At 38.8% G+C, this 144,179-nt stretch overlaps 2 long non-coding RNA genes and 1 pseudogene across 2 annotated transcripts, besides 2 other annotated features; 2 read left to right on the top strand and 1 right to left on the bottom strand.

Moving 5' to 3' along the window:
- Positions 1,796–2,297: an enhancer, noted in NCBI's record as "NANOG hESC enhancer chr1:170284235-170284736 (GRCh37/hg19 assembly coordinates)". NCBI's record gives its function as "activates a minimal SCP1, AML or CMV promoter by ChIP-STARR-seq in naive H9 embryonic stem cells {active_cell/tissue: H9 hESC(naive)}" and the evidence as "EXISTENCE:reporter gene assay evidence [ECO:0000049][PMID:30033119]".
- Positions 29,760–29,929: an enhancer, noted in NCBI's record as "experimental_1277 CRE fragment used in MPRA reporter constructs". NCBI's record gives its function as "activates a minimal promoter by MPRAs in K562 erythroleukemia cells, with activity observed for the introgressed 1:170256688 variant allele {active_cell/tissue: K562}" and the evidence as "EXISTENCE:reporter gene assay evidence [ECO:0000049][PMID:34662402]".
- On the top strand, positions 33,183–45,986 carry LINC01142 (long intergenic non-protein coding RNA 1142). Its single transcript, NR_026957.1, has 4 exons — positions 33,183–33,252; positions 38,459–38,561; positions 42,884–43,858; positions 45,410–45,986. It is a non-coding gene; the product is annotated as a long intergenic non-protein coding RNA 1142 (long non-coding RNA).
- A 29,834-nt stretch (positions 45,987–75,820) lies between these two features.
- On the bottom strand, positions 75,821–143,012 carry LINC01681 (long intergenic non-protein coding RNA 1681). The gene is made up of 5 exons (NR_146891.1): positions 142,685–143,012; positions 90,333–90,472; positions 77,069–77,161; positions 76,106–76,326; positions 75,821–76,005 (listed from the first exon to the last, which is right to left on the bottom strand). It is a non-coding gene; the product is annotated as a long intergenic non-protein coding RNA 1681 (long non-coding RNA).
- ISCUP1 (iron-sulfur cluster assembly enzyme pseudogene 1) lies at positions 105,994–106,381 on the top strand (annotated as a pseudogene).
- Positions 143,013–144,179: the final 1,167 nt, after the last annotated feature.

Genomic DNA, 144,179 nt, shown 5'->3' with positions numbered 1-144,179 from the left:
GTTTCCTCATATGTAAAGAGGGGATAATAAAATATCTTATCTCACAGGGTTGTTAAAGATGATTGATTAAAACAGATAATGTAATGTATCTAGCACAGTGCTTGGCTTAAGCTCTTGATAAATGTTAGGTACTATTATTTTCACTATTACTATTTTTAAATTGTTTTTAATTGACAAAATTTGTGTCTATTTATGGTGCACAATATGATGTTTTGATATATGTACACATTGTAGAATGGTTAGATCAAGCTAATTAACATATCCATGAACTCACATACTTATTTTGGGGGGTGAGAACATTTAAAATCTACAGTCTTAGCAATTTTCAAGTATGCAATATATTGTCATTATCATTACTTAAAGTTGAAAAATTTGAGGCTCAGGGAAGTTTGAGAAATTGGTTGAACTTAGCAGTTTTCAAGTATGCAATATATTGTCATTATCATTACTTACAATTGAGAAATCTGAGGCTCAGGGAAGTTGGAGAACTTGGTTGAAGTTACCCGCTAACAGGACCTGGGATCTGATCAGCCTGGCTCCTCTTCCATGCCGTGCTGCCACTCAGCCACTGGCAGAGTAGGATGCCCTGCCTTCTGGTGACCTGGGAAGGCTTCGTGGATGAGACAGCTCTAGAGTCGGGTTTGCAGAATGGGTAGAGTTTCAAGCACAGAAATAACAGTGAGGGTACTCCAATTTTTGCCTGAGCTATTTACCTCACCGAACTTATGTCTGTAATTTAACAGAGCCCAAATCTTTCAAGACTTCAGCCTTCAGAACTTCTGCCAAAACAAATTTCAGGCAGGTTAAAGAAAAATGTTTCTGGATTCCTTCAAGACACTCATGTGAAAGGTGCAGGGAAAGCTTGTGTATTTAGGGAAGAAACAGAGGCTGGACAGCAAGATTGCGGCAGCAGACCGGATGCGGTATCCTAAAGAGGCAGGCCATGGCCAGCCCCATGGGCGCTGAGTGTCAGTGTAAGCCTGCAGAAGGTCACAGCCTGGGGGATGTGGCCCCACTCCATGGGGTGGAAAGAAGGAATTTTACTGCCATGAGCCTTTCTGGAGGAAATTCAAAGGCTAAAAACGTAGCCCCTGAGCACTGGAGTTACACCCATGGAGTATAAGTCACTTATCAGTGAATCATTCCTTCAGTGCCAATACACCATGGAAGAAAGTAGGAACCCACAGAAGCTCAGTTTCTCCATCAGTAAAATCAGGGGCCACATGAGTGGGAAGGGTAAAGGCGAGGCTGCAGTCTGCTCTCCTGGCTCCCCGGCCAATGTTCTTTCCCAGCCACAACTATGTCGGCTCCAGGGTTTCTCTACAGAGGGTGGCTGGCAGACAGCCCCTCCACAGTCCTGACCCCAAGGAGCTCTGGAAGGAAGAGGGAGTTAGAAAATTTCCTTTTCTGTCTCTTTAGAAACCCCACTTACATTAGATCCCTCTATGGAAAAATTTCTTTGATTTTGTCTTCAGTCTGATGGCTTTTTAATTTAACCAGTACCTTCATTTATTCATCCATTCAACAAGTATCTGTGAAGCACTTGTTGTGTGCCAGGCACTGCTCTAGTTTCTTTGGAGACAATGATGAAGAAAGGAGACAGCAATCTCTACCTGCATTGGGCTTATATTCTAGGAGATGGAAAGAGATGATCTGTAAATAAGACAAATGTCTGAAAAATATGGTACATTGGAGGCAATGAGTGCAAAGAAAAAAATAAAGAGGAACAGAGGTAGAAAGTTGGTGGACAGGGGAGGCTAAACAAGGGATGGGTAGCCAGTGAAGGCCTCCCTAAAAAGTGTCACCTAGGAAAAGCCCACACAGATACCTGGCGAGAGTATTCCAGGCAAAGCGGCAAAGCAAAGGCCGGAGTAGGAGTGTACTTGGAATGGTAGAGAAACAAAGGCTGGAGTGACCAAGAGGAAGCACACTGGGAGGAAGTGAGAGATGAGGTCCAGAAGGGAGCAAGGAGAGTGCAGATTGTGGCTTCTCTCTACCTGAGAGGGGATGACTGTGGGGAGTTTTGAGCAGAAGAGAAATGTGATGTGCCTTGAGTTTTATCACAATCACTTTGATTATTGTGCAGAGAAGGGAACAATGGTCAGAGCAGGAGCCCAGCTAGGAGGCCATTGTTATTCCCCAGAATTATTGAATTGATTATGCCTAGCTGGTAGTTGGTATTTCCTGTCATTTTTGAGGTCTTCTAAATGCCAAGTGTGATTCTATAGCGTCTCTTTCCTGGGCTCTATAACTTTTTCTCCCTCGGCATAACATGCATGAAACAAACCTCACTATTTATTCCTGCTGCTGGATATCCCTGCTGATTCTGAACAATGACAGCCCTGACACAAAGAACTGCAGATGATGTTGAGTTGAGAGAGTGGGAAGTACCTCATACTGGCTCTTCAACACCTGCTCCAGTCCCCTTTGCATGTGTCTTCCTGTACTTCAGAGACTGGAAAAGCAGAAAGGAGAATGATGCTTTCCAGGTCTCCTGGTAGCTCCAGTTTCTAGGGGGATTTGATTTCCTCCATGCACACACACTGCTGCAAGACTTGGAGGCAGAAGAGAGCACAGGGAGGGGGTGGTCAAGTAGAGAAAGGCGAGATTCTCTGGAAAGGATGGTGTCAAGGAGGAGGAGCCTGGATTCTTTAAGAGGAGCTGACATTCTCCTGTCACAAGTGCCAAGTGGTGAGCAACCAGGCCATGACAGAGGGATGTGCCTCAGAACATCATTTCCCCTGGATGCTGTCCTTGGCCAGTACTCCCCAGCTTGGTAAGTTCCATGGACCATTTAGAAATTCTGTATATTTCCAACAGCCTCTAATAAACCCTGTTTGACTCAATGAGTCTAAGATGGCTGTAGAAGATTCTGCAGTCTAACCTTAGTTTTAGACTTCAGGAAGGACAGGGAAGCAAAGGGGATTTCATCAGTGTTCTGTCCACCTTCTAAGGAGACTTCCTGGAAGCCTCCCACAGAATTTCACTTACATCTTGCTAGCCATAGAAACTTAGTTACATGGCCACACCTAGGTGCAAGGAGGCTGGGAAATGTAGAAGTTTAGCTGGACACCTTTTCATCTCAATAAATAAAGGTTTTCTGTAGTAAAGAAGTACTTCTTTCTCTTAGTAAAGAAAAGGGAAATAGATATTGGGTAGGCAGTTTGCAGTCTCTGCCACAAAGGATACACATTATTTTAGGGTCTTGATACATATTGCTAAATTGCTTTTTTTTAGAAATGTTTACACTCTCATCATCATCAAAAATGAAAAATAAAACATGGGGAAAAATTAAGTGTACATATCCAAATGTTTGTTATAGCCAAAAACGTGTCTCTTCATATCAACAAAACAAATATTCAAGTGCCTAAAATGTGCCAGGTTTAGTCCTAGAAAGTGGGAAGAAAGCATGAAACAAAACAGGCAAAGAGCCCTGTCCTCAAGAGAATATGGTTGCAAAATTTGCCACTTAAGGACTGTGTTTTCATAAGCCCAACCACCAGATTGGCTGGTTAAATATTGATTGTTGGCAAAAATTGTGATTTGGGTTTTGTAATGGTGATCTAAAGCCTTCCTTTTGACATAGATTGTTTGAATGTAGAATTCATAGTCTGTTGAGGGTGCTAATTTGTGGCAATGAAGTTTAGTAGTAAAGTTCCAGAATATAGATCTTACTATTCTCCAAGGTGTTCAGTGGTGAAACTGTCTCATCTAAGAAAGTGATCCTGTAAAAAAGGTTAAAAGTTGGGGTAGGGGGGTGTGCAGGTAGAGGACAAGAGCCAGCAAGTCTAAAAACACAGAAAATGAGAGCGTGTGAAGGGAGCTGTGAGTAGCGCCTGATCAAGCAGATGCCAAGTGAAAGGGTGACAGTGGCAGCAGATGAATCACAGTAAGGAGTGGGCCAGATCATGATACTGTATTAAAGAATTACAATTTTATTCTTCTGGTAAAAGGAATCATTAAAAACTGCAGAGCAGGATGTGATGTTATCAAAGTAAATAAAAGGATAGAGGCAAAGTTATTAGCATGGCGCCTGGCACCTAGTAAGCCCAGATAAAATGTTAGCTGTAATGATAATTATTATTCCTTGATTACAAGCATCACTCTGGTAGCAGTGCGGAGGATGGGTGCGGGACGGGGAGATTAATTAAGAGGATTTGGACAGTTGACAACGTGAAAAGAAGAAGATAGAGAAAAGAGACATTCAGGAGAAAAACAACAAGACTTACTGGAAGATGAGGTTGAAAAGAAGAATGTAGGGTGCCAACGTGGGTGCCTAGGTATGTGATGGACCCATTCACTGATAAAAGATGTGGGCAAGGGAATGTTTTTGTAGGGAAATGATGAGGTGCCTTTAGCACATCCAGATAATCATGTCCTCTTGCATCTCAATTTTCTATTCCAATCCAAAACATTGATATTACACCATTTCAAGGGACCTGCTGCTTCCATTCAAAGGGTGACAAAGACTTCAAATGCTTTGGCTGGACTCACGATCTCTGTTAGAACCAAATGAGGAACAAGATCACCTGTCATCCTACTGTTCTCTTGCAACCTGGGAATTATTTCTTCCAGGCTTTCAAGCCTGTTAGCTCATGTGCAGGAGGAAGCAGAACATTTACTCAGGCTCCTTGCAAGGCTGGTTGCCACATGAAGATGCTCACCAAAACCAAATTTATGCTTTTATTTTTTCCGCTTATCTTGTCAGGAGTGGGAGCTGAGAGAGGGGAACTGCAGTAAGGCTGTTCTCTTGCCTCAGTGGCAGAGAGCAAGGAGGGCCTCAAGGAGCTCTGCTTGCCCACCTGGACCATTTAAATTAAGAGACGAGCAAGATGCCAAGTGCACAAGGGCAGACTGCCTGTGCAATGAGCTCACAGAAAGGTTGTCTGGCAGGGGCAGCTTCTTTGAGGAATAAAATCCTTGTAATTCACTTCCCTTCACTAAAACACAGAACTTCCACATGTAAGAGCTGGGTGTCTTTGTAAAAGCAGGGGGAATTTATAAATTAGACATTATTAAATTGTGTTTTACTTGCAGCTCATTTATTTTTAGGCCTAGCATAATTGCTTTCAGACCTCGGGCTTGCTGCAGTGGTGATTTTGTCCAGCTCTGCAAGATGACCTGGAGACTCAACTCCAGGCACAGGGATAACAGTCCCCTGCTTCCTACACTCTAGAGGGTCAAAAGCAAAGCCCAGACCAAAGACAAGGGAGATGAGTTTTTGGTTCTACTCCTCAATCACCCAAGCTACTTGATTATGTTAAACCAAATCCAATCCCCTTTCTCTGCCCTCATACTCAGGTAACAGCTTTTAGTGTCCTTCTTTAGAAATATCAGTGTGTTATATAGAGTAATGGAGTCAGATCTGGATTGGGATCTCATTTGTACTCCTTGGTTGCTTCAAGTTAACTTAGTGCAAGTTAACTTAATCCTTCTGAGCCTTCAATTCCTTCACATGTAAAATGGGGCTAATAGTAGGACTGATCTAACGGGGTTGTTGTAAGACTGGCTAATATAACACAATGCATATGAAGATCTCAGCACACTGCTTGGTATTCTATAAATGGTAGACATGGTTAGATAGATGGATAGATCAAAAGTGTATGTTCAATATGGTCAGTGCATGCAGGCCAAGCTATGTAAGTTTCCAGTAACAAATAACCAAGTCCTGTCTAAAGATTTTTAATCAGAGCCAATATTCCAGATGAAGCAATCACTTTTGACTACCTACAGTCTTTCTGTGGGGAGAAACAAGATGTAATATTTTTAGAGCAGGTCCCACTAGTTAGTTTTAAATTATGTAAAATCTGCTGGGGTTCATCAAGCAAATTAATCCTTTCATTCTGGGGTCTTTTCTCCAGCAGTGACAGTTAAAATTTTGTAAAACTAACAAACAAACAAACAAAACAACAACACTGACAACTGCTTCTTTTCTTCCAGAACCCTTCCTGCTCATGGGTTAATTCCTCTTTATTCCCTGAAGAGGTAAAAACTTTAGAAACTAACACAAGGGATTCCATTACCATTTTTTATTAGTCATTTATCTACTGTTCCCATGTTACTATACTAGAAGAACTGTAACCACCCAAACACCATCTAAAAACACATAAACATAATTTGCAAGAAATTTTCTGACAGGTCCCCTTGGGCCTATTTGATATAAGCTTAGTAACAGAATGCATTTTAAGTCAGTACATTTTTCTGGCTAAAATTACCCATTGGTTCCATATTTATGTAAGAATGTGTTCATGCTCTCCTGGGGCTGGACTTCATCCTCCATACTCCCCCTGGGGTGTAGCTCTATAATGAACCAGTGGTTTTGATGACTTCCCGAAGTTCTCTCTCCTAGAACACATGATCTGGAAAGACTAAAACAGAGGCCAAAGGAATGCCTTGAGAACACTATTAATTTAGATGCTATGTCTTTAAGGAGTTGGGAGAAGCAGTATCAGGAGAGTTTAGCAGACCTGGGAACAAATAGAAGTTAATTCCTCTTTCGGTGTGCAAATGATGTTCTTCAGACTTACAGAGCCTGTCACACACAGCAAGCCTCCTGCCTTTCCCCTTTCCTGATCATCTCTCACTCAAAAACTAAATGTGCCCTTCTAAAACACAGCTATGTTTGAATAAGAGCTCTACATTAAACTCTTTAGACTTTGTAATGAAGGCACTAGCCTGGCACATATGCCCTTAACTTTGTGCCTTTCCAGCTTTGTCTATCACCGTCGCTGTCATATCCTCCACTTCAAACACGCAAAACTCATCCTTCCCCAAATTCACCATGATTTGCTCTCTCCAACATCTTTGTGTTGGCTGCTTCTTTTGCCTGGTGAAATCGCACCCATTAGTCAAAGCCCAGCTTAAATATAGTCTCCTAAGGGAAGGATTCCCAGTGCCTAAAACTGACATAGTCACTTTCTCCCCTGTGATCCTGGCACTTTGTAACAGGCCTCTACTGCAGCACAGTACACACTAGTTTGCAATTAATTTTTATTTGTCCCTCTCCCCTATTATATCGTGATATTTTCAAAGGATAAGAAACATGTTTTATGAATTTCATGTGCCCCAGTGTTTCAAAAGTAGTGAGTGAATTAAAGAATGAATGAATGAACCAACCCAGCACATGGGTCCAATGATAGATGGGAAAGAAGATGAGATATTAAGCAGGGACCCACCCTTTGCTTCCACATTGTCTGGACTAACCTACTGACTCAGTTTGTGAGAGTTTTCTGGGAGATGATACAAACAGACCCCCATGGAAAGACTCCCTGCTTACAGAAATGCAAGGGGGCCTTCATAGGATGAAAGAGCTTCTTAAGTTTTCTGTCATTAAAATTTACCAAAGAGAGGGCAGCATCAAAAAGTGCTATCAGTAAGAATAGAGGGGGACCATGCAAGAGAAAATTGGGTGCAAAGTTTCCTTTGCAGAAAAAGTACAGCTCTATGGGCTGGGAAATTCTTCCACTTAAGAGTCATATGCTCTGGAATGTGCAAGGGGAAACAGTCTCAGTAGGGTCTTGACTCAGCAAGGCCTGGAATTGATGCTTGGGCTGTTCTGCAAGGTCCTAGGGCATTTAGATTCACAGCGGCCTGAGCCCAGTTGCACACGCCGGCATGTATCAGTACAAGCTTTAAATCAGAACCACCCGTTACACCTCCTCCTCTCTCTCTGGCTCTGAGCCCTACCCTCAAAACCCCCTCCCTCCCTTCACTGCAGGCTCATTAAGGCCTTTCCCAGTGCAGAGACACTGCATTTGGGGGACTGTTGGAGTGTTTGATATTTTCCACTCTGCGTGTCAAGGGCATTTACAGTCGGCGTCAGAATGTTATGTCGGTCTGAGGAGGCACTTTGAAGTGTTTGTGGTAGAGGCCACATGTGCAAGCAAGATGTGCCTCCTCCCGATCCCTGGATCCCTGAGGTTCCTGCTCAGCTCTTTCCCAGAATCATGTGACAATGAACAACACCACTTAACCCTTTGCTTCGTAGTGTAGTAGCTGGTTATTATTACCCTTATTATTATTATTCATTATTTTGAAAAAGTACTTCATCCTCTTTCTACATCTTGGCTTTGGAGATGGTTTGGTGGCCTCTCCTTGCCTTCCAATCACTACTTCTTGGACCCTTTTTGTGGCTGTTACTGCTAACACTCTTACATAAATGCATATGTAGAAATATATTTCCAAATAGTACACACAAAGCAAATGCATATATCGTAATACTGTACAGATGGTGAAAGCAATGGGGTTCTTGACACTTTCATACCATTTCATAGTTCATTCCAAAAGCCAGCAGGCTGGCCAATCATCCCCTTCACCAATCCCAGAGTCTCTGATGCTCAGCCATCATCAACACAAGAAGCCCCCAAATGGCATCACTGTTTTTCCCATTTACTAAATGGTCATTCACAGGTAGTCTCTCCAATGTCACTCGGCCTATTCCGTGAAAATCTGGGGTCCTGAAACTCTGAGCTAAAATTTGAAGAAGAAAAAATATGAGACTTTCAGAGGAAATGTTATCAGCCAACCTGAGTCTCTTACTTGCTACATGGTTTGGCTCATGCAATGGAGTAGGGCTTAAGTTGATAACCTTCAAATCTCCTCTCAGCTTAAAGAGGTTCACTAATGCTCAGCTCTCAAATAGTCTGGAAAGGAAAGTCTTGGACATGGTAGAGTGGGCTGGGGTGGAGGCACATGGCTTCTCTCAGAGACAATGGGCATCAGTCTCTCCGGAGATCAGTTTATATTAACAAAGCACCAAGCAATACGGTGGAAACAAGACAGTTTTTTTTGTTTTTGTTTTTTTTTTGAGATGAGTTTTGCTCTTGTTGTCCAGGCTGGAGTGCAATGGCACAATCTCGGCTCATTGCAACCTCTGCCTCCAGGGCTCAAGCAATTCTCCTACCTCGGCCTCCAGAGTAGCTGGGATTACAGGCACACGCCACCACACCTGGCTATTTTTTGTATTTTTAATAGAGACGGGGTTTCACCATGTTGACCACGCTAGTCTTGAACTCCTGACTTCAGGTGATCCACCCACCTCAGCCTCTCAAAGTTCTGGGATTACAGGCATGAGCCACCACACCCGGCCAACAAGCAGTTTTTAATGAACATAAGTCACTTTCAGGCATTAAAAGATCAAGACCCTTTGGCAAAGTTGCCTTGGGCTCAACTCCATTATTTAGAATGATTTCTGGAGATATTTACTAAATATGGGATTATCCCCTGCAATAACAGCTATACTTCTTTATTTTGATTTAGGGGTCTGAAGAAAGAAAAGAGATGTGCTTTAACATTAGACTATCAAAATACTAATAATAGTTACTGTGACACAGACAATAATGTGCTAAGTAAAGCATTACCTTATTTAAGGCTCATAATAACCCTATGAGGTGAGCATTGTTCTCTGTATCTGAACCTCATGGAAGTTAATGGCATGCCCAAGGTGGTATTAGAAAATGGAGGGTCTAGGACATGGACTCAAAACTTTCTGACAGTTGGTGGGCCTTTGCCTGCTAGTCTGTATTATTTCCCCAAATAGTTAACCTTGTCTTTATTATTATGTTGTCCTAACAGTGACTCTAATTTATCGTCCTAACATTGACTTTAATATCTGCATTACTTATGTCCATGACACAGTTCTGCTTATTCAAGGTCAGGGTCAGTGACCTTTTCATCTCCTAAGACAACTCCTAGCATACTGCCTTCCCTGGCCTCACATGTTCCCCAGCTCTGAGTCAGGGGTGTTTCATCAATATCTGTTGAATGAAGGAATGAGTGAATGGCATGTAACAAGCCTGGGAAAGGTGCTGGAGCCTAAGGCAACAACATCTCTCAATTTCTGTAATGGAAGTCTGCCCTGGGACTCCCCCAACACAAACAGGACACTTTCCCAAAGCAGCCAGGGGATTCAAATCCTTTAATGCTGGGAATCCAGAAATCCTCCCCTGACAGCATAAACTTGCAGGCTTCTTGCACCTCTTTCTTCCAGTGCCACAGACTCTGAGCTTTATTGGCCTGCCAACAATTAGGCACACACACACACAAAAAAATGGATCAAAGAGGAGGACATTGGCTTACATAGTTTGTCAGAATAACTTTGCTGTTTGTATTTGCTATGCACAGTGTCAATTCTCTTCTACAAAATAGGGCATTTGCACCCCAGTAAAGAGCCTCACTGAGAAGAGCGACAAAAGGGAGAGAGTTAATAGTGCTCTGTTGCAAAGCTGTCTTATCTTGTAAGCTGTTCCCAGGAGGGCTGCTAGCATGGGATCAGAGGGGTATACCGTGTGTTTTTTTTGGGGGGGGAGGGGGTTGCTTTCTTTTTTTTTTTTTTTTTTACACATTGGTTGGAATGAGAAACCTTTCCAGTAACTGTGTTCTGGAAAGAAAATATTTGATATGGAATAGTGTCCATGACATGTGATCCCTAAAAAGCCCACTTGGACCAGTGCTTGAACCATGTTTTCAATCAAGAATTGCTACCTTCAGTACCTCCTGGCTTTCAACAGTGGAGACCCTGACCCAATAATTTCCTAAAAAGGCTTCTCCCTTTATATGGGTCTCTCTTCTTAGCAGAGCTTATTTATTTTGTTTCCAATGTACCAGAAAAGAGATATGTTTTTCTGTTGCTGAATGGATTAATCCAAGTATTTTTATTTGTCTTAGAGCAGAGTTGGCAGCTGGTTCTCACAGGAGAGGGGATTGGCAGCTAAATCAATTTTAAATTAGGCATTTGTCATGATTTAGCCTACTCATAAACCTTTAAAAAATCCCAAAACTTAAAGGTCAAAACTAACAGAACTAAGATCTGCCTGTTTTTTTGAATTAATAAAAAGAGTTGGTGGTTCTTTGCCTGCTAACCTGTATTACTACCCAAAATAGTTAACCTTTTCTTTATTATTTTATTATGCTACATTTTCCTCTACACTTTTAAATTTTATTTATGTTGTCTCTTTCTTCCCTTGTTTCATATTTTCCCTTGCTCACTGACTCATATCTTTCACTTTCTACACCCTCTGTTTTTTGCTCACTCGATATTGTGTGTTCCAGATTAGCAGTAGGGTGGGAAGCCAGTGGAAGATAATGCACTTTGGAAAGGAGAGTGTTATTTCTAATCTCTATCTGTAGCATTGTTCACTTCTGTATTAGTCTATTTTGTTTTGCTATAATAGAATATCTGAGATTGGATAATTTGTAAGGAAAAGAGGTCTATTTAGCTCCCTGTTCTGCAGGCTGGCAAGTTCAAGACTGATCAGCTACATCTGGTGGCTTCTAATGAGAGCCTCATGCTGCATCATAGCATGGTGGAGAAGTGAAAGGGGAAACAAGCATGTGAAAGAGAACAAACAGGAGAGGCAGCCTGGCCAAATAACAGCCCATTCTCAAGGGAGCTACTCCATTCCCATGAGAACTAACCCGGTCTCAAAATAAAGACATTAATCCAACTTAAGGACCTAATTACCTCTTAAAGGCATCACCTCCCAACACCATGACATTGGGGGCCAAGCCTCAACATGACATTTGGTGAGGACACATCATATTCACACTGTAGCAATGTCCATATAAGAAATTCCTCAGCAGCCTCCACCTGAGCACTAGCCTTTCTGTTGCTATTGCTTTCCTTCTTTATTTTCATTGTTTTCTTCTTTTTTTCTCTTTTCTCCTCTTCTATTTTCTCTGCTTCTATTCCAGAGGAAATAAAAATAACGATTATTTATTGATTACTGAACATAGGCTAACTATAATATTGCACACTTTTAAATTATGTCATTTAATAATAACTAGAATCCTAAAAGTTAAGTGATTCTCTTACCATTTTATAGATAACGAATCAATGCCTTGCCCAAGCCAGTGAGAAAATGGAATAAGGACCACACCCCAGCTTGCCCCAGTACATGTTGCCTTTAGAGGTGAGTTCATTCTCCATTTTTCTGCTGACTTCAGGCCTGAAGGTTCCAGTTGCCATAAGGGTGCTGGGTGCAGGCCCTTTCATTTAAGATCTAGATTCCTGGGGCTTGAGACGTTGACATTTAGGCTCAAGTTTCCTTTAGGTATGTTTTCAGCAAGGATATCCCAAGGCTAATGGGAGTGTAAGAGGAAGAAGGAGTCCTTTGGTTTTCTTTTATCAATTGTTATTCATTTAGATAATTTTTATTTTTTAAATAGAAGAAATAAGATCTAGTGTTTGGTAGCATAATAAGGTGACTATAGTTAAAAACAAATTATTTGTATATTTCAAAATAACTAGAAAAGTGGAATTGGAATGGTCCTAACACACAAAAAATGTAAATGCCTGAGGTGATGGATCAGTTACCCTGATTTGATCATTACATATGGTATGCTTGTATCAATGATTCACATATACCCCATAAATATGTACAACTATTATGTACATACAGAAGTACAACTATTATATACATAACAATAAAAATTTTTAAAAACACCCCAAAAATGAAGTTTGCATTTATCACATCATTTTAATTTTGCATTAGGGTGTAACTCACTAAAAATGAAAATAAAAATACTTTTCAGTAGGAAAACACATTAATTTTAAAAAAAGCCTAGTATAAAACATAAGCATTGTGATTATCATTGAAAACCATTTGATTGCCACAAATTCAAATGAAGTAGTGAATAAAAACCAAGTAGCATTTTATACCTTAAATAAATGAAAATAGGACCATTTCAAGTTTAAAGGCAATAGGTCAAACATTGCAGAAGATGACAAGAGTTAAATCTTAGGTCTAGGAAATGGTTCAAGAACCTCTCTTCTTTTCACCATGAGAGCTTCAGAGAGAGACAAAAGACATCTAAACAAAGAACTATCTACTCAACCTCCTTTTAGAAAAGTTGCATTGATGATAGCTTTACTTGTAAAGATTTGGTGATGACTTTGCCTGTTATAATATGATATTCTGCAAAAATTAGATGGTATTGAGTTTCCTTCCTAGCTTGAAGCAAGTTATGCTTATTGATTTCAGTATCGATAAGCAGACTTAAATTGGAGAATGAATATTCCAGTGACCTAATTGAATCTCAGATATTATTCATTTTTGTCTTTTATTAGTTTGGTGGGCCAACTGAATGTGAGTAAAATAATGATAAATTTATTTTATAAACAAGGAAATATTCATTTGTATATCTTAACTTGGCTCTGAACCTTTTTGCTACTTCCACCAAAGTCAGCTAAATCAAGGATGGTTCATTTGAAGAGGTTCCATTTGACGCAATATATATTTATCTGTGACCCATATCTCATCCCGTGAGAATTCCCCCATTTGGGGGAAATGCATATTTCCTGCTCCTGGTGTTTCCTCTTACGTAAAGGGTATGCATTAATGCAACACTTGTGGCCTCTCTCCATCTTTTGGCTCACTCCTGGAAGGGTGGCGGTAGAGAGGGCAGGAAGTAGTAACTCAGTTGATTGGTGCTCTTGAGAAGAATTGGAGATGCTTAGCCCTGTCTCTTCCTTTCTCCTTCTCAGAAGAGCAATGTTCACAGGGTACATGTATTCATCTCTTTATCTCTGGGAACTGGCTTTGTTCCTGCAGAATAGGAAAACTGGTCCCAGTCCAGTGCTGCAAATGAATATGTTGGTACAGTTTTAGGGTCAAGACCAACTATCTAATTTTCAGAGCTCCAGTGAAAGGTGAAAATGTGACTTCCTTTGTTTAAAGATCAGGAAAAATATGCCATTAAAGGAAGACATGAAGCTTTTCCTTTTTTCCACTTTCACTCTCAACTTGTCTTGGTGCTTTTTGTTTGCTACTCATTGTCATTCTAAGTAAACTGAAAATTTTAAATAATTACTACTATGATTTTTTCATTCATCTTCATATTCTGCAATAATAGTTTTAAGCAAAAATATCAGAGCATTTAACTCCTATGCAAAACCACAAAAATTCTCAATTTGTTTTTATTGGCTTTTTCTTAGAGGGTGCCTCAAGCTGGCCAGGTGAGCTAAACATTCCAACTAGCAATAGAGAATGCTAGCAAACTAGAAATAAAGGACATTTTCTCAACCTGATAAAGGTCATCTATTAAAAAAACAACAACACAACTAACATCATTCTCAGTGGTGAAAGACTTAATGTTTTGCCCTTAAGATCAGAAAATAAGCAAAGAATGGCTTCTCTCACCACTCCTTTCAACATTGTAATGGGGGTTTTAGCCAAGAGAATTGGGCAATAAAACAAAATAAAAGCCAACCAGACTGGAAAGAAAGAAGTAAAAACATCTCTATTTGCAGATTACATGGCCTTGTATGTAGACAATCCTAAGGAATTCACCAAAAAACAATTAGAACTAATAAATGAGTTCAGCACGGTTTCAGGATATACAAAACAATCATATTTCTATTCAGTAGCAATGAACAAATGGATATGAAATTAAGATAACATTATCTTTGCAATAGGATACAAAAGAATAAAATATTTAAGAATAAATTTAACAACAAAGTGCATGACTTGTACACTGTACATGGAAAACTATAAAGCATGGTTGAAATAACTTGGAGATAGAGTAAGTAGGAAAACAGCAACAGCTTAGGTCTAATGTCTCCCCTTCTCACCAGTCACTGGATTGATACACGAGGCCTTAGACGGGGGTGAAGCCTGAGAAAATTGATCCAAGAATCTCCCCTTTCTACAAACCCACAGCCCTATCTCACAGCAGATGGGTTACTCCCAAAAATCTTTAAACCTCCACAATGGGTCATGTTCAGTGTTTTGATTGGAGTGGTGGAATGATGGAGAGGGATTTGAGAGGTTCGCCCCTCCTGAAATGTGGCCTCCTGCTGGTCACCCACCATGCACCCAAGCTGCTGCCAGCTCAGGGTGGGAACAGCCACTGCCAAGCCTCTTCAAAAGATGCCATGGATATAGGCACTCACTCTTGATTCTTCCCAAGCTCACATCTAGGCCCCTGCCTGGGTAGAGGGTGGCAGTGGTTATAGAGTGAGGAAGGAGAAGACAGGTGGGCGGGGGCTTGGGAGCAGTCAGCTGAGAACTCATTCTGGCAAGGAGGCAGGAGTAAAGGCTGGGTATGAGACAAGGCTCCAAGCCCCAGAGCATGGTTCTTTGTCACATTGAACTTCACTTGCAAAACACAAATTCAAAGATAAAATTGTTAAGAATTTTAACAATGTGACCACAGAACATTTAATCCCAACTGTGGGACTTTTAGCATGGGGCCCCATGCCACCTGAAGGCATGTCCACAAAGCCAACTCTGTCTATGTTTCAATACTAGGAAGTTCACTTGCCCATCAATTTAAGTTACTACTTTAATATTGGCTTTACCATTAATGGAGGTGATAGTTTGGCCCCCATTTGATCTGCCACTTTGTTTTATTTCTCAATTGGTTCAGATTTCTGGCAGAGATGGGGACTCCTCAAAGATTCTAACTTCACCTACCCAATTTTTGCTTCTTGAAGGAAATCCAGAGAAAGCAACAATTAGGTCGTATATATCTCGAGGTCATGTTATATGCTTATAAGAGGTAGTATTAACTAGTAGTTAAAAACAAGGGCTTTGGAATCAAACCAAATTTGGTTTCAACTTCAAGTTCTATCCCTTTTAGTTAATGCTTCCTGGCAAATTATCTCCCTTCCTTTGCCGCATATATAAAATGTACATGACAGTAGTACTTACTTCTAAGTATTGTTGTGAAGATTAATGAGATAATGTAAGCAAAGCATTTGGCATACACAAGCAATCAGCAGTGATTGTTTTATTATGCAATCAACTTAATGTAAACTGTATTCTAGCCAGATTGAAGGTCTTTTAAGACATACTGTTTAATAAAAACCACAGAAGGGTAATATTGACATGTAAGGGAAAGACTTCCAAAACATTTAATGTCACTAAATAATCAATACTTTGGATGTTCTCCAAGTCCCTGGGCAGCTCTCTAAATATTCAAGATGAAGCATCATGAAACAGAAAGTGCCTACCTGCAGTTATAAGTGTAACTAAATTCAGTCATTAAAGACAATTTTAAAGATGTTCAAGTCCACTTATGTTTAAAATTCTATCCAATTCTATAAAATAGACTAACATTTTAAAAGTTTAAATGGCAATGATTTTTGCTAATGAGTTTATTTTCTTTCTTGTTTTTCTTTGTTTAAGCTGTCATCTAGAAGACCCAACTATTCCCAAAGAATTGTTTCCTCTGGTTCTTCCCAGGAAGCTAAGAAATATGTGTTTTAAGGGAAGTATTATTATGTAGTGATATTGTAGTACAGTGGGCTCTGAGGGCAGCATAGTCTGATACCAAGCCCAGCACTACCTCCTAGTTTTCCTGTGATATTAGGCAACTTCTTCAATGTTTCTGAACTTTATTTTCCTCATTCATAAAATGAAATTCATAACAATAACTCACAGAGTGAAGAGTAAATGAAATTATGTATATGTAGATATATCATTATGTATAGTATTATAAATATTTATGTAGTTTCATATATACACACATATACTATTATTACTATTCCACTGCTTGTTTTCACTAATGTCTCGAGGTTTCTATGTGCTTTAAAGAAACTGATTCCTACTAACACAAAATTTTGCCCAAAATATGTACATTGTTGGAACAATAAGATTTGCAAAGTTGCTATCAAACTACCCAGGGATTTGTCATTCAACTGAGAACTTATATTGGAGGAGCCAGGGTATCAAATCTTTGCACTGATTCTCTTGAGAGTTAACAGTGCCTTTTATGGTCAGGGAAACAAAATTTAAACATGGTCATTTTCCTATTGTTCTTAAAATTGTGATAGTATTTAAAAATTTTACCAAGCAAAAATGTAGCTACTACCTCAAGAAATAATGAAAATAACTACCATATGTTGTGCAGTTTTAATGTCTGACACCATACTGTGCTCTATACACATTTAAAATGACCCTATAAGAAAATGTTACAATTTCCGTTATGAAGGCGATAAAATGGAGTTTTATTGTGGTTACAGAAACTGACGAAGTTTTCATGCCTGATAAGTGGTAGAATTCAGATTTGAACACAGTTGTGTCTGCTTCCAAAGCATGCTGTCTACCCAAGCAACAATTCTGTAAGTAAATTTATTTCAGTTGTGATCTTCTGGCTTCCAGAATTTTCCACTGTTACATCAGAATCCTTCTTAGTATTTGAGGTGTGTAAAATATGTTAATTAACAGAGGTCAGCAAAACTTATATTTTAAAAAACTTTAGCCAGGTGCAGTGGCTCACGCCTGTAATGCCAGCACTTTGGGAGGCCGAGGCAGGTGGATCATTTGAGGTCAGGAGTTCAGGAAAAGCCTGGCCAATGTGGTGAAACCCCCTCTGTACTAGAAATACAAAAATTAGTCAGGCGGTAGCGGTGTGCACCTGTAATCCCAGCTACTTGGGAGTCTGAGGCAGGAGAATCACTTGAGCCTGGGAAGCAGAGGTTGCTGTGAGCCAAGATCACGCTACTGTATTCCAGCCTGTATTCCAGCCTGTCTCAAACAAACAAAAAAAAACTTTAAGAGCCCCTATATTATTAACATATATTTGAACACTTGGGTAAAAAAGGGTAAACTTGTTACCTCCTGAGGCAACAATATAAATATTGCTGGTATTTATCCTGATGAATATATATATATATATATGTTTTAAAATGTTTATAAATTAATTATAATTCAGGAATTCCACTTGAGAGTCTCTTTCTTAAGGATATAGTCCACAATACCAAAAGTATTATATGCACAAAGGTGTTACACAGTGTTATTTAAATTTTTAAAGTACATATACATGCTAGGCATGCAAGGTTGACTTAATAGCTGGAAATAGTATAAAACACCATAGTCATAAAGGACAAACACTTCATGTTCATTTCAGTAGACTCAGAAAAAGCATCTGACAAAATTCAAGAAAACATTATGATAAATTCACCCAACAAACTAGGAATAGAAGGTAATTTTTGTTAACTGGATAAAAGGTATTTAAAAAGAAACTATAGCTATCCTCATACCTAATGGTGAGAGACCGAATGCTTTTCCTTCTAAGATCAGGAAGAATAGGGTATCTATTCTCACTATTTTAACTCAACATTGTGTTGGAGGTTCTAGCCAAGGCAATTATGCAAGAAAAGAAATGAAAGACAATCAGATTAGAAAAAGAAGTAAAACTACCTTTATTTGCAGATGACATAATCTTGTATATAGAAAATCATAAGGAATCCACAAAAAATTATTTGAACAAATAAGCAAGTTCAGCAATGTGGCAGGATACAAGATTGATATCAAAAATCAATTTTATTTCTGTACACTACCAATGAACACTCTGAAAATAAAATTAAGAAAGCAATGTCATTTATAATAGGTGCAAAAGAATAAAATACTTAGGTAGACAAAAGGAACACATATATATATTATCATATTTAATTCTCTCACTAAGCTCATTAGTTATATATTCTTTGCTTCATTTACAATCAAAGAAACTAAAGCTCTTCAGAGTTAGAGCCTCTGTCCAAGGTCACACAGCTGGTAAGAGACTTTGTTGGGCTTTGATCTTGGAAGATCCAGTACCAAAGTCACTGGGCTGTCAACTGCCGTGGCAGCTTTCTTTGGGGAAAAACCCTGTTCATAGAAGCGGAGTATCTCACTGTCTACCCCACTTTCAGAACAGTTTACCCATCCGTCAGATGTAGGGAAGGGATGCACTAAATGGTATCTAGTGTTTCTCTTAGTTCTGGGCTTTTATTTATTGTTGTGAATAAACCTCAGGGAAGAAAAATACACAAATAAGTGAGAATTATGCAGAAAATATTAGACTTTCTTTATTTCTCCCTTTATCTTTAGGACTTTCAACCAGGCTTAATCTTTGCTCTGGATTTTTATCTTGAGTATACTGATGTTTTCTTAATCAAGATTAGCTACTTACCATGCTTGGGTGCTTATGCCTTGAATAAATATATAGTAGTGATTAAATATATAGGATATATATATATCAAATGTTGATATATTTATATATCAAAGTTTTTTGTACTATTTTTGAAATTTTTATTCTTGTTTCAAAGTAAGTTACATATTTAAAAGTGTATGTCCAGAAAAGCAATTTGAAAGATTATGAATGTTTCAAAAATTATATTTACAAGACTAGCATAATAACAGAGGAAAATGATTGTTATATGAGGTTTAAAAAGCAGTACACAAATTTTAATATGCAAGATTACTATAATTATATACAAAAATGCAAAAGCTAATGATAAATTTTTAAAAGTGAAAGAAAATAAAATGTGAACATCTCCAGATGTTACAGTTAATAGATAACTTATTTTATTCGACTTTTTTCTAATTTTCAAGTTTTATGCAATAAGCATGCATTTCCTTTTTTCCCTTTTGGGTTCACATTTTCTTTTAATAAAGTTTACCCTTTACAATTCTTTCAATAAACATCTATGGGTGGCCAAACATACTTTATTTTATATATCTAAACTATTTTTATTTTCCTCCTCATTCAAGAAAAATAGTTCATATATACATATATGTGTATATATATATATATATATATATATATATATATATATATATATATATATAAAATTGGAAGGGGATGTTAATACAGTACCTCAAAGTTTGTACTCCTTTGTGTTCTGCGTATATTGTTGCAAATGAGAAACTTATTGTTAGATAGTCTGTCATTCCTTGGTAAATAAACTGTCCATTCTGCTCAATTTTTTTTCTTTATATTTTGATGGTCTGAAGTTTTACTACAATATGTTTAGAAAGTGAATTTATTTCTAGTTATCTTGCATAGCATTTGGTATTCACTTTAAATCTGGGGACTCTTGTTTAAGGCTAAAAAGTTTTCTATGAATATGAATTCCTTTGAACATTGTTTTCCATCTTTTCGTTATTTTCTACCTTTAGAAGTTTTAATAATGAGGCATCTAATTTTATCCTTTATTTATTCCTGTGCCACATTGAGAAAATTTCCTGAGTAGTATCTTCCAATTCACTAATTTTCTCTTGTACCCTTATATGAGATATTTACTCATCTTTTTGATATTTTTGGTCTAATTATTATATTTTCAATTCCAATAATTCAATTTTCTTATTTTTTCTACCCAGCTGTCTTTCAGTAATGTCTCTAGGTTTTTATTTCATGATTAATTTTTCTATACTATAAGGTTATTATGTCTTTTGATATATGAGAATCTTAAACATATTATTTAAAAATCATTTTTAGATTGCTCTATTATATTCATTTACAGATGTTTCTAGACTTATGATAGGGTTACATCCCAAATAAACTCATCATAAATTTAAAATAACCTAGGTCAAAAATACATTTAATACACCTAACCTACTGAACATCATAGCTCAGCCTATCCTACCTTAAATGTGCTCAGAACACTTACATTAGCCTACAGTTGGGCAACATCATCTAACACAAAGCCTATTTTGTAATAAAATGTTGAACACTTTACATAGATGGGCATTTTGTAGACACAATGGGATGCAAAAATACAAAACACAATATCAAAACGTGCTGCCAACACGGTACACTGTAAGTATTGGTTGTTTACCCTTGTGATGTTGTGGCTGCCTGGAAGCTGTGACTCACTGTCACTGCCCAGCAACACAAGAGAGTATTGTACTGCATATTGCTAGCCCAGGGAAAGATCAAAATTCAAGATTCAAAGTATGATTTCTACTGAATGTGTATTGCTTTCACATCATCATGAAGTCAAAAAATTGTAAGTCAAACCATTGTAAGTCAGACTCTGTCTGCAGTTGAGAGATAATTCATCATTTGATTACTGAATATGTTGGCTGCAAATATGAGTTTTTTCATGTGTTTTAGAATTTTAGTTTGTGAGTTTACCTTGAATAAAAGTTTGAATTTGTTTTGTTTCTTGTGGGCATTTTGGTTTGTTTTTAGTCTGCCACAAGATTTGTGCAGCCTCCTATTTCTCACAGTGAGCCTGGCTCTCATGCTTTGCCATCCGTGGAACATATTATGTTCCCCATTACCTCATAGGAGTTCAATTTCTTTCAGACCGTTTCTAGTTCCAAAGACTGGCAGGCCCTTGTCTTCTTCCCTTGCTTATTGTTTTGCTCCTTATTCCTTATCAGATCAGCAGATATATTTAACATTGTTTTATTGTTTTAACCACGTCTATGTCTTTTAAATATACACAAATACAAACCTTTCACTGCTAAGTCTTTGGAGTAGAGAAGAAATTTAAAGTGTGACTTCAAAGCTCCATCCTGATTATAAGTGCATTTATTATTTTTCTTTCATTTTTAGTTTGTAATCATGAAATTTTAAAAATACATAAAAGTTCAGAAAATATTGTATTCCCCAGTATACCACCACCAAGATAAAACAGATGTTAACTTTTGGCCATGTTTGCTTTAGATCTTTCTTTTATTTTTTGAAAAGCAAACTATTTCAAATGATTCTGAAATCCACTTGTTCTTTTCCTTTGTTTTCCCAAAGGTAATCGTTATTTTATACATGATATTTATAATTCTTGTGTACTTAATATACATAATGAAACATACATTCCTATATGTACACATACATGTCCCTGTGTGTTTAACAAAGATGTAGTGGTGTTTTCCCATGTTTAAAAAATTTGCAAGAAAACGTATTTGATGTAAATGTAAAAATCTATCTTATTGTGACTTGAGTTTTCAGTATCATATGTCAGGTTCATTTATGTTGACATTTATCTAATTAGATAGTTTATATTACTGCAATACATTACTCAATTGTATACACAGTTCACATTTCCCTAATGCAGAATAGTTAGGTTGTTTTGCTTTGTTGATGTTATAAACTGAGCTAAAACAATCATCCTAGAGCTTGTCTCCTTGCACATATGTGTGAGAGCCTCTCTAGGAGAGACACAAGTCGTAGTCTTTCTGAATATTGATGTGTTCAACTTAAATGAATGTTGCAGTTTCTTCTCAAGGTCATTGTAACAATGTAGAGTTCTACAGTCATGTCCTGGGGTTTCTATTTCTCTACATCTTCACCATCATTTGGTGTTATCATACATTAATTTGGTCAGTATGATGGTCATTTAATATTATCTACTTATTTGTAATTGTAATTTCCCTGGTTTGTAATCAGGTTGAACTTTTCTTAATACGTTTAATGGCCATTTTGGCTTCTTGCTTCCGTGAATTGTTTTTTTAAGCCATTCACTCATTTTTCTCTTTAATCTTAATTTTTTCTTTTTAATCTATATTAGTTAATTATATATTCTGAATACAAATACTTTGTCAGTGTGACAGTCAGTAGTGCTACTTACTGATACCCAGTTCTCCTTTCTTTTTTGGCACATAAAGATTTAATGTCCTGGTTCCCTTGGGAATAGATGGATCCATCTGACTAATTCTGCCAAATGAATTATGAATAGAAGTGACGCAGGTCAATTCTAGGTTAGAACATTTAACTGCCAGTGTTAATCCTTGACATTTTTATTTTCCTCTTTTATGGTCTTAGCAATGACCAAGATGTGGGTGCTCCATCAGCCTGGGTCTCGGTGTAAATTAAAGTGCCCACTGCTGACTCAGTGGGCACGTAGCATGACCAAGATATAAACTTTTATTGTTTTAAGCTGCTGAAATTTTGGTGTTATGTCATAACCTAGCCTATCCTGATGAATACAATTGGTTATATGTGTTGCAAATAACTTCTGTCCATTGGTTTTACACTTTATCTTTTATTTTAATGTAATTACATTTATCAATCTTTTATAATTTTTGCCTTTAATGTCTTGTTTTGTAAATTCTTTTCCATTCAAAGACATATTTTAATCTAACATTTTTAAATTTTTCATGTTTTGGAATATATTTTTGTGTGTAATACAAAGTAAGACTAGTTTTATTTTATTTTTATACATAGATGACTAATTTTATAAGCTCTATTTATGAAACAGCTGAACTTTTTCCCCCACTACTTTGTCTATTTGTCAATCCTGCACCATTACCTCACTGTCTTAGACTTTTTTTTTAGTGGAAGTCTCTGAATGATAAATTCTCTCTGTTTTTGACTGAAAATATTTTTATTTTGCTTTCACTCTTAAATGGATAATTTAGCTAGTATATAGAATTTTAGATAGACAGTTGTTTTCCATCAGTGCTTTAAAATATTGTTGCATTGTTTTTTGACCTCAATTGTTGTTATGAAATAGTTTTTTCTCATTTCCATGGCTGTTACTTTATAGGTAATCTATCTTCGCAATCTGGTTGCTTCAAAGGTTTGGTCTTTGGTGTTCTGCAAATTCACTACAACATTCACAAGTGTAGATTTATTTTTATTCCCCTGTTAAAATTTTTGTGAATCTTACATAAAAGGATTCATTTTTAAATTAATTCTAGAAAATTTAAAAACACCATCTCTTTTATATTTTCTCTTCACCATTTCCTTACTCTGTACTTCTAGACTCCAACCAAGTAAATGACTCTTCTTGACTTATTTTTTATACATAATTTTTGTCTCATTATTTTTCACTCTGTGTCAAATTCTTTTGAAATTTTCTTATTTCTAATGTTTACTCGTTTCTCTTCAGATACTTCTGATCTAGTATTTAAACTATTTACTGAATATTTAATTATAATAACTTTTTTAAAATTCTTGAAGTAAACTATTTTTAAAAAATATTTCCTTTTCATGTCTTATTCACTTATTTGACTTCATTTTGTATGCTTTTAGCATAATCATTTTAAATTCATATTGTTAACAAATTATCTCAAATTCTTGGAGATCCCTACCTTGCTTTTTATCATATTTGCTAAATTTCACTCATGACAGATTATTTTTCTGAATGTTTTGTAATTTTTAACAGAAACTTTCCTTTAAATGGGGTAGATTTTTTTTCTCTGACAATTTTTTGTACCTATGGGTGAAATTCCAAATTAGTTTAATGTTTGCATCTCCCAATGACCCAGGAGTATTACCAGACACAGGCCAATTTTACTGTTATTTTCTAAGCTTAGGGTTTTCTAGATCAAGTAGGCCATGCAGCTTTAAATCTCAAACACTTGCCAAAGAGAGTACCATATTTATAAATTATCAGGAGATATCCTTTTCATTCTCCTCTAAAAACCCAGATAGTGGTATACAAGCTTCCTTGCCATGTCTATATATCATTGGTAGGTAGGTTTTTTTTTTTCCATCTCACACTTTAATTAAAGATACAACCTTTTCAGATCCTGGATCTGTGTAGATGGTCTTTGTTCTAACTCTCTGCCTTCCATACTCTCAAGGCATCACCGTCTGTGTCTATAAGGCCGAAAGTAACTATGTCGGTAGTTTAATGACAAACACACCTCATATACACGCATTCCACCATTTTTTCCTTCCCCACTTGTTTTCAGTCTCCTTTTTGAGTCTGGAACCTGACACTTGCCCATTCTCAGCTATGACTACAAAAGAATGTTTGCTATATTTTATCCAGCATTTCTAGATTTTTGTATTAGAAAGGTATACAGACTATACAGTATATCAGTTTACTAGAACTGTAAGTATATTATCCAACCATTTAAAAGATATATATTTTAAGTTGAGAAAAAGGAGAAATGTGCATGAATTTCATTTTGTGTTTATTCTAAAAATAAAGCAAAAGGGTAAAGCTTCCCTGGCCTACTTATTTCTGACCATATTTATCTTTCATAAAATTTACACAGACATAGCTAAGTTATTTCATTTCCTACTGTTAAAAGAATTTCCAAAGCTTTGAATTTACCAATGTAAAGACACTTTCTAGAATACAGTCACTGAATATTACTCTATGTTGATACCCTAAGGCTGCCTAAGTTAAGACCGGCCTGTTACTAGTTATGTAATCTTAAACCAGTAATTTAATATAGGAATAAATATCATATCTACCCCAAATAGTTGTTGAAAGGGATAAATGAAATAAGAAAGTAATATACTTATTTCAGTGCCTGGTCATAGTAGGCACTATGCTGAGTTATATTATAAATAAATGATGACAATAATAATTGTATTTGGTCACCAAATTCCAGATGACCCTGAAGCACCAACCACATTTGGTTCAAAACAGATCTTTTGTGGCATCTAATTATCTACACATCCCAGCTGTCATTGTGAGGTTTAAGAAGATCAAACTCTATGCTTTGGCATCCTTTCTAAGGCTAGGCTGAAACACTAAATTTTATCATTATGTATGTAACTCTGGAATTCTTTAAGTGTTTAAATTAATTAATGTAAGGGATAAACACTGAACATGGCACCTGGTGCTTTGTGGGCATATGTCAGTTTTCTTCCTATCATTATTATTTCATGTCTTGCCACAAATCTAGAAGAAAAGAATGGAATGCCAAGGCTTGAGAAATGTCTGCCACGTCAGTGTCAAGATTGCTGGATGACTGTTTATTGAATATGTAAATGAAAACTTCCTTGAATACCCCCGCTCCCACTCCCCTTCCAGTTAATCAAATTTCAGCATTTGTTAACTAGCATTCCTGCACTGGTCTATGTCTTAAATTAAGTGTACAGAAGGAAGTTTATAAATAAATTCAAGCTATTCAAAAGTAATCACTATGAGTTATTTGATCACATAAAGAAATTATGCTGATTTTCCAGAAAATGGTCACCACATTTTCTTGGCCATGCTACATACAGCACGCTTGGAGATTGTTCACATGAAAGACTTGGCTAGTAGCTTTTTTCATTAGCCTGGAACTGATTCTGACATTGGAAGAATTATAAACCAGGATTGTCCATGCGAGGCTACTCAGCGTAACTAAGCAAAAAGCAAAAGTACCTACTTTTCTAGAAGACAAGGCCAAAAATCGTGGTCAATAATCTATGTTGATTTTACATTTTATCTCATGGATGATATTGATTTCAGTATGTTTTATCTCAAAATACTTTGTAAAGTTTCCACTTACATATCTGGTAAAACTAGAGTGTCTCTCTGCCAATTTTTTTTTTTTTTTTTTTTGCAATAGTGATCTCTAGGTACATTTGTGAAGGGAATAATGAAAATTTACATGAGTGTCATGTCCAAAATTAAATCTCATCACTTTTGAAAAACTATGTTGGGATAAAAGAAAGTTGTATAGAGTATGGAACCCAGATCCAACCACAAAATGTTTTGGAATCCTTGCATAGAGTCTGGATAAATCTGTTACCAAAAACATATTGTTTCTGCCCCCTGGGAAGTAGAGATTTGACATAAAGTCTGAGGCAGTGCATCACTTTGAGCTGGAATAACCTTCCCAGTGAGGATTTCCTTAAGCAGACGAATAGGGAAGTTTGAGTCACTGTGACTGGAATGAATTAAACTGCTTTTCACAATAATGTAAAGGGTTAGAATTAAGAGATGACAATGTATTTCAGGAAATTGTTTCCTTTAGAGGAATATTTCTTTCCTAGGTACATATTTAGATTACACTGCTTAATCTTCGACTCACGTATGTCTGTTTGTGATGCTAAACTGTCCCTCCCACATTGCTGGCCATGAGCGATCAGGCCTAGAGAAAGTTAATATAGGTTCAGTTTGCACTTTATTACTTGTAAGCTGTCTTGCCTTCCATAGGAACTTAGTATGAGCAGCCATTCCAACTACGTCAAATCTCTAATATATATGACCCTATATTAAAATCTTTGCATAATTTATTCTATCCTTCTCTTTCTTAACACTTCCATTGACTCTTCCTCTGTTTTGTTAACACCAGCTGCTGTAATGCCAAAAGTAATAGAAATATACTACATAAAGTCTACAGTAAGTCTTCCTAATCACTGGCCAGTTCTCCTCTACATGGTGATTTAAGGACCCAAGATGTTGTCATCCTCAACATGTGGCTTCAAGTTACCATGTTCATTTGCATCAAACTGTTCAAGGGAAAAATCACGGAGTTTGAAGCATAGGACATTTTTATAGGGTAGATATTTCAGTAGTACATATTGCTTCTGCTCAGATTACACTGGTTAAAGCTAGTCACATGACATGGATTTAATAGAGACTGGAAAATATATTCTTACTACATGCCCAGGAAGGAACATAAGTGGGTTTGGCAAAGAGCTGGCCAGTAATAAATCACAGTCTCTTTGTTTCTTCAACAGTCTAATTTTTTTTTTTAGTTGAAAGTTTACAGTTTTCCTTGGGAAGCTACAGTTCTACTAATTTCTAACTAATTGCAACCTGGGGGAAGTGAGAAATTTTCATATTATAGAAGTCAGAGGAGTTAATTTGCATGCAGTAGTTCTTAAACTCCATATGTGTTCTAGTCTTTACAGTCACTTGCTGTGGATCAGGAGGAGCCAAGACCAAAAAATATAAAGAGGGACATGGAAGCACGATCTTCACCACATGTTAGGGAGGAATAAAGAAGGGACGCAGACCAGGATTGCTAAAGTCCAACATGGACTTGGCTGTTGATCTTCCACCCATGGGTATGATAAATAGATTCAAAAATAGGTCCAATTGAATCAATACAAACAAACCTCAATTATCTCCATATAGACTTAGATGAACACTTCTAATATTTACAAATTAGCAGAAACTTATTCTGGATCTCTGTAAATATCTACTCTAGGACAATTTTTTTTCTGCAAAAGTCAGTTTTCAGAGGGTATGGAGCTGGATCAATGTGACTTCCTGTCAATATAATTGAGTTAATTGAGCCTGGATCATATAAATTTCAGAGCCCAGATAGGTTGGTATGACATTGCAGTATTGAAGATTCAAAAAGTCACCCTAATTGAGGACTCATTGACTATAGAGACTAAAGGTGTATCCAATTGGTGCTATCTGACATTGTTTTTTCAGCTATACCTCCTGACATCTCTCCAGAACTACAAAAATAAAGGTGCAATATGCCCTCACTTTCCTGACACACATTAATTATGTATAGAGACAGATACTAAACATTTTAAATGACCGAGAGAGGTTAATTTATATATTTGGGCTGAGACTTAATGTTTAGCTTCTTAAATTCAACAAAACACTTTTCCAGGCTCTTTGGAAATGTGAAGAAGGAATGACAATGACTTAGCCTAGATAATTTTAGTGATGTTGTAGGATGAGATAAGCAATACATACATTTAACTATAATATATGAAATAATAGTAGTGCTGAAGCAGAAATATAAACAAGATATAATGGCAATACAGAAGGGGAATGGATTAATTCTATTTGGGCAGTATCTTAAAGGGCTCATAGGAAAGATATTTAAGTTGCATTTTGGAGGAAGATTGGATTACAGATGCTAGAATGATGTAAGAAAATTTATGTGAGCAAAAGTGCAGAAATAAGCAAGGTCATATGGTTAGGGAGTAGAGAATAATCTGATTTCACTGGAAGGAATTCATTCATTATTCGATAAATATTTATTGAGCACCTATTATGTGCCAGATACTATTATAGGCACTTATGATACATCAATGAACAAAAACAGATTAAAACATAACAAAACAGAAACCCTGACTTGGATCCTCTTATGGGAAGGAGGAGTACAGAGAATGTAAGAGACCATAAGATAAGAGGAAAAAGATTGAGGCCATCATATTGAGCACCTTAAATTATTTTCTAATAAGCTAAGGAAGCTGAGTTTAGAATGTGGATTTGGAAATCCTCGCATACATGTGAGAACAAAAATCTCTGGGCATAAATTGGGTTTATTTATCCCAGAGAACAAAAATATCTGGGGATAAAATGAGGAGAGAATTTTGAAGAATGGCAACAGTAAACCAAGAAGGCAGAGAAAGAGCTGGTAGAGCAGACTGAAAAGGAATTTTCAGAACATAAGGTTTCTGAAGGAAGGGAGAGCACTTTTCTTTGCACCACTGAATCTTCAGTGTCTAACACAGCCCTCTCAACAGAGCAGGTGCTCATTTATCTTTTAAATCCATGCATTATTGAAAGATGTCAGGAGATAGCATTAGGGAGGAAAAACTTTAAAAAGTGAGCAGAAAAATCTTCCCAGTTGTTAAATCAGATAAGTTATTATGCTGGTTATTCTCTTTGCCCCTCGCAATCCTTTATCTGTCTCCTGAACCCCCTAGAGGGCTGACCTCTACAAACTGTGTTACTTGAGCTTCCTGCCCTCTGTCTTTAGATTGGGTTAACCAATGGGAGACACCAACAGAACATCATGGGTAAAAGCAAAGATAAGTAAGGGAATTTCTTCTGCTCCCGCTCCCTGATGGTCTATAGTTTTGACAGAAGCCGATTTTCCTCTACTAAGACCACAGCTCATATCAGGCAGCTACAGCTCTTGCTTATTTCTGGTAACACTTCTTTCTCCACTTGCCTTCCCGCTCTTGTTGATCTCTGGATACCTCATCACCCTGCTTGGATTCTTTAACCTCCCACCGCGTTATTTCACCTCACCAAAATTCACTTTATAAAATTAAACCCTTTGAATGTGCCATTTCCTACTAGATCATGACTGATGGAGTCATTAAAATCTTTTAAGAGATCATTCATAACACTTTAGGGATACTGTAAAGGCTTAATTAGGTGGGGGAATCTAAATTCAGGTAGGATAAGTCAGTTAGCAATTAGTGGGAAAGTAGAGGCTGTGAGTAGAGACTTCTCTTGAGTAATGTAAAAATGAATGGAAGGAGAAATGGCATGATGTAAAGAAGAAAGGGCTAGGGAAGATTTTTCATGTGTCTATTTATTTAGGATGAGGAAAACTTCAGCCTATAAACGTGTTCAACAGAATGCACCAATAGAAAACGAAAGAGTAGGAATTTAAGGTTCAGAAATAATAACCACTGGAGCCCTATCTCAGAGAAGTCAGGTTTAACACTGGTTAAAACCTGTGAAAGAAGTAGGGACACTTATTCTGGAATAGAAATGAAAAATGTAAGGTTGGTGGAAGACAGAGATAGAACTAGTGATAGAAAACGAGAAAGCTGAGGGAGGTTATATCTGAGGGTCCCTCTTCTCTGGGCAATATATGATGAAGCAGTGTTTGCTAATACAGTCATAGGAAACCACACATAATTTCAGATAAACAGAAAAAGGGAATGAATTTGAGTTGTGAGTTTAACTTTATGAAATGGGTGTTGAGAAAGAGATTTTCAGAACTCTGCAATTTCATCTTTTATGTTGCAACAATGAGTAGGATAGATCAGAAAAGAAGAAAACCGCTGTATTTGTAGAAACTGCAATGGTCTAGAGCAAGAGTGAATGAGGGTCTGACCTGAGCAGAGAAGAGTGAGACTAAATAGGATGCAGCAGAGAGTCTCTTCATGCATTTACTATATGCACCGTGCCCAGCTTTATATAAGGCACAATGGAGACTCTACAAAGAGCAGAGAATATACTTCCTACCTCAAAGGAGCTCACAAGCTGGCTGGAAAAGCAAAGATATATAGCAAAGACTGGAGTATTGAAAACAATATCAAACTAGGGGTCAGGCCCAGATTTCTAATCCCTGCCTGCCATTAACTCAATATCAGATGATGCATCAGGCAATTTGCTTTGTCATCTGCACCTCAGCTTCTTTATTTGACCAATGAAGCAGTTAAAAATTGATGGTTTCTTTGGTTTTTAAATACCATTCTTGAATAAAAGGAACCAGGGTTCCTTGGAGAAATACCTAATGTGAGGGCTGAGGCAGGTAAAATAGAAGAAACTGGAGGATCTTGTAGTGCCAAAAGGAAGGAAGTGCTCAACACACAAATGGATGGGAGCATGTCAAAGGAAATCAGAAGCCAACCCAAAGGCACTGCCAATGGCCAAAGTTGAAGTAACTTGTTCAACAAAATAAATAACATAGCATTAGATTATAACCCAAAATATGAAATACTAGTTGGCTATCCTTATCTGAAATGCTTGAGACCAGAAGTTCTTCTAATTTCAGACTTTCTCAGATTTTTGGAAATTTGCATATATATAATGAGATATTTTAGGGATGGGACCCAAGTGTAAACATGAAATGCATTTATGATTTTTATATACATAGCCTAAAGGTAATTTTATACAATATTTTAAATAATTTTGTGCATGAAACAAAGTTTTGACTGCATTTTGACTGCAACCCATCACATGAAGTCAGGTGTAGACTTCTCTACTTGTGGCATCATGTCAGTGCTCCAAAAGTTTGGGATTTTGGAGCATTTCGGGTTTTGGATTTTCGGATTAGGGATAATCAATCTGTGACTCTACATAAGTGCATACCAATATAAATAAATGACTAAATTTAAAAAATGAAAAGTTAAATCTTTCTTACAGAAGAATTTCAAATAATATATGTAACTACTCCCCCCACTAAAAAAAGGTGAAACTTGACACCCCTCTACACATACCCTGAGAGTAGACTAGGCTTAACGACTCCACCCCAAGCAATAGAATAGGGAAAGGGAAAAATAGTAACTTTACACTTTTCTCCTTTACAGGAGAAAGATGGCCAACATGACATTAACCAAGTGATGAGGGTTAACATCCCCAGAGATGTCATGTGGTTATCATATACCCTCAATAGAATATGATGAGAAGGGCATTTCACCTCTATGGTCTTCTTCCCAGAAACCCATAATCCCAGTCCCAGTCTAATTATGAGAAAGACATCAGACAAACTCAGATTGGAGAACATTCTACAGGATACCCTGCCAGCACTCCTCAGGACTTCCAAGGTCATTTTTTTTTTTTAAAAAAAGGAAAGACTGAGAAAAAAGAGGAAAGACTGAGAAACTGTCACAAACCAGAGGAGACTGGGGAGAGATGACAACTAAATGCATTGTGCTACCTTGGGTAAAATCCCGGACTAGAAAGAGGACATTAATGAAAAAACAGATGAAAACCAAATAAAGCCTGGAATTCAGTTAATTAAAAAAAATTGATGGTCTCTAAAGTCTCTTCCAGCTGATAGCTATAATAATAGCATTTATTATCTAATTGCTTCAAAACTGTGTTCATATTGCTTACAAAGTGCTAAGAGCACATGAAGTAAGGGAACTATTAAAGTAGAATGCAAGGCTTTAATCAACTTTTTCCTCCCTCTCTCTTCCGACTTCCTGTAGTTGTGTGTTTCAGTGATGTAGTGTATGATTAGTTCATTTTTGAGGCAATAGCGTAATAGTGAAAGTCTGCTGTCTCTTGTTTGTTACATTGCCAAGTCAGTGCCCATCCTCTTTTCATAGTAAGAATGGCCTCTAATGAACCAGCAGTTTTCCATCCGTTTGCAGTCCTGAGCGGTGGGGCTCCCGTGCTGTCCTATCATGCTCTTACGCGGTTGCTATGGTGATGGTCATGGTGGCAGGGCTACCTTTGGCTCATTTGATTTTCCTGGACAGTTTCTTTGCTTTAAAAAAAAAAAAAAAACATACACACACACACAGTTTATGAAGCCCCAATGTGAAATCATGCTGGCTCTGATTCATGACATTTTCCTGAGACTTTATAATGTTTCTTTTTTCTAAATAAGCAATTTCAGGTCAGGTAAAAATGTGAGTAAATCATGCCTGGCTCTTGTTCCAGATGTATCAATTTCTGTTCATTCCCTTTTTTCCCCCCTCATGGCTTTGGGACAATAAAAATAAGCAATGCCTCCACTCTGGAGCCTTTCTGAGTATGCAATATATAAATGGTATACCGTGCAGGGAGCGATATTTCCTTACCTTGGTCATTACCGACCTTAGCGTTTTCTCTGGCAATTATCTGAAACAGAGCAATAACGTGGAGTAATGATCTTGGCACACTTGAGACCCTGGGAGGATCAAAGAGGCTGATGTGACAGTTCATGAAACGGGGAGGAAGCAAACCGTCCCCCACTGCCAACACTAACACAGCTCTGTGCTTGAGAGTCTGGGAGAGTCCAGTTGCCAAGTGTCTGCCTGCATTTTCTTTGAGGGGGCCAGCCCCAGAGCAGGTCAGGAAAATTGTGGCTTTTATCAAGCAGACACTGTGGCTCTCTTTGAGGATGGCCAAAGACTCACTCATTGCTAGTAACTGCAACACGTGGTCTTTTAAAGAGAGGACATGAATATTTTCATTAACTGGGAAAGAAGGTGCCCACATGAGACTTCATTTATTTGGGAGACTTAGGGCAAGGCTGAAAGGGGCAGATGTTTATAAAGAAATTAAGAGTGAGGGCTCTGGAGACAGACTGCCTGGGTTTTAATCCTGGCCCTTTAAGTTACTATTCTGTACAAGTTACCATTCTGTACAACGTAAGCAAATTCTAACCTCTCTGCCTAAGCTCCCTATCAGTAAAATGAAAGTAATGGTAATACCTACGTCACAGGCTGTCCTGGAAATAACATGTGAGAAGTACTTAGAATACTGCTTGGCACATGGTAAGTCCTCAATAAATGTCAACTGCTATCGTTATTTTCAGGATAGGAGGGTGGTATCCAAATCCTGGGCTTACACAAGGGGTTTTTCATAGAGAGAAGTCCACAAAGGTAGAAAGGGTAGTCCTTGATGAGCCTTGAATGGACTTGGCTGAAGAAGTTTACATTTTTATGTAGCCTGGGCAACAGAGTGAGATTCCATCTCAAAAAAAAAAAAAAGAAAAGAAAAGGGCCTCGTGAGGAAGAAACTGGTGGTGCTGTGGGTTTTGAATTAGAGGTATACTCTAGAAACTGACCCTGATAAAATATCCTGCTTTATCTCTAGCTCTTCCCCATATAACACAGAAAGATATTCCTATCATTTATTATTGTGTCCAGCATATAAGTATTAAAAATTAAAACATCTCGGTAATTTAACAAAATTTCTTTTTTTTTGGTCTCTTTTTTTTTTCATTATTATACTTTAAGTTTTAGGGTACATGTGCACATTGTGCAGGTTAGTTACATATGTATACATGTGCTATGCTGGTGCGCTGCACCCACTAACTCATCATCTAGCATTAGGTATATCTCCCAATGCTATCTCTCCCCCCTCCCCCCACCCCACAACAATCCCTAGAGTGTGATGTTCCCCTTCCTGTGTCCATGTGTTCTCATTGTTCAATTCCCACCTATGAGTGAGAATATGCAGTGTTTGGTTTTTTGTTCTTGCGATAGTTTACTGAGAATGATGATTTCCAATTTCATCCATGTCCCTACAAAGGACAAGAACTCATCATTTTTTATGGCTGCATAGTATTCCATGGTGTATATGTGCCACATTTTCTTAATCCAGTCTATCATTGTTGGACATTTGGGTTGGTTCCAAGTCTTTGCTATTGTGAATAATGCCACAATAAACATACGTGTGCATGTGTCTTTATAGCAGCATGATTTATAGTCCTTTGGGTATATACCCAGTAATGGGATGGCTGGGTCAAATGGTATTTCTAATTCTAGATCCCTGAGGAATTGCGACACTGACTTCCACAATGGTTGAACTAGTTTACAGTCCCACCAACAGTGTAAAAGTGTTCCTATTTCTCCACATCCTCTCCAGCACCTGTTGTTTCCTGACTTTTTAATGATTGCCATTCTAACTGATGTGAGATGGTATCTCATTGTGGTTTTGATTTGCATTTCTCTGATGGCCAGTGATGATGAGCATTTTTTCATGTGTCTTTTGGCTGCATAAATGTCTTCTTTTGAGAAGTGTCTGTTCATGTCCTTCACCCACTTTTTGATGGGGTTGTTTGTTTTTTTCTTATAAATTTGTTGGAGTTCATTGTAGATTCTGGATATTAGCCCTTTGTCAGATGAGTAGGTTGCAAAAATTTTCTCCCATTCTGTAGGTTGCCTGTTCACTTTGATGGTAGTTTCTTTTGCTGTGCAGAAGGTCTTCAGTTTAATTAGATCCCATTTGTCAATTTTGGCTTTTGTTGCCATTGCTTTTGGCATTTTAGACATGAAGTCCTTGCCCATGCCTATGTCCTGAATGGTATTGCCTAGTTTTCTTCTAGGGTTTTTATGGTTTTAGGTCTAACATTTAAGTCTTTAATCCATCTTGAATTGATTTTTGTATAAGGTATAAGCAAGGGATCCAATTTCAGCTTTCTATATATGGCTAGCCAGTTTTCCCAGCACCATTTATTAAATAGGGAATACTTTCCCCATTGCTTGTTTTTCTCAGGTTTGTCAAAGATCAGATGGTTGTAGATATGTGGCGTTATTTCTGAGGGCTCTGTTCTGTTCCATTGATCTATATCTCTGTTTTGGTACCAGTACCATGCTGTTTTGGTTACTGTAGCCTTGTAGTATAGTTTGGAGTCAGGTAGTGTGATGCCTCCAGCTTTGTTCTTTTGGCTTAGGATTGACTTGGCGATGTGGGCTCTTTTTTGGTTCCATATGAACTTAAAGTAGTTTTTTCCAATTCTGTGAAGAAAGACATTGATAGCTTGATGGGGATGGCATTGAATCTGTAAATTACCTTGGGCAGTATGGCCATTTTCACAATATTCATTCTTCCTACCCATGAGCATGGAATGTTCTTCCATTTGTTTGTGTCCTCTTTTATTTCCTTGAGCAGTGGTTTGTAGTTCTCCTTGAAGAGGTCCTTCACATCCCTTGTAAGTTGGATTCCTAGGTATTTTATTCTCTTTGAAGCAATTGTGAATGGGAGTTCACTCATGATTTGGCTCTCTGTTTGTCTGTTGTTGGTGTATAAGAATGCTTGTGACTTTTGTACATTGATTTTGTATCCTGAGACTTTGCTGAAGTTGCTTATCAGCTTAAGGAGATTTTGGGCTGAGACAATGGGGTTTTCTAGATATACAATCATGTCATCTGCAAACAGGGACAATTTGACTTCCTCTTTTCCTAATTGAATGCCCTTTATTTCCTTCTCCTGCCTGATTGCCCTGGCCAGAACTTCCAACACTATGTTGAATAGGAGTGGTGAGAGAGGGCATCCCTGTCTTGTGCCAGTTTTCAAAGGGAATGTTTCCAGTTTTTGCCCATTCAGTATGATATTGGCTGTGGGTTTGTCATAGATAGCTCTTATTATTTTGAAATACGTCCCATCAATACCTAATTTATTGAGAGTTTTTAGCATGAAGGGCTGTTGAATTTTGTCAAAGGCCTTTTCTGCATCTATTGAGAGAATCATGTGGATTTTGTCTTTGGCTCTGTTTATATGCTGGATTACATTTATTGATTTGCGTATATTGAGCCAGCCTTGCATGCCAGGGATGAAGCCCACTTGATCATGGTGGATAAGCTTTTTGATGTGCTGCTGGATTCGTTTTGCCAGTATTTTATTGAGGATTTTTGCATCAATGTTCATCAAGGATATTGGTCTAAAATTCTCTTCTTTTGGTTGTGTCTCTGCCCGGCTTTGGTATCAGAATGATGCTGGCCTCATAAAATGAGTTAGGGAGGATTCTCTCTTTTTCTATTGATTGGAATAGTTTCAGAAGGAATGGTACCAGTTCCTCCTTGTACCTCTGGTAGAATTCGGCTGTGAATCCATCTGGGCCTGGACTCTTTTTGGTTGGTAAGCTATTGATTCTTGCCACAATTTCAGATCCTGTTATTGGTCTATTCAGAGATTCAACTTCTTCCTGGTTTAGTCTTGGGAGAGTGTATGTGTTGAGGAATTTTTCCATTTATTCTAGATTTTCTAGTTTATTTGCGTAGAGGTGTTTGTAGTATTCTCTGATGGTAGTTTGTATTTCTGTGGGATCGGTGGTGATATCCCCTTTATCATTTTTTATTGTGTCTATTTGATTCTTCTCTCTTTTTTTCTTTATTAGTCTTGCTAGCGGTCTATTTTGTTGATCCTTTCAAAAAACCAGCTCCTGGATTCATTAATTTTTTGGAGGGTTTTTTGTGTCTCTATTTCCTTCAGTTCTGCTCTAATTTTAGTTATTTCTTGCCTTGTGCTAGCTTTTGAATGTGTTTGCTCTTGCTTTTCTAGTTCTTTTAATTGTGATGTTAGGGTGTCAATTTTGGATCTTTCCTGCTTTCTCTTGTGGGCATTTAGTGCTATAAATTTCCCTCTACACACTGCTTTGAATGTGTCCCAGAGATTCTGGTATGTTGTGTCTTTGTTCTCATTGGTTTCAAAGAACATCTTTATTTCTGCCTTCATTTCGTTATGTACCCAGTAGTCATTCAGGAGCAGGTTGTTCAGTTTCCATGTAGTGGAGTGGTTTTGAGTGAGTTTCTTAATCCTGAGTTCTAGTTTGATTGCACTGTGGTCTGAGAGATAGTTTGTTATAATTTCTGTTCTTTTACATTTGCTGAGGAGAGCTTTACTTCCAACTATGTGGTCAATTTTGGAATAGGTGTGGTGTGGTGCTGAAAAAAATGTATATTCTGTTGATTTGGGGTGGAGAGTTCTGTAGATGTCTATTAGGTTTGCTTGGTGCAGAGCTGAGTTCAATTCCTGGGTATCCTTGCTGATTTTCTCTCTCGTTGATCTGTCTAATGTTGACAGTGGGGTGTTAAAGTCTCCCATTATTAATGCGTGGGAGTCTAAGTCTCTTTGTAGGTCACTCAGGACTTGCTTTATGAATCTGGGTGCTCCTGTATTGGATGCATATATATTTAGGATAGTTAGCTCTTCTTGTTGCATTGATCCCTTTACCATTATGTAATGCCCTTCTTTGTCTCTTTTGATCTTTGTTGGTTTAAAGTCTGTTTTGTCAGAGACTAGGATTACAACCCCTGCTTTTTTTGCTTTCCATTTTCTTGGTAAATATTCCTCCATCCCTTTGTTTTGAGCCTAAATGTGTCTTTGCATGTGAGATGGGTCTCCTGAATATAGCACACTGATGGGTCTTGACACCTTATCCAATTTGCCAGTCTGTGTCTTTTAATTGAGGCATTTAGCCCATTTACATTTAAGGTTAATATTGTTATCTGTGAATTTGATCCTGTCATTATGACGCTAGCTGGTTATTTCATGTGTTAAAAGCTGCTTTAAATTTTGTATTTTTACTTTTTACTGATACATAATATTTTATATTTTAAGGGAGGTGGATGTGATATTTTGTTACATGCATAGGTTGTATAATGATCAAGTCGGGATAGTTGAGGTATTTATCACTTTGATTATTTATTATTTCTATGTGTTGGGAATAATTCAAGCTACTCTTTTCTAGCTATTTTGAAATACATAATACACTGTTGTAACTATAGTCACTCTACTCTGCTGTTGAACAATAGAAGTTGTACCTTTTATCTAACTGTATGTTTGTACCTGTTAACCTACCTCTCTTCATCCCTGCTTCACCCACCCACCCTTCTCAGCCTCTAGTATCTATCATCTGTTTTTAAAAGTCCTGCCCATTTTTTCTTTCTCTCCTACCCCTTTTTCCTTCCTTCTTTCCATCAATAAAGATGTAATAAGTATCTTCTCTCTGGTAGATACTGTACCAGATGCTTCCATATTTGTTTTCATCAGCCCAGGTGTTTTTGGTTTGTTTTGTTTTCCTATTAAAGCTTCACTGTCAATGATGATGGCAAAGAGCCCTGAATAAAGCACCATAACAGTCGTTTCATGAAGTTCTCTTATAAAGGCTCACACTTTATAAGAAAAGTACTATTGCAACGCTTCTTGGGGGATTCTCCAAGTATTCTTTGAGGCCTTCATGATCTCCCTTTTCAGTGCACCAAGTCCCCTCCAAGGAGAGACCCTGGGTAATGATGATCTTTGGTGTCAACTAAGATTCTTAAGAACTGGATCCTCGTGATTCCTATGTGACCTGAAGGTAAGCCAGCAACTCAATTTATCTCATATTTGGTTTCTTAAACTAATACTTTATGAATACTTGCCACATGCTGCAAAATAAATAAAGCACATATATGGACAAATCATTTTGATTTGGGATTCTTTAATAAAAATAACAGAAATGGCAATAAAGTCATGATTGAAAAAAGTTGTTATTTTAGTGCTGAATTCACTGCTTCCTTCACGGAGTTTTTCCACATCCTTAAGGAGGTTAGAGTAACTTTTAAAAAATAAACAACAAAGTGACTGGAAAGTAGATATTAAGCAAGAGTGATGCAAATTCTGTGTATCCTATGATTTAATTAAAGAGACCATCTCATAGAAGAGCAACACTGAAAACTTCTGCAGAGACAATGTACTGCAGTGGAGAGAGCACTGACTTCAGTGCCAGCTGTGAGACCTTGAACTTCTTGGACCTCAGTTTCCACCTCTACAAAACAAGGAAGTTACAGTAAAATATCTGTAAGATCTTCTCTAGCACAAAACGCCTAGGATTCTCAGGACCACTTAGCAAAAGCCTTCAGTATAAATTTCCAATCATTAATTTGGAAAGTTCTTAGAATTTAAAATAGTCATAATCTCTGTGGTTCTGCTCTAGTCCACTCCGAAACTCACACCTTTTGATGGGTTAACCAGACAGCATAGTGTTTTCTCAGAGTTCTTTGTTCTGAGTAGAGTTATGCTCCAGTTCTACTTCCTCTGATTTACTTATTCCACATTGTATTAAAATTTGGCATCCAACTGTTTAATAAAACTCATTGCACCACAGTTGAAAGCTCCAGATTATTTACTACCTAGCATCTTCTTAAATTTATTCCCACATAATAAGAGTGTGATATCAGCTGAAAGAACATTTCTAAAATCTGTATTGTTCTTCCTGGAGGCAGTTGAACTCAACTTTCAGGGTTTGATCATCTTATCAGTCATCAAAGAAATGTAGGGCCAGGATCAAGTATATGGCTATTCTTGAATACTGCCATCACTTGTGTCTAGGTGAAATTGAGTTGAATGAGCAAAGGAGGCTAAATAATACTTTTTTTCATAGCTTTAAGGTTTAAGATAATGTATATAAAGTACTTGATATGTGGGAGACACACAGTAGGTGGTAGTCATTATCAAGGGATATGTTGATTTATTGAGCTCAATTCTCATCAAATCTCATTCCCACACAAAGCTCGTGCTAAATAGAAACCTGCACTTTCCCATAACTATCATGCTTTATTTTGCCTCTGAGCCATCCCTTCTGCCTGTTCCAATGCCTCATCCCACTCTTTTTAACTGATGAACTCCTATTCAACATTTTGAATCTCGAGATCCATTCATAAATTCAACAATATTTATTGAGGACCTGCTATGTCCAAGAAACTGCTCTTGATGTTGTGGATATACCAGGGAACAAAACAACCCAGAACACATTCGTGTTTTCTCCTAACATGCCTTGTAATTACCAGCATGCTCATTTTTATCCCCACTGGATTGTACACTTGCCAGGAGTGAAGACAATGCCTTTCTTAAAAACGCAGCACTGAGCAAATGTCTGGCACAAAATAGCTGCTCAATAAATACTAAGTAAATACAATTAAGAATAAGAAATGAGAATACATAGAAAGAGGAATGGGACAATACCTTGGTGGTGTTATTGGACCACTAATTACAACAGTAGCATATGAAGAGACTATTCAGGCTGTGATCAATTGAACCCTAGAAACCTTTCTGGTATTCACTATGAACCTTATTCTCAAAAATCACACAAAAAAATGTATTAGTCCATTCTCACACTGCTATAAAGATACTACCCAAGTCTGGATAATTTATCAACAGAGGAGGTTTAATTGATTCACAGTTCCGCCTGGCTGGGAGGCCTCAGGAAACTTAATCGTGGCGAAAAGAGAAGCAGATACCTTCTTTACAAGGCGGCAGGAGAGAGAAAAAGTGTGTGTAGGAGGAAATGTTAAACACTTACAGAACTATCAGATCTTGTGAGAATTCACTCACTATCACAAGAACAGCTTGGGGAAACTGCCCCTGTGATCCAGTCGCCTCCCACCAGGTCTTGTCCTTGACACATGAGGATTATGGGATTATAATTCAAGATGAGATTTGGATGGGGACACAAAGCCAAACCATTTCAACAAAGGAGAATTATACATCTGTCTCAGTCTAGGTACAAGTTTACATTTCTCTAGAATTTTTATCCTTTTACCACAGGGGGAATTTTTTTTTTAAACATGCTTTTAAGAAAGCCACTAAGGCAAGAGAGAAAAAGGAATAGGACAGTCCCAAAGGAGCTGAGGTATAGACCAATGGATCTTGCAGGGTATTTTCAAAAGACTAGTCAAGAAGGTGGCATTTGTGGAAGAGGAGCATGAAAGGAATATCACGGAAAGGAAAGAAAACCTAAAACAGCAGAAAGAAAAAACTTTTATTAAAAAAAAAGAAGCACTATGGAGGAAATACATCAATAACTAAAAACATGAAAACAGCAAAAACAATAAAAGTAGTAAATGTGATTATGGATTGTACATACAATTGTTTTATTTGATTTACTCACCAGCTCTGTGGGTTCTGTAAGGAGGTATTATCCTCCCTATTTCATAGATAAGGAAACCAAGATGCAGAGACTTGCCCAATTACATAGCCAGTAGTTGAAGTTCTCTGACTTACGCTCTAAAAATATTCTCACATAGAAAAGGGGAAAGATAAAAAATCAAAGATAAGAATGAAGAGAAAGCAGTGATTAATAAACGTTTGTTGCATGAGTGGGACAGAGATATGTAAAAGGAAAGACTGAAAATACAAATTTCAACTTCAATGGAGAATATTTCTCTGGGGTCCCTAAACATTTTCAAGACTTTGGCTCCTGACTCCTACAGATATCATTGTAGATATGATGTAACTAAGTGGAAGAAATCCCCATTCTTGTTTATAAATTAAGAGATTAATTAATAATAGTAAGTCAATTATTATTTGTTGACCAGACTGTCAGTCAGGATTGAGGCAGGAAAGAGATGGCTCACTCAAAGGGTAAAGAGCATTTAATGAAGGGACTATTTACACATTTGGAGGGAGGGAGAATAACCAAGGGACTGCTCATAGTGGGAAGTGGTCTTTACTCGTGGGCCTCGAGGGCAATGAATGAGAGGGAGCACAGACCCCAGTGAGCACTGCAGCCATGAGAGAGGGCTTCTTGACAAGAGCTGAGGTCTCTGGGTGTCTGATAGGAGAATGCAACCATGATGGTGACAGTAGAGAGAAGGATGCTGTGCCAAATGCCTTCTTTTCCAAAAAAAGATAAAATTAAGAAATAAAGATGGGAATAAGGGGAAGAGATGAAAGACTGTACTACTTCAACAAAATGTGAAAAACGAGGAACAAGCATCTTTCTTAAGGTGTGGGAATTTAGAAAATGGGGAAATATATATAAACTTTAGTTACATTTTCCAGTCTTGTCCACTCATTCTGCAACAGTGTAATGAATCTACTACACTGCAGTCATTCAGAAAACTTGGGGTTAATGCGACAATAACACAAAATCCCTGTCCCCAAAGAAATCAGTCCACAAGGACAGACATGCAAGTGAACAACAGCAACAAAACCAGTATAATATAATGTTATAAAAGAGATACACACACAATTCCGTGGTGCAAAGACAGCAAGTGCTATTCTTGGTAGAGTTGGAGAAGATTTGCAAATGAGAGGGACATCTGAATGGCATTTTAAATCAGCAGTTTTGAAAGACCAGGGAAATAAAGGCATCTCAAGTATGGGGAGTGGCTTGTGTCCAGGTGTGGAAACTCTAAAGGACCTGATGATTTAAGGAACTGCAATAATTCAGCATGGCTTGAGTTTGGGGTGGTTGTGGGGAAGTATTATACTAAAGACCATTAACTTGACTCTAAGTAACAGTTGAAGATTTTAAAGCAAGAAAGAGATATGGTTACATTTATGTATTAGAAAGACCATTACTGAAGTATTGTTTCCAATTGAAGGAATGGAATGGGTGGGGAGGAGGAACAGTCATGTATAAATTTATTTCCTCTAAATTTCTTTCTGTCAGTCACTTTTTTCATCTTTATTGTATTTGCTTGATTTTTTAAAAAAGGGGGGACATTTTAATCTGAGATAAGAAGAAGAGAAGTGCAGAGTGAAAGATGGGGTTTATTTTCACATCGGTGTCATTGCCTTGCAGACATTATGGTGAGGGGCTGCAGGTAAAGGAGCTCTCCTGCTCAAAGACTGACCTTGGTAGGACCTTGGCCACCGATCTGCATTCAGGGAATTTCACTTCTCTTTCCCTTCTAGATGTGGCCAGTCCACCACCAAAGCAAGGAAGGAGATATGAGAAGGAAGTTTCGTCTCCTACCCAGTGCATCATTACTGGCAACAGTGAGAAGCAGAGCTGGGAATTTGAGAAGCAAACCAATGCCTTCTGCTTCTCATCATTATTCCTGACAACAGACAGAAAAGAGGCAAACCTTCACCTTCTGTGGTCGCTTCTGATACTCAGCCGGGAACCTCATTCTCAGTAGCTACAGATTTCCCTAATCACTCATCTTAACTTGACACTGCGTTCTAGTGCCTTTCGTGAGAAGGGTCTTGGGAGGCCATAAACCTATGTTGCTGGGAAAAGAATGTACTGCAATAAAGAGAGCAGGAGAGGAGCTGCAGATTTCCAGCTCTCACAGCTTGTTCACTTGTGGAGACTAGGCTGCAATGTGCTCTTGAAATCATTGGGGTGGGCCTTGTTTCTGAGGAAATAAAGAGGCCCCAGAACCTCCCAAGTGAGCGAAAAAATGATTTCCAGATACTCAAATGGAGTGGCCTTCTGGCTACATGAGCTGGATGTGCTTGGCAGTCTTTCCATCTGGCTGGCCAGTATCCTGAGGTTAGCAAAGCAGAAGGCAAATCTTTGGGGAGCTAAAAGACATGTGCACGTGCCAGTATTTTTGACAAATGCTCAGTTAATTGTTTTCTATGATTCTTCTCCCGAGACACAAACTGTGTGCACCAGGCACCAAGAACTATCCCCATCCCACCACCCCAGATCCCAAGGGAAACTTCATAATTACACACGTTTGGGCCAAACATCTACCCCACAGGAAATGGACACATCAGCCCCTAGGGATGAAAGAATGATGCAGGGCATGGGAAAGCAGAGAAATCTCCTGAGTGAGAAAGAAGACAAATTCACAGAAGCCTGAGAGCCTATATACCAGTAGGAGAAACTCAGAATTTCTTTTCAGGATACTAAGGAAATGGTGGTCAGAAGAGGCCCGGGTAAGTTGATGAAAAATCTGTATTGTTCTATATCTGGTAAACAATTTAGTATTTGGAAACCACAACATTCCAGGATGGAACTCAATTTTGGATCAGTTACTGGAAATAGTGGCATATACAATGGGTTCCAAAACAGATTATGCATAAGTAAAGATGATTCAGGAGTCTAAGCTTTAAAATCCATGATCTTCATGAATGCTTTTTTCCAGATCTAGCCCTTATACGATTTTGTCTCTTTTTTGTTCTACAGCTTTTTCTAGTTATATTTAGCTCCTGCCATTTATTCATCAAATATTTGTAGTTGCGCACTGTGTAGGATGCTTACATACTATGCTCTTGTTGAGTTAGAAAGCTTTAGAAGATATAGCCCTCTGAATGAATGTTAGCTGGATGAAAATCTCACCTGTACACACCCATGTTGCTTACTAGAGCAACAGACTGGAATAGTAAAGAACCCCACTTCTACTACTGACACTGCTGGAGAACTGGCTTCAGCAGAAGATAACTCAATTTCAACATATGGTATTTTTGCCAAATGTTTTGAATCAAGAGATTTGTGCTCTAGGTATAAAATCTAACCTCTCTATATATGTTTTTAAAGTAATTCTTGTTTGCTTCCACTAAAGGTAGATTTTATAAGCAGTGACAACATAACATACTAAGTCAATTTAAAGATCTGCAATCTGAAGTTTCTTTAAGAAAACTAAGATAATGTGTTACTTATTTAAGGATTAATTATCCATTCTCTTCGGAATTCAAAATTTTCAGAGAGAATAGAAACTCCTCAAAAAATAGTTAAATTTAAAAGGCATTGAAATCATAAAGGTGAAACAGATATGTAGTTGGTTAATAGATTTTACATGCCTGAGAAAATCTGTAAATAACTTCAATAAAATGTTTACTGAAAGAACAAGAGTACAAGAGAAGCAAGTATCAACAACAATGGCAAAGCAAAAAAAAAAAAACAACTTGAACAAAAAATTTGTCACCAGGAAATAAATAAGTCAGATGAGAAGCAGTATTGGTAAATTCAAGTTTAAAAATTTGACCAACACATTCAATATAAGAAGTAGAAGTCAAATAAAATGAAATAAAGGCAAGGAAAAAAAGTCTGAGGCAAAGGGAAATAAAGGAAAGAGATTGAACTAATTTTTGCTTTACAAAAATATTTTAAAAATACAACACCTTATGATTGTTTAAAACCATATTAGCTTATTTTAGGAAAAATAATGCTTTATTTTGTTTTGGCTTGTTTTTCAACGAGGAGATAGCCCAGTCTGTGTGAAATAGAAATACCAGCAAGAAGCATTTGTTGGATTAAAAATATATCACTACAGCTCTGAAATTAGTATAAGGCTAATTACTATAAGGCTATTTGCATAGAGAGTGCACTTTAATAAGCATTAGTAAAACATTTTAGAATGCTTTGTTCGAAAAATAAAAAAATCCCTCAATGAAGCCTCTTCCAGACATGTGTCATGGGTTTTTTGTTGCTGAATTCTTCCATATTAACAAACTAAGTTGCTCTTCCTTTCATTCCTTTGGCCACAGGACGGATGAAATTCACCAAAGTCTCTACCACAGACATTCTCAGATGGTCCTAATAAAAAGAAGAAACCCAAACCAGAACTGGTGGTCCACATTGTGAGAGTTGCTGAATATCATCACAAAGCAATAATTATCCAACAGCATGCTTGGTGGCTCAACATTCTGAAAGGCAAATGTCAAGGGCACATAGTCTCAACCATGTTGCTGATGGGAGCTCATGTTTTTTGTGTTGGGTGGTCTTGTGTTCTGCCTGGTGGTCTTTCTTCTGCCTGCTATGACAGCACTAATGATTTCATGTACACAGTATTCACTTGTCTCCCTTTAGTAGTGCATGACAAGTCATAAAAGACAGACTGCCCAGAAATGACACTGCAGTATTCCAGACATTTTCTCTCTTGGTGGTGACAGTTCCAAATCAAGCTGGCTCAGTGCTTTTAAGTCAAAGCATTTGTCGAAGTGGCAGTTTGAAACACAGCCTTAGATCTGGAGAATCAAACTAGGCTCTTCTCACCTCTCCCATCATTGCTGGTAATAAATATTCAACTGCTGGACCACAGCTAGCAGATTATGATAGATGACACAGAATAGAATCCAACTCTTTCTTTCTTATCTGTGAAGAACTCCTCTTTTGGTTAGAGAGATTTCACTACCTTTTAATAAGCATAAGTAGGTCATTTTACAGAATTTCTTCTGCACTCATTCAGGATTTCTTTCCCAAATTCCCACAAAGAGTAGCAAGGGAAGCTTCATAGCTGCATAGAATATTAATATAATTTCTGTTCAGAGGATCAACGTATCACATACTCAAAAATCAATCCAGGCAATTATCAAGGTTTTAACTCTAAAGAATGTATTAGAACATTCTTCATCAGAAGTTGACCTATAATTCTGTATAGGGCAATCAGACCAAGAATTTACTCTCAATAGACTTGGGGCCATCATTTAGATTAGGTTTGGGGAATTCAGTGCTACTCCCCACAAACCACCCATCCCAAATGATCTTCCTGCAAAGTCCTACACTCACTGCCTCTACTATTCACTGGCCATTTTATTACTTTTGGCCTTTTATTGTGGTTAAATTTTCATAATCATTCTTTTGTTAAACGAACATAAATTGGGTCTCTGTTAAACCTTTTTAAGACCTAGAAAAAGCTTCTAAACAGGAGTGATACTTGAGCTGGCCATTCTAAGTGCTTCTATCACATCCTTAAGAAATATTTGATGCAGAACCTGCCATGCTATATTGTAATCATTTTGCTTCATTGACTGTTTCTCCTCCTTTATTATAGGTTCCTTGAAAGCAGATACCAGACATATTTATCTTCCCATACCAGTGTCTAAACACTGTGCCTGGTTCATAGCACAGGGTCAATACATGTTTTAACGAGTAGATTAAACTTGGCCCATTGGAGGGGAGAGAGTGATTACAAGGACAAATAAGATTTAGTTTTATCCCTTAAGGTCTTTCTAAGTTAGCACATGGCTAGGTACAGAGTAGATGCTCAGTAAGTGCTGGTTGGTTAGTCAATTCTCAGTTATTTTTCTTCAGATGGAAAGACAAGACTACCAAAATGAATATATACCAGCAAAGCCAGTTACTGTTTTATTTTGAAATATCAACACCTTTCCTTGCTTCACTCAGGACCCCAAGTACTAATGAACAAGAAAGAAACAAAGCATAGGGGTTGTTTATCATACCAAACACAATATCTGAAGCCAAAACTGAGACACATAGTCTTGCACCAGTAGAGGATTTTTTTTTTTTTCTTTTTGAGACGGAGTTTCTCTGTTGTTGCCCAGGCATGATCTTGGCTAGCTGCAAACTCCGCCTCCCGGGTTCAAGCAATTCTCCTGCCTCATTCTCCTGCCTCAGCCTCCCAAGTAGCTGGGATTACAGGCATGTGCCATCAAGCCCAGCTAATTTTTTATTTTTAGTAGAGATGAGGTTTCTCCATGTTTGTCAGGCTGGTCTCGAACTCTTGACCTCAGGTGATCCGCCTGCCTTGGCCTCCCAAAGTGCTGGGATTACAGGTGTGAGCCACTGCGCCCAGTCCAGGAGAGGATGTTTTAAAATAGAACCATTCTGGATCAACCAAGGTGTTTGGTTCTTAGTACTTTTGGTCTCTAATATGCCTCAAGAATTTCCAGTTAGACCTTGACAATTATGTGAGAAAATAAATATAAAAACACTTTAAAACTGTATGACACACAATGAAAAGATAAGTGCTATAAATAGAACCTGTATTTCTGCATTAAAAATACATGGACCAATTTGGTAAGTGCACACATGAAGAAATAGTGATTTGAGACATTTCCTAATTCACTTATACTCCTTTTTTATTAGTAACTTAAAGCACAAGATCTATTGTAAAGTCAGAACTAAAAAGGACCAGAGAAGAAGAGGAAGTAGGTGACAGAAGAGTAGAATATTGTAAGAGGAAAGGACTTAGTACAGAATTATACAGCCCAACAGAGAAAATTAGAAACTGATTCAACATCTATTAAACAGACTTTAACTGAGTATCACTGAGTGTCTCTGAGGTCCCAGGCATGAAGCTAAGAGCTGCGAAGCACATCAAGATGAATAAAATTCAGCCTTGTGAAAGAAAGCTTACAGTCTGCGGGTTGGGGTGGTGGGGTGGTGGGTGCGGGAAGGGAAAAAAAGACAAGTATGTATACAAATACATCAGAAGGGAGAAGTAATTATAGCCGGAAGAGAAGTTCAGATAGAGTGCTGTTGTAATTTAAAGAAAGAAAATGTGTCTTCATTAAAGGATGCTTCAGGGTAATTTCATAGAAGGGATGTTATATAAGCTCAGTCTGAGATAGAAGAAATTCAAGAGATAGATAAAGGATGAAGAACACTACATTTGGAATTAACACTGTAAGAAAAGCATAGAGGTAGGAAACTTACTAGCTATGTTTAATAAGCATCAAGTACTCCATTTCATCTAAAGTTCAAGGTATGCATGAGGACATTGTGAGAAATGACGCTGAAGAGTAGACTGTGGCTAGATTATAGACAGCAGCCTGGAATACTAAGCCAAAGTATTTGGGCTTTATTCAGCCATTTTTGGGAGCTACTCAAGGTATGATAGGATCATAGCTGTATTTTTGAAGCTTAATCTAGACACAATAAAAGTAAGGTGAAAAAAAGATTGGAAGTGGGAGATAAATTTAGATGTCATTATAAATACCAGTTCAAAACTTAATAAACATCTTCAAAAAGGAGGTGACTGCTATAATGTTCTGATATTTGCCATGACCTACTCAGGCTGCTGTAACAAAATACCATAAACTGAGTGACATACAAACAAGGTAAATGTATTTCTCACAGATCTGAAGGCTGACATGTTCAAGATCAAGGTGCTGTCAGATTTGGTGTCTAGTGAGGCCTGCCTTCTGGTTCATAGATAGTGCCTTCTCACTGTGTCTTCACATGATGGAAGGTACAAGGCAGCTCTCTAGAACCTCTTTTATGAGGGCACTAATCTCGTTCATGAGGGCAGAGCCTAATCATCCCCCAGTTAGGCCAACCTCCTACTACCATCACCTTGGGGGTTAAGATTTCAACATAGAAATTTTGAGGGGACATGAATATCCAGACCACAGCAATAACATTAAATGTGACAAATACTGCTGTCTTGTTTAGTCAATGTAGGAATGAGCCATGAAAGATTAGAAGGGAGGCTGGTTTGAATTGGGACTGAGGTGAGGAATGACACCTGAAGGAATTTAGTGTCAGGTATGAACAAACAGCATAGGAGCAAGATGCTTGCATGCTTAAGTCATACGTAGGGTCTCATGACAGAATTAGGAAGGAGGGAGGTGAAACAAGATGGTCAAATAGAAGCCTTCAGCAATCATCCTTCCCGTGGGAACACAAAATTGAATAACTGTCCACACAAGAAAGCTCCTTCATAAGAACGAAAAATCAGGCGAGTGATCGTTGTACCTGATTTTAACATCATAGCAAGCAAGGAGACACTGAAGAGGGTAGGCAAGAGTCTTGAACTGCTGACACCACCCCTCTCCCATTCTCCTGCAGCAGACCTGTGGGACAGATTGAGAATCTGTGTGCTTGCAGGAGGGAGAGTGCAGTGATTGTTGTACTTTGCATTGGAACTCAGTGCTGTCCTGTCACAGAAAGCAACATTGGGCAGAATTCAGCCAGCACTCATGAAGAGAGCATTTAGACCAACCTTAGCCAGAGGGGAATCACCCATCCCAGCAGTGGGAACCTGATTTCTGGCAAGCCCCACCACTGAGGGCTAAACTGTGCTGGGGTTTTAAATAGACTTAAAAGGCTGCCTGGGCCACAAGTACTGCAATTCCTGGGTAAGTCCTTGTGCTGTGCTGGGCTTAGAACCAGTGGACTTAGGATGCATGCAGTCCTACTGAGACACCAGCCAAGATGGCTAAGAGTTTTCTTGCATCACCCCTTCCCAACCCCAGGCAGCACAGCTTGCAGCTCCAGGGGGAGCTCCTTCTCTCTGCTTAAATAGAGGAGTACTACTACAAGGAAACACTGGGGAAGCTGTTCAGCACATTGGTCTGGGGAAAAATTTTCTTGAGTAATATCTCCAAAGCATGGCAATAAAAGCAAAAATGGGCAAATAGGATCACATCAAGTTAAAAAGTTTCTGCATAGCAAGGGTACAATCAACAAAGTGAAGAAACAACCTACAGAATGGGAGAAAATATTTATAAACTACTCATCTGACAAGGAATTAATAACCAGAATATATAAGGACCTCAAACAACTCAATAGGAAAAAATGTAATAATGCGATAAAAAAATGAGCAAAAGATCTGAATAGACTTTTTCAAAAGAAAACATACAAATGGCAAACAGGCATATAAAAAGGTGCTCAACATCACTGATCATCAGAGAAATGCAAATCAAAACTATAATGAGATATTATTTCATTCAAGTTAAAATGGCTTTTATCCAAAAGACAAGCAATAACAAATACTGGTGAGTATCTGAAGAAAGGGGAACCCTCATACACCAATGGTGGGAATGTAACTTAATAGAGCCAATATGGAAAACAGTACGGAGGTTCCTTAAAAAACTAAAAATAGAACTACCATGTGACCCAGCAATTTCACTACTATTTATCCAAAGGAAATGAAATCAATGAGTCAAAGAGATATCTGCAGTCACATATTTATTGCAGCACTATTCACAATAGCCAAGATTTGGAAGCAACTTAAATGGCCACCAACAGATGAATGGATAAAGAAAATGTGGTATATATATTATTATATATATTATATATTTTATATATATATATACACACACAAAGGAATACATTTCAGCCATCCAAAAAAATGAGATCCTGTCATTTACAACAATATGGATGGAACTGGAGGATATTTTGTAAAAGCCAGGTACAGAAAGACAAAATGTGCATGTTCTCACTGATTTGTGGGATCTAAAAATTAAAACAATTGAACTTATGGAGATAGAGAGTAGAAGGATGGTTACAGACACTGGGAAGGGTAGTTAGGGGGTGATAGGGTTTGGCTGTGTCCTCACCAAAATCTCATCTTGAATTGTGGTTCCCATAATCCCCATATGTGGTGGGAGGGACCCACTGAGAGGTAATTGAATCATGGGGCCAGTTACCTCCATGCTTTTCTTGTGTTAGTGAGTGAGTTATCATGAGATCTCATGGTTTTACAAGGGGCTTTTCCTCTTTTGCTTGGCACTTCTCCTTGCTGCCACAATGTGACGAAGGAGGTGTTTACTTCCCCTTCTGCCATGATTGTAAGTTTCCTGAGGCCTCCCCAGCCCTGTGGAACTGTGGGTCAATTAAACCACCTTCCTCATTAAATTATCCAGTGTCAGGTATTTCTTCATAGCAGTGTGACAATGGACTAATACATTAAATTGATACCAGGTAATGGGGTGCTGCTCTAAAGATACCCAAATATGTGGAAGCGACTTTGGAACTGGCTAATGAGCAGAGGTTGAAACAATTTGTAGGGCTTTGAAGAAGACAGCAAAATGTGGGGAAGTTGAAAACTTCCTAGAGACTTGGAGGGCTCAGAAGACAGGAAGATGTGGAAAAGTTTGGATGTTCCTAGGGACTTTTTGAATGGCTTTGAACAAAATGCTGACAAGGAAGTCCAGGCTGAGGTGGTCTCAGATGGAGATGAGGGACTTCTTGGGAACTGGAGTAAAGGTCACAATTGTTATGCAAAGAGTTTGTCAAGATTTTGCCCCTGCCCTAGAGATCTGTGGAACATTGAACTTGAGAGAGATGATTCAGGGTATCTGATGGAAGAAATTTCTAAGTGGCAAAGCATTCAAGAGAAAGCAGAGCATAAAAGTTTGAAAAATTTGCAGCCTGACAATGCAGTTGAAAAGAAAAACCCATTTTTCTGGAAAGAAATTGAAGCCAGCAGCAGAAATTTACATAAGTAATGAAAAGCCAAATGCTAATGCCAAGACAATGGGAAAAAATGCCTTCAGGGCATTTCAGAGAACTTTGCAGCAGCCCCTCCCATCACAGGCCTGGAGACCTAGGAGGAAAAATGATTTCCTGGGCTGGCTCCAGGGCCCCCCTGCTATATGCAGCCTGGGGACATGGTGCCCTTCATCCTGGGCACTCCAGCCATGTCTAAAACGGCCAAGGTACAGCTCAGTCCATGTTCTCAGAGGGTACAAGCCCCAAGCCTTGACAGCATGAGAAGAGACTAATACAGGGGGTCAGTGGAATAGAGAAGGTTAGTGGCTATAAAAATATAGTTAGATAGAATGAATAAGATCTAGTATTTGATAGCACAAAAGGGTGACTACAGTCAACAATAATTATTGTACATTTTTAAATAACTAAAAGAGTATAATTGAGTATAATTGGACTGTAACATGAAAAGATGATAAGTGCTTAAGGTGATAGACATCCCATTTACCCTGATGTAATCATTACACATTGTATGCCTGTATTATACACTTAAGCACATTGTATCTTATATTAGAAGGTAATAAGTTCTATTTAATAGATAAAATAGGTCAGAGGGACCACATAAATGGAGTTCGGTTTGAGGCAATTTACAATTTTAAAAAGGAGATCAGAGTAGGCCTGGTTGAAAAGGTGTAATTTGAGCAAAGGCTTGAGAGACAGGACTAGCTATCCATGTGGGTATTTGAGAAACAAATGCGTCAGATGAAAACGCTAGTCCAAAGGCCTTAAGGTAGAATGCTCTTGCTCTATTGTAGAAAAAAAATGAGACCAATATGGCTAATGAAGTAAATGAGGGGGATAATATTAGAAGATGAGATCAAAGAGTGGGATCATGAAGGGTCTTTTGGCCATTGTAAAGACAGACTTTTTCATTGAGTAGTATGTGAAGCGACTGGAGGATTCCAGGTCAAAAAGTAACATGATCTGACTTGTATTTTAAGAGCATCACTCTGGTTGCTAAATATGAAATCACAGAGATTTTGGAGTCAAGTGTAGTAATCCAAGTGAGGGAAGATACTGTCTTGGCTCAAATTAGTAGTAACAGAGATAGTGAGAAGTGATCTGATTCCAAATCAGTTCTGACCCTAGAGTCAACAGGATTTCATGGTGAATAAGATGTGGAATGAAAGAAGAGAGGAGTCAAGGATGACTCAATATTGTTAGTCTAAGCAACCAGAAAGATAGAGCTGCCAAAAATTCAGGTGGAGAAGATTACAAATGGGGCAGGTTTGGGGAGGGTGATTAGGAATTCAATTTTATACATATTATGAGCATATGGAAATAATACACAGACATTTAAAATTTAAGAGAGAAAGCTAGTGAGACAAATTTTGGAGTCTAGTATATCCATAATAGTTAAAATTATGAGACTGGATAAGTTCACCAAGGGAACGAATGTGGATAGAAAAGAGAATCCAGATTGTTACAATATTAATAGTTCTGGAAAAAAAGGAGGAACCAGCAAAAGAGACTGAGTGTAACCAGGAAGGCAAAAGGAGGATCAACTGAGTATGTTGTTCTGGAAGCCAAGGGAGCAGGAGGTATTGAGGAAGAAGGATAATCAACTGTGTCAAATGTTGTTGCTATATCAAATAAAATGAGCACTGAGAATGACCATTGGATTTATCAGCAAGGTCATCAGTGACTTTGGCCACTGGAGTAGTTTTCATGGAGTTGTGAAAATAAAAAGCTGAATGGAGTGAAATTATGACAGAATGAGAGGGAAAATACTAGAGACAGCAAGCATATACAACTCTTTTGAGAAGTTGTTTTTGTAAAGGGGAGCAGGAAATTACATGGCAGTAGGAGAGAAAAGTCGAGTAAAAAGTGAATTTTAGATTTTTTTGTTGTTGTTGCTTTGTATTATGGACTGAATTGTCTTCCCTCAAAATTCACAGGAGGTACATATGGCAACCTAGTAACTAGGAATATGACTGTATTTAGAGATATGGCCTTTAAAGGGGAAATTAAGTTAAAATGAGGTTCTTAGGGTGGGCCTAATCCAATCTGACTGGTGTCCTTATTAGAAGAGGAGATTAGGGCATACAGAGATGTACACATAGAGAGGAAAGACTAAAACACAGTAAGAAGACAGCCATCTACAAGCCAAGGAGACAGACCTCAGGGGAAACTGAACCTGTCAACTCTTTGATCTAGGACTTCTAGCCTCCAGAACTGTAAGTAATAAATTTTTGTTGTTTAAGCCATCCAGTCTGTGACATTTTGCTTTGGCAGTCCAAGTAAACTCACATAGTCTTTTTTTTCAGATAGAAGAAATAAAAGCATGTGTGTGTGTGTTTGTGTGTGTGTGTGTGTGTGTGTGTTTAGGAAAAAGAAACCAGAGGGAAAATTATAATTTAGAAGAGAGAGGAGAGAACTAATGGAAAAAATGTTTGTTGAGAAGGAGAAAATGGCTGGGATCTGTCTCAACTATTCATTTTTTCAGAGCTCCTCTTAGCCTGAGGCCTCAGTCAAACTCTAAAATAAATCTTCCCAGATTTTTAAACAGATATTGTAGTAGAATCAGTAAACTTAATAAGGAAGAAGAAGAGATTCTACCAAATCTGGATTTCTAGAAGACTTGTGGATCCTTTAAGATGAATGGATCAGAAAAAGAGAAATTGCTTTTAAGTAAAGGAGAATCAAGGAGACAGGAAAAAAGAAATGAGATGAATTTCACTTTCTCAATGAGTAGTCTGAGTTCGATAAGACAGCTAGAGAGAGATGTTCTTGTGGGTGTTGAAACTGTTGAGAAAAATTTAGCAAAATGAAATGAAAGAGATGAAGTAAGTCTACAAGCAAGTCTTCTCTTAAAGATTACATTTTTCATAAACAGTTTGCTTACTATAAATAGTTCCTGCTGGCACCACCACTGCTGACTTTTCCTAAGGGCATGCAGTAGTTATCAAAATAAAGTCATTAAGCTGAAAAACAGTGGTTTAATAAATGGAAAGGTGGTCAAGAAGAATTTCCAGGAAAAGGGATGGGGAGACAAAAATGACTATTCAGTCTCAGCATCTTCAAGACATTTCACTATGGGCTTAGGATGACATAGAGATAAAGTTATCAACACTGGGATTAAAGAGCTGGGGTGAAGAAACACAGATCATCTTACTATAAAATCATATAGGATTCCTGGAAATTAGAAAATCTACAAAAACTAGCCCCATTGTTTGATGGCGGGAGAATCTTGGCATAATGAAGCTAAGAGACTGGATTCACACTAAATGTATTTTGAATTGGTTCAGCCTGTTGCAATGAGTTAATACCAAAAGAAGGACTGGCACCCAGGATTCCTGGCTCCTAGCCAGGACTCTACCCACATAACTATATTTCCCATGTTTTTATTTTTTATCTTGAGTTTATTCTCAATCTCTCTTGCATGCACCCTCTCCCTCTTTTCTCCTCCCCCTCCTGTTTTCTCTCACATTCCATAGATGACCCTTGTCCATGTCCTCCATAAATCACTCTATAATGGTGCCCCTATGTTGGTCTCTTCTCTAAGTACTCAAAGAAAGATTATGGCAGAGAACCAGGTCTAAACGTTAAAGGAGATAATTGAAGGTCATTCAGCTGAAAATAATTCATATTTATCCATGGCTTTCTTTACCAGAGCATCTGGTTTCCATTAGCCAGCATGGTGTCCTCTGGTTCTGACTGTGGTGGCCAACAGTAACCACATTTCTTGCTAAAAATGAAGAGTTCCTTTACATCTGTTCCCGAGATGTTTTAAACTCTTCCGTGTACAAAACTGTGCTCTGAAGTTACGTCAACACAGACTAAAACTTCACGGTGTTAGGTACTGGTGACTTTGAGCCTGCTCCTGGGTATCCTGTCTGTTACTTTCTTTTTCTATCAAAATCAATCATAGGATTAGATTAGGAAAGCTAAAGTCAACTAGCTAATCTTACTAACTCCTGCCAGAACTTCACACTTCTAAGCAAGTTTGGATTTATTCTATTGTAAATATATTTTCCGTTCTTATCTCCATGGATGGATTACGATATCAGTGTGTGTGTGTGTGTGTGTGTGTGTGTGTGTGTGTGTGTGTGACTGTTACATTAGCAATAGGAACTCAATATCTATGTAATCCATAATCTCTCTCAGCCTGCCTATTAATAAATGCTCCTCTATTATTACCTACTAGTGATCTTTCAAGAAAAGTATTGATTAGTTAAAAGGTCAAGACATGAAAAAGACAAAAAAATGAGAAATAAACATTTCTTACCACAGGCCAATTCAGGAAAAAATCAAAGTGCATAAATGTTGGAAAAACAGAATTCTGAAGTAATCAGAATCAATAGTAGATTAATTCTGACCTTAAGATGAATGATGTTGCAACTATTTATTTATTAATTTTTTTGTTATACTTTAAGTTCTAGGGTATGTGTGCACAATGTGCAGGTTTGTTACATATGTATACATGTGCCATGTTGGTGTGCTACACCCATTAACTCGTTACTTACATTAGGTATATCTACTAATGCTATCCCTCCCCCCTCCCCGCCACCCCACAACTGGCCCCCGTGTGTGATGTTCCCCATCCTGTGTCCAAGTGTTCTCATTCTTCAGTTCCCACCTATGAGTGAGAACATGTGGTGCTTAGTTTTCTGTCCTTGCGATAGTTTGCTCAGAATGATGGTTTCCAGCTTCATCCATGTCCCTACAAAAGACATGAACTCATCCTTTTTTATGGCTGCATAGTATTCCATGGTGTATATGTGCCACATTTTCTTTATCCAGTCTATCACTGATGGACATTTGGGTTGGTTCCAAGCCTTTGCTATTGTGAACAGTGTCACAGTAAACATACGTGTGCATGTGTCTTTACAGCAGCATGATTTATAATCCTTTGGGTATATACCCTATAATGTGATGGCTGGGTCAAATGGTATTTCTAGTTCCTTGAGGAATCGCCACACTGTCTTCCACAATGGTTGAGCTAGTTTACAGTCCCACCAACAGTGTAAAAGTGTTTCTATTTCTCCACATCCTCTCCAGCACCTGTTGTTTCCTGACTTTTTAATGATTGCCATTCTAACTGGTGTGGCATGGTATCTCATTGTGGTTTTGATTTGCATTTCTCTGATTAACAGTGATGATGAGCATTTTTTCATGTGTCTGTTGGCTGCATAAATGTCTTCTTTTGAGAAGTGTCTGTTCATATCTTTTGCCCACTTTTTGATGGGGTTGTTTGATTTTTTCTTGTAAATTTGTTTAAGTTCTTTCTAGATTCTGGATATTAGACCTTTATCAGGTGAGTAGATTGTCATGGGCAAGGACTTCATGACTACAACACAAAAAGCAATGGCAACAAAAGCCAAAATTGACAAATGGGATCTAATTAAACTAAAGAGCTTCTGCACAGCAAAAGAAACTACCATCAGAGTGAACAGGCAACCTACAGAATGGGAGAAAACTGATGTTGCAACTATTAACAGTAACAGCTGAAACTTATCGAGTGCTTTCTACGTACTATGCCTAATGCTTTAGGTCCATTATCCCATTTAATCTTCACAACAAATCTATGAGGTAAATAATATTCTTATGCCCACTTTATAGAAAAGAAAATTGAGACTTATAATGATATATTTGTGGGGTTCCAAAAGGAAATAGATGGCTTCCTAAAAGTAGGTTAATTAGAGGGAAGTTTATTAAAATGACTATTTACCAAAATGTCGGCAGGGTGTAACTAAATCATAAGAAATAGTGCAGTACGTTTTTATAAGCACTGCTCATTCTATGGCCTGCTGACAACAAATATATGATAGTAGCAATGCTTATAAAAGGGTGCTTCATTATTCCTTCTTATTTTGTTGAGGCCATTGTCATCCCCAAACCTGGAAGAAGGAAAGGAATAATTACCGGAAGCCAGAAAGAGAGCTAAGTCGGGAGGGCACCTGGCAGGATCCCTCTTTGTAGACGGATGCAGGCAGCCTACAAAGAATGGAAGGGAAGAGTGGAGGAATAAGCATCTCCATTCTCATTCTCTTCCCATGCTCTAATTTCCTGCTGAGCCTTCCTATTAGCTAAAATCAACCAGAAGCCCCAGATCAAGGGAGCATGTGGATAAAATGCACAGAGGTCAGACTACTGGGACAGAGAGCAAGGTGGAAAGAGTGGAGAATGGATCTAGATGGTTACAATCACTTTGCAAGGTCACAGTGATGGATTGGGTCACTAACTGGATCAAAGTCGCTAAGTAATGGGGCAAAAGTTCGAATCCATGGTTGTCTGACTTTAGAGCCCAGACTTTTAATCACTATGCCCTACTGCTAGGGCCTTCAAATGGCAAAAGGAAGGGAGATTATTTCAGGGAGCATAAAGATTATGAGAGGTAGAGAGACAGGAGTGTGCAAGGCAATGACATTTACTAGACGTGCAACTTCCGGCAAAGACTTCTCTGAGTCTGTTTTCTCATCTATACAATGTGTCTACATCACAAGATGTGGACTTTTTCTCTCAATGAAGCTAATATAGTCAATTTCATTATAACTATTCTGACACAGCCTTGAATGGAAATGAATTACCCAACGTCATGCTCAGAGACAGGATCTCTGCTCTGTCAGAGCTTAGTACAGAGTGAAAAACTGTGTACTTTGTAGGCTACATATTATTAACCCAGGGTCAGAAAGAAAGTGGCCATGAAAATTTCCAGTATTTTCTCTTACTCTTTTTACTTCACATAATAGAGGTACCCACTTATTTCTCCAAACACTACTTAAGAAAATCTGTTCCCATAGCAATAGAAAAATTAGGAAACCTGATTTGATTTACTAAAAGTTTCTTCATTCTGTAAAAGGAGTCACTTTAACACAAAGATCAATAGCAGTAACTTTACAGAGGATTATTTCTGCTGACAACAAATGTGTATGATAGTAGCAGTGCTTATAAAAATACATATGGTTCCAAGTCCCTGTTGGAGCTAAAGAGTCGTCTTATAGTAGCTTACAAAATTTTCAGGAATTTCCTGTGACAAAAACAAAGGTGATAAAAAGGACTGCAAATTGAAGAGAAAACCAAGAGAGCAGGGGTCAAATAGAAAATGTAGATCAGGAGAAGTTTGGAACGAAGTCCAAGGTTGTAGCAGGGCCTTTGGTTTCATCGACATATGATGCGAGAGAGTAGCAGACTGAGTGAAAAACCAAATTACCAACATTTCAATAGAAGGACAGGAAGATATCATCTAGTTTGTTTCCTGGAAATTGGAATAAAAAGAAAGAGAAATGGAAAATATGGAAAAATAAGAGATTTAAAAGATCAATTCAGAAGATCCAACATCCAACAAATAATAGATTTGGGAAGAGAGAATAGAAGAAGCAGAAAAATAATCAGACCAATAAAACAATACACTTTGCCCATACCAAAGAACAAATACAAAATGGATGGTTCTATAAAATGCAAAGTAATATAAATGAACAAAGACCCAAACTTAGGAAAATCATTCTAAAAATTTAAAACATAAAAAATAAAAAGCAGATCATAAAAGTCTCCAGAGAGAAATACAGACATCTTGTCAGTAAAACTATATAGTACTAGAGAACAAGCTCTTCGAGTTCAAGGATCAAATTTTTAAATATAGAATCTCATAGCTAGCCAAATTATGTATCAGTATGAGGAGCAGAATAAATATATTTTAAGAAAGGAAAAGACTCCAAAATTGGATCTCACATTCACCCTTTCCTAGATCGTCACTTACTGGAATAAACCAAGAAAGAGGAAGACATGGGATCCAACCAACTGTGTATCCAACGCAGGAAGACATAAAAGGGAGCCCTGTGAGATAGCAATGTAACTAGTCCAGCCAATTAAACAAGAATTCCCTGGGGAAGGTTTCTGGTCGAAGAGGGGCATGGCGGGTAGTAAGAAGCATTGATTGATAGCTTTAAAAAAAAAAAAAGGTGACGAAAATTAAATAGAATAAATATTAAAATGTAAGTCTCAGAAAACCTTAAGACTATGATCAATATAAAACACATACATACAAAGCAAATAAGAAACTTCAAAATAAATGTTAAATGAGAACTATATAAGAAAGGCATAATCCAAATAGAAATGCAACCAAGGCCGGGTGCGGTGGTTCATGCCTGTAATCCCAGCACTTTGGGAGGCCGAGATGGGTGGATCACGAGGTCAGGAGATCCAGACCATCCTTACTAGCACGGTGAAACCCAGTCTCTACTAAAAATACACAAAATTCCCCAGGCGTAGTGGGGGGCGCCTGTAGTCCCAGCTCTTTGGGAGGCTGAGGCAGGAGAATGGCGTGAACCCGGGAGGTCGAGCTTGCAGTGAGCTGAGATCACGCCACTGCACTCCAGCCTGGGCGACAGAGCAAGACTCTGTCTCAAAACAAAAAAAAAAAGAAAAGAAATGCAACCAAATAGAGGCATGATTTTCATCTGGAGGTATGGGTCAGGGAAGATCTGGAGATAGGGAAGCCAGTTATGAAGCTGTATCAGTTACCAAGTGAGAGGTAATGGTGGTCTGATCCAAGGTCATGGCAGTGGGATAGAGATAAGTGGGCAGATTTTAGAAATATTTAGGCAAATTGGGAGGTCGATATCAGAGAAGGAAGTGTTAAGAAGTCACCATGGTTAGGCGAGCTTGCAGTGAGCCGAGATTGTGCCACTGTACTCCAGCCTGGGCGACACAGCGAGACTCCGTCTCAAAAAAAAAAAAAAAAAAAAAAGAAGTCACCATGGTTTTGATTTAGAAACCTGAGCATAAAATAGTACCATTCACTGAGATTGGGAACACTAAAGGAGAGAAAGGGTTGGAAAGTACAATGCTAAGAACACGTGAGTCTGAAATGCTGAAGGAACGTCCACAAGAAATGACCCATTAATAGCTGGGTATATTCTCTGGGGCTCTAGAGAACAGTCTGATTTGACATGTGATATCCTAACCAACAGGAAAGGTTGGGTTAATAGTTAATGACTGAAGCTTCTCTGAGCTAGACAAGCAAAATATCAATTTTAAAACTTCTAGGGCAAATAATTTAGAATAATAAGCAATAAAACATATGCAGAACCTTCCTAGAGCTATGTTCCATGTAGTCTTGATCCATACAGGTGCTGAATTTAAAATAATACATTTCATCCAACCACAATAATTTCAGAATAACAAGTATTTTACTTGTGTTTTCAAAAATTCCATGAAGTTGACACATATTCCTTTAAGAATAATTACTTATTTTTCAACCCAATCCATATTTTTCACAGATTACAGCTAATCTCCTTAAACATCCCTATAAAACTCATCCAGTTTTTATCTTGTACCTCTTGTTTCCCCCCACACCACCTCCCCACTGCCCCCCACCCACCACTTTTTTCTCAACCCTCCATCACAAAATACCAAAAATTATTCAAGCAAATCAGGACTATAGTTGCAGAGTGGGGAAAGAAATAGCCAGAAGTCAGCCAAGCTTGAGTCCTTTTTAGTGTTAGGGACAAAAATCTCATTCTATATGCATTATTTCTAAATAATGTCCCAGCACTATTAAGCATTCAATGTGGTTCATAGAAAAGTGCTTTCCAAAAGAGATCCAGCTTCCTGTCCACCAACAGGCCTCACAGGTGATACAATTCTAAATTTGGCCTTTACCTTGTCAATGTATCTCCATTGTCATCTGTCCTGAGAAGCCTGTCTCAAACTAACAGGAGACTGAAGTTTAACAATCCAATTAGACTGCTTCTCCTCCCACCCATCTTGAGAGATACTCCTTCCAGGGTATTGAATAATGATGTTTCCTCATTCAGGGTACCACCTTCTCATTAGCAGAACAGTTCATAATAAAAATGCTACTGACTGGCCGGGTGCAGTGGCTCATGCCTATAATCTCAGCACATTGGGGGGCCAAAGAGAGAGGATTGCTTGAGGCCTGGAGTTTTTGACCAGCCTGGGCAACATAGCAAAATCCTGTCTCTACAAAATATTTTTAAAATGAATAAGCCAGGTATGATGGCATACACCTATAGTCCTAGGTATTCGGGAGGCTGAGGTGGAAGGATTGCCTGACCCGGGCATTTGAGGCTGCAGTGAGCTATGATCATGCTGCTGTACTCCAGCCCAGGTGACAGAGTGAGACCTTTTTTAAAAAATGCTATTTGGCAGCCGGGCGCGGTGGCTCACGCCTGTAATCCTAGCACTTTGGAAGGCCGAGGAGGGCGGATCACGAGGTCAGGAGATGGAGACCATCCAAGCTAACACAGTGAAACCCCCTCTCTACTAAAAATACAAAAAATTAGCCGGGCATGGTGGCGGGCGCCTGTAGTCCCAGCTACTCGGGAGGATGAGGCAGGAGAATGGCGTGAACCCGGGAGGCGGAGACTGCAGTGAGCCGAGATTGCACCACTGCACTCCAGCCTGGGCGACAGAGCGAGACTCCGCCTCAAAAAAAAAAAAAAAAAAAAAAAGATCAAGGCCATCTTGGCCAACACGATGAAACCCTGTCTCTACTAAAAATACCAAAAATTAGCCGTGCATGGTGGCGGGTGCCTGTAGTCCCAGCCACTTGGAGCCTGAGGCAGGAGAATGGCGTGAACCCGGGAGGCGGAGCTTGCCAAGATCGCGCCACTGCACTCCAGCCGAGGTGACAGAGCGACACTCCGTCTCAAAAAAAAAAAAAAAAAGAACAGAAAAGAAAAAAATGCTATTTGGCAAGCAGAGAATAAAAACAAATGGAAATACATATGATCTTAAGTAAAATTTCATATTTATGCTACAGGTGGTGCTGTAGGTGGAGGATCACTGCCCCACAATACCCTGAAGCGAGTGGAGTCTTTGTGTGCCCTACTTCCCAGTCTCCAGGCTGCTCAATTGTAGTTCCCTCTTCTGTTTATCCAGACTGACTGTCTTCTGTGTCCTCAACTTTTTCTCCATGTAAAGTACAATACAATTGGGTTCCAATTACTAAATTAAAATCACATTCTGGAACTGCCTGCTTGAAATTACACCCAGGTGACCCTTACTGGAGTTTTGTATGTTCCAAAACACTTCAGCCACATATTTACAGTCTCCAGACTTACTCCCACAGATGGCGAACTTTATTTCCGCCATTTCCAATGTAAGAGGAAACATCTCACTGCTGTCCCCATTGCATTGCTGCCATTCAACAGAAGAACAAAAATCTATTAATATCTCTTAGGCATGTTGAATTAATCTCCCCACTCTCATTTTGTCTCAAATCTACACTTCTCGTTACCCTAAAGTCGTGGAAATGTAAAAATAAAGATATTCATTTGTATGTATCAGGGTCACCAGTCAAAGCAGATACTAGTTAAAATGTTTGGAGAGGGGCAAAGTCTGATATGGGTATTAGTTGGAGCTCTCTACTAGACGCTTTCATAGATTTTCCCCTTATTTTGCAAATATTACTTTGATACAGCACAAATCGAATTTATGTTTCACAATTCACACAGCTGACTGACTTGTTTCATGTTCTATAATAATTCCAGCTGCTATTTTACCTTTTATCCCCTCTCTCACAGTGTTAGCCTATCACTTGAGCATTTAGGAGGGGTGGGACTGTGTTAGAACACATCTGGCATGTAGTCAACCTGATGATTCAATATGGCGGGAGAAGCATTGGCTTCCTGTGCCCTCTGGCTGGACACTTCCTGCCAGTCTTCTCCAGGTCTCACAGCTCTCCCTCCTTGGCAATGGCAGAGACAGATGTGTTTAGAGGCAGAAACACTGAAATAATCATTTAGTTTGATGACACACAGGCTGAGTGAAAAATAATTCACCTGGACAGGTAAGAGATGAGGTAGAAATGGGGAGAAGATTTTTTAAGACTAAGAAGAGAAGAGGAAACAGGTATATAATGGATTCTTCATTTCATTTCCTGGCTCTTTCATGCCTCCCATTTAAGATATCAGCAGCAAATTTCACTTATGCTTCTGGCATCATTTTTGCTTAGAATCTTGGGTCCTGGATGGAAGTCTGGAAAAGCTATTTAGACGTTAGCTCTTCCTCCAGCACTCCCACATGCACACAGAGAAACCCATACCCAGACATGATGGCACACCCACAGAGAAGCCACATGTGCACCTAAGAACACATGGACAGGCAGACAATAAAAACGCCCAGTTGCAGCAAAATCACTGAAGCTACAGATGCCTCATTCTGCAGACACCACATGTGCTTGCATTCTCACACCTACACAGACACAAAGACCCATACACAGATGCCACAGCCACACCCACAACCCTTACTTACTCAGCTATGACTTTCCCCTGCATGCCTTATTTGAACACAAAACTGTCTCTAATTAGAATTTCCCAAATCCATCTTTGACTAACTGAACTTCAGTCTATGCAGCATCATGAAAACTCAATTTCTGAATTGCTCAAAATAACTGAGTGAAAGAGAAATAAGACACTGCTCACTAAGCTGGGGAACTAAACTTTGGGAAGCTAGGTGGAAGGGTTGTCAGGACTAATAGTGCCCCACTTAGATTTCCAGTAGACGAACATCTGGATGATCTGGAAATAGTGACAATGCAGTAGTTACTAAGGAGATGATCACTAACACTAAACAGAGAAATAAAGTATGACCTACTGTGGAAATAAAATGAACTTTAGAATCAAACAGATTCAGATTCAAATCTAGCAATGCTGTTTACTAAGTGTAAACTTGAGCAAGTTATTATATTTAATCTCTGAGTATCAATTTACACAACAATAAAATCTACTTTCCAGTATTCTTGTCAGAGTTAAATGTAATGATATGCATAATGTGGCTCTTGCAGTGTTTAGCTTCATAAACATGTTTTATTTTTGTTATTAAAGTTGTTCACGGCCAGGCGCGGTGGCTCACGCCTGTAATCCCAGCACTTTGGGAGGCCAAGGCAGGTGAATCACGAGGTCAGGAGATCGAGACTATCCTGGCTAACAAGGTGAAACCCATCTCTACTAAAAATACAAAAACTTAGCCAGACGTGGTGGCAGGCACCTGTAGTCCCAGCTACTCGGGGGGCTGAGGCAGGAGAATGGCATGAACCCAGGAGGCAGAGCTTGCAGTGATTTGAGATAGCGCCACTGCACTCCAGCCTGGGCAAAAGAGCGAGACTCTGTCTCAAAAGAAAAAATGTTGTTCACAAAATTTCCTATGCACTGTCTAGGCAAAGGCAAGGCTTTAGTTTTCAGACTCTCTAAACCAAAATAAGAAAGATGATATTCTCACTCTTTCCTCGGAGTAAAGTATCACTGGTAGGTAATATTTGATAGGGAAATAAATGAATAAATAAATAGCTGAATGTATAGAAGGATAGAACAAAGAATGGGTGGATAGATAATGGATGGATGATGGTGACTATAGTACATTGTTCTTAAAATCACCAATATTGAGTACTGGATCTAGATTCAGTGGTCCTAGTGCTATAAATTTCTCAGTCTAATGGGAAAGACGCCTAGACAGAAATAATTCTAATAAAATGAGAGAAGTATTGCAAGGTTTTATTATAGGAGAGAAAAAAAGGTAACTTCTGGGAAGCAAGGGAATAATCCGAGAAAGTTCTTCAAAGCAGTGATATGTAATCTACATCTTGATGAATATGTAAGAGTTTATTGGACAGCAAATGTGGATAAATGCATTTTATGAAGAAGAAAGAACATGGGCAAAGGTAGAGGAGCCTGGAAGGTACTTACCTGGGACAAAATGAGGAGGGGGCATGGGGTATAAGCCAGGTGACAAGGCTGGAAAAGTAGTTTGGGGAACTAGACTACAGAGAACTTCATATGAAGAGTATCTTTTCATACATCATTAACACAGAAGGTGGCAGGCAGGGAAGGGGCACAGTTCAGATGTGTATTTTTAAAAGATCACTCCACATAAGCTTGAGGATGGATTCGAGCAGGAAGAGATTAAACCCTGGACAGTCAGTTTAATTTATTATCCTCTTTTATATGCATATCTTAATGGTTTCCAAAAGGCAGGGAAACAGAGAATATAAGAAAGGGGATATATTCAACATAAAATTATGAGATAGAATTGGTAGGAATTTGAGAATTGACTGAATTTGTGGAGTAAGAAGGAAGAGTCACAGATGACTAAGAATACAAACATATGTGACTTGGTAAATCTTTCATTAACCAAAATAGAAGACAGCTCCAGTTATTTATGGCTGCATAATGATTTACCCCAAAACTTAGCGGCTTAAAATAACACAATCATTTTATTATCATCTCTTATGGTTTGAAAATTGATTGTGCTTATGAGAGGTGACAACGTGCTAGCAGCCCTCGATTGCTCTTGGCGCCTCCTCGGCCTCGGCATCCACTCTGGCCACGCTTGAGGAGCCCTTCAGCCTGCTGCCGCACTGTGGGAGCCCCTCTCTGGGCTGGCCGAGGTGGCCGGAGACGGCTCCCTCTGCTTGCGGGGAGGTGTGGAGGGAGAGGCGTGGCCGTGAACTGGGGCTGCAGGTGGCGCTCATGGGCCAGTGCAAGTTCCAGGTGGGCGTGGGCCCCGCGGCCCTGCACTTGGAGCAGCCAGCCAGCCTGCCAGCCCCCTGCAGAGAGGGACTTAGCACCCAGGCCAGCAGCTGCAGAGGGTGTGCCAGATCCCCAAGCACTGCCAGCTGGCCCACGCCATGCTCAAATTCTCGCCCGTCCTCAGCCACCTCCCTGCAGAGCAGGGGTCGGGACCTGCAGCCCACTATGCCGGAGATCCCCCTTGAGTTCCCCCTCCAGCCCCCCCTTCCCATTGGTCTCCGCATGCCCAAGCCTCCCCTACGGGCTCTGTCCCCTGCTCCATGGCACCAGGTCCCATCCTGCCCAAGGGCTGAGAGGTGCGGGTGCGCAGCACGGGACTGGCAGGCAGCTCCGCCTGGGGCCCCTGCGTGGGATCCACTAGGTGAAGCCAGCTGGGCTCCAGAGTGGGGACTTGGAGAACTTTTATGTCTAGCTAGAGTATTGTATATGCACCAGTCAGCACTCAGTGTTTAGCTCAGGGTTTGTGGATGCACCAATCAGCACTCTGTATGTAGCTAATCTGGTGGAGACTTGGAGAACTTTTATATCTAGCTGGAGGATTGTAAATGCACCAATCAGCACTTTGTGTCTAGCTCAGGGATTGTAAATGCACCAATCAGCACCCTGTCAAAACGGACCAATCAGCTCTCTGTAAAATGGACCAATCAGCAGGATGTGGGTGGGGTCAGATAAGGGAATAAAAGCAGGCTGCCCAAGCCAGCAGCAGCAACCTACTCCGGTTCCCTTCCACGTTGTGGAAGCTTTGTTCTTTCGCTCTTTGCAATAAATCTTGCTGCTCCTCACTCTTTGGGTCCACACCGCCTTTATGAGCTGTAACACTCACCACGAAGGTCTGCAGCCTCACTCCTGAGGCCAATGAGACCCCGAACCCACCTGAAGGAATAAACAACTCCAGACACGCCGTCTTTAAGAGCTGTAACACTCACTGTGAAGGTCTGCAGCTTCACTCTTGAAGTCAGCGAGACCACGAACCCACCAGTAAGAAGAAACTCTGGACACACCATCTTTAAGAACTGTAACACTCACCACGAGGGTCCACAGCTTCATTCTTGAAGTCAGCGAGACGAAGAACCCACCAATTCCGGACACACTTAGCTATATCTGTTTTGCTTGGAATCTCTCATGTGTTGCAGTCACATGGCGGCTGAAGCTGGAGTCATCTCCAGGCTTCCTCACGCATATGCCTGGATGTTCATATTGGCTTTCAACTGGGGCTTTACCTAGAACTGATGACCATTGCACCTACACGTGGCTTCTCCTTGTTGGTCTAGGCTTTCTCATAGCATGGTGGCTGGATTCCAATAGCAAGTGTGCCAAGAGAACCAGGTGGAAGTGAACGGAAATTTTATGACCTAAGCTTGGAAATTACATAAATTATTCATTTGTGATTCCAGCTACTTTACTGGTGAGGATAGTCACAAAGGTCCACCCAGGTCCATGGAGTGGACACATACTCCTAGCTCTCAGTGGGAGGAGTTAGAAAGGTAAACTGCAAAAAGGATGAGCCATATATTGTGGCAGTCATCATAGGAAAACACAATCTGCCAGAGCACATAGATGGAAAAGCACGTTTGAGTTCTGTTTTGGGTGTGTTGTATTTCAAATGCTGGCAGGACACTCAGATGAAGAAGATAAATGGAAAATAATAAATTTGGCTTTGGAGTTTAGGAGATTTGAGAGCTATTGGGATATCTATGGTAATGGAAGTCATGGGAGTAGATGTTATGGTTATCTAGAGAATAGAGAAGGAAAGAGAAAAGAAGGACTAGAAGGAAAGAGAAGGAAAATCAAGGGAGGGAAGGAGTGGAGAAGGAAGAGGAAGGAATGAGGGGGAGAGAGGAGAGGCCTGTAAGTTTTCTAGTGCTGCTAAAACAAACTACCACAAACTGGGATTAAAACAACAGAAATATATTGTTTCACAGTTCTGGAGCCTAGAAGGCTGAAAACAAGATGTTGGCAGGGCCATGGTCCCTCCAAAGCCTCTAGTAGAGGAAACCTCCTTGCCTCTTCCAGCTTCTGGTAGCCCCAGGTGTTCCTTGGTGTGTGGCAGCATAACTCCAGTGTCTGTCTCTGTCTTCACATGGCTGACTTCTCTCTGTATGTGTCTATGTCTATATTTTCCTTGTCTTTTAAGGACACCAGTCATATCGGATTTAGGGCTCACCTTACTCCAGTATGATCTCATGTTAACTTAGCTAATTACAGCTGCAGTGACCCTATTTCCAACAGGGTCATATTGTGAGGTACCAGAGATGAGGCCTTCAACATTTTGGGTGGTGGGTGTGGGGAGTTGGGGGGATGGCACAATCAACCAATTAAAAAAGGGGAGGATAAGAAAGGAAAGGAGTGGACAGAACCAAAACTCTGGGGATGCCATAATGTAAGGATGAGACAGAGAAAAAGGGACCACTGGGAAAAAATTGGAACAATCGGAGAGGGAGACATGCATCGAAGGTTTGCAGATGGAAGAAAAAAAAATGTTGTCAAAAAAAATGTTGTCAAACAGTATTCATTTTTGAAAAGGACTGAACAGCTTCCATTTGAGTCATGATCTGGGAGGTTATTAGAAACTCTTGTGGGATCAGACTTAGTAGAGTAGTGGGGGAAGGAGCCAATTTGTGAGACACTCAGGAGTGACAAGAAGATGAAGTGGCAACAGTCAGGCTACATAACGGGCTAGTGAGATTTCACAGCAACTCCTTTACGAAACTTTCCCCAGAGTTAGTGCTAGTAATCTGGTCTTCCTGTTAGCCCAATTCCACGTACAAAACTAAAACAAAAACTTGAAAGTAAGAGGGAGAGAAAAATGACATAATTGTGGAGAGCAAGCTGGGACTTCCATTTTTGGAGCTTTCTTGTGGTTTCCCTATAGCTCGAAATGTGGCTTCCTGGGTATGGTCTGGTCCAGAATAAATGCATAATGGAGAGCTGTTCACAACAGAGAGAATTACAGAGGCAGAGATGGGACACTGCCCAGAGAAAACGAGTGATTAACTTAAGGAATAATATCAAAGGTTTGGAGAATAGAAGGAGGCTACAAATGCCAGGAGAAAAAGGATGTGGCCAGAGCTGGGCTTAATTGTTTATTTCCTAGATGCCTAAGCAGCATCCAAGCAGAGAGGCAGTTCTGGGCAGCTTCCTTTAAAACTGTAGTTTCTACAAGAGACTGGGTGAAGCACACTTTTCAATTTTCCAACACTCTTCAAATATGTGTTCCACCCACTAGACCCAAGCTCCTCAACTTTCTTGTTCATCTCTGAATCTCCTGCTCCTTTTCCACATTTTATTCTCATACTTCTCTGCTTTATTTCATTAAATGCTTCTAACTTTTGCTTTTTTCTATTCCTCTTCTTCACTTCAGAGTTGGCCTAATCATGGCACAAATAAAGGAGTACTCTGTTCCACATCTTTTATGAAACTTTTGTTCCATTTACAAAATGGAGGTTATTAGTCCTGACTCTTGATTCTTAAGGCAGATAAGAATTTTGGTTTAGGATTTGCTTCAGGGGGAGTTTTGTTCTAATTGTTGTTGGAGTGCACACGGTACTAGTGATCCACCTCCCAATTTGTTAGCTTACTGGGAGGAAGAGGGTAAGGGTGGTTGGTAAGCCCATTTTTTCCAACCTGTATGAGATAATAAGCAGAAAGATATCTTCAAATACTCAGATAAAAGAACAAACAGTAAATGTGTTAAGAAATGTAGCTCACCACACATTATATAAGTACTATAACTCACATGAAATACAATGAGTGATATAAGTTGGGAGGCCGCAGAGCACAGTGAATGAGAGGGCCCATGCTGGAGCCAGACTCCCTTGGTTCAAATTTTACCTCTCCTGGAGCTTATTATTCAATGTCTCTGTAAATCAGGACCCACAGTCATAAAGTGGAGATGACAGTAATAATAACACCAAACCCATAGAGTTAATAACACTAAATGACTTAAGATTTTAGGACAATATCTGGCACATTGTAATACTATGTAAATGTCATTTATTATTATGCAAGTTAACTAAGCACCTGAAATTAGTTTTGTTTTTTTTTTTTTAATTGACAGATACAACTGTATGTACAGTCATGTGTCACTTAACAGGTCTAAGAAATGTGTTTTTAGGCAATTTTGTGATTGTGTCAACATCATAGCGTGTATTTACACAAACCTAAATGGTATAGCCTACTACACACCTGGGCTATTGGAGGAAGCCTATTGCTCCTAAGCTACAAACCTGAACAGCATGTTACTGTACTGAATACTGTAGAAAATTATAACACAATGGTATTTGTGTATCTAAACATATCTAAACATGGAAAAGGTAAAGTATTATAATCTTGTGGGACCATCATCTATGTGGTCTGTCTTTGGCTGAAACATCATTTTGTGGAACATGACTGTATTTATCATGTACAATATGACTTTTGAACTATATATACATAGTGGAATGACTAAGTTTAGCTAATTAACATATACATTACCTCACACAGCTATCATTTTTGTGGTGAGAACATTTTATATCTGCTCTCGTAGCATTTTTCAAGAAAACAATATATTGTTAACTATAGTCACCCTGTTGTACAACATATCTCTTAAAGTTATTCCTCCTACCTAACTGAAATTTTGTATCCTTTGACCAACATTTTCCCACCACCCTCCAACCACCCCAGCCCCTGGTAACTACCATTCCACTCTCTACTTTTATGAGCTCCACTTTTTTAGATTCCATATGAGTGAGATTATGTGGTATTTATCTTTCTGTGCCTTGCTTATTTCACTCAACATAGTTTCCTCCAGGTCCTTCTATCTTGTTGCAAATGACAGGAATTCATTTTTTATGGCTGAATCGTATTCCATTTGTGAATATATACCACATTTTCTTTATCCATTTATTTGTTGATGGATATTCAGGTTGATCCTATATCTTGGCTATTGTGAATAAGCTGCAGTGAACATGGGAGCGCAGAAATCAGCAACACGCTGATTTCATTTCCTTTAGATGTGTATTCAGTAGTGGGATTGCTAGATCATATGGTAGTTCTATTTTTTTTTTTTATTTTTTGAGGAACCTCTATACCGTTTTTCATACATTCCCACCAATGGTATGTGAGTGATCTCTTTTCTCTACATCCTTGGAAAAACTTGTTATCTTTTATCATTTTGATAGCCATTCTCACACGGGTGAAGTGATATCTTATTGTGTTTAAATTTGCATTACCCTGATGATTAGCGATGTTGAGTGTTTTTTCATATACCTGACAGCCATTTGTATGTCTTATTTTGAGAGGTGTGTATTCAGGTCCTTTGCCCATTTTTAAATCAGATTATTCATTTTCTTGCTTAGTTAGTAGCTTGAGTTCCTTATATATTTTAGTTATTAACCCCTTATTGGATGTATAGTTTACAAGTATTTTATTCTATTCTGTAGGTTGTTTCTTCACTCTGCTGATTGTTTTCATTGCTGTGCAGAAGCTTTTTAGTTTGAGGTAATCTCATTTGTCTATTTTTACTTTTGTTGCCAGTGTTTTGGGGGTCATATCCAAAAAAGATCATTGCCCACACCAATGCCATGGAGCTTTTCCCCTTTGTTTTCTCCTAATAGTTTCATAGTTTCAGGTCTTACATTTAAGTCTTTAATCTATTTTGAGTTGATTTTTTATATGGTGAGAGAGAGGGGTGTGATTTCATTCTTCTACATGTGGATATCCAGATTTCCCAGCACCATTTTTTGAAGAGACTGTCCTTTCCCCTATTGTGTGTTCTTGGCCCCTTTGTTGAAAATCAGTGGCTATAAATGTGTGATTTTATATCTGGGTCCTTCATTCAATTTCATTAGTCTGTGTGTCTGTTTTTATGCCAGAATCTTGCTGTTTTGGTTACTATGGCTTGGTAGTATATTCTAGAGTCAGGACATGTGATGCCTCCAGGTTTGTTCTTTTTGCTCAAAATTGCTTTTCTATTCAGGGTCTTTTGTAGTTCCATATAAACTTTTGAAAACTATTTGATTATAGTATTATTTTAGAATTCCAGCTTCTAAGAATATGTTTTATACACCATAATATGTTTTATATAGTACATGACAGAGTAAAACATTTTAATTGAAGTATGTTTTATTTTAAGCCATTTTCTCATATACACTTTAAATTGTAAAAATCTAAAACAAGATTTTTTAACGTGGCTTTTTAAATATATTGTTTGCTTTTCACTCAATGTCCAAAAATATGCACAGAATATATTTTGTTTTTATAAAAGGAAATAAAATGAGATTAACATCAAAAATGAAAAGCAAATTTCTTTTTAAACTTCGCTTTCGATAAATACACATGCTATTCTTTTCCACAATAAAGTATAGCAAGTATGTTGGAGGCACTGGTATCCCGAGCATCAGATTTCATTCATGAAATTCAAAATCCAGATCCTTAACCTCTGTCATGTGTGAAGTGACCTTAAATAAACGGCAACTCCAGGTAATTTTGGTGCAAGTAATGTATATCTCACTGCCACTATATTTAAATTCTCTACCCACCTACATACATGTGAGCACACACACATTCAAACTAATAAACACACACCTACATCAGTTAGAAATGCTTTCAGTAGTCAGCAACGTAACAGTTTAACAGCAACCTAACAGCTTAAGTAAACATGGGATGTCTGCAAATAAATGGCTTCTCCTGGCATTGCTTCAGTGGCTCAAAAACTGCAAAGCTTTCTCTCAAGGTTGCAAGATAACTCCTTGATCACAAACCATTGCTTCCACATTCACGTCAGCAGGAAAGGGATAATAAACAGGACCACCAATTTCTGTCTTAATATCAGAAATACAAAAGCTTCCCTAGAAGTCAGAATACCTATTATTAAAAAGACAAACAGTCTTGCTGGCAAGGATGGGAAGAAAGGAGAATGCTCATTCATTGTTGGTGAGAATGTAAATTAGTATAGCCATTATGGAAAACAGTATGGCGGTTCCTCAAAAAACTAAAGACAGAGCTACCGTATGATCCAGCAATCCCACTACTGGTATTTATCCAAAGGAAAAGAAATTAATACATTAAAGAGATACCTTGTGTTTATGGCAGCACTGTTCACAACAGCCAAAGTATGGAATCAACACGCATCCATCAACAGATAAATGGATACAGAAATGTGGTATATACAAAATGGAATACTATTCAGCCACCAAAAAAAAAAATGAAATCCTGTCATTTGTGGCAACATGGATAAGCCCAGACATTATGTTAAGTGAAATAAGTCACATACAGAAAGAGATATACCACATGTTCTCACTCATATGTGGGAACTAAAAACCTTAAGCTCATAGAAGAGTAGAATTATGGTTACTAAAAGACTGGCAAGGTAGTGGGGAGTGGAGGACAGGGAGAGGATAGTTAATGGATACAAAATTACAGCTAGATGGGAGGAACAAGTTCTAGTGTTCTATAGCCCTGTATACAATATATTTATTGTATATTTTCAAATAGCTAAAAGAGATCTTGAATGTTCCCAATACAAAACAAAAATGATAAATATTTGAGATGATAGATATGCTAATTACCCTGATTTGTTCATTACATATTGTATACATGTATCAAAATATCACTCTGTGCTTCTAAATATGTACAATTATTACTAGTCAGTTAAAAATAATAATGATTTTCTGGGTGTGGTGTCTCATGCCTGTAATCCCAACGCTGGGAGGCCAAGGAGGGAGGATTGCTTGAGCCCAGGAGTTCAAGACCAGCCTGGTCAACATAGTGAGACCCCATCTCTACAAAAAACAGAAAAATTAGCCAGGCATGGTGGTGCATGCCTATAGTCCCAGCTACTTGGGAGGCTGAGGTGGGAACCTCAGCCAGGAAGGTGGAGGCTGCAGTGAACTGTGATCATGCCTCTGCACTGCAGATGGGTGACAGAAGAAAACCCAGTCTCAAAATAATAATATTAATTTAAAAACCATTCAAAAATAAATGTAGCTCAAGTGCTAAATTTTATTATTAAAATATTTTGCTTTTTAACAAAAGAAAAACTTCTCCAGACGCTCCTCCCCTCACTTAGGTGCATGCACACACATGAACATACCGCCCCCCCCCTCCCCACACACACACACAGTGGATTTCCCATTAGTTTTGTCATCCGGAATTGGATCACATGACCACCTATAGTTGCAAAGGAAGCTGCGAAAGTGGGAAACAGGTTGCTTATGATTGTCTTACATCAAACATGACCCATCATTTGGACTAGATATTACTACTCTGAACAAAATTAGGGCTCCATTGTCAAGAGAAAAGGAAGTATAGTTATTGGGTAGGTAACTAATAATGTATGTCATAATAACTTGCCAGTTATTAAGCATCTATTATGTGAAAGGCAATAGGCCTAGTTATTTTACATATTAAAATATTATGTCACTAAATCTTCACAACACTGTGAATTAATCATTTGTAAATGCTGTTTGTTCTCTATTCCTTATAAATAAGAAAAATGAGCCACACTAAAATTGTAAGTACCTTACACAAGGTCACACAACTAGTAAAAGTGGCAGATTAGGATTTGAGCTCAGACCTGATTTGAAGCTCACACTTTTTCTACAATATCCTACAATATCATACTGTCCATAATCTTAGCATCTGTCCCTTTGCTATCCCTAATTCTATCTAGCTATCCCTGACTTCATACAGTCTTGATCACAAGCCCATCCCCCTAAACAGTCTAAGTCATATGGAATTCAATTTAGAAGACTGCACATTGCCTTTACATATATCAAATGCCTATCACAGTGTCTAAAACATAAGCATTCAAAAATACTAATTTAATTCCCCATTTCCCAAATCCCTGACCCTACTTGTCTATAAAATGAGATTCTATGAGACTCTGCCCAAAAGGGTTTAAAAACGAAGGTTTTCATTATAATTTTGTTTCACCTACACGTAATTCCACAACTCAAACCCAAGAACTACAGAGGCTACTATAAGCATATAGTTCTTTTGAGAGACATCAAAATATTCTTGATCACTGCAGAGACAGCCAAGAGAGCTGAACATTTATTTATTTATTTATTGAGCCTTTACTGTATGTTAGGCACTGTTCAAAATTTTGGCAATTCAACAGTGAAAAGGCCAGATAAGTTTCTTGATCTTTGAGTTTCCATTCTAGTGGAAAAGAAGGGCATTAAACATATAAACAAAGATAATTTCAGAAAGTGAGAGTGCTATGAGGAAAATAAAACAAGATTATGTGATAAATGAATAATAATACACAGGTTGATTTTGATAAGATGCCTAGACAGAACGGAAAGAGCTTATTTGAGACCTGATGGCTAAGAGAGAGCCTGGTCACATGTGGGAAAAAGAGAACTGCAGGTCGTAGGCCTGCGCCCTTGAGGCAGGAATATTTTACAGGAACAGAAAGAAGGTCAGTGAGGCTGGAACATAATGATTGAGAAAGACATGATAAGAAATGAGATCTGAGAGGAATCTGTATTTTATTCAAAGTGTAACGGGCATTTTGACAAATTTTAGATAAGCAGGGGTAGCATAATCCCGCGTTGTTTTTGTAATCACTCTGGCAGCTGTGTAGAGAGTGGCTTGGTAGGTTGCACAAGTGGAAGTGGAGATTTCAGCGAGGTGACTTGGCCAGAGCAGCACTGGTAGAAATGGGATAAAGATGGGTGAATTAAAGATAAATAAACATTGTGATACAACTTAACTGTGGGGAAATTTGTTTTCTCATTCACTTCATTTTACCTTGAGTTTGCAACACCACAGTGTTTTGTCACATTAGTTCACATGTTTTCTGAAGAATTGTGGCCATTATTTTCTTCTTAAACCTTTTTATAATACATGTCTTAACGTGCTAACAAAATTCAGTCAGATATTTGTCTTTTATTTGAATGGACTATATCTACAAGACAGTGCTGAAGCAGTCAGTTCATTCAAACAGCCTTTGAATTCAGAGTGCCTCTTTCCTTTCAGAAAAGAAAAAATAAAGTCAGTCTCATATCTTTTTATAGATACAGCTTGTCAGAGGTTTAGCTTTGCATAATTGGCCATAATTAATTATAAGCTTCTCTAAGTTTTCTCTAAGTTCATGAAACTAGTCAGGTTAATAGAAGATTCTCCAAGAAACTGTGTTCTGGGGTTAATCAGTGTTGTTCCTAACTAGAATTCTGAGTGGAATAATCCAGGAGAAACACGTCACTTTTGGAAGCTGCCCCTGTAAATTTACTACGTCTGAATGTTCACTCCTTCTGGAAAAAGCATCTTAATTTAACTGCAGTGGGAGTTGATAATAGTGCTGGTGCTCCTTGGAGTCAAATTTAGATGAGGACTATTACCTGGCCCTGTCCTATTCTGCTATTTTGTTATCCAAACCCTTCAACTATGACTAGTTAGTCATCCTCAGAATGCACTTTGCATATCATGGTTAAGCTTCTAAAATTGTGACGGAAAGGAGAGTTGTAGTACCAGAATGAATTTCTGCATAAATAATTTTCATTTTCATTTTTATCAATTGGGGTAAACATGACTTTAGCCACAAGGCATGAGAGAAAACCAGGATCTGGTTAACTGTTATCTGGGTAACTGAACAATGGGAAGACTGAAACTGGATGACTGAAGCCAAAAGCACTTCAGGCAGGGATTCTTGGGCTCATGGATCTTTACAGGCTTAAAAATGCTGCTTTAAGGATATTTAAGAAGAAGGCTTACATTTAGGAAACTTCAAAGGGTTGAAATTTGATCACTCCATAGGTGATCAACGCAGAGTGAATGTCTTCAGTTGCAATATTCAATTGAAACACTCTTGTACAATTGAAGAAAAAGGAAGAAATCAGAAGATAGTTAATGCCTTTTAAATCCAGATAAGTTTAACTACAATAAAAACACATACCAACGCCTTGCCTTCTTGGCCTAGTAAGTTCCAGGTATAGTTGTGAAGACTGTTCTTCAGTGCAGTAGCAATGAACTGGAAAGCCTTTGTGTAACTGAAGGGTTTCCGTGGGTTCCAGATTCTGAGTTTGTCCCAGAAGCCAAAACAATGATTTATAAAATGTTGCAGATTTCTAAATAAATGTTAAGCATCTCCTGGTTATTAAAGATTGCTAACCAGTATTTAATTTATCTGTGTTTCCTCCTGTTAACCAAGCAAGTATACAAAAAGAGTTGCTATTAATTATCATGCCATATTTTCAAAAACAACACACTATATTAACTTTTGCTTATCACAGACTGCCCTAATCTAAGTCTGATTGTATGGCTTTTAGATCGTCTTTTGGTTTGATAAATACATCAGAATCCCCAATAACTGTTGAGATTTCATTTCCACCCCACCTAACTATTGCTCATCTCATTCTTACTCATGCAATTCCTCCTCCCTCCCCACCCATACACAGCAATGCTGCTTTTGCAATTTGTCAACCTGAAGGCAATAACAGTTGTCAAACTGACCGTGCAACTTTTTGGCAACCCACACAAATCACTGTGTATCTCTGTACTTCTCTCTCCTTTTATCAATGATTTGGGAGTAATCATCCTGGTTGCCTGCTTTGTTCTCGTGAGTTTGGAGGGCACTGACATTCATGGAACATTGTGAACTAAGAAGAAAGTTGCTTATAAGTGTCTCGAACTACCATTTTCACATGTCTTAACTGCCATAACAGGGAGGAAAGTCTTCACAATTTGAAAGGCTGCCTGAAACTTAGTCCCACTGCACCAAACCTTTGATCTTTTGGTCACACCGTCAGTCTCTTGAAAACTCAGTTCTCTTGTAAAATTTTCAGTCTGCTCCCAAAACAATTGTTGCATAAGTTCTGAAAGCCAGGCCCACAAAGCTTCGCTTTGTTCTGGAAAGTTCCCTAAATAGAGTTAGGTAACAACGGCATTAGCACTAAGACTGAGGAGTCATGGCATCCAATCACACACAGCTCTCTGTTTTTCTTTCTCTCAACGTCTCTTTTTCTTTTCCTCTTCTCTTCCCCTTCTTTTTCAATTTCTTCCTCCTCCTCTCTTCTCCTTTGTTTCCTTCTCCCACAAAAAGTGTTTGCTTTTCCCCGCAAACGCTTCTGAGCCTTGGACCAGGCTCTGATTTCACCAGCTTTGCTTAAGCAAGACTTGCTGCTTCACCTAAGGACAAAGGTGTTTCCAGGTTTAACTAAAAACTGGATGGGACATTACATAACAGAGTGAAGTGAGGCTCCCATTGCCAAAGTGCTACAAAAACACTTTTTCTCACAATGTTTCAGAACTTTTGCAACAGGGTATCTACGAGAATTAAAACATGGGTTAAAAATATGTAAGATCTCATGCCAAATAATTGAAAACAAACAGTTGATTTACAGTAAGATCTTGCTAGTTTTCACTCTTCTGAAATGAACCTGATTCTTTTGTTTTAATAGCAGGGTTTATTTGCTATATACATTGAAATACTTTAAATTATTGAGCATTTTTGAATATTAAGAACTTTTGAAATAAATCATGAACTGATGTTAGGAACAATTTTAAGTGTGTCACATTTGTCGGTATGAATTAACCTAATGCATTTTATTTGAGGGGCTTCTCTACATTTTCTTCTCTTGCTTGTGAGAGTCTGTGACATTTCACAATGAAGATAGCCTCTTGTGTAAGCATAAATTAGGAGAAGCCACCAAGGCTGAGATTAATAGCTTAAGTTATTTTCACTAAATTTAAGTAGATTGATTAAATCATTCCACAATGTAATCATGTATCAAAACATCACAATGTACTCCCTAAATAGATGCAATTATTATTTGCCAGTTAAAAAGTTTTAAAAAGAGGTTTACTTCGTGAAGAGCAAAAAATATTTGGCAACAGTAATCAAATGAAGCTTATATATCATAGTCAAAATATAATTGTATCAGAATTCCTGATGATTAAAGCACATCTAGAAAGAGCCCGGCCCACTGTGCTCCTGCCCACGACCAAGGCCTCAAAGAGGTCTCTCTAATCATTCCCACTCTCATTTCTGGCTGTACTCCTATTTCTTACTATGCTGGGGTAACATGTTTGTAGACTATTTTAAGAACTATATTGAGCAGCTTCTTCAAACAGGTATACTTACTCTTGGGAGTACATAAAACCTTTCAGAAGACATGCAAACACAAACTGTTCTAAGGAAATCAATTTCCAGATACTTAGCTTCCACATCCACTCTTTCCTAAAAGTAGTCTGCCTAAGGTGCCTTCCATGAACTCTTCATAACCCTTTCCTTCCCATTCGCTTTGTTATCCTTGCTGGAGCGATGCATTGTCTTGCGATGTAATAATCTCTGGGATGTCAAACAAAGGAATAATTTGAAATATTTGTGTCACCTCATTTAATCAAAGCACCATAAAACCTGACCACCGATCATGCTAAGAAAAGCATCTCCAATACAATATTATTTTTGATATTTAAAAATTATAATTTGTGTGTATTTTTGATCACTTCCATATGAAAAATAACTGTTATGATAATACAGAAGAAAATTATAGGTCTTCAAACTCTAGGACCATAGAAAATTTTTATTGCAACTAGTAGGCAGAGCTAAAAATGTAGCAAAAGGAATCTAAATTTAGACATAAAGTTCTGACTATGGAGGTAGTGAAAAAAACACAGAATGGAAATTTTAAAATTTTTGTTGTATAGGCATATAAAAGGGTAACCAATAACAGATATTCACTTTTAAAATTATATTGCATTGGTGTAAAAGTCTAAGAGGAAGTGGAATGGAAATAAAATATCAAAGAGAAAAAAGAATTACAAAAATGTCTAATTTTTTTATTATTATACTTTAAGTTTTAGGGTACATGTGCACATTGTGCAGGTTAGTTACCTGTGTATACATGTGATATGCTGGTGCGCTGCACCCACTAACTCCTCATCTAGCATTAGGTATATCTCCCAATGCTATCCCTCCCCCCTTCCCCCACCCCACAACAGTCCCCAGAGTGTGATGTTCCCCTTCCTGTGTCCATGTGTTCTCATTGTTCAATTCCCGCCTATGAGTGAGAATATGCGGTGTTTGGTTTTTTGTTCTTGCGATAGTTTACTGAGAATGATGATTTCCAGTTTCATCCATGTCCCTACAAAGGACATGAACTCATCATTTTTTATGGCTGCATAGTATTCCATGGTGTATATGTGCCACATTTTCTTATCCAGTCTATCATTGTTGGACATTTGGGTTGGTTCCAAGTCTTTGCTATTGTGAATAATGCCGCAATAAACATACGTGTGCATGTGTCTTTATAGCAGCATGATTTATAGTCCTTTGGGTATATACCCAGTAATGGGATGGCTGGGTCAAATGGTATTTCTAGTTCTAGATCCCTGAGGAATCGCCACACTGACTTCCACAATGGTTGAACTAATTTAGAGTCCCACCAACAGTGTCAAAGTGTTCCTATTTCTCCACATCCTCTCCAGCACCTGTTGTTTCCTGACTTTTTAATGATCGCCATTCTAACTGGTGTGAGATGATATCTCATTGTGGTTTTGATTTGCATTTCTCTGATGGCCAGTGATGGTGAGCATTTTTTCATGTGTTTTTTGGCTGCATAAATGTCTTCTTTTCAGAAGTGTCTGTTCATGTCCTTTGCCCACTTTTTGATGGGGTTGTTTGTTTTTTTCTTGTAAATTTGTTTGAGTTCATTGTAGATTCTGGATATTAGCCCTTTTTCAGATGAGTAGGTTGCGAAAATTTTCTCCCATTTTGTGGGTTGCCTGTTCACTCTGATGGTAGTTTCTTTTGCTGTGCAGAAGCTCTTTAGTTTAATTAGATCCCATTTGTCAATTTTGGCTTTTGTTGCCATTGCTTTTGGTGTTTTAGACATGAAGTCCTTGCCCATGCCTATGTCCTGAATGGTAATGCCTAGGTTTTCTTCTAGGGTTTTTATGGTTTTAGGTCTAAGCTTTAAGTCTTTAATCCATCTTGAATTAATTTTTGTATAAGGTGTAAGGAAGGGATCCAGTTTCAGCTTTCTACATATGGCTAGCCAGTTTTCCCAGCACCATTTATTACATAGGGAATCCTTTCCCCATTGCTTGTTTTTGTCAGGTTTGTCAAAGATCAGATAGTTGTAGATATGCGGCATTATTTCTGAGGGCTCTGTTCTGTTCCACTGATCTATATCTCTGTTTTGGTACCAGTATCATGCTGTTTTGGTTACTGTAGCCTTGTAGTATAGTTTGAAGTCAGGTAGTGTGATGCCTCCAGCTTTGTTCTTTTGGCTTAGGATTAACTTGGTGATGCGGGCTCTTTTTTTGTTCCATATGAACTTTAAAGTAGTTTTTTCCAACTCTGTGAAGAAAGTCATTGGTAGCTTGATGGGGATGGCATTGAATCTATAAATTACCTTGGGCAGTATGGCCATTTTCATGATATTGATTCTTCCTACCCATGAGCATGGAATGTTCTTCCATTTGTTTGTATCCTCTTTAATTTCATTGAGCAGTGGTTTGTAGTTCTCCTTGAAGAGGTCCTTCACGTCCCTTGTAAGGTGGATTCCCAGGTATTTTATTCTCTTTGAAGCAATTGTGAATGGGAGTTCACTCATGATTTGGCTCTCTGTTTGTATGTTATTGGTGTATAAGAATGCTTGTGATTTTTGTACATTGATTTTGTATCCTGAGACTTTGCTGAAGTTGCTTATCAGCTTAAGGAGATTTTGGGCTGAGACAATGGGGTTTTCTAGATATACGATCATGTCGTCTGCAAACAGGGACAATTTGACTTCCTCTTTTCCTAATTGAATACCCTTTATTTCCTTCCCCTGCCTAATTGCCCTGGCCAGAACTTCCAACAGTATGTTGAATAGGAGTGGTGAGACAGGGCATCCCTGTCTTGAGCCAGTTTTCAAAGGGAATGCTTCCAGTTTTTGCCCATTCAGAAAAAATATCTAATTTTTAAAGAAGATATTTGTATGCCTTTAAAATAGATGATAGCAGATATAAAATTCCTGTAAAAAGTGCTCATTTAAAAGTGAGGTGACAGTTTTACTTTAAAAATTTCCATTTAAATGTTCAGGAAATTATATCCTTTGAAACTATATAAACTTATGTTAAATATTTTAGTTGTCAACTTAAAAATGTGGAAGGGAGAAAAAAGTCTGTAAAAATTCTCTTAAGGAGCATGAGAGCAACAAAGAAGATACCTGATAAGAAAAATACTCTCTGCCTTGTGAAGATTATATTCCTAACAGAGAAATCAGCCAGGTAGGGTAAGCACCATGTGGCATTTTTTGTTCTTACAGAAAATATGTCCTGTTCTTCCTTCTTCCTTTTAATTGGAAGCTCTCGCTGAAGAAAAAAAAGTTTGAAGTGGCCTATTTTGTTTCTGGTATAAGTAGAGCCAAATTTCTCAAATCGCAGCAAAATATAAATGGACTCTATAGGATGCAGTTATGTCAAGAAGAGTTGCTACTATTTCCAAGTGAGTGGATTAACCTTGTACTTGCCATATGTTCAACCAAGTGCCAGTAGCCAACAAAATACTACACATAAGCACAGGGTGCCAACATCCTATCTAAATGAGATCAAGTTAAAATATACATCACAGACAGGCTTGAATAGGGGGAAAAATACAGAATATCATTGAAAGGGTACTCACGGAAGGAAAGGACTCAGACCCAGCTGTGTGTGCACGTGTGTGTGTGTGTGTGTGTGTGTGTGTGTGTGTCAGGGGCACTTTTTCCCCTGTACTGCTTACCTACATTAATCTCTACAGTGAAGGATTCCTGAAAGTACAGCATGCCCCAAAACGCAGTACCCTAATCTACCCAGGTTTTGCTTTATCAATACATACAATCAAGAACTATCCCAGGTTTTCCTATCCCAGGTTTTTCTCTATCCATACATACAATCAAGAACTATCCCAGGTTTTCCTATCCCAGGTTTTTCTCTATCCATACATACAATCAACAACTCATTTTCTCAGCATGTGTTTCTGAACCTAAACCATTGCTAAGAAATACTAGAACTATCAAAATTCCTATTTGATAGACCACAAACGTGGAGCAGTAGAGAAAAACAGCAAATAAGTCTCCATAGTAAGCCACAGTTTTGGTCATCTAAACTATGAGTAATAAAAAGTAAATTTCAATCAACTGTGCTAAAGGAAAGACTAAGATATCTTTATATTCTCTGTATAAAATATTACAGAATCTTATTAGTAAGAAAGTTTCATCAAAGAGTATGCAGTCAAAAACGTAAAAAGAATGCATAGTGGTAAGTGAGAGAGTTAATTAATTTAAAATATTATGCTATTTTTCTTCATTTTGTGATGTTTATAATATTGGCGAATTTTTTTAGTTGTTAATTCTTGGGATTTATTTTTTCTTTAGAAATAAATTATCAGCTTTTTGCTCAATTTATAAAATTATAGAAGCCTCATGCCTCAACTAAACTCCAATTACTCTGCTCCCTAAGTCCCTGCCTCATGAATAGACAGAAATGACTCTGCCACTTCCTGTCTCCTGTTCAAGGTGATATGAGCTTTGCCTCCTAGGTATGAGGAACAATGGAGGAATTGCTTTAATAATAGGTAAGAATTATGAACATGCATTTCTTTTTCTTCAACAGAGTTAAATAATGGCTCACTCTGGATTTCCAGATGCAGTTAAGATGAAATAATAATGTTGAGCCAGTCTTGCCCTGCTTTAAATTAATCACTCCAGGAAGAGACATTAAACCTTTCAGACCACCAGTGTGCATAAATGCTTTAGTGCCCTAGACCATACACCCTCTCTTGGTTATTTGGGACACAAGGAAATGTAGGCTCAGTAAATGAGGCTGTTTTATGAGCCATTTAAATAATCTGAAAAGGAAATTAATACTTTTATTACTTTCTATAAGTGAAAAACTTCCTTAAAAATCTGTAAGAGTTCTTTATATTATGGTGGGTAGGACTGACTGCCCTGGCCAAAACATGGATCCAAAGAAATAATGGAAGGTTACAGAAAGCATGCGTGGCCACATAAATCATAATGGAATAAATAAAGGCTGGAAACTAATTTGGAGCTAAAGAAATTCACTTCTAATCATGCCAAAAAAAATTCACTTGATTAGAAATCAGGCTATGACTTAAAAATAAAGTATTTCTCAGTCTTTTTGAACAATATGAATTTTTGCTGGGCCTATTACTAGGATGGGAAAGGAATCTAGAGAAATGTGGAAACAAGGTGTGAACCCTACCCCATGTCAGAACCATCAGGACTTCTCACACGAGGAATATTCCATTAGTCACTTTTTATAAACACTGCCCTCAAACTTTAAGACTTCACAACAGTCCAGTAGAGAAAGGAAAATTAGGTGAATTTGCTAGAAAGGAAAGGTTACTTCTCTGATCTCATCTTTTACCCATTTCTGCCTCAGTCAGCTCCAGCCACCATTCTGGCTTCTGCTCTGTTCCTGAAACACACCAAGCACACTCCAGTCTCAAAGCCTTTGAACTGGCGGTTCCCTCTGCCTAAGACACTCTTCCCCTAAATTTCCACATGGCTCCCTCCCTTATTCTATTTAGATCTCTGTTCACATGTCACCTTATCTCGGAGCCCCTCCCCTATAATGCTTTGTTCTCTTGCCCTGCCTTATTTTTCTCTTAGAATATTACAGATTTTTTTGTTGCCACTGAAATGTAAGCACCCTGAAAGTAGGGAGCTTGTCGTTCACTGCTGTTTTCTCAGTGCCTAGCACAGGGCCTGATACAACTATATACTCAGTAATTATATGTTAAATGATGAATTGCACTGGTAAATACATGATTTGACTATTGTAAACCTTCCTTTCATTAAATTAGTAGATACCAAGCCTGAATTGGAACACAGATCTCTCTGTACCAATCTGCTTGCATACAGATCGCCTGCAGGCAAGAGGGCCTATTATAAAGATAATTCCCTTGTAAGGAAGAAACTAGTTTCTAACATTCTTCTAACAATGTTAGAAGAAACATTCTAACATTCCTTTCAACATGAATTAAAAAAAAAGTTTTGCATGTGTCAAGACTAAGGGAAGCTATATATTTAGTTGGCTATACTGACATGTGCTTATATATCCACAGGAGCATAAAGCATTGCAAAGTTCTCTCTTCTGCCAATTTTCTCCCTGGAGTTGACTGACTGGCCTTCTGGCCTCAGGTTAATGATCACTTAGTGTCCAAAAAGGAGACTGAAGTAAATAAACAACCTGACCCCGTTCTCTTCCTTCTTTCCAATCTCCTGCCAGGGCTTCCCTTTGGCCCAACCCAACTGGAAATCAGGTGGCAAAGAATCTCCTCACTGTGGTCCATACAAATGAATGCTTTACAAACATTTCTGTCTTTTTTTTTTTTTTTTTTTTTTGAGATGGAGTCTTCCTCTTGTTGCCCAGGCTGGAGTGCAGTGTCGCGATCTTGGCTCACTGCAACCTCCACCTCCCGGGTCCAAGCAATTCTCCGCCTCAGCCTCCAGAGTAGCTGGGATTACAGGTTCGCTACCAGGCCTGGCTAACATTTCTAACTTTTAATGTAATCTTACTGTTTCTAGTTTTGACCTCTTGGCCTCTCAAGAGGACTTTACTTGGAGGATTGACTTACATTAGCTTTGATGATTCTGGTTTTATTTTTCTTTTGTTAATGGAAAGAAAATTCAAGGCTTAAGAAGAATACCTAGATGGATGAAAAAGAGGTTTGTCTCCTCACCTGCAGTGGCATGATCAGCCTATCTGCCAATAGGAAGAATCCTGCCTGGGGTCCCGGTTACAAGGTGGTTGAAATCAGCATGTTTATCAAGCATATTTCCTCTTGTGTAAAATGAGGAAGAATGGAGATAAGGCCAGGAAGTTAGCAATATTGTGTGTGATGTTACTTCTCCCATAACCTCTCAGATCTTCAGTAAAAACACTAAACTAATGACATACTTGGGGAAAGTAGAAATTGTGTCTGGATGATGCAGGATGAATCTAAGACAAAGAAAACTTGAAGAAGGACGCCACTGAGAATTCACAGAAATTGTAGAAGTAGCTCTAAACTTGTATTGGTACCAAACTGAAATTTTAAACCAAATTGACCTAAGTCTCCAAGGGATAGTAGGACCCCAACTGATGTCTGGGATGTGCTTAAAAGTCTCTCAGGATTTTCATACTTTAAAAACTTCCATTCCATTTTTCCCATAATCTCTATAGTTAAGAACGTTATGTCTGAATTTAAATTCCTATTGCTGCAATTTCAGCTTAGCCTAGTAGTTAAAGTAATAACCATAATAGCTCCCAGGTACAAGCAATGGAGTCAAACTCTCTAAGTTTGAACCTCAGCCAAACTACTTACAAACTTGGACGAGTTACTTAAACTCTCTAAACAACAGTTTCTTCAACCATAAAATGGGATTAAGATGATTCCATCCACCATAAGGTTGTTACGAGCATCAGATGAATAAATGTATACAAAAAATTTAACAGAGTACCTAGCACATAGTAAGTGCTCAATAAGGTTTGTTATTAACACCATTCCTGTACACTAAGCATTGTGCTGTTTTACATAGGTCATCACATTTAATGCTCACAATAACTCTCAGAATTAGTGGTTATAATCTCCATTTTACAGATAAGAAAATTAAGATGAGGATAATTTAAATAATAAAGAATAGCTATTTTCTTTTTACATCTTTGTGTTGCATTTATTATGGCACCAATGTGACCATGGAGAAAGAAATGTTTGAGTGAATAAATGAATAAATAATTTTTCTCCTTCTGATCTCTCCTAAAATCCAGAGAAAGAAGAGAAATAATTTCATCTCTCAATTCTGCCAATTTTTTAGTGTTCACTAACATTCTCAAACTAAGGACTTAAATGCCAATTTCATTAATGTTCCAATTTATTTTTCTTTCAGAGAAGCAATGAAAATGTTTATAAGAAAGAGATGTAAAACATATTGCTTCTTAAACTCTAACACCTTGAATTCTTCCTTTCTTGGTTCTTCTACAAGCAGTCTTTGCAACATATTTTAGTCTCTGCCAATTGGAACTAACACTCAAAATAAATTAAAAATATAATTTTGCAATTTCTAAACCAGATAGTCTATAAAAACTCTAATAAATAACATCTACTCTACTTTTTTCTCACGAGTGTTATTAACTATTATCCAAAAAAAGAATCTGATACAATTTGTAATGCAGAAATCCATACTTCTGGTTCATGATTTCCTTACCCTTTAGGTGTTTCCAATTTTTTTTTCTCAGAATGTACTCTGTTATTCCTCAAAACCGATACCAGATTATATAAAGGGTACTGCTTAAAAACATTTTCTTTTTCTGTTTTGGAGTTGGTCTCTAATTTGAAGTTAGCATTTAATACCATCATAATAGCTTTACTTAAGCCAATCCTTTCTGTAGATAAAGAATGTTCTGCTGAGATAGTCATTTGAACATAATGTTCATCAAGTATTCATTTTTCCCATTTGTCATTTACTACTTATTCTAATCTTCTGCTATTTTTTCCAATTCTTTACTACCAAGTAGTTTGGATTTTTCCTTTTATTTCATTCAAGGATGTTGTGGGAAGTAAGCCTATGGTGCTGTGTACATCAATCTGCTGGATCTTGACGTACTCTTAGCCAATTACTGGACCATTCTGCCCCTGTTCACTAAGTAGCCCATGTCACATCAGTAAGAAGTGTGTAATATAGTCTAAAGGGAGTGGGAACTAAAAGACACATCAGGAGTATAGATTTGACACTGTGAAAGGAAAATAAATCTCAAGACCCCAAAGTCACTAAGCCAGGGGAAAAGTCAAGCTAGGAAATATGTCAGGCAAACCTGCCTCCCATTTTATTTCTAAATAAGATAGCTACAAAGATAAAAAGCTACATATCTCCCTCACAATTTGTCAGCAAGGAAATTCCTTGTGGACAAAGGTCAGAAAGAAATCAAAGTCATCCTTCTGAGGCTCACCTGAGACAAATACATATCTGATTACTTCCTCTGCCCTATTGCTTATGTAAAAATGCAGATTCATGGAGCCAGACTCAGCTGTGTATTCAGTGGAAGACTGATCAAGGACTCAAAAGAATGCTACCTTTGTCTCTTGTCTACTTATGACCTGGAAGTCCCCATCTCAAGTTGTCCTGCCTTACCCAACCGAACCAATATACATCTTACACATATTGACTGATGTCTCACGTCTCCCTAAAATGTATAAAAGCAAGCTGTACCCCAATCATCCTGGGCACATGTTGTCAGGACCTCCTGAGATTGTGTCACAGGTGCATCCTTAACCTTGGCAAAATAAACTTTCTAACTTGACTGAGACCTCTCTCAGATATTTTGAGTTCACGACATTTATCTTCTATTACTGTGTAATGTTTGGTGAAATTAACTTCTTCAATATTTCGTTTATTCAACCTTAAGTGACAGTGCTGTCTTCCTGTTTTCTAGAGATAATAATGCTTTTACTTTTTGATTATTTATTTGAAATTAGATAAAAGATCAGATTTTAAGTGTCCTTATTATGCACACCACACACACACACACACACACACACACACACATACAAATGGTAACTATGGGTGATGATGGATGTGCTCTTTAATTTGATTGTGGTAATCATTACACAATGTTTATGTATAACACACTATCATGTTATACATCTTGAATATATACAAATTTTGTCAAATATTGCTTTAAAAAATATTGAGTTAGAGAGTTTAGATCTCTCCCAAATGACCTGGAGGAATTTCACAGCATTTGAAAAGTAAAAAAGCAAGATATAGAGAAATATATGTATAAAATTTCCCAATTTATAAAAATGAAAACATAAAAGCCCATTTCTGTATATATACGTAGATTAAGTTTTTTGAAACAGGGTCTCACTCTGTCTCCCAGGCTGCCGTGCAGTGGTGTGATCACGGCTCACTACGGCCTCAACCCACCAGACTCCGGTGATTCTACCACCTCAGCCCCCCTAATAGCTGGGAATACAGGCATGCTCCAGCACCCCCAGCTAATTTTTTTGTATTTCTTGTAGAGACAGGGTTTCACCATGTTGTCTAGGCTGGTCTCAAGCTCCTGGGCCCAAACAGTCTTCCTGCTTCAGCCTCCCAAAGTGTTGGGATTACAGGTGTGAGCCACTGTGCCCAGCCTGTATATATTTTTTTAAGTTGCAAGGTGAAGTAACAACAGAGGAACTATTCTAGTCTCCATAGCCTGACCACTGATATTCCCCAGCTGCAGGGCCTTTTGCTCAGCCTTTCTGCAGCATGTTTTTGCCTACCTGTGGTATTCAGTGCTGGTAGCCATCAGCTCTTCCTGAGATGCTCTCTGGCTTTGATTTCTCTGATTTCCTGCCTTGATTTGCTCCCATGGTTTTCCACCTATCTTTTGGATTTCTCCTTCTCCTCCCCTTTCCTCATTCTCCATACCACCTAAGGTTTATGCCTTTTTTCCTACACATGACAAACAGGCATAAAGGTGAGGATACAGAGGTGAGTGGCCCATCCTTGGCCTTAAATGGCTTTTAGGCTGGTAAATAGAGATGAACAAAATGTTAGATAAGTGAACAGAGGTGTTATCAGTGACTCTGAGTTCCCTGAAGTATAGAGTTATTTATTCTTTTTTCCCTACTAACATTTGGGGAAAAAACCTGTTGTGTATCCTTGGTGACACTATCTCACCGCAATATTTCATCTTCCTATCTGCCCCCATTGGGTTAGTTCCACAAAATCAGAGATTTTCAAAGCCAGTCCTCCTTTTACCATTAAATGAACTGAACCTACAGATAAAGCAACTTGTCCATGACCACATGGCTTGTAAGTGGCAAAGCCAGACCAGAATGAGACCTCCAGGCTCCTATTGCTCCTATTGTCAGATCTTGTAGCAACTTTGTGAGCTGAGGTGTCCCATGTTAATCCATAAGTAACTCTATACTTAACAAAGTAATGGTTTGGTATTTCCCTCTTGTTCCACAGAGGGTGACAGCATGTCCTAGAGGTCTGAAGGCAAAAATCCATACCTCTCTTGACAGAGCAAATTCTTCAGGTTCCAATCAGTTTGTGGAAGATTCACTCTGACAGCCTGTGACCTCAGGGTAGAGAAGTGGTTCTGAGCCCATTAAAATTCATGTTCAGAGCCTGATGGATCACATGGGAACTGCTGTAACAGAAATTATTCCTGAGGTCACATGGTGTGTTAACTCCTTACTCCTCATCACAGTAATGATGGCTCAGACAAACTATCATGGACTCAATGAATCCTCAGCTGGAGAAAATATCTGGGAAAGGGACCTCAAGGTGTCTAACGTATAAAACAAGGAGGAGAAGCAAATATTGACAGAAATCTGAAAATATTGCCTTTTCAGTGGTAAAGACAACACTCAGATATTCTGTGGTCAAGTAGGGAATTGGAAGGTAATAAAAGAAGGAGGAAAGGAAGAAGAAATGGAAAGAAGGAGAGAGGAAGGGAGGGAAGGAGGGAAGGAGAGAAGGAAGGCAGGGAGGGAGGGAGGGAGGAAGGGAGGGAGAGAAAAGGGCAAGAAAGAAAACTTTCACCAAACTGATACCTGTCAGATAAAAGAGATTGGGGCCATAAATTTCTCCCGGCATTTCTAATGGGATTTTAATACAGCATTTGGCCATCATCTTTTTTTCATTCCTGTAATGACATACATGCCCAAAGTGTAGCCATGGAGCCTCTGAACTCTGTATATTTCTGTAATACACAAAGAAAACAGCTGTCACATCCATTTTAAGGAACTTTTAAATACATTACAGTGAGGTCTACAGGCTCCGAATCCAAAGGGAAAGGCACAAAGTCTGTCTGTACATCATCTGTGATGGGCCTGAAATCCAGCCAAGGTAGATTTTTTTTTTAAATAATAAAATAAAATGTTGTGTTTTTTTTTTAAAGGAACATTATATTTTTAAACTGGAAATAATTGTATTTTGTGTCTTATATGGCATCTGAAAGTGATTTAGTAGAACAATGTGGTTTCTGATTGGTATTTGAATTGGTTCCAGAACATTTTTCATAATAACCATCTTAAAGATCCCAATTATCTGATCCTCTTTCCCCCCTTCACATGGTTTCATAGGAGCTTTCCAGAGAGAAAGAGAAACCTGCAGAGGCAGGCAAGCCAACTCACATCTAGCTAAACAGTGTGTGCCTGCTAGGCCCAAAGGAAAAGGCCTGCTTGTTATTTTGAGTTGTCCAGGATGCATTTATGACTCAATAAAGGAGGCCTTGGCATTACCAGAATAATTACTTACTAAAACAAGCCTATAAAACCAAAATGTTGCCTCAACTAAAAGGCAAACAGAGAACATTCTTTTTCTTTTAGTGTTAACATGTAAACCTAGTGAAGTGTATTTAGATTTCTATAAAATCAGCTCTGGGTGCAAAAGGGATGGTTGATTTACCAGGTGGACAGCATCACCAATGCCCCGGGGTTACAAAGGGGCTAAGGGGAAGTGGTCCTGTCAAATATGAAAGGATGCTCATCCATAATGGACCCGGCCTTGCTTGTCACAGGCAGAAATTATGGCTTGGTGGTGAAGAAGCAGACTCCGGAGTCTGACAGTGGGATCTGAGGCTGCACCACCGTAAGCAGTGTGATGTCGGCCGTGACCCAAACTCTCTGTGTCTCATCTGCATGGTGGAGATAATGTCATATCTGTTTTATGGGATCATTGAAAAAAAATGAATAAAATAATACATGTAAACGGCTTCTTAGAACAACACATGGTATAGAATATGGCACACAATGGTAGCTCCGATGTTTACAAATAATGGGATCCATTATTGTAACAAAAGTAACTTTCATTTTTTACATATATTAGTAATAAGCATAAAATTTTTAAATATTGTTAATTCTGCCTTTTATTCTTTCATTTGAAATGTTTTTATTTCATTTCATTTTTAGTTGACAAATAACTATATAAATATGAGGTGCAATGTGATGTTTTCATATATACATGCATTGTAGAATGACTAAATCTACCTATTTAGCATATCCATTACCTCATGTACTTATCATTTTTGTGTGGTAAGAACATTTAAAATCTACTCTTTTTGCAGTTTTGAAATATGCAACCTGTAGTCATCATGCTGTACAATAGGTTACTAAAACTTATTCCTTCTGTCTAACTCAAACTTTATACCCTTTGACCAACATCTCCCCTTTCTCCATCACCCCTCCCATCCCCACCAGCCTCCGGTAACCACCATTCTACTCTCTATTTCTTTGAGTTTGACTTTTTTGTGACAACATGGATGAACCTGGAGGACATTATGCTAAGTGAAATAAGCCAGACACAGAAAAACAAATACTACATGAGCTCACTTACATGTGGAATCTAAAAAAGAATAAATATTTTTGGAACACTAAGTGTCAGCACATAGTGTCTGACACTATGCTAAGCATTTCAAATAGTGTATCCCGCTTAATCCTCTCAAGGTAAAATTCCTATCCAACCTCTGGTAAGTGGAGAACTAGAAATAGGGTTGCCAGATTTAGCAAATAAAAATACAAGATAACTAGTTAAATATGTATTTCAAACAATAAATATTTCTTTAGAATAAGCATGTCTGAAGGGTCGCAAGGGATAGAGTTACATATCTTACAACCCTAACTAGAGACCAAGATCCCAGATCTATTTCATCCAAAGCCCATCCTCTTTCTACCCTCACTACACTAAACTACAGGCAGAATATAACTTATTCTTTGTATATTTCTTTCTTTAGTGACATGGTTTGGCTGTGTCCCCACCCAAGTCTCATTTTGAATAATATCCCCCATAATTCCCACGTGTTGTGGAAGGAACCTGATGGGAGATAACTGAATCATGGGGACGGTTTCCCCCATACTGTTCTCGTGGTAGTGAATAAGTCTCACAAGATCTGATGGTTTTATAAGGGGTTTCCCCTTTTTCTTGGCTCTCATTTTCTCTTGCCTGCCACCATGTAAGATGTGACTTTTGCCTTCCACCATGATTGTGAGGCCTCTCCAGCCACGTGGAACTGTGAGTCCATTAAACCTCTTTTCTTTATAAATTACCCAATCTTGGGTATGTCTTTATCAGCAGCATGAAAATGGACTAATATACCTAGTATTTTTTCCCAAACAAGAAGTTTCTTCAGGAAGAAATATATTGTTCATAAATTGCATTTGGTTATCAACTATCAGGGAAAGTAAAATGCTGAGGCCAAGTAAGATAAACCATTGCAGCTGGCTAAAGCGCTGCCACTTCAAGAGCTGTCACATCAAATCTCTTTGTTTTCCTGAAATTATGATCTTAGGACATGTCAGCAATTACTAAAAGCCTTTAAACACAAAGTATCCAAATAATATTATATGTTGGGAAAAAATATTTTTGCATCACAACTTACAGCTATAAATTTTACTTTAAAGTATTTTAAAATTTTTTTCTCAATGATAAAAATCCACAATCTTACTCACTCATTCAACAAATATTACTGATTGTCTCTATGTCAAGGCACTATATAGATGCTAAATAAGCCAAACAAACACCATCCTTGCCCTCATGGATTTACACTCTAGTGAAGGAGCATAAGATAATTAAATAAGCACAAACACAAATGCATAGTCACAACCATCACAAGATCTATGGAAAAGTACATGAAGAGATGAGCCTAATAGTGGGACTTGAGTTCAGAGAGGGCTTCCAGGAAGTGGTTATACCTGAGCTGAGACCTGAACGATGAGAAGGATTTAACCAGAAAGTATTAATGGGAGGGTTAATAGCATATGCAAAGATCCCCTGGGATAAAGGAGCATGGCAAGGATGAGGAACTGAAAGATTTATTCAGCTGATGTGGAGAAATGAGGCATGGGCAGTATTGTGGATAGATGAGACAGAAGATACGACATATTAATTATGGTAGACTTGCCTGCAGCAACAAATAGACCCCATAATAGCTTATAATAAGTATGCATTTCTTTCGCACATAACCTTCCAAGAAACCACAGGTCAAGGATGGTAATGAAAGATCCTTGGGGATCCACTTCAGAGATTCATGCTGATACTACTCTTTATCTTCAAGATGCGGCTTTCATCATGAGTATTGCCATTGAAGTCACCTGGCAAGATCATGAGTAATGCACACTGAAGGTATTTATGGGCTAGGTACTAACAATAAGGGAATCTGGAAACTGTAAACTATCTGTCACAGGAACAAGAGGAATAGGCATTACTGAACAGCTTGCAATCTCTACCATAAGCAGGTGGGGCCAGATGATGCAGTGTCTTATAGCCCTCATTGAGGAATTTTGCTTTTATCCAAGACCAAAAGAAATCCACTGAAGGGATTTAAATAAAGAAGAGGGGCATGCTCAGATTTGTATTTTGAAAAGGTAAATCTGGCAACAAATTGGAGAATATATTATAAGTGTGTCAGAGTGGTCTTAGGGAGATCAGTTGGGAAGATATCATGGCAATTCAGGCAAGACATCATGGTAGCATGGAACAGAGTAGTTGGTGGTGCTAGAAATAGAGAGAAGTAGATACACAGACGTAGTAACGCCATACAACAAAGCATTGGCTAAGCAGCAACAGGCAAATAGATAATACATCTGTTTTCTTTGTTGCACTATTTTCTACTTCTTGTTATCCCCTAGCTCTCCTTAGTTTCTTTTGCACCACTAGGGTTCTTGGTCACCATCAGTAACAGTGAAGATATAAAAATTATGATAAAAATTTCTGAAATCTGGAAAAAGTTATCAGAAGGGCACTGAGGGCCTCTAGATAGACTCTCTAGGGTACGAATTGATTCAGCACAGCCCGACTTTTTAAAAAAATATTATACAGGTAAAACAAAGTTAAAATTTTTTAAAAGAACAATGGAATGCACATCAGACAGGGAGTCAGAAAATAGAACTTGTATGTTAATTTTTTATTGTTTTCCTGTACTGAAAATGAGGGCAATAAACCTGTATATGCTATCTCTTGGGATTTGGTGGTTGTGAGGAGCAAATGCCATAGAGATCATGTATACTGAGGTCCACAGTGGTTCATGTTAATAGTGTTCGAAACTCCCTAGTGTTTGAAGTTCCTATAATTGCTTTTCAAACTATTTAAGGAGATATTCATCAAAGTATTGGCACATAAAAAAAAGAATTGTATGTTCAAAAGTCTGTTTATTCTTTTCTTGCTTTTACTGCAACCCAATATACCAGTAAATGAAAGTTATTTGCCTAGTATAAAGGACTAAACAAACACAAGGTATATAGGCTTGATATTCAGTGTGCAGTTTAATTGGAGAGTTGAGAGTTTGGTTGTTTTTACTGGTGTGAAAGAGGGAGACTACTCAACCCTCTGTTTGAAAATGATCTTTCTCAAGGCTACTGAATTTGGTTTTCCCCTTCGTCACCTAACAAGCTAAAAATAGTAAGAGGTAACACATTAAATAGTATGCATTATTCCAAGAAACATATGAGTGTGCACATATATACATATACATATTCACACACACACACACACACACCCTTCACCACAATCCTATCGGGGGGGGGGTACTATTATCACCATCTCTGTTTTACAGATGAAGAAACTGAGGCACTAAGAGGCTAACAAACTTGTCCAGAGTCACAAAGCTAGTAAGTAGCTGAGCCATAATTCAAACTCAGGCCTTCTGACTCCAGACTCCATGCTCTTTAACCCCACTATGCTACCTCTTTGTAATGTACTAAGTGCTGAATAATGTGCTATACTCTGCTCCTAACCAGGCTGTCCCCATTCCAGTTATTGCGTTGTTTTCTCCAGAAGAATGTTCACTGACAACACTCTGTCAAAATTACTCCAAGAATTACCACTCACTTGGCCCGCAGTTATTAAAGCAAGGCTAGTAAGATAATCCCAGATGGGTGGGAGAACTGGAAAATTCCACAACAAACTGTGCAGTCAGCTAGAGCCTTGCCCAAAAGGAGCAGGTTGCTGCCACATAGTTGCTCTGTCAGGATGATGAATTCCAGAGCTCTTCAAAGTGCAAAGGTGAGGAAGTAAGGATTCTGGCCTTCCTGTTCTAGTGCCCGGTATCTTGTGGGGTGATTACAGAGAAAGCAGTGCTTGAACTGAATCTTGGAAGTTGAATAGATGCTTATTGAACTAACAACAGGGAAGTGATTCCAAGGAGAATAAAGGGACAGAAATAAGGTAATGAGGAAAGCAAGGGTCTGCAGAATGGAGACCAAGTATACAAGAAGGCTAGCCTGAGTCAGGTCATGGAAGGCTTTGTGGAATTTAGAAACTTCATTCTTTATAGATCCAGGGAGTCACTGGAGAGAGCTGAGTAGATGGTTAGTAAATTTAGAATACCAGAGAAGGTATCAGGTGTAGGGGAAAGATTATAGTTTCAACTTTGGACTTTATGAGTTTGAGATACTCGTAGCACATTGACTACAGGTGTTCTGTGGACACATGGAAATAAATGCTATCGTTCAGAAGAGACACGTGGACTGAAAACAGATTTGGGAGACAACCCCAGTTAGCTAGTAGTTAAAGCTCTGAGCATAAATAAATTTCCTAGATGAATATATGAGATGGAAATAAGATAGAAATCATAACCCTGAGGAATAGCCCACCTCTGAGAATGGAGGACAGATGAAAGATGAGGCTGGTGAGTGGCAACAAGTCAGGAGAATCACATGAACACGGCATTAGAGACGCCAAGGGAGGAAAGAACATTATTCAAAAGGGCGTGGGCAAAAATGTCAGCTATCTCAGAGGGGTCAAATGAGGTGAGGGCTGAAAAACCCTCCCTATTTCAATGGAGTGGCAGGGCCACCTCCTAACTACAGGGGGTAAAAAGTGAACATGAGGTTAGGAAGTAAAATGAAAGCAGGTAGAGAGGACTCTTCAGTGGAATGAAAGACAGAGATAGCAACGTGGCAACCAGTCTGTGTTCTGTTCCTCAGTGTTTCTCCAAGAGCCTGGGAGGTGGCACTAAATCATGTAGCCCTTGTTTCTCTGACAGCCTTTTAGAAAAGATCAGTGTTATAGACAACCCCCAGCCCCTAGTTGTTGCAGTCTCCTTTTGGAGTCTGGTAATCAATTTTTTAGGTTCTTTCCCAAATCTCTAAACTGAGTAACTTGATACACTAGAGCCTCTTTGGGGACTCATTTATCTAATATATAACAAGAACATATGAATGTCCCAAAATGCAGGTTTTATGGGTATTGGGGGCACAGAGCCACTAATTGAACTGAGTCTTTTCCACTGTCATAAAATCCAGGTGATTTCACAGGTTGAAGGGGATTTTCATTTATTATTTTTATTTTCCTCTTGGGTTTGTTAGTATGCTTTTTCATATTAATCATGCAATCTCAGGAGCATTATTTAAGATGAGACTGTTCAAAAGACCTCAACTCTGTACAGATTTCCCCCACTTGCTTTTCACCATGTTTAAAACTCCACCGTTTGTTATCCTGATCTCTCCCCTTACATTTTGTGTGATCTTGGATGTGTACCTTAAATTCTTAGGCCTCAGCGGCCTCATCTGTTCAGAAAGGGCACTGGACAAGATGCTCAATAAAACCATGCATTATTCTACGTCAGGGGTTGACAAACATCCTATAAAAAGCCAGATAATAAACACTTTCAGCTTTGCAAGCCATATGGTCTCTAACACAACTACTCAACTCTGTCATGATAACCCTGAAGCAGCCAGAGACAATATGTAAACAAATGATCATGACTGTGTTCCAATAAAACTTTATTTACAAAAACAGACGGTAGGCTGGATTTGGCCGGTGGGCTATAGTTTGCCAACAACTTTTCTAAACCTTAAAATTAAGTCCTTCAGTATACAAAGTTGGACCCCTCAGAATGACCTATTAAAATATTCATAGGCTAGGAAAGGCTAACTATTCAGCTACTGCCAGTCATTATGTGGCATGAGTCACTAAATGAGAAGAGCAAATGAGAAGACCAAAAAATGTAAGGTTTACTATTTTATCAGTAAACAATCTGGTTTCTCAAAAGGTAGGTGAGAAAAAATTACCAAAAATATAGTTAAACTTAGGAATTCAGTTTGATCCATAATATAAACAGTCTATTTTAAGAAGTATTTAACATATTTTTTGTTAAAAAAATTCTAATTTCTTTGAAAGCCTTTCAGCCTTGGGTTAAAGGCAGTGATACATGAATGAACAAGGAAGAGGAGTATGACTGGTGGGACCTCAAAGTCCATAAAGGAAGAGTCAGGGTTCTCAGGAGCAACGTCCCCCTCCCTGTGTCTCTGGGGTACCATCTTTGTCAATACAGGTGCTGCCTGCCTCACTGGCATACAACAGCTGAGGTCTGTGGTCAGTTTAACTTTCCATCTAGTAGGTCTTAGCTTGGGCTTGGCAGGGCTCAGCAGTGACCCTTGGCTGGCTCTGCCTCACCTCAGCTCCTATTGGTGTTAGAGACCCTTATGAGGTTTGGCTGTGACTATCATTAGGCCCTAGTTCGAGGGTTCTGCCTTGCAACTCCTGCTACAGAATTGTTTCACCCTCCCCAATACAGTGACACCCACTTTGCCAAGTTTCCTAACCAGATTTCCAGTTCTTTCTGGAATTTGTCTGTGCACAAGGGAACCAAGCATGCCTCAGGAAAGGATGACCTCAGAGTTTCTTCTGCCTGAGCTCACTACATTCTCTGGTTGATTTGACTGTGACCCAGGTTAGTTTAGGGCAGCCTGTAAGCTGGCCACCTCCCAAGTCCTAACCGGCTTCTTGGAGCTTACTATTTACCTTATAGTAAATGGGGAGAGAGATGTTCGATTGCTTCACTGATTTACTCTCCCACCCGCTTTATCTCACAATCCCTAGAGCCAAAAGAGGGGCGGGCTTTTCTTTTACTACCCTCTGCGGCCATGGAGCTCGCCTGGGGATTGTAGCAGAAGAGTCATCTTCTCTATGCTAGAGGGGTGTTCTCAGAGAACGAGCACTTCAAGCTAAGTTGTTCATATACCAAAGGAGCAAATAATTTATTTGGAACAAACTTTCTCAACAATGCCTGGCTGCCTCTCAAGCCTATTGTTTTGTTCAAAATCTATCTTGTATGTTAGAATCTGACTAATTCCTATCTATCTGGTTGAATTCCTTATAAAACAAATTATAGTTTTCTCCCAGGCTAACAGATAGATGAATGAATTTGAAGCACTGGGATGAAGATCTTATATTCCAAGAGATAGAATGAGGAGCACATATTTCCAAAATATATCATTACCAATTAATTGGCAATTCATTCTAAATTCATTCAGTAGTTCTTTCCACAAAGACAGCTGAATAAAGGGAGTCTCTTAAGAGAACTAAGCTCAGGATGGATGGTAGTAATGCAGAGAGAGAGAACAGCACACAGAAGCAGTTTGGTGATATGCCAAGGGAGACATGCTGGATCTCCAGAGAGAAGAGGAGGAAAGCTGTAGAATGCATTTTGCAGTGTGTCTAGGACCCACATAGCCAAATATTACAGTGGGAGAAAAGGAGCTGAAGCATGAATCAGTCTGCAATCCAGCAAAAGATTTTGAGGAGAGGACTGAAGTAACGAGCTAGGGCAGCGATTTTGCATTTTATAAGGACTAGAACTTAGAGTCAGTCGTTTTGGTTAATGGTGTCGGAGTACATAGAACCTTGTTCAGAAATAGGTCAAATATATTCAGTTGATTGTCCATGTGTGGTCCTTTGGACTATGGGACCAGGCTTAAAATTTAGGAGATGATGATAGTGGGCGGTCCAATAGAATGTTCCAAGAGGAATTAACAAGAACACCTCAAGAGAAACTGACTTTAAAATCTTTACTAACTAGATAGTTTATATTTGATTAAAAGATGGATAATTGCTTATAATCAGAAATGTATACCTGCAGTCTAAATGCCATTTTGCTACCTACAAAGCCATGGAAAATTAATAGGCAATTTACTCTTGACTTGGAAGAGAATTATATAATTTTAAAAGTGTATTTTTTTCTTAATTGTGTCATCCCATCGCTGATATCAGCATTTGTTGAGCATCACTGACTAGAAAAGAGATGGAAGTTAGTAAAACAAGCCAACCTAGCATTAAATTGCTCCTCTGAGAGTAGAATATGTTCTTCATTTATTGACTATGCATAGGATTTACAAAATAATCCCAGGCACTTGGGGATACAGAATAAAGATTACTGATTCCTGCCGGAGCCCCAGAGGGCAAGGCTGCAGTGAGCTGAGATCCCGATGCTGCACTCTAGCCCAGAGTAATAGAGTGAGACCCTGGGTCAAAAAAAAAAAATGTACTGATTCCTATCCCCAATGAGATTATGGTCTAATGGGAAAGAAATAAAACATACAAAATCAACACAAATACACACAAATGTACACAGCAATTACAAGAAGGAGGTGACTGTATGGAATCAAGAATTAGGCTGATTAGTTGGGGAATGGTTAGGTAAACCTCAAAAGATGTATAAAGGAAATAGGGATATAGTATGAAGGTTGTTATCAATGTACTTTTAGAGAAAATTTTAGTTTTATGACACTCCTTAATGTCTAAACCTGTAGCATGTAATCTCCAACATCTAAGAAAGTTTATTTCTAAGACTTACCACCTAATACCCCCAAATAACCACAACGTTTAAAGATATGTTACCAACCTCATGAACTGCTATTTCTCTAATTAAAAAAAAAATCTAAATTACATATCACAGAGCTTGCTATGGTATATTAGTAGATATATGTATGAAGACATACATATACCAACTCAGACTTGCCAGGTATCAGCAGTTGTGGTATGGATAGTATAGGATTTCCCTCTGTATCCCATCAATTCTTCCTTTTGCCCTGCCTCCCTTTACCATTACAATGAACATTCCAATGAGCATGCGTTTGCGCACTGGGACAGCTGCAGAAAATCATATACTGCGGCCGGGCGCGGTAGCTCACGCCTGTAATCCCAGCACTTTGGGAGGCTGAGGCGGGCAGATCACGAGGTCAGGAGATCGAGACCATCCTGGCTAACACGGTGAAACACCGTCTCCACTAAAAATACAAAAAAAAAAAAAAAAAAAAAAAAAATCAGCTGGGCGTGGTGGCGGGCGCCTGTAGTCCCAGCTACTCGGGAGGCTGAGGCAGGAGGATTGCTTGAACCCGGGAGGCGGAGCTTGCAGTGAGCCAAGATCGCGCCACTGCACTCCAGCCTGGGCAACAGAGCGAGACTCCATCTCAAAAAAAAAGAAAAGAAAAGAAAAGAAAATCATATACTGCAACCTATTTAGAAGCCTGATGTGAACATGGTTTTAACTGTCTTCTGCCTTGAATCTTCTTTTCTGTTTCTCCAGGCCAGAGGAATTGGGAGAAGGATCGTCAATCCATGACGTGGCTTGTTTTAATAACTTCATCTCTTTACTAGTCAGTGATGCTTAAGAGATGCTGATATCAGGAATGGGATGACACAATTAGGAAAAACAATACACTTCTAATGTATTTCTGATCATAATTATGTCCTCAAGACAAAATTTCCATAAAGGAAGAAATTAAGAGCAGAGACAGTGAGAAAGCATATCCTTTGTCCAAGGGGTGAGCCAGAAGACATATCCCATTAGGAAAATAATGAACCAGAAATAAAAAAGCATTAATACAAAAGAATCTAGAAAAAGCTTGGAAGGGCTCTGGAATTCTACAGGCTGTGGCAGTCATTTGCCTTGCCAAAAACCCGCCCAGCTGTTCTTTAAAAAAGAAACAATAAAAGCCCACAGGGACCAAAAACATTGGCTAATAATTTTTGAATCCATCTCCAAAATTTATTCATCTCTGCCAAGGTCAGGTTTGGTCACCGCATGACTGGAGGTCTGGGCATGCTATTCCCAGTTTTATTTTTACAGTAGTTATGGAGCCCTTTATATTTTCAAGGGCCCTCCTGTCACTTATTACCCACCCATCCAGACCACCCACTCACACTCCCACACACAATATGTCCAGACACACCCACAAATACCCAGATTCTTTCAACCTTATGGTGGTTCAGGCTATAGGAATACTGTTTGCTCCAAAGGACTTTGCTTTACATACTTGGAATTTTCCAAAATAAATCTGTTTCCCTCTCTGGGGACCAATCTGTGGATGTTACCACTAGGCAAACATTTATGGAGCACCTACTGTGTGTAAGGCACAGATGAATGTGTGGGCTAAAAGAAACTCACCAGGAGGCAGAGAAGTCCAAGAGTTCCACTCTGCTGAGGAGGCATGTGTGTGTGTGTGTGTGACAGAGAGACTGTGTGTGTGTGTGAGAGTGTGTGAGAAAGTGTGTGTGTGTGTGTGTGCACGCTTTGGGGTGTATATCTGAATCAAGAAAAATTTTCTTCCTGCCACCCACGTTTCCCCTTTCCACCTTCCTTTCTCTTGTCTCCTTGGTTCATTTTTTTCTCTCTAGTTCTTCATCTTGTGTAAGTATATGTCTCTATTGTTTCCATCCCTCCCCTGTCTTTTTTTCTGCTAAGACAAAACCACCCTAGAATCTCTGTCTGATATGGAGGCTATCACTGTGCTTTTCTCACTTCCTTAAAAACCTTCATGAGAGTAGTTGCTGTGGCCATACAAGTCCTACAAACATAAAAGGAGGGAAAAATGCTTGTCCCAACTCATAAAAACTGGCTCTGAGGACACTACATTCCTCCACATCCTACACATTGGTATCTGCCTATCGGAAAGACCAGGAAGGAGGTGCTCCCGCTGCTGCTGTGCGGTGCAGAACGCTGACTGCAGTGTGGACTCGCAGCCTTCCCAAACCTCCCTGAGCCCTGACCCCTTAAGATAATTTATGAGGTGTCAGGATATTCTGACCACAAGGTCGGAATAGAATGGTTTTTACACGTCAGCTGCCATGAAAGAGAAACAATTTAATTCTGTTTCACTCTGGCACTGTCTGTTTTCACAATGAACAGGGGATTTGGGTCGCCTTGAGATTATTTGTCTAAGCACAGACCAAGACTGCTGCTAAGACTTGAGATGTCTGATTTCCACTCTGGCTTCCTTCTCCTTTCTTCCCAGATAGAGAGGGAGGCACTTGCCTTTCCTATTGTACCAAAATGGGACCGGAGTCCATTTCACCCAAGCAACTGCTGTGTGCTGGTGAATAAAGTAGATTTCTTATGTCACTTCCATCAAAGAGTGGTTTGAGTAAGGAAGGGGTATGAGAGAGTCCTCTCCTAAATTCAGCAGGCCCCGTGGTCTCGGCCAAATCGTGGTCTTGAGTCTGAAGCAGTGTTTCCCTTGGCTTGGAAGCTCAGCCTCCTGGCTCCTCTTGAAGCTACAGAACCATAGACATTCCGCTGAGTAGCCTGAAGCCCTGCCTGCCAGGAAAACCCAATGTCTCCTTGGAGAAATCTCAGAGTAGGAGTGCAGCTTCACCCAGCAGCCAAGAAGACAATCTCAAGGCAAGTCGGCTTTCCCAGGACCTCCCCCGACAACCCTCTCCTCTAAGCCAGACTGGGAAGGTCATCTGAGAATCACAATTTGACATATGATTTCACTATAAAACACTCACCCAGGAAGCTCACATAATAGGAAGGGGTCCCTGGATTCCTGAGCCTAGAAGCAACAGGACTTTTGGGATGGTTCATGTGGTCTTCTTTGCTAAACTCATCTTCTGGGATCTGGCCACATGTCAGGCACTAGAAATATGTTTTATCAATATTTTAAAATGTAAATGGAATGAAGTAAATCTCTACACAGATAGGTAATCATCTTTAAGAAATATTAAGTGAAAAAGAAAGGGTACGACACAGAATAATATGGTGCCATGTGTATAAAAAGAGGCAGCTAGATAGTAAAATATACTTAATTAGACATAACTTAGGAAAACAGAAAGAGCTTGTTTGAGAGTCTGTCTTTAGAAAAGAGAACTAGAAGCCTGGGGGGATAGGAATTCAAATGATTTTCTTCTCACTACATTTTGGGGGGTATTTTTCGAACTTTTTTTTAACCAAAAACTCATGCTACAATTTTCAATTTAATTAATAAAGTAAAACCCCAGATAAGGTAAAGGGAAAGGAGGAGTAAGATGGAAAGCAAATAATTTTAGCTTAATGCCAGGCCAGCCAATTCTCAAAAAACCTCTCCCCTCAATTAAAGCAACAAATTCTTGGTGGGAAGGGTAAATAAGCTATTTTGTAAATGACCTCTTTGAGTTCCCTTAATAGTAGTACTTAAGTGCTTTTGGAAGAATTCCTTACTTTCATGTGGGTGAGAAGATTACTCCCCCCACAAAAAAAAATCAGTCAATGGGATAGCGGCTCCTATAATTTAATATCCAATAAGCCTCAGTTTCAAACAAAGTGCTGAGTCAAACTGGTTTGCTTGCCCTTCTGCTCTAGTCAGAGTTTCTAAAGTTTCTTCTCTCTACTATTGTCCCAGTTATAATTATCTTTCCCATTTCCAGACAATGTTATTTATCCAAGCCAGGGAGATGTATAGGAAAGAGCATTGACTCCTAGGTAAAATAGCATATGGTACTACTCTGTCTCTGTATTAACATGGAAAATCATTTCATCTCTCTGGGCTTCAGTTTCCTCATCTGTAAAGAGAAAGATTTGAATGAGATACATTACCTTAAAATGCCTTAAATATTATAAGTCTCTAATTCTATGAAAATACAGTTATTAGGCTGCATGCAGATGGAGAATGGAACATTCTGCAGGCTTGTCATGGAGTTCCACAGTTCCATCTGACCATTAGGCAGACGCATATATGAAAATACCTTCTGAATTAATAATTATGAATAATTGGGCTGCTGTCCCAAAGATAAGACTTCACCACTAGACCACAAAAACAAGATTCTGAAAGTCCATTCTGCCTTGCCATATGACAAACAGAAGAAACTACTACATTATAAGAACTACTACATTCAGAGGTATCCTGATATTGCCCCAAGACCTTGGAATGGATGGCCCACTGCTCCATTCATTATCTGAGAGGCAGAGCTTGCCACTGAGTGATACATCCCTGCTTAGACAAGAAATGCCACCAAAATGAAGGTCCCTCTTCCCATTCTCCATCCCATTTCAGGTGTCTGGAATATCAGAAGGTATTTCTTCTATGTCAGTGAAAGACAATGTACTCTGGTAGAGCAGCCTAGTAGTGCTATTATGGTCCAGGTGCACCAGAAAGCCCAGTGACATGGTGAGAAAGAGAAAAAAAGAACTGCCAGGACAGTAGTGCCCATTAACCCATGCTATTCTCAGAGGCGATGACCTAAGAACTCAGTGGGTAAGCAGCCAACCTGAAACATGTCTGATTATTATTTTGCAAATTTCTTCCCCTCCAACATGTTTCCATTCAAAATATAACTGATTCTCATTTCTTTCCCCAAACATTGCAATTTATCATTGCCATGTGTGTCCTTTTCTCCTCAACCTTATAACACAGTCTTGATTGGTCTTCTTTATTAGCTATATTTTTACCATTTATAACCTTGCCATGGCTTCAGTATTCTAAGACGCTAGGTAAAACACAGACACTAGACAGATAATATAGTCCAGGGGTTAAGAACATGAACTGTGGAGCTAGAATATCCAGGTTGAATTCCAGCTCTGGCCTTGACAATATGGCAGCTAGAGTAGATCACTGGTGACCAGTAGCTTTGAACCTGCGGCTCATGAGCCTGTATGTCCCCAACCAAGAGCTGTTGGACCAGGCTCTGCTCTGTCACAAGAAGGTTGTTGATCATTTAGAGAATTCAAACGATGAAAGGCTCCTTGATAAAATATCCAGAAATGAGCTAGATTGGTGAAGGCTCTAGTTGGTAGTAATTTAATGAAATTGTTTCAAGTGAATGAAAAGGAAAAACTTATGGCTTCCAGGTTTTAAATACTTGGCTGTGGTTCTGAAATTGATCCAAGTTTATTAACCATTGAATAGGTTAAGGAAAAGTGGTTGAAGAAGCCATGACCATCAAAAGCAGAGATATTGAAAAGGAACTATGCCTTTCTCCCATGAAGCTGCACTGCTCCATGCTAACTGAAGATGCAATCACAGTGGCCCTAATAGACTGCAAACTGAAAAAGAATTCTAAGAAAGGAGAGGCAGAGAAGAAATGAGCCAATAGATAAAATTCCATTGGATAAAGTCAGTTGTTTACCTACTCTCAGTGTAATCACCTTAGATGTTAAAAAGTCTCTTATGCTATCATTAAAGAGCTATGGATATGCACAATATTTTGCTGTTCAAATTGTTGCTCTAATACAACTTAATTACATACATTACTTGTTCAGAGTTCTTTGGTTTTTTTAGCTTCCTCATACAGCCTTAACTTAATTGATATTTATTGTGAATTATGTAACTGTGGCTAAGACAGCTTCTTGATGAATTGGTAATGATTTCCAAAGAGTGCTTATATTTAAGAGTGAAGTATATAAATATTCAAATTTTCCCAAATCAATTTGTAATGAAAGAGATGTTATTAAAATTCTCAATATGATTATTTGAAAGGGCCAATCATTGTGCATAAATAACATTATTGGGAGAATGTAAGAAACCAACAACAACAAAAAAAATCATAGGTCTGCCATTTATTAGCTGTGTAAGCTTGGGGAAGTTCTTCACCTACCTGTACCAGTTTCCTCATGGAAAAAATGGGATGATAATAGACCCTACTTTGTAGAGCAGTCATAACAGTTAAATGACCATGGAGAAAGTCCTAAGAACAGCAGCTGACATGTTGTAAACACTATATATTAACATCATCATCGTCATCATCATCATCATCATCATCATCATCATCATCATCATTAGCGATCTGGAATATTAGATTATTCATATGGCCATTGACACACTGTGCTGGCTTCTTAAAAAGCGTGATAAGGCTACTTTTGAATCTTTCAGACCTTTCCAGAGTCCCTGTCTCATCCCTTTGGCATGACTGCAGTGAACTCTGTTTCTCCTTGTGCTGTGCCACATGTAATGCTCCATCCATCTTCAGTGACATGTTTACTTATTTACATGCCTATCCCTCACTTGTCCATATCTCCTCCTCTCAAAAAAATAAAGCTTGTCTTGTTCTTTAATTTTCAGTCATTCTCCTCTACTTTCCTGCTCAAAATTCTCCTGGTATTTAGATTAGAATACTAACAGAATATATGAAAGTTTGAAAGAAAGAGGCAAACCAACTGTAACTTTCCACAGGATGCTGTCTTCTTCCCCATCTTTGCTTCCTCAAGGCAAAATATTCCACACAGGTTTGCTCTCAGTTGAGGGAAATTAAGGAAGATATTTTTTGCCTGTGAAATGGATAAGTGATATAGCAGACAGTGTTCATTGTTTACGCAACATCCATTTTGCCCTCTTACTTGCTAATTAAACTCCAAACATATTCAGGTAGCAAGCAGACATCTTATATTTTTGAAGAAGCTTAGCTCCTTCTCTGGCCCTACTTGCCACTCCATTTCCTCTGCCAGTGATCAGAAGTGGGAATGTAACCCAGACCTGGCTAATGAAACATAAGAGAAAGTGTGCTAGGGAGTTGAGTGGAAGCAGCTTCTGGAAACTATTTCCTTTCTTTAAAAAAAGGAAAAAAAAAAAAGATCCTCAAAAGAAAAAAAACTTTTTCCCTCTGTCCCCAAATGTAATAATGTAATTAGGTGAGATGTGATCCTAGGAGCTATGACAGATCTCTTAGCATAATGAGGTACAAGTCTAAGGAACAAAAGCCAACATACTTAAAATGGTCCTCCAAAGAATGGAGGACCTGGATGACATCAACAAGCCACTGTGACTGCCTTGGAAGAATCCATCTCCAGACTTCTTTTTGTAAAGTGTAAAGCTATGGTAATTTGGTCTTTGTTACTTGATAGCTGATTCTAACAAATACAAATGTGCATTTTCCAAGGACTGCTGAGTCCTTTGTAATAGCACATGCATTCATCCTTGAGCATCTGCTGTGAGTTTTAATAAATACATTTAATAAATAATTATTTAATATAAAGAACTTTCTATATTTCAAAGTACTATCACATTCCTGTTTCATTTCTTCTTTACAGATTATTCTATTAAAAACTATTGGCCAAGCACAGTGGCTCATGCCTGTAATCCCAGCATTTTAGGAGGCCAAGGTGGGCAAATTACTTGAGGTCAGGAGTTCAAGACCAGCCTGGCCAACATGGTGAAACCTCATCTCTACTAAAAAAAAAAAAAACAAAAATTAGCCAGGTCATGGTGGCACACACCTAGAGTCTCTGCTACTTGGGAGGCTGAGGCAGGAGAATTGCTTGAACCCAGGAGGTGGAGGTTGCAGTAAGCCAAGACCATACCACTACACTCCAGTCTGGCAACAAAGCAAGACACTGTCTCAAAAAAAAAATGATTTATTATATGTATTTGTCTGTTTTCATGCTGCTACAAAGATGTACCCAAAACTGGGTAATTTATAATGGAAAGAGGTTTAATCGACTCACAGTTCAGCATGTCTGGGGAGGCAGGGAAACTTACAATCATGGCAGAAGGGGAAGTGAACACATCCTTTTTCACAGGGTGGCAGGAAGGAGAAGAATGAGAATCAAGTGAAGGGGGAAGCCACTTACAAAACCATCAGATCTTGTGAGAACTTCCTCACTATCACAAGAATAGCATGAGGGAAACCACCCCCATAATTCAATTAACTCCCACTGGGTCCCTCCCACCACATGTGGGGATTATGGGAACTATAATTCAAGATGAGATTTGTGTGGGGACACAGCCAAACCATATAATTCCACTCTGGACCTTCCCAAATTTCATGTCCTCACATTTCAAAACACAATCATGGCTTTCCAACAGTCCCCCAAAATCTTAGCTCATCCTGGCATTAACCCAAAAGTCCAAGTCCAATGTCTCATCTGGGACAAGGCAAGTCCCTTCTGCCTATGAGCCTATAAAGACAAAAGCAAGCTAGTTGCTTCTTAGATACAATGGGGGTACAGGCATTGAGTAAATACACCCATTCCAAGTGGGAGAAATTGGCCAAAACAAAGGGTTTATAGGCCCTATGCAAGTCCAAACTCCAATGAGACAGTCATTAAACCTTAAAGTTCCAAAATGATCTCCTTTGAAACCATGTCTCAAATCCAGGTCACACTGATGCAAGAGGTGGGTTCCCATAGCCTTGGGCAGCTCCACTTCTGTAGCTTTGCAGGCTACAGCCTGGCTGCTTTCATGGGCTGGCATTGAGCACCTGCAGCTTTTCCAGATGCATGGTGCAAGCTGTCAGTGGATCCATCATTTTGGGGTCTGGAGGATGGTGGCCTTCTTCTCACAGCTCCACTAGGTAGTGCCCCAGTGGGGACTCTGTGTGGGGGATCTGACCCCACAGTTTCCTTCCACACTGCTCTAGCAGAGGTTCTTTACAAGAGCTCCACCCCTGCAGCAAAATTCTGCATGGACATCCCGGCATTTCCAAACATCCTCTGAAATATAGACAGAGGTTCCCAAACCTCAATTCTTGATTTCTATGCACCTGCAGACCCAACACCACATGTAAACTGCCAATGCTTGGGGCTTACACCCTCTGAAGCAATGGCCTGAGATGTAGGTTGGCCCCTTTTAGCCACAGCTGGAGCTGAAGCAGCTGGGACACTGGGTACCAAGTCCTGAGGCTGCATGGAGCAGGTGGGCCCTGGGCCTAGCCCACAAAACCATTTTTTCCTCCTAGACCTCTGGGTCTGTGATGGGAGGGGCTGCCATGAAGGTCTCTGACATGCCCTGCAGACATTTTCCCCATTGTCTTGGTAATTAATATTCAGCTCCTCATAACTTATGCAAATTTCTGCAGCCAGCTTCAATTTCTCCCCAGAAAATGAGGTTCCTTTTCTATTGCATTGTTAGGCTGCAAATTTCCCAAACTTTAATGCTCTGCTTCCTCTTGAATGCTTTGCCACTTAGAAATTTCTTCTGCCAGGTACCCTAAGTCATCTCTCTCAAGTTCAAAGCCCACCGATCTTTAGGCAGGAGCAAAATACTGCCAGTCTCTTTGCACAGCAAAAGTGACCTTTACTGTAGTTCCCAGCAAGTTCATCATCTCCATGTGAGACCACCTCAGCCTGGACTTCATTGTCCATATCACTATCAGCATTTTTGTCGAAGCCATTCAACAAGTCTCTAGGATGTTCCAAACTTTTCCACATCTTCCTGTCTTCTGAGCCCTCCAAGTCTCTAGGAAGTTTCAAACTTTCCCACATTTTCCTGTCTTATTCTGAGCCCTCCAAACATTCCAACCTCTGCCTGTTACCCAGTTCCAAAATCACTTCTACATTTTCAGGTATTTTTACAGCAGCACCCCACTCTGTGCAGTACCAATTTACTGTATTAGTATATATACAGCAGCACTCTCATGCTGCTATAAGGACATAACTGAGACTGGGTAACTTATTATATAAAGGAAAGATGTTTAACTGACTCACAGTTCAGCATGGCTGGGGAGGCCTCAGAAAACTTACAAACATGGCAGAAGGGGAAGCAAAGACATCCTTCTTCACAAGAAGGCAGGAAGGAGAAGAATGAGAATTCAGCGAAGGGGGAAGCCCCTTATAAAACCATCAGATCTTGTGAGAACTTACTCACTATTACAAGGATAGCATGGGGGAAACCACCCCCATGATTCAATTATCTCCCACCAGATCCCTCCAACCACATGTGGGGATTATGGGAACTACAATTCAAGATGAGATTTGCATGGGGACACAGCCAAACCATATTATCACATAAGCATTTTAATTATCTTATCTCAATTAACTTCCAAATTTTCACAAATGCAAAGTTATGTTTCATACTCTTAAATTATAAATTTAAAGTTTAATTACAACTTTGATTATTTCAACCTTTCTCCCCCAATATTTTTCATCTCTCCTAGAGAGGTTTTGGCTAAAAGCATGGATTTGGAGTTAGAGATACCCAAAGTCATATTTACTTGGCATGTAAATGGATAAATTACTTATTCCTTTCTGATACTTCATTTGCTTTTCTGAAAATAATATCTAGGTCCATTACCAAGATGTGTTGAGATGACATAAGTAAGAGGCTTCACTAAACCTTGACACAGAGTGAAAACTCAAAAAATATAGAGAAAATGGAAAGAAGGAAGTGAGGAAGAGGAGGAGAAAAGCGAAAGAGAACAAAAGAAAACATGAAGAGAAGGAGAAGGATAGGCAAAAGAAAAAAGGGGAAAAGAAGTGGAAGAAGAGACAACAAAAAGAAGAAGGAGGAGAAGGAGGTAGGGGACAGAAAGAAAGGACAAAACAGAATAGGGAAAAAAGAGTAAGAAGAACAAGAAAGTAAGAGGAAGAGAAAAATGATGATGATGCTGATGATGACAATGACAATTATGATGAGGAGGAGGATGTTTATTTTAATACAGGGATGAACACTGAGAAACAGAAAGGTTGAAGTGTGTTTTAAAGCCCAGACAAAACCCTAATCATCTGCAACTTAATGCAATGTGATTTTTCCCCAGAAAGCTTTGGTATTACACATGGTGACTCTCTCTTATGCAGTTTGAATCTGGCTATTCCAAATATTACTACAAAAAAATTACTATTTAGTTAAGGAATATAACACTTGGGTAATAATCCTCATATTTCAAAGAAATGGATGACTCATTAAGATTCCAGTGCAATCAAAGAACCTGGAGAAATCCCTGGAGTTAGTTTTAGTCAAATATGAGACACAGCTAAATTAAATGAGTAAAAAATAAAATAAGTGATTCATTGAGTTTCTTATATAATCACTAGATGCTCTCCTTCTTCAATAATGGCAGAACAAGAGGAAAGAGCCCCCTTTTTTTCCTGACATAAGAGAGAGGCCCTCTTGACAGTGAGGGCTGATAAAAGCCCCTTAGTTACCATCCCACTGGTTACAAGTCACTTCCTACAGAAAATTTAAAGCACAGTCAAGTGTGGGTAAAGGGCAGTGCAAATGAATACAGGTGGAGAACTAGAAAGATCTCTCAGAGGACTTTCTAGGCCAACGCTTTTGTACTGCAGTCAATTCTCATTTGTTTTCCATAATGGAGTATTGGGGGAGGGGGAAGTGAAAACCTTTTACTTCTTTAGGTTTGCTTGTGAGCATGAGTCTCTCTTTGTCTTCTAATCTCTCTGATGCTGACATGGGTCCTGCATCTGTAGCATTCTCCTTCTTGCTATGAAAAACACATGCAGCCTTTCCTTCTGTCTGTACTTCCTGATCCACTCTACTTATGGTTCCAGCTTTCATTAACATGCACTGAAGCCTGAGACTTTCTGAATTTTCCAAGTGCCATAATTCTACTAGCCTCCCCTACATTTTAGGTTGCATTATCACTAGCAACCATTTCTCAGATACATTCATAGATATTGTTGCTAGTTCTCATCTTCCTTCTACAAAGTTAGAGTTTAATCTAATGCTATCCCTTTATCATCATCACTGTAACCTTCACCCTCTAGCTCAGATGCCATTACCTTTGCATTTAAGATTTCACTTTGGAATCTTGTTACCTTGCATCACAATTCCAGTAGAACGACTTAACCCAAAAAAGGCAAAAAAAAAAAAAAAAAAGGAAACTCTTGCATTGGCCTGAATTAATAATGGAGAAAGGGGAGAAGTCTAATCTTTCCAGTGCAGAAGATGTGTGCATTGTTTGTTGTGAGTAGCCCTTGGGGAGGGAAAGATTTCAAGTTCAGCATTTATGTGGCACATTTTTCAATTAGACAATATACTGTATGGTATTTCCCTTCCTCCCCCAACCCCGTCTCTTTTATTACCACATGATTTCATCTCCCCGTGTGACTGACAAAGCCCATTGGGCTCAACACTGATAAAAAACATCTGTGGGAGAAAAATTGCAATTTAGAAAACAATTAAGTACATCATTTTCTTTTCATTTAGTTGGCTAGAGAAAGAAAAGTTCTTTCAAAGAGGTAACTTGATCTACAATGATCATGGATTAAAGGACACGCAGATCTGTTTTCTCCAGGCTGTAGTGTGGAGGAATGCATCCTAACTCAGAGGGCTACATGTAGACATACACCTCTAAGTTGCAAGTTTTAAAAAAGAATAAACTACTGAGAGTTTCTCTATGTCTCTGATGTCTTCTGATTTTTAAGACATTCTTCTATTCTTATTGAATTTGTGAGAACTTAAGAGCTTCCTTAAAGGATGTGTATTTCCCTCAGTCAAATGCTCACCATATGCTCATTTGTTATGGGAACTCTGTAAGTGAACCTTGGCTTACTGTTACAGACCCTATCTGAAAGACTGAGGGGTGGGGTGTGTGTGCATGTGTGTGTGTATGCTGACTTTCCCTTTCATTTTTTCCTCACTAGTTCTGTGAGAACCCATGAGTCCATTACTCTGAGCTCAGAATCTTTATGAACCATGGCCTTATTTTTTATCTGCAAAATCTTAAAGAAAAAATTTTAATACCAACAGGATTGATTCTGGGTGTCTCCTCCCTGGCCAGAAGCATATGTCTAGGTAAAGATTATAACCACTGCTCTCACTCACTGAGTATCTACTATAGAAGAGTCACTGTAATTCACACCTTGATTAAAATATCTCAGTTATTTGTCACATCAATCCCATTAAGTAGGTGTTGCCATTCCTATATTTTACAGAAGAGAAATTGATAATCCTCCTATTTTAAGCACTAAAATGCTTACCCACAGAAAACAAGAATGATTTGAACTCATATTTCTCAGCTTCTTAAGTTCAGGCTCTAAATAACAAATCCAGAAAATTAGCAGCTAGGAAATAAACTCTAAAAAGTCTGAGCCATTGATAAGTCTGAAATGAAAGTTTTTTGCCACATTTAAATAAGGAACATATAAAAAGTAACTATTTAGTACCTGGCCCAAGGTAGTTCTTTAGTGAAACCATCTCTACCCATTCCCTGCCTCTTATCTTTTCTCAAACTTCATAGTGCACATAAGATTATCATGTACAATAGGCCCGGCACGGTGGCTCACGCCTGTAGTCCCAGCACTTTGGGAGGCCAAGGCAAGTGGATCACCTGAGGTCAGAAGTTCGAAACCAGCCTGGCCAACATGGTGAAACCCCGTCTCTACTAAAAATACAAAAAGCTAGCTGGGAGGGGTGGTGTGTGCCTGTAATCCCAGCTACTTGGGAGGCTGAGACAGGAGAATCGCTTGAACCTGGGAGGCAGAGGTTGCAGTGAGCCAAGATCACGCCACTGCACTCCAGCCCGGGCAACAGAGCGAGACTCCATCTCAAAAAATAAAAAATAAAAATAAAAAAAAAAGGAAGTGTATCAAGTACACTAGTGAGGCTTTATTACAGTCCCCACTTATCATCACCTCTCTGTTCTAAAGACTTAAAAACAAGATCTGGAAGCAAGCATTTCATGCTATTGGTTGAGAAACAGTGACTATTAGGAACCCCCATTCAAAGAAGGGGCCAATCAGTGGAAAAGGTCCTAAGGAGACCTCACTCGTTTTCTTTTAAAGTTTGTCTTGTGAACCAGCATAACACATACCTACTTTCATAGCATGTGTTTCATTTTGCCCATGGTAGTCAGGGAATGTAATTACAAGAATATCATGAGGCCATCTGGAAGTGCAGGTTAGGGCATACTCATTTTATAATGTACCACAGCTGATGGACAGGATTACTCAAAAAGTGGAGCACATTGGCAGTAGAAAAGCTGGAGGCTGAGAAACATGAACAAAAGGCAGATCTTATGTCGGTGAATGGATGTTAAAGTAGAGAGAAAAGGGGTGCGTGGGTTGCAGAGCATTGAAAAGGCAGAGGGAGCTTGGCAGAGGGAGCTGACAGTGGAGTCACTGGTGGAGCTGTGGTTGAACCAAGAAGCCTAAAGCCTACTGAAATTCAAGAGTTTTAGTCTCTGGGTAGGAAATCCAGGGATGATCTTACAGCTCAGGAAAGTTAGAAGATTGCTAGAAAGAGTCTTATTTCATGTAAGAGGCAAGGGGGTGGAAAAAATACCTGGATTCCAGCAGTAGAGTGCTTGGGGCCCTGAATAATATTTCTGCTATAGGTGAGAGATGAGGAGATCATTGTGGGCTGGAATGTTCAAGAGGAATCTGATAAAGGAGGTCTCTTGGTGGAATTTACAGTGAGATGAGAAGAAATCAGGATGGCCTGCTTGTTAGAGGTAAACAATTCAACAACAGGAAGAAGACACAAGTGAGCATGGTGACATCAAGGAAAAGATTTAAAGGCAACTGCAATGGTTTAAATGTGTCCCCCAAAAGGCATGTGTTGGAAACTTAATCCCAAGTGCAACAGTGGTGGGAGGTGGAGCTTAACGGGATGTGTTTAAATAATGAGGACTCCCAAGAGGACTCCTGCGCTCATAAATGGATTAATGCCAATTATAGAAGGACTTGAGGCTGTGAATTCAATCTTGTGTTCAATGTCATGTTCTCTCACCATGTGATGCCTTCTGCTATGTTGTAATGCAGCAAGAAGGCCCTCGCTAGATATGGCCCCTTGATCTTGGACTTCTCAGCCTCCAGAACTGTGAGCCAAACAAACTACTATTGTTTATAAGTTGCCCAGTCTGTGATATGCTGTTATAGCAGAAAAAAAAAAAAACTAAGACAATTACTGAAACCCCCTGCCACCCACCCATACACCTCCACCCCACCCTGCCCTTCCCCACCATGAGTCCAAAAAGCAATGAGCAGATTCTTATGTTGGTTTTGATGATAATAGGAACAAGATAGCTACCTTTTTCTGGATCAAACAGGCTGGCTGAGGAAGGGAAGAGTTGTTCATGGTATGTTGGTTTCAATTTTTCTTTTTTTTTTTTATTTGTTTGGGTTTGGTTTGATTTTAACCTCACTAGGTCAGCTCAGGACAATGAGGCAATTCACATTCAAAGGTATTGCTGAAATTATCAGAACCATTTGTCTTCCTTGACTTTAAAACCAGGCAGAAAATGTTGCAAAATAATATTTCCAATCTCTCTGGCCTCTGTTTGTGCCAAGAGTGCCCCAGGACTGCCCTCGGAGAGGCAAGAGCCCTTCAGATCATCAGGAAACCCTGGAGCTTGCTAATAAGAAGAAAATGATTTTTCATACAAAGTAAACAGATCCCTCCTGCACATCTAAAAGGATTTGGCTTCAGATGCTGATGAAGGTTTAGGGTGGAGTTTTAATTTTCAAATTACAGTAGCTTATTCTGAGCTTGAATTTTCATATTATTCTTCAAAGCACAACAGAACCCCCTGTCAGGAGATAGCCAGCAACTGCATTCTTGAAGCAGCTGTCAACTAGCCTATGTTTCGTTTTCCGTCCTGAATGTGAGGTTTCTTTCAGGGACCCAGCAGAAGTCCTGTAGGAACCAAGAAGTGATTAGAGGATCTACTCTCACTTAGAAAAGCTGCTTCTGTAGAATCTAGTTTGCCCTAGTTTTTCACAAAACTGAAACAGTCTTATTTCACGTAAGAGGCAAGGGAGTGGAATCATTTTCCTGGGTTGAAATTGCTTTGTCATTGCATAGATTAGCAGAAGATTTATATAATAAAATTCTCTATGTGAATTAAAAGACAGACATACAGAGGCAGAGACAAAGAGAAAGAGGGGGGAAGAACCCTTCTCCCTAACATCATCTTTTTATTTATAAAACACTACTAAGCTTATTGGCAGAAAGACACCATCTCATGTAACATTCAGGGTGGTCCATTTAAGAGAGTCCCCTTTAACACAGGACAGCTTTAAATGTGGCCTATTTTAAGTGGGTCACCAGATGTATTGTTTTGTTAGTCCTTCCTGGAATTGTAAGAGTAGGGAAGGCTTTCAGGGGCTGGGAGTATATGTGGAAATGCAAGAAGGCTGGTTGAGCTTTAGTACTGTGAGAATAAAGGAATCCATGAGGAAGCCTGATAACTGGGACATAAAATATAAGTAAATATGTAGGAATTTGTTCAGTATTAGTGCTAATATCTTTGCTTTCACAGGTAAGATTTTGGTTATTTGGTTTGGTTTGATTTGGTTTCATACCTCCTTGATGGTTGTAATTCATTCAGCAAAAATGTATTGACCATCTATGTGACAGCATTCTGCTGAATAGCAATAAAAATGCAAAGGCAATGTCATGTTGGGACTCAAAAGCAATACCCCAAAATGAAGGCAGCCTCAGAAGCAAAAGTTTTTCTCTGACCTTTCTTCCTTCCTGTCTCTCAGTCCCATTTTCCCATGAGGCTACCCATAGAAACTAAAATCCCTCTTCCCCAAGGCAGTTCATGGAAAGGAGAACCCCTTTTCGTCAAAGCCAGCCATAAAACCTTAAACTATTATTGTAACTTTCCCCTCATCTTTCTGTGTAAAAACTGCCCATAAAGAAATTATTTAATCTACGTTGTTTGACTATAGGTCATAGGTCCCCATTCCAGAGAGGGCTTTGCCCCATATCCAGGAGGAAGGAACACATGCTCAGGAGGCCAAGAAGAATCCAGACAAGCTTTGCTGGGTCTCCCCATTCAGTCTGCTAGCATTAGGTCATGCCTTTTTTGGCCCAATCATATTTCTACACTACTATCTATGGTTCTGTCTCATGAACTTAAGCATAAAAATAAACAATTTCCTTTATATCTTTGGATCTTCATTCTGAGGATATCTACACTACATGAAACTATGATCAAATAAATTTGTATGCCTTTTCGCCTATTAATCTGCCTCGTGTCAGTGAGTTTCAGCAAACCTTTAGAGAGTGAAGGGGAAGTTTTTCTTTGGACACAACACCTTCCAGAGCCCACATTCTAGAGTAGATAGATAAACAGATATATCCATTCCCCCCGAGGCTACCCATACAAAAATACAGCAAGTGAGGAGGAAAGGGGAGAATCAGGGAAGGTCTCTTTGAGAAAGTAGTTTTATAGCAGAGACCCTAAGGAAGTGAAAGGTGTATACTATGTGTGTACCAAGCAGAGGTAACAGCAAAGGCAAAGCCCTGGAGACCAGGGTGTGCTTGGCCATTCCTGGAACAGTAAAGAGGGAAGGGCCCAGAGAGCACACGTCCTTGTGAGCCTCTAGCTTTACTCAAGCCTTCCTAAAGTTAAAGATGAGGGAGAGAAGTGGCGTGGGGTAGAACTTGGGTACTCTTACTTATTGGAAAGTTGAAGTTGAGGTAGAGAGACAACCTGCTTCTGGCATCCCCAAGCAACTGATCACAGAGGATGGAATATGGCTAGCAAGGACTTAAAGAGTGAGGAAAGAAAGGAGAGATCTTTGCCCACTGAAGCTAAGTAAGTTAACTACTTTTAGATGGAAGACTAGGCAAGGATTACAATGTCCTATCCCAGCCAGTGATCATTTCCACATTATCCCTCATTTCAGAGCCTGCACAATTCTACTGTTGACATTACTGTGGAAACTTGGCTATATCAATAGGGTTATCTAAAGTTAAACCAAAATAAACTTTATCTTAGAAAGTTTGTTATTAAGGACAAAAAAAGGAAAAGACATTTTATTCATTGTTCTCTGTTTCAAACTCTCCATACTTCTCCTTCCTCCTCATTCTGCCATTACCTGATTCATTGGTATCTCCAGAGTTGAAGAGGTTCCTTCTCATTTTCTTTATTTCTTGATAAAAATATTTAAGTGACAAATAGATTGTATATATTCAAAGTGTAGAACATGATGACTTGATATTTGTAAACACTGTGTATCACCACAACCAAATTCATTAATACATCCCTCACCACCCATGCAATATATTAGATTCCCAGAATTTGTTCATCTCATAACTGAAAGTCTGTTGAAAGGCACTGAAGAGCAGAGACAGCATTTCTCTGCCATCCTGGCATGAAGGCCTAGATGATAGTCACTAAGGCTGGAATGAAAAGTTTTACTGGCAGGAACCTGTTGCCTCATCCTGATCTGTAAGTCTCAATATGAGATAATTTCTTTTCCTTCCAACTGGACTTTGACTTCACTATCCTTTTCTCTCTGGTATTGTTCACAAGCTTTTCACATATTCTGTAGGTCATCTCCCGGTTTGGGACTTATGATATGATTCCATCTCCTACTTTCAGCTCTGCCCTGAACAACTTAAACAAAAACAGACAAGTAAAAGAATGTCGGCTTTTAAGTTATTCATTTATTCAATTAACATTAATGAATACCTACTACATGCTAGCCATTGTGTCTAGGTGCTCGGAATGAAACTGGGAATAACACATACCTGGCTAATGTATGGTGTGAGAGAATGTGCAGACCAGAAAGGAAAATTATTCCGCTTCCAAATCCACTTATATCCTCTGATATTTATGGAGATCCCATCAGATCCCAGCAGTCCTCATTTCATAAACCTTCCCTAAGTGGGATCCCCAAAGGATTCAAGATTTACTAAGGAGAAAGATCTTCCTAGAGCCTCAAACATAAATTAGATGCTCCTACTCCCATTATTATCTTTCTTGGCATTTAACACAATTAAAACTATACATTTATGGGCCAGGCACAGTGGCTCATGCCTGTAATCCCAGTACTTTGGGAGGCCGAGGCAGGCAAATCACAAGGTCAGGAGTCTGAGATCAGCCTGGCCAATACAGTGAAAGCCCATCTCTACTAAAAATACAAAAATTAGCCGGGAGTGGTGGCATGTGCCTGTAGTCCCAGCTACTTGGGAGGAGAATCGCTTGAACCTGGGAGATGGAGGTTGCGATGAGCCGAGATTGTGCCACTGCACTCCAGCCTGGGTGACAGAGAGAAACTCTGTCTAAAAATAAATAAATAAATAAAATTATACATTTATTTGAGTGCATGTTTATTTCATGTCCACCCTTTACCAAATTTTCAAGTTACTTAAATCACTTTGTTACTTGTGTCCCCAGTGCCTAGCATAATGCCTGGCATAGGTACCAAAAAAATACTTGTCAGTTTATGGTTGAATGAAAAATTGAACAAATGAATCAAGTCCTTCCTGTTATCAGCTTGAAAGAGGACACCAAAAATTGAAACTAATCTTCTTACATGCTTCTCTGAAGGAGGGGCCATGATCATCACGCTTTAGATTTTAAATAATCCTGATGTTTCAGGGAAATTTAAAATTTAAATATGCCTGTTTGTATACTGAGTCACCTTCTTGCTGATCATCACAGGATTGAACTTACAAGGTAAGAGCATGATCTGAACATTGCACACCAAGCCCCAGACCAGGGCCTATGTTCAGGGTGCTCATCTTTCATTAGCCAAGGGTCTAATATCCTACTTTAGACAATTTGGGCTTCTGGCTTCTTAAACCAGTTTTTCTGGAACCAAGCTCTGCAGTCCCAGGCTCTGCTCACATTCCAGAGAGGGTTAGGGTTTCTCATTAATCTCTGTCTGGATCCTGTCCTCAAATTAGCGACCACTGAAATATAATCCCTGTCATGGGGAATGAAGAACTTGATCCATACAAAGTTAAGCTGAAGAACTGCTCCCTCTCTGAGACCAGTTGTCCCTGACTTCTCACTTCTCCCAGGCATAGCACAATGACTCAGGGAAGCCATTATTGCACTGTCACTACCAAGCAGCCATCCATCACTCCAAAAGGTTTATACAAGAGTCCTTTCTACATAACTTGACATTTTTTGCCCATATTTAGCACCAACAGAGAGCAGACTCCTGGAGTTGAGAAAGAAAAGGTACTTGGGTTCTGTATAGCTGAATTGATACTCTTTTCTCAGAATTAAAATAAAAGAGCAGGGTCTAGATAGGACCCATTCTGTGACAATTTGTCCTTACTTTTAGAACCTCATATGGCAGGTTTCGAATATGGAAGTGAGAAGAGTTGCCTAGAGCAAAATATGGAAATCCCAGAAAGTACTCAGAGACAGCATCAGGCCTCAGATGCTTAGAGGGGGCAGAAGTAACCTCTTCCAGGAGGTCTTGGTATAGTTCTTTTACAATGTAGCATGGTGATGAGGATCTCAGAGACTCACACTGCCAAGGTTCAACTCTAGCTATGTAACTTCTGGTAAGTTACTTACATTTTTTTATGCTTCAATTTACTGTTCTGTGAAACAAGATGAAAATGGTACCTATCTCTTAGGAATATTATGAGAATTTAGTATATTTAAAGCATTTACGGAAGTGCCTAGCAAATAGCAATACATATGTACGATTATTACTTAACATCAAAAGTCTGAGTTAGATGTTGAATTAGAACTTTCTAAAGTCAGCTCCATCTCTAAGTTTCAAGATTACAGATATCTTCTAATATACATACTATTTATAAAATTAGGGAATTTTATAAGCTTGCAAAAGAAACTCAATATAAATGATATTTTTACCACTGTAATGATTTGTACTATAGCAATTATCTTAAATCGATATATAAAATTATTTGTGTGTGTGTGTGTGTGTGTGTGTGTGTATGTGTGTGTTTATCCAGAAAAGGGGCCTATACTTTCATCAAATTTCAAATGACAAAAAGAAAAGTCAACTCTTCTGTAGTATTCTCTGAGACAGAGTGAATAGACCAAAAACCAAACAATTTAAAGTTCAGGTTACCTGTGTGGTTAAGTTAATTACCACACATATTTTCTTTAAATAAACAAACAAACAAAAATTACGTTTACACAATTTTTGAAATGTCTTAAATCTAAATAAATGGATTATAAATACTCAAATGAAGATAAAAGTTTATTAAATACCTCCTTAGTGCATATTGAGAGGAGTGATTTAATAATACACTATGTTAATGAAGAAGAGATGATAAATCTCTTTAAGACAAGTAAAGAGAGTGAAAGACCAAGAAAGGACAGGTCCAGGATTTGATCAGAAAAGGCTCAGAATGTCTTTCTGGATAATCTTCTTGTATGGTGAGCATTTGCCTCAGGCCTGGCCACAGGATTAGTCTTTCCAGTAGAGGTCTAGCTCTCTCAACCAGAGGTCTGCTGCCAGTGGGATCATCTCAAGATCTAGCACCAGCCCCAGCCCTCTTCAGAATGGCCATTCCTCTTAAAGATAATCTGAACCTCTCGATGCACATCAAGGAAATAGAAAAGCAAGAACAAATCATATTCAAAATTAGCAGAAGGAAAAAAATAATAAAGATCAGAGCAGAACTAAACAGAGATTTAAAAAAATACAAAGGGTCAATGGGAAGTTGTTTTTTTAAGAAGATAAATAAAATTGATAAACTGCTAGCTAGACTAATAATAAAAAGAGAGAGAGATGGTCCAAATAAAATTAGAAACAAAAAAGGAGACATTACAACTGATCCCACTTAAATACGAAGGACTATCAGAGAACAACTACATGCTAACAGGTAGTTATATATAATATGAAAAATTACATGTAATAAGAACAACTACATATTATATGTAATATGAACAACTACATGCTAACAAACTGGAAAACCCAGAGAAAATGAATAAATTATAGGACATGTACAACATTGAACCAGAAAGAAGTAGAAAACCCAAACAGGCAAATAATGAGTAATGAAAGTGAATCAGTAATAAAAAATCTCCCAGTAGAGAAAAGCCCAGGACTGGATGGCTCTACTGCCAAATTCTATCAAACTTACAAAGAAAAAATAGCACCAATTATCTTCAAAGGATTCCAAAAAATTGCAGAGGAGGGAATTCTCTCTAATTCATTCTAGCAGGTCAGCATCACCCATTACCAAAATCAGGCCAAGACATACACCAAAAAAAAGGAAACCACAGGCGAATATTCCTGATGAAAATAGATGCAGAAATCCTCAATAAAATGTTAGCAAACTTAAACCAACAGCACATCAAGAAAAGATAATACACTATGATCAAGTGGGATTTATCCCAGGGATGTAAGGATAGTTCAACGTATGCAGATCAATAAACATGATACATCACATCAACAGAATGAAGGACAAAAACTTTATGATCATCTAAATTGATACACAAAAAGGATTTAACAAAATTTGACATCCTTCATTATAAAAATTCTCAACAAACTAGGCATAGAAGGAACATAGCTCAACATATTGAATGCGGAAAAGCTGAAATCCTTTCCTTTAATAACTGGATCAAGACAAGAATGCTCCCTTTCCCCACTTCTATTCAATGTAGCAATGTAAGTCCTCATCAGAGCAATCAGGCAAGAGAAAGAAATAAAATGCATTCAAATTAGAAAAGAGAAAGTTGAATTGTCCCTCTTTGCAGGTGACATAATGACATAATATTGTATATAGAAAAGCCCTAAAGACTATACTATAAAACTGTCAGAATTGATAACAAGTTCAGTAAAGATGCAGAATACAAAATTAACATGTAAAAATAAGTAGCATTTCTATACACCAATAACAAACTAGCTGAGAAAGAAATCAAGAAAGCAATCCCATTTATAATACCTACAAACAAATGTACCTAGGAATACATTTAACCAAGGAGGTGAAAGACCTCTACAAGAAAAACTACAAAACACTGATGAAAGAAATTGAAGAGAACAAAAACAAATGAAAAGACATCCCACGTTTTTTGGAAGAATTTGAAGATTGGAAGATTTAATATCATTAAAATGACCATACTGCCCAAAGCAACCTACAGATTCAATGCAATCTCTATCAAAATATGAATGAAATTATTCACAGATGTAGAGAAACAATCCAAAAATTTGTATAGAACCACAGAATAGCTCAAACAGCCAAAGCAATACTGAGCAAAAAGAAGAAAGCTGGAGGTGTCGTACTACCTGACTTCCAGATATACTGCAGAGCTATAGTAACCAAAAGAGCATGACATTTGTATAAAAACAGACATGTAGATAAAACTGAACGGAATAAAGAACCCCCAAATAAGTCCACATGTTTACAGCCAATTGATTTCTGACAAAGGTGCCAAGAACATACCCTGGGGAAAGAACACCCTCTTCAATAAATGATGCTGAGAAAACTGGAAATACATATACAGAAGAATGAAACTAGACCCCAAACTCACACTGTATACAAAGAATCAACTCAAAATGGATTACAGGCTTAAATGTAAGACTTGAAACTATAAAACCACTAGAAGAAGATATAGGGGAAATGCTCTGGGACATTGATCTAGACAAAGATCTTAGGGAGGGCTAAGATCTCAAAAGCACAGGCAGTGGGAAAAAAAATGACAAATTAGACTATATTAAATTAAAACTCTTCTGCACGGCAGAGAAAACAATCAACAGAGTGAACAAATAGCCTGTTGAATAGGAGAAAATATTTGCAAACTATTCTTCTGACAGGGGGCTAACATCCAGAATATACAAGAAGCTCAAACAACTCAACAGCAAAAAACAAATAATCTCATTAAAATGGGCAAAGAATCTGAGAAGACATATCTCAAAAGAAAACATACAAATGGCCAAGCAGTATATGAAAAAATGCTCAACACTATTAATCATCAGGGAAATGAAAATCAAAACCACAATGTGATACCATCTTACCCTAGTTAGGATGGCTATTATCAAAAAGACAATAAATTCTGGAGAGGATGTAGAGAAAAAAGGAACTTTTATACACTATTGGTGGGAATGTAAATTGGTACAGCCATTATAAACAACAGCATGAAAGTTTCTCAAAAAAGTAAAAATAGGAGAACTTCTGGCCAACATAGCCAATTAGGAGGAGCTGCAGTCTACAGCAACACAGAGAGAAATGAAAGGGGCTAGTGAATACAGCACCTTCAACTAAAATATCCAAGTTCTCACATAGGGACTGATTAGGGAAACAATTCAACACACAGAGAACAAAGAAAAGCAGGGTGGGATGATGGCCCACTTGGGAACAACATGGAGCCAAGGGAACCCCCAACCACACCCAAAGGGAGTGGTGAGTGACTGTGCGACGCTGGGAAACCATGCTTCTCCCATTGATCTTGGCAACCTGCAGATCAGGAGATCCCCCTGTGGCCCACGCTATCAGAATCTTGGTTCTGACCCACAGAGCTGTGTGGAGTCTTGGCAGAGCAGCTGCTCAGGCACGCAGAGAGACCCAGGAGCTTTAGATACTCTGGCCTCAGGAACCCCAACAAACATGTCTGCAACTCAGGCAAGGTGGGACAACTGCATGCACGCTAGGAAGGGGCAGAATCCAGGGAGCTGAGAATCCAGGGAGCTGAGCAGATAAGACCTACTGGCTTGGAATCCCAGCTTGGTAGCTACCAGCAACAGAATGGAATAGGTCTGAGATGGGACAGAGCCCCGGTCGGGGGTTGGGGGTGAAGGGCAGGCACCATCTCTGCTGTTTGGTCAACTCAGCAGTTCCAGCCTTTGGGCTTTGGAGAGTCCAGACAGTCTGAACGAGGAAGGGTCTCCCCACCAGCACAACATAGCGGCTTTGCCAGATCATTGGCAGACTGCTTCTTTAAGCAGGGACCTGACCCACTTCTCAATGGGCAGGATCTCCCAGTTGGACCCTACAGCCATGCCTGCCAGCAGGTATTAGGGAAAGAGTGCTGATCTCTCCCTGGGATAGAGTGCCTGGGGATGGGGAAGGCTGCCACCTGGGTTGGTTGGATGACAGCCATTCCAGCCTGTGGGCTTTAAAGAGTCCAATCTGACAGGGGAAAAGGCAGTTCCCCACCACAACACAGCTGTTTTGTGGAGGCATGGCCAGACTGCTTCTTTAAGCAGGACCCCCAATCCACTCCTCCTCATAGGGTGTGTCCTCCCATCCAGGGCCTTCAGACACCCCTGCCCATGTTCTCCCTGGGACAGAGTGCCTGAGAGGCAGGGCAGGCCACCACTGTGGTTATTCGAGCTTCTTAGCTGGTCCAGCCTGAGGGCCTTGGTAGACCCCAAACCCATCAGACACTGAAGGGATCTCCGACACCACAAAGCTGCTCTACCAAAAAGCAGCCAGACTACTTCTTTAAGCTGGTCCATGATCCTGTTCCTCCTGACTGGGTGAAACCTCCCAACCAGGGTCTCCAGCCACCTCCTACAGGTGTGTTCCAGCTGGCGATAGGTCAGTACTTCCCTGGGAAGGAGCTTCCAGAGGAAGGGCAGGCTGCCATCTTTGATGTATTGCAGCCTTCACTGATGATGCCTCCAGGTATGGGAAAAACTGAGGCAACTAGGGTTTGGAGCAGACACCCAGCAAACTGCAGCAGCCCTATGGAAGAGTCAGCAGGCTGTTAAAAGAAAAACAAACAAAGAGAAAACAACAACAACAAAACCCCACAAAAACCCCATCTAAAGATCAGCAACCTCAAAGATCAAAGGTAGATAAGCCCGCCAAGATGAGAAAGAATCAACACAAAAATGCTGTAAACTCAAAAAGTCCCCATTTTCCTCCAAATGATCACAACACCTCTCCAGCAAGGGCTGAGGCTGAGCCTTTGGGCTGAGGCTGATGGCTGAAATGACAGAATTAGGCTTCAGAAGGTGGGTAATAATGAATTTTGCTGAGCTAAAGGAACATGTTGTAACACAATGCAAAGAAGCTAAGAATCATGATAAAACAACACAGGAGCTGACAGCCAAAACAGGCAGTTTAAAGAAGAACATAACCAGCATGTTAGAGCTGAAAAACACACTACAAGAACTTCACAATGCAATCACAAGTATTAATAGCAGAATAGACCAAGTGCAGGAAAAAAACTCAGAACATGAAGACCATCATTCTGAAATAAGATAGGCAGACAAGAATAGAGAAAAAAAATGAAAAGGAATGAACAAAACCTCTGAGAAATATGAGATTATGTAGAGACCAAATCTATGACTGATTGGGGTACCTGAAAGAGACAGAGAGAATGGAAGCAAGTGGGAAAACATACTTTAGGATATCATCCAGGAGAACTTCCCCAACCTAGCAAGACAGGCCAACATTAAAATTCAGGAAATGCAGAGAACCACAGTAAGATACTTCATGAGAATATCATGCACAAGAGACATAATCATCAGATTCTCCAAGGTCAAAATGGAAGAAAAAATGTTAAGTGCAGCCAAAGAGAAAAGCCATATCATCTACAAAGGCAAGCCTATGAGACTAACAGTGGACCTCCCCACAGAAACCCTACCAGCTAGAAGAAATGGGGGGCCAATTCTTTAAGAATTCAACATTCTTAAAGAAAAGAATTTCCAACCCAGAATTTCATATCCAGCCAAACTGAGCTTCATAAGCAAAGGAGAAATGAGATTATTTTCAGACAAGCAAATGTGAAGAGAATTTGTTACCAATAGGCCTGCCTTGCAAGAGCTCCTGAAGGAGCACTAAATATGGAAAGTAAAAATCATTACCAGCCAATACAAAAATACACTAAAATACACAGACCAGTGACACTATGTAGCAACCACATAAACAAGTCTGCAAAATAACCAGCTAGCAACATGATGACAGGATCAAATCCACACGTAACAACACTAACCTTAAATGTAAATGGGCTAAAGGCCTCAGATAAGAGACACAGAGTGGTAAGCTGGATGAAGAAGCAAGACCATCAGTATGCTGTTGTCAAGAGATCCATCTCACACATAATGACACACACAGGCTCAAAACGAAGGGATGAAGGAAAATTTACCAAGCAAATGGAAAACAGGAAAAAGCAGGGGTTGCAATCCTAGTTTCTGGCAAAACAGACTTTAAACCAACAAAGATCAAAAACAAAGGGTATTACATGATGGTAAAGGGTTCAATTCAACAAGAAGATCTAGCTATCCTAAATATATATGCACCCAATACAGGAGCACCCAGATTTGTAAAGCAATTTCTTAGAGATTTTCAAAGTAACTTAGACTCCCACACAATAATAGTGGGAGACTTTAATATCCCACTGACAATATTAGACAGATCATTGAGAAAGAAAATTAACAAAGACATTCAGGACTTGAACTCAGTTCTGGATCAAGTGGACCTGTCAGATATATATAGAACTCTCCACCCAAAAACAACAAAGTATACTTTCTTCTCATTGCCACACAGCACTTACTCTAAAATTGATCATACCCAGAAGTAAAACACTCCTTAGCAAGTGCAAAAAAAGCGAAATCATAATAAACAGTCTCTCAGACCACAGCACAATCAAATTAGAATTCAAAATTAAGAAATTCACTCAAAACCATACAATTACATAGAAAGTGAACAACCTGCTCCTGAATGACTCTTAGGTAAATAATGAAATTAAGGCAAATACCAGGAAGTTCATTGAACCAATGAGAACAAAAATACAATGTACCAGAATCTCTGGGGCACAACTAAAGCATTGTTAAGAGGGAAATTTATAGCACTAATGACCACATCAAAAAAGCTAGAAAGATCTCAATTTAACAACCTAATCTTACAACTAAAAGAACTAGAGAACTAAGAACAAACAAACCCCAAAGCTAGCAGAAGACAAGAAAAAAAAATATCAGCTGAACTGAAGGAGACAGAACACAAAAAAGCCTTCAAAAAATCAATGAATCCAGGAGTTGATTTATTGAAAAAAATAATAAAATAGACTGCTAGCTAGACTAATAAAGAAAAAAAGAGAAGACTCAAATAAACACAATCAGAAATGATAAAAGGGACATCACTACTGACACCACAGAAATACAAACAACCACAAGAGAATACTGTAAGCACCTCCATGCACATAAACTAGAAAATCTAAAAGAAATGGATAAATTCCTGGACACATACACCCTCCCAAAACTGAACCAGGAAGAAACTGATTCCCCAAATAGACAAATAATGAGTTCTGAAATTGAGGCAGTAATAGCCTACCAACCAAAAAAAGCCCAGGACCAGATGGATTCACAGTTGAATTCTACTGAAGGTACAAAGAAGAGCTGGTACTATTTCTACTAAAACTATCCCCAAAAAATTGAAAAGGAGGGACTCCTCCCTAACTCATTGTATGAGGCCAGCATCATACTGATACCAAAACCTGGTAGAGATACAACAAAAATAGAAAACTCAGGCCAATCATAATGAACATTGATGCAAAAACCCTCTATAAACTGAATTCAGCAGTACATCGAAAAGCTAATCCACCACAATCAAGTAGGCTTCATCCCTGGGATGCAAGGTTGGTTCAACATATGCGAACCAATAAATGTGATTCATCACATAAATAGATCTAAAGACAAAAACCACGTGATTATTTCAATAGATGCAGAAAAGGCTTTCAATAAAATTCAACATTCCTTCATGTTAAAAACTTTCAGCCAGGCATAGTGACTGGCTGGGTGCATTGGCTTACACCTGTAATCCCAGCACTTTGGGAGGCCGAGGCAGGCAGATCACTTGAGGTCAGGAGTTTGATACCAGCCTGGCCAACATGGTGATACCCCATCTCTACTAAATATACAAAAATTAGCCAGGTGTAGTGGCGCACACCTGTAGTTCCAGCTACTTGGGAGGCTGAGGCAGGATAATCTTTTAAACTTTGGAGATGGAGCTCACAGTGAGCTGTGATCATGCCACTGCACTCCAACCTGGGCAACAAAGAAAGACTCTGGCAAAACAAAACAAAACAAAACAAAAAACCTCTCAATGAACTAGGTATTGAAGGAACATAGCTCAAAATAATAAGACCAATCCATAACCAATATCACACTGAATGGGCAAAAGCTGGAAGCAGTCCTCTTGAAAACTGGCACAGAACAAGGATGCCCTCTCTCACCATTCCTATTCAACATAGTATTGAAAGTTCTGGCCAGGGCAATCAGGCAAGAGAAAGAAATAAAGTGTATTCATACAGGAAGGGAGGAAGTCGAACTATCTTTGTTTGCAGATGACATGATCCCATATCTAGAAAACCCCATTGTCTCAGCCTAAAAGCTTCTGATGCTTCAACAAAGTCTGAGGATACAAAAGCAATGTGCAGAAATTACAAGCATTCCTATACACCAACAACAGGCAAGCAGAGTGCCAAATCATGAATGAACTCCCATTCACAATTGCCACAAAAAGAATAAGATGCCTAGGAGTAAAACTGACAAGGGAAACGAAGGACCTCTTCAAGGAGAACTACAAACCACTGCTCAAAGAAATCAGAGGTGACACAAACAAATGGAAAAACATTCCATGCTCATGGATAGGAAAAATCAGTATTGTGAAAACAGCCATACTGCCCAAAGCAATTTATAAATTCAATGTTATTCCCATTAAACTACTGTTGACATTCTTCACAGAATTAGGAAAAACTATTTTAAAATTCATATGAAAATGAAAAAGAGCTTGAATAGCCAAGACAATCCCAAGCAAAAACAACAAAGCTGGAGGCATCACAATATCTGACTTCAAACTATACTACAGGACTACAGTAACCAAAACAGCATGGAACTGGTACAAGAACAGACACATAGAACACTAGAACAAAACAGAGAACCCAAAAATAAGACCACACAGCTGCAACCATCTGATCTTCAACAAACCTGACAAAAACAAGCAATAGGGAAAGGATTTAATATTTAATAATTGGTGCTGGGAGAACTGGCTAGCCATATGCAGAAAATTAAAACAGGACCCCTTCCTTACATCATATACAAAAATCAACTCAAGATGGATTAAAGACTTAAAGGTAAAATGCAAAACTATAAAAATCCTAGATGAAAATCTAGGCAATGCCATTTAGGACACAGACACAGTCAAAGATTTCATGGTGAAAATGCCAAAAGCAGTTGCAACAAAAGCAAAAATTGACAAATGGAATCTAATGAAACTAAAGAGCTTCAGCACAGCAAAAGAAACTATCATCAGGGTGAAGAGACAACCTACAGAATGGAAGAAAATTTTTGCAATCTATCCGTCTGACAAAATCCTAATATCTAGCATCTACAAGGAACTGAAACAAATTTATGAGAAAAAAACAAATAACCCCATTAAAAAGTGGGCAAAGGACATGGACAAACACTTCTCAAAAGAAGACATACGTGGGACAAACAAACATGAAAAAAAGCTCAACATCACTGATCATTACAGAAATGCAAATCAAAACCACAATGAGATACCATCTCATGCCAGTCAGAATGACTATTATTAAAAAGTCAAGGCCGGATACGGTGGCTCACACTTGTAGTCCCAGCACTTTGGGAGGATGAGGTGGGCAGATTGCTTGAGCTCAGAAGTTCAAGACCAGCCTGGGAAACATGTTGAAACTCTATCTCTACAAAAAATACAAAAATTAGCCAGATATGGTGGCACATGTCTATGGTCCCAACTACTTGGGAGGCTAAGGCAGGAGGATCACTTGAGACCAGGGGGCAGAGGTTGCAACGAGCCAAGATCATGCCACTGCACCCCAGCCTGAGTGACAGAGTGAGACCCTGTCTCAAAAAAAAATGTCAAAAAGCAACAGATGCTGGTGGTGAGGTTGCAGAAAAAAGGGAATAATTATACATTGTTGGTGGGATTGTAAACTAGTTCAACCATTGTGGAAGACAGTGTGATGATTCCTCAAAGACCTAGAGGCAGAAATACTATTTAACCCAGCAATCCCATTACTGGGTATATACCCAAAGGAATATAAATCATTCTATTACAAAGATGCATGCACGTGTATGTTCGTTGCAGCACTATTCACAATAGCAAAGATATGGAATCAACCTAAGTGTCCATCAATGATAGACTTGATAAAGAAAATGTGGTACATATACACCATGGAATACTATGCAGCCATAAAAAGAAACAAGATCATGTCCTTTGCAGGGACATGGATGGAATTAGACACCATTATCCTCAGCAAACTAACTCAGGAACAGAAAACCAAATACTACATGCTCTCACTTCTAAGTGGGAGCTGAATGATGAGAACACATGGACACATGACAGGGAACAATACACGCCAGGGCCTGTCAGAGGGTGTGAAGCCAGGAGGGAGAGCATCAGGAATAATAGCTAATGGATGTTGGACTTAATACCTAGGTGATGCGACACCACTTAGGTGCAGCAAACCACCATGGCACACGTTTACCTATATAACAAACCTGCACATCCTGCACATGTACCCCTGAACTTAAAAAAAAAAACACCTAAAAATACAAATACCATAAGATCCAGCACTCCAGCTGCTAGATATTTATCCAAAGGAAAGAAAAGCAGTATACCAAAGGGATACCTGTACCCCTATGTTTTTTGCAGCATTATTAACAATAGCCGAGATATGTAATCAACCTAATAGTACATCAGTGAATAAATGGTTAAAGAAAATGTGGTATGTACACAATGGAATACTATTTATCCATATTAAAGAATGAAATGCTGTAATTTGCAGCAACCTGGATGGAACTGGAGGTCATTATGTTAAGTGACATAAGCCAAGTACAGAAAGACAGATATTGCATGTTCTCACCTGTATATGGGAGCAAATAAAAGAAAAAAAGCTGATTTCATAGAGGTAGAGAGTAGAATGAGAGTTACCAGAGGCTGGGGAGGGAGTGATGAAGGGAGGTTGGTTAATGAGTACAAACATAAAGTTAAATTGAAGGAATAAATTCTAGTGTTCAATAGCACAGGACAGTGACTATAGTTAATGACAATACATTGTATATTTCAAAATAGCTAGAATGAAAGATTTAAAATGTTCCCAACATAAAGAAATGATAAATGACAGAGGTGATGGATATCCTAAATACCATTATTGATCATTACACATTGTATACATGTAACAAAATATCACATGTACCACATAAACATGTACAAATATTATGTATTAATAAAAGATAATCAAAATTTAAGAAAAGAAAAAATAATCTGAAGAATCTTCTGACATTATAAGTGAGTGGGACAAGAATCTTGTTGGGAGTGAAGGGGAAAGCCATTACCCTCACTCAGGTACACTCAGGAAAATTACTAAATCAAGTTTATGAAGCTCTACTTGCTCATCTACTTCCAAGTTTTTCTCATATACAATCAAATGTTTCAATCCATCTCTTCTTACAACAGAGTCATATAAATAAATTATTATAAATATAGTCTTTTCATGTTTCCCAGACATCATCATATTTGTGGTGTTTATTTTGAGAGTACAGACTTTTATATCAGCAGCACTGGGATCCAATTTGTGATTGGTCCTTTAACCAGTCACATGACCTTGGGCTATTTCCTTAAACTCTCTAAGGCTCAGTTTCTATACTTATAAAGTGCAAACACCTATCTCACAGGGCTGTTGAAAGAATTAAGTAAAATCACAGATGTAAAGAACTTAGCATTCACTGAGTGCTTATTACTATTATTTTCCCACCATTTGAAAGGAAATTCCAAAGGGCTGAAGTGAGGAAGAGACAGAGAAAAGTTCTCCTCATGTACTTTCTGATCCAAGGAAAGGCCAAACAGTATCTCGGAGATAAACTTACACTTCATTTCAATAAACAGATATGTTAATTTGCTCACCCATTGTAGTAATTTCACTATGTACACCAAAATAGCATGGTGTTCAACTTAAATCATACGATTTTTAAAAAGAAATAAATAGTGGATAGACTCAGAGCAATACTCAGAAAGGCCTACAGAATAGGACTCAAAACGTCACTAGATATTTCATTGTTTGATGGGCCTGGTTCTCATAATTTAAATTTCCATTCTAACAATACATATTGTCAAAGAACATCTGGTAGATACAGAGGGCCTGTCTGCCACATTACTTTTTCCTTCTTGACAAATATTCCTAGAGGCGGTGAGAATCAGACATTCTTCCAGGACATCCTTTCGTTCTTCTTGCAATAACCCAAATCCTTTCTGTACACGTATTTAACCCAAAGGTGCAGGAAAATTGCAGCCTTCTTATTCTTGCTAAGGTTCCAAATGCAGGTGTGAACTGACTTCCCAAGAAAGTCTTCTAAAGAATTCCTCTCAAGAGACTGCTTAAGTATATCTCTAGGGCATAGCATGGACATATTACATGTATTTAAATTTTCTTATTGTTTTCTGATCTTAGTCACTGAAGACAACGAAGACTATGAAGACACTCAGGCACTGAAGATAATTTTGGAGTGCCTTCCCAGCTTGCCTCCTCCTTTAAATGTGCTCCTCACCTATAGCTCATAGCTGTGTTACCAGAAAGGGGTCTCAATCCAGACCCCAACAGAGGGTTCTTGGATCTCAAAAAAAAAAAAAGAATTCAAGGAGAGTCCATAGAGTAAGTTGAAAATGAGTTTATTAAAAAAGCAAAGCAATAAAGCATGGCTATTCCATAGGCAGAGCAGCCCCCAAGGGCTGCTGGTTGCCCATTTTTATGATTATTTCTTTATTATATGCTAAATAAGGGGTGGATTTTTCATGCCTCCCCTTTTTCATGCCTCACCATAGAGGGTGACTTCTTGACGCTGCCATGGCATTTGTAAACTGTCATGGTGCTGGTGGGAGCATAGCAGTGAGGAAAACCAGAGGTCACTCTCATTGCCATCTTGATTTTTGGTGGGTTTTAGCCAGCTTCCTTACTGCAACCTGTTTTATCAGCAACGTCTTTATGACCTGTATTTTGTGCTGACCTCCTATTTCATCCTGTGACTGGGAATGCCTTAACTGCTTGGGAATGCAGCCAGTAGATCTCAGCAATATTTTGCCCAGCTCCTATTCAAGATGGAGTTGCTTTGGTTCAAAGGCCTCTGAGAGTGGGGGGTGGACAGAAAGAGAGAGACACAACCATATTGCACAATGTGACCTTACTCCCTGGCCACAGTTGATTGATAGGAGAAGAAGTGAGACTCTGCCAGAACAGTTGGTGACCATTCTCAGTGAAATGGGAATTGAAAGCAAGGGCAAGGGCTACCAAGACAGAGATAGTCCATCACTCCATCATTCGTTCCCTGTGGCTGAATACAGAACATGCAAACTGGGAAGCTGAGGGTGCCCATGTTTTCTGTTATGTGGACTAGGGAGCAGAGAATGCCACCCACAAGGAAAGAGAAAACTCAAGCATATGTTCAGAGCAAAGCAAAGCTTGAATAGAAGAGTCTATTTCCTGGTTTCCAGCAGCTTTCTCATCTCTGGTCGCATCCCAAGGTCTGGCTGCATTCTTGCCACTGAGTTTTATATCACCCTTGCATCCATATAATAAACATTCCCCTTTTCACCTAGCTCAACCTGCGATCCAATCATTGATGTAATTGATATACTGAGCTTCAGTCATCTTTTCCCAGGACCTTGATTTTTTTTGTTGTTGTTGTTCTGAATGTATTATCTGACTCTTCTATCTTCTGTTTCCCTTAGAGTGCTCTGGCCCTACATTTTGTACACAGGGAGGTATGTTTCCCTACTTAGGGGCCACATATGACTAGACTACCTTACCTGCACTTATATTGCCAGTTTGCTTACATCTAACATGGACTCTTTCCTTTCTAGGGAAGTGCTTATTACCCCACTCCTCAATTTCCATAGAGAGGCAAAGATTTCCATTCCACTTCCAGGAGAGATCAGTAAGGGAAGAGGGGACATTTCTGTCCCTTTTCTATATCTTACTCATTCCTTCCCACAGTCAAAGTAGTGCTCCTCTCATTAGGATTTGGAAAAGTGATTAGACTCACAAAGCAAGCTGTGGTCTTTTTGCTTGCTCCTGTTTCACTGTGGAAAGAAGGCATAAAGATGTGGCAATCATTTTCTCCTTTCCTGTCAGGGCCATCCATTCTCCCTGGATCAAGGGAGATTGCAGATCTCTTTGTATCTGTCTTGGCAAATATTAACCCATCACACTAGACTATTTTGTTTTGGAGAGGGGATGGGGTGCAGCAGACAGGCAGGGGTAATCATATCCCAAGATCTAGACTTGTGAGGTAGGAAGAGGTAGGATGTGGGAGGAAGAAAGTTTGGAATGCCGATCCAAGATGCATTCTCCAACTTTGCTTTATATATAGTAAAGTAATATGTGATCCTTGGTCCTCAAGTCTATTTCTAAATTGACTAAATCATTTAGATAAAAGAATACGATTGGTCTCTTGGAATCCTCACCAGTGTTGAAAATATCTCTTGGAATCCTCACCAGTGTTGAAGATACTTTAAGGAATGTCTAGTTGCGTGAAATAAATAAACATCTATCTAGAGAATAAGGTGTATGCCTTAGGGCTCTGCGATGTTATTGCCTATTAAAAGATGTATAATCTGTCAGTCCATCTTAGTTGTTCTCCTTTATTCCCTAAACTAGTAAAAGGTAATATATTTTACCCAGTGGCTATAGTCAAAAACCTTCAAATCTTCCTTGATTCCCTTCTTTGCCTCACTAACCACATTCAAACAATCACCAGCTCCTGTTGATTTTCCCTTCCCAATGTTTCCTCTATCCCTTGAACAGCCTAAGTTCAAACCCTTCTACCTGTAGTTTTCATTATTGCTGTAGCTTTCTAGTTGCCTTCTTTGCCTCTACCTCTCTTTCTACACTGTAGCAAGATTTATTTTTGTGAAATAATCTGATGAGATCAGTGCCCTGACTAAAAACCTTAGATAGTCTCTTTGCACAATCTGCCCCAACCTAGCTAGTCTCAGCAACTTCGTTTTCTTCCATCTTGCTTTACCATGTCCAGATCTCTCTACATCTGTAACCACCATGCTTCCACTTGATAATGCAGCCATGTGGATATATTCACCATATCTTAAATTACATGTCTTTTCACATGCAATTAAATGCCCAATGATTTCCCTATGCCTGAAATATTCTTTCCCCAGACTCTACCTCCCTTATCCACTTATCCTTGGAGTCCCATGTAAAAATTTAAATCATATGTGCAGTAGGTTCACATTTGCTCCTCATTGCTATTTCCAAACTATTCTCTTTCTTTCTCTCCTCACTAAGTACTCTAGGGGTTAATCTCATATAAATCATATTACCCATTATCCCTCATTGTTTATGTCACCAACCAGCCCCCAGGTAATACCCCTTTATTTCCCACTGATTTTAATGCTTGGTTCACTTTCACCCTATCCAATACCACTTATGTCTTGATTCTTGGATGATTGCAATACACCCATTAGAGATTCCGTCTAACACTCTAGCCTCTCAGTTTGCTAAACTCCTCTTTTTCAGTGATCCAACCCTCATACTACCTCAGCCATATGTTTATATGTTTAGAACCCTAGACCTTCTCATCACCAATAATCCCTGTATAATCTCAATTTAGTTTATCCCATTCTCTGACCATAACTTCCATCTATCACTTTATTCCCTCTAATTCCTCAATTCCAATTTCACCAGGATCTCCAATCCATTCCTCTTCCTGTCTTTTCACTGTCTGTAACCTCATTAATATCCTCTCTTTCATACTTACTCATCTTAAATTCCATGGTTAATTAACATATTCACTCATTTGTATACACTCTCAATTCCTTGTCCCTGCTATACGCACTTGAAAAAATCACAACCCTGCTTAAATTTATCATTGTGCCTACAACCATGCAAAAGAATGAGCTGAAGACAAATGCACAAGATTATGAACCTTAAGTTAGCCTGTCTGTTGCTTGATGATCATACTATACTTTTCCAATCCATTCATTCTACCGTATACTTGATGGCTATTTTGTTCTTTCTCCTCTCTTCTCAAACCCACAATACACCATCTCAATCTTTACTCTCAGATAATGATCTTTTTTTTCTACTTCACTTAGAAAATTAAAGCAGTAAAAAAAGATTTCCATAGACTCCCACCACCCCCTCCAGAATCTGCACACATAAACTCCCACCTGCTTCTAGGGAGGATTTATTTATCCATGTTCCTATTTAAAATTCAATCCTCCCATTTGCAAACCAGATTCTATCTTCTCTTAACTACTCAATGACATTACTCTAGCAATTCCTTTCTTAAATCATTAATTTCTCCATCTCTATCAAATCTTTCCCATCAAAATACATACACACGATTAAATTATTTCTTCCACCTTCACCTCAAACTATAAGAACCCTAGAAGAAAACCTAGGAAATACCACTCTGGACATTGGCCTTGGAAATAATTTATGACTAAGTCCTCAAAAGCAATTGCAACAAAAACAAAATTTGACAAGTGGGACCTAATTAAACTAAAGAGCTTCTGCATAGCCAAAGAAACCATTAACAAAATAAACAGACAACCTACAGAATGAGTGAAAACATTCACAATATGCATATGATGAAGTTCTAATATCCAGGATCTACAAGGAACTTAAACAATTCAATAAGCAAAAAATAAATAACCTCATTAAAAAGTGGGCAAAAGACATGAACAGACACTTCTCAAAAGAAAACAAACCAACAAACATGAAAAAATGCTCAACATCACTAATCATCAGAGAAACGCAAGTCAATGCCACAATGAGATACCATCTGACACCAGATAGAATGGCTGTTATTAAAAAGTCAAAAAACGACAGACACTAATGAGGCTGCAGAGAAAAAGGAATGCTTATACACTGCTGGAAATAATGTAAATTAGTTCAGCCACTGTGGAAAGAAGTTTGGAAATTTCTCAAAGAACTTAAAATGAAACAACCGTTCCACCCAATAATCCCATTACTGGCTATATACCCAAAGGAAAATAAATCATTCTACCAAAAACACACATGCATGTGTATGTTCATTGCAGCAATATTCACAATAGCAAAGACATGGAATCAACCTAGGTGTCCATCAATAGTGGATTGGATAAATAAAATGTGGTACATATACACCATCAAATAATACATGGTCATAAAAAAGAATGAACTTATGTCCTTTGCTGCAACATGGATGCAGCTGGAGGCCATCATCCTAAGTGAATTAATTCAGGAACAGAAAAACAAATACCACATGTTCTCACTTGTAAGTGAAAGCTATGCATTGGGTGGTCATAGACATAAAGATGGCAACAGTAGACACTGGGGACTCCTAGGGTGGAAAGAAGAGAGGTAGGCAAGGGTCAAAAACCTATTGAGTACTATGCTCACTACCTGGGTGACAGAATCAATCATACCCCAAACGTCAGCATCACCCAATATATCCATATAACAAACCTGCACATATACCCCTGACTCTAAAATAAAAGTTGAAATTATATGAAAAATTATTTCTTCCATCTTAAAAACAAGAATCTTTCTCTTAATCCTACTTCCCTTGCCTGAAATTGCCTTATTCTTTTGCAAATTTGTCTCCCTTTCCAGCAAAAACTCCTTGAAAGAGTTTTCTGTACTCCTTCTCTCTAATTCTTCTCTTTCCAAACTTAATTATATCTATTCCAATCCAATTTTTGGTCCTACCTAGTCTACCAAAATTGCAATAGTCAATTATCAGTTCTCTTCTTATTTGACTTATCAGAAATATTTGATATATTTGATTCCTCTGTCCTCCTGGATAAACTTTCTTCATTTGGCTTCCAGAACACCCTACTCTTGATTTAATTTACTGGTCTACTTTATTGGTCATTCCTCCTTAGTATCCTTTAATGGTTTTTCCTTTTCTTCCCAAACTTCATGATTATGAGTTCTAGGATTCATCCTTTGTTCTTTTCTCTGTGTTTACTCATTCCTTTGGTAATCTCATCCAGAATCATGACCTTAAATATCAACTCTATGCTGATGGCTCCCAATATTCCATCTTCAGCCTAGTAGTCTCTTCTGAACTTAGATTTGCATATTCAATTGGCTCCTCAACATTTTCACTTGGTGTCATCCCAACACTCACCAAGGTTGAGTTTAAGCTGCTCTAATTCTTGATCTTCTTTCACCATGAAAACTGTTTTACCACCAACTTCCCCCATCTCAAATGATAGAAACTATGTTCTCCTGGTAGTTCAGGCCAAACATTTGACACTCATCTTTGACTTTTCCTTTATTACACCCTCCCACCCAATCATTCAGCAAATCTAGTTGGTTTTAATTTTGTATATATGCAGAACCCAAACACTTCTCACTACTTTCGGTGGTACACCCTGGTCTGAGCCACCATCACCTCTCTCCTGAAATGCAGCAATATTCTAACATAGGGGACAGCAACGTTTTTCATAGGGAGTGATACAGTAAGTATTTCTTCGTTTCATGGGCCATACAGTCCTTGTGGCAACTACTCACCTCTATTATGGTAATGCAAATGGGCCTGGCTATGTCCCAATAAAAGTTTATTCACAAAAAGCAATAAGCCAGATTTGGATCATGAACCACAGTTTACCAAGTCCTGGTCTAACTGGTCTCCTTGCTTCTATTCTTACCCCAGTTATCATTTCTTGACACAGAAGCGAGGAATCTTTTTAAGACACAAGTCATATGTCACTTCTCTGCAATGCTCCCCTTCTCAGAATAAAAGTGAAAGTCGTTTCAATGACCTACAAGATCCTACATAATCTTGCCCGAGTCATATCCTTGAACCTCATATATGACTACACTCTTTCCCTCATTCACTGTTGCAGCTGCACTGACCTCTTGCTGTCTCTCAAATGGGCCAGGTACACTTAAGACTTAGGGCATTGCACTAGCTGTTCCCTTTTTCCCCAGATATCAACATGGCTTATGCCCTCATCTTTGCATTTTTTTTCTCAAATGCCACCTCTTCAATGAAGCCAATACCAACAACTCTTTGAAGTTACAAACAACCCCCCATGAATTTCAATCCCCCTCTTCTACTCTATTCCCCCCAACACCACTTTCTAACATAAAAATAATTTACTTGTTTATATTTATGACCTCTCCACCTCTCCTAGAGTATAAGCTCTACAAGGCCAGGGACCTTGGTTTTATTCCTTGATGTAGCCTGAGATCCTTGAGCAGTGCCTGGCACATAGTAGGCATTAAAAAATGTGTTGAGTCTGGGCACGATAGCTCATGCCTGTAATCCCAGCACTTTGGGAAGCCAAGGCAGGTGGATCACTTGAGCTCAGGAGTTTGACACCAGCCTGGGCAACATGGCGAAACCCCGTCTCTACTAAAAATACAAAAAATTAGCCACATGCCTGTAATCCCAGCTACTTGGGAGGCTGGGGCACGAGAATCACTTGAACATGGGAGGCGGATGTTGCAGTGAGCCAAGATCATGTCACTGCACTCCAGCCTGGGCGACAGAGCAAGACTCTGTCTCAAAAAAACAAAACAAAACAAAACCAAAAAATGTGTTGAATGAATGAATCTCTGTAACCTCCCTCAAATCCCAGAGATGGAGTTACTCTTTTACCTATTTTTTTTAACTTTTTGTACATACCACTCATTTAGTCCATTTTATCCTGAATTATTACTATCATTTATGTATCTATATGTCCCATTACTGACCCATGATCTTTTAAGACATTTTCTATATGTTTATTTGCTGAAACTAATACAGTGTCTGTCATGCAACAAAAGGTCAAATTGTGCCAACTTAATGAATGTACAAAGGTGCCATATACACGTAGTTCTCCGACACCAAATTACTAGTTCTGGAAGTCAGCTATTGTTTTAAAAGTCTCTCTTCAACCCCCACTCTAAATACATGTATGCTCACACTCCACTAATAGAGATACTTTAAAACTATTTTTCACATATTTGCTTAATTAGCTTGCAGTGACCTCTGCAAAAACACTGGCCTCTGATGATTATAAGAGGTAGTTTTTTGGCATGGACACCAAAGCATCAAAGAGTCAGCTGGAACTAAGGAAAGCAATAACACGACTGGTTTTAATTACTCATGACAGGCAGCTGAAGATATCTGACACAGGCCTTCTCTCCAATACATCACTCAAAACAGGCCAGTTACAGGAAATAGTGGAGAGAAAAAAAAAATAAAGATGGGGCCAAAATGTGTCCATAATACAAAGCAGATCATCTTTCACATGGATGACCTTATTCACTTTGTTTTATATTTTTATGATGGGCTCAAATCTATAAAACTGCTGATGCTTTAAGACTTTGCATGCTTCTATGCCAGTGCTTAGGAGTGGTGGCTCAGGTTCTCGAAAAGAGAGGTAGATGAAGAGTGCACCCATTCATGAATCACTATATAAATCAAGAGGTCCTCCAAAGTTCATCTAGGATTGCAGGCATGTTTGCAATTAGCTCATCTGTGACATCAGGTGAGCACCTTCTAATCAACATTCACAGAAGGATTAACGTCATCTATAACCTAGTTAGTTTCTTCTGACCTCTTGCATAGCAGGAAATGAGTGAGGATTTTGTTACTAATATAACCTACTCACAATTTCAACATATCTCTCTTATCAAGTCTACACACTCACCTAATGAAACTGTGGACTTCAGATTGCTCATATCCTCGGATTGTCTCCTCTTAAAAAAAAGAGAGGGCCGGGCACGGTGGCTCAGACCTGTAATCCCAGCACTTTGGGAGGCCGAGGTGGGCAGATCACCCTAGATTGGGAGTTTGAGACCAGCCTGACCAACATGGAGAAACAGTGTCTCTACTAAAAATACAAAATTAGCCAGACGTGGTGGCACATGCCTGTAATCCCAGCTACTCGGGAAGCTGAGGCGGGAGAATCACTTGAACCCAGGAGGCGGAGGTTGCGGTGGGTGAGTCGAGATCGCGCCATTGCACTCCAGCCTGGGCAACAAGAGTGAAACTCCGTCTCAAAAAAAAAAAAAAAAAAAGAGAGAGAGAGAGAGAATGAGATTTCATAACTAGACAGGATTTTACCTCAGGATCCAGTCTTGCTACAGTCTTCTCCCAGATGCTTGCCTGATCCCAGTGTGCACCGAGCTTCTTGTTTCTGTGCACTTCCTGATTCTTGCCGCTTGCATTGTACTGTTTTGACCAGTCTTGCAAACCGTAGTTCTCATGGAACTTAAAAAGGCCTTCGTTTTTCCTGCTGCTTTCTCTAATTCCCGTTTGATGCCTTCAGAAATCAAGATTATCCCAAGTCTTTCTACTTTTTTATCACCTTGCATTATATCAGCAAAGCTTTTGAGTTCCTGAAGTGTACTAGGGCCCGTAATAGAGACTGAGACTCTAACCATGAATACTCCCATCAGGGAGCTCAGAATTTAATAGAGGAAATGGCAAGTAAACAGACGATTATGAAGTCACGGAAGTGCTGTGATATGGTAAGCAGAAGGGTTCCCAGAATAGGGGTACTTAGCCCAGCACCTGGGGAGTAAGGGAAGCTTTACTAGAGTCAGCAACATCTAAGTGGTGTGGGCCTGACAAAAATAAAATAAAATATATATGCCAAGGAAGTAACATGTAAAAATGCCACAAATTATGGCTCCCTAAGGGACCTACAAGTACTTAAGTACAGCTGCTGGAGTGGAGAGGGAAGCCAGGGCCAAATCACAAATGGCTTTATATGCCATTCTAAGGAGATAGAAATTCATCCTCTTGGTGGTGGAGAGTCATTGAAAGTTTACCATTAAGATGATGCTAGCCTCATAGAATGAGTTGGGAAGGAGTCCTTTCTGCTCAATTTTTTAGAATAGTTTCTGTAGGAATGGTACCAGCTCTTCTTTGCACATCTAATAGAATTCAGCTGTGAGTCCTTCAGGTCCTGGCCTTTTTTGGTTGGTAGGCTATTTATTACTGATTGAATTTCGGAGCTCATTATTGGTCTGTTCAGGGAATCAATTTCTTCCTTGCTCAGTCTTGGGAGGGTGTATGTGTCCAGGAATTTATTCATCTGTTTTAGGTTTTCTAGTCTGTATGTGTAGATGTGGTCATAGTAGTCTCTGGTGGTTGTTTTTTTATCTGTGAGGTCAGTAGTAACATTTCCTTTATCATTTCTAATTGTGTTTATTTGGATCTTCTCTCTTTTCTTCTTTATTAGTCTAGCTAGTGGTCTTTTTGTTGTTGTTGTTGTTGTTGTTGTTGTTGGTTTTTTTTGAGATGGAGTCTTGCTCTGTCGCCCAGGCTGGAGTGCAGTGGCACAATTTTGGCTCACTGCAAATCTCAGCTCACTGCAAGCTCTGCCTCCCGGGTTCATGCCATTCTCCTGCCTCAGCCTCCTGAGTAGCTGGGACTACAGGCGCCCGCCACCGCGCCCGGCTAATTTTTTTGTATTTTTAGTAGAGACGGGGTTTCACCATGTTACCCAGGATGGTCTCGATCTCCTGACCTCGTGATCCGCCTGTCTCGGCCTCTCAAAGTGCTGGTATTACAGGCATGAGGCACTGTGCCCGGCCTTTCTTATTTTTTTCCA

Source organism: Homo sapiens, chromosome 1 (assembly GCF_000001405.40).
Source record: "Homo sapiens chromosome 1, GRCh38.p14 Primary Assembly".
NCBI classification, from domain to species: Eukaryota; Metazoa; Chordata; class Mammalia; order Primates; family Hominidae; genus Homo; species Homo sapiens.
This window is presented reverse-complemented; position numbering and strand designations above follow the sequence as displayed.